This window comes from Ovis aries, chromosome 7, assembly GCF_016772045.2.
Source record: "Ovis aries strain OAR_USU_Benz2616 breed Rambouillet chromosome 7, ARS-UI_Ramb_v3.0, whole genome shotgun sequence".
In the NCBI taxonomy this organism is placed as follows: domain Eukaryota; kingdom Metazoa; phylum Chordata; class Mammalia; order Artiodactyla; family Bovidae; genus Ovis; species Ovis aries.
This window is the reverse complement of record NC_056060.1, coordinates 98,537,503-98,681,681: the sequence shown is the minus strand read 5'-3', so window position 1 is coordinate 98,681,681 and position 144,179 is coordinate 98,537,503. Positions and strand designations below refer to the sequence as shown.

The 144,179-nt window shown below is 44.2% G+C and overlaps 1 protein-coding gene and 1 long non-coding RNA gene across 5 annotated transcripts; one reads left to right on the top strand and one right to left on the bottom strand.

The window, feature by feature from the left end:
* Nucleotides 1-76,488: 76,488 nt before the first annotated feature.
* On the bottom strand, nucleotides 76,489-135,919 carry TTC8 (tetratricopeptide repeat domain 8). 4 transcript variants are annotated; one of them, XM_027972112.2, is made up of 15 exons: nucleotides 135,793-135,919; nucleotides 125,218-125,247; nucleotides 115,276-115,396; nucleotides 113,910-113,973; nucleotides 113,623-113,782; nucleotides 113,315-113,404; nucleotides 110,784-110,828; nucleotides 105,283-105,368; nucleotides 94,264-94,351; nucleotides 91,362-91,472; nucleotides 84,009-84,148; nucleotides 82,546-82,720; nucleotides 82,109-82,231; nucleotides 79,333-79,416; nucleotides 76,489-77,122 (listed from the first exon to the last, which is right to left on the bottom strand). In XM_027972112.2, the coding sequence occupies exons 1-15, from the start codon at nucleotides 135,892-135,894 to the stop codon at nucleotides 77,006-77,008; spliced, it is 1,536 nt and encodes a 511-aa protein (XP_027827913.2). In that variant the 5' UTR covers nucleotides 135,895-135,919; the 3' UTR covers nucleotides 76,489-77,005. The 4 variants fall into 4 exon arrangements, with proteins under 4 accessions (XP_027827913.2, XP_042108779.1, XP_027827909.2 ...); XM_042252845.1 differs by lacking the exon at nucleotides 79,333-79,416; XM_027972108.2 differs by lacking the exon at nucleotides 125,218-125,247.
* A 508-nt stretch (nucleotides 135,920-136,427) lies between these two features.
* Nucleotides 136,428-142,123, top strand: LOC132660090 (uncharacterized). The gene is made up of 2 exons (XR_009601314.1): nucleotides 136,428-136,645; nucleotides 141,202-142,123. It is a non-coding gene; the product is annotated as an uncharacterized LOC132660090 (long non-coding RNA).
* The last annotated feature ends 2,056 nt before the right edge of the window (nucleotides 142,124-144,179 follow it).

The window sequence follows — 144,179 nt, the reverse complement described above, 5'->3', positions numbered from 1 at the left end:
GCCTTGACGTACTCCTTTTCCTATTTGGAACCAGTCTGTTGTTCCATGACCGGTTCTAACTGTTGCTTCCTGACCTGCATATAGGTTTCTCCAGAGGCAGGTCAGGTGGTCTGGTATTCCCATCTCCTTCAGAATTTTCCACAGTTTATTGTGATCCACACAGTCAAAGGCTTTGGCATAGTCAATAATGCAGAAATAGATGTCTTTCTGGAACTTTCTTGCTTTTTCCATGATCCAGCGGATGTTGGCAATTTGATCTCTGGTTCCTCTGCCTTTTCTAAAACCAGCTTGAACATCTGGAAGTTCACGGTTCACATATTGCTGAAGTCTGGCTTGGAGAAGTTTGAGCATTACTTTACTAGTGTGTTAGATGAGTGTAATTGTGTGAGTTTGAGCACTCTTTGGCATTGCCTTTCTTTGGGATTGGAATGAAAACTGACCTTTTCCAGTCTGAGTTTTCCAGTTAAGGTACCTTAAATCAATTTGGAATGAGGAATCACTTGGAATTAATTAACTATGGTGATTTCCAATAAGGCATTTAATCCCTTTGTACTTAGGTTTCTTACTGGTACCGTGAAGTGGTTGGTCTGAGTGACCTCAAAGTATTTTCCAATGCTAACATTTCAAGAATTCTCTCCCCTACCCATACCTCTGCTAATGAAAATCTCATCACAAGTTATCCAAAACAGTGGAAGATCCAAGTGCTATTTCTAGCCTGAGCAAGCTGGTGGGTGGTAGGACTATTCACTGAGAGGGAACCTGGGAAGGAGCAGGTATGGTGGTGGACCCAATCGCTGAGATGGTTCATATGCATCTGTGCCCGTTGCCTAGCTCCCAGCCAGTTCAGGGCCCTTGAGGGGAGTGAGCATAACCTGCTTGTCTTTGAACAGCCACAGCGCCTAGCCCACAGCCACGTCAGCCCTTGCCAGCTGAACGGCCGCTCTTCAGCTGGGATATCAGTGGTGTCAGAGTGAGTAGGGAAGGTATGAGTGGAGACTTTGAGCTGGCTTTGTCCCCAAGGGGAAGGTGTTGACTCATGATACAAAAACCCAGGAAAAGCCGGGGTGGGTCTGGGGTTATACGGGACGGCTAGAGCCAGCAAGGCCAGGCTCCCGGGGGGCCCCCGCCGCCCTGCCCCGGTTCCCACTCCTCTCGGGCGTTAGCTTTGCTCACTGCCATCACTGTTTGTAGTTGCCCTAATACTTGACATGTTCACCAACCACCTGACTCAGGTACTTGTTCATTGCCTGCCTCCTTATCCCGCCCGGCAGTCATGGAAACATGGAAACAAAGAGAGGAATTGCATCTGTCTTGCTCATTGTACTTTCCTAGCATCCAAAATAGTGCCTCTCTCTGAATGGAGGACTTGGTGTTTAAAAAAAAAATTGTGAATGAGTAAATAAGTGAATGGCTCCTCCAGGCCATGGGCAAGGACTCCGTCTCAATTTGGCCACCTCTGAATCCAATCACTGCGTCCAGGGTACTATAATTGGCTCATCTTGAGCCATGCCCTGTGTCTGGCTGTTGAGAAGAGTAACAGGACCAGAACTGGGGCAGGAAGAGAGCTACAGGCAAAATGGAGAGCGTTGGCCACATTGAGATGTCACAGGGGTCTCTGACTCTGCTGGAGGTCAGGTGCTCTGTATCCAGTGCTCTCCTTGGAAACGTGTGGGCTTTGTCCCCTGCCACTCCCTGGCTTCTGAGTTACAGTGATTTGGTTGTAATTATAAGACATGGGGAGGGCATGGCAGCCCACTCCAGTGTCCTTGCCTGGAGAGTCCCCACAGGCAGAGGAGCCTGGCACGCTGCAGTCTACGGGGTCACAAAGAGTCGGACACGACTGAGTGACTGAGCTTATAAGACGCATGCTCTGAGTAATCTAGTTAAACCTCGAACACAGCGACAGCATTCTCCGAATTAACATTCAGATGCATAATCTGATAAATATGGGCCAACAGGACGCAACCTTTAAACTAGGTCTGTTCCCAAAATGTCTCGCTGGTTGCTGGTGGCTCTTGTGCGTGTCCGTGCTAGGTGAGCTAGAAAGCCATTAGCCATTGGAGCCTTGACCCCACAGATGGCATTTACACAGGGAAAAGCTGGCAGGACCTCACCCACCTCCTTCCCAGTCTTGCCTGCCTCTGGTATCCAGGAGTGAGTCCAATTTCCCTTAACCGTTTGGAAAAATGGCAAATTATAGGGAACAAATGTTCCTTCCAGCAGCAGGAGAGACACCTGCCTAATGAATCAGCAGTCACGCAGATGGTGAGATGGGGAAAGCAAGCTGGAGTCGGCTTGTCCCGACAAGCAGCCAGCGCCAGAGCCCCTTCTCCCCCTCTCTAATCCTGCTGGGCTGGACCACATGGCTCTCCGCACAAATGTAGGTCATCTAAAATGCTGTCAGCAAGCTGCTGTTTCTCATTGCCAACACACTGGAAAGCCTACAGTGACTGGGAGACATTATTTCCAAGCTGGTGCTTCTCATTTAAAACAGAGAATCCAGAATTTCTAAGCTGCATTTTATATTCAGTGCTGTGATTATCTTTCAATATTGCCCAAACACCACCCCCGTGCTCCAGTATGTACATGTGTGTGTTAGGGATGGGAATAACAGGAGAGAGAAAAGCAGGGGAAGAAAGGTCCTATTTTTTTTAATGTTTAAAGTTTTTTTGACGTGGCCTGTTTTTTAAAGTCTTTATTGAATTTGCTAGTGTTGCCCCTTGGTTTTCAGCCACAAGGTATGTGGGGTTCCAGCTCCCTGACTGGATACCAAAGCTTCTGAATCGGAAAGTGAAGTCTCATGCGCTGGACCACCAGGGAAATCTCTGCAAGGTCCTATTTTCAAAGACACTAATTATAATTTTGCAAAATTATTTGGAAGGTATTCATCCTTTAAAACATACTCAGTTGTAGGAAAATCAAAATGTCTTTATTTATGCCAAGATCTAGAGACACATTTGGCCCTTAATTTGGCTGAGAAAGAAAAATATCTGTTCTACTGATTGAATTTACCATTTTGCAAAAGTACCTCTGTATAATTCATGAAATTTAATCACGATCATGCTGGGATTTATTGCTTCTCATTAATGCTTCCTTTGAAGATGAGTAGAAAGACCTAGGGTTGAGAGGAAAGAAAAATTCTTTCCAAGTACTGTAAGACTTAATTTGGATTTTATTAAATCTCATTAGTTCACTAATACAAAATTTATGACACTTTGGACAGAGTCGGCTAGTATTTTTCCTTGGTTTAATCTATGAAAAAGTAATTTTTCTCTGCAGGTGAATGATATCAATAGATCCTATGGGGATATTCTATATTCTTGATAGAATATTCATTAGACACTTTCTTTTACATACAAGTACTATATGCTAATTTCAAGTTTTTTCATTAAAGAAGATGGATGGAGGCTACTACTTGGCAGTACTTTTCCACTTGGCTTCCTACTCCAATTGCTTGTTTATTTATACTCTATCCCCTTCCAAGAATTTGAACCAGCCCACAAAAAAGGATGGGGCTTCTCAGGTGGTTCAGTGATAAAGAATCCGCCTGCCAGTGCAAGAGACTCAGGAAATGCCGGTCCAATCCCTAGATTGGGAAGATACCCTAGAGTAGGAAATGGCAACCCATTCCAGTCATCTTGCCTGACAAGTCCCCTGGACAGAGCTGGACGTGACTGAGTGACTGAGCGCGCGTGCGCACGCACACACACACACACACACGCACACACACACACACACACACAATAAAGGATACATCTCTATACGCAAAATTAAATTTTTGTCTGATCACTACATCACACAAAAGTTTTAGGATAATCTTCGCTAAATTGAGGGGGAATCTGTCTCTTAAAATGAGCTGAATCTGAAATTCATTTTTAAAGGGTTCTGGGAAGCACTGCAAAAAGATCGTGTAGCAATTTTATTTTAAAACGCCAAATAAGAGTGCTTCAACAGGAATTTCCCCGGTGGTCCAGGGGCTAAGACTCTGCCTGCCAATGCAGGGGACACGGGTTCAATGCCTGGTCTGGGAACTAAGATCCCACATAGCACTGGGCAGCTAAGCCCATGCCCCACAACTACTGAGGCCACGTTCTGCAAACGAGGAGCCACTGCAATGAGCACCTGCAGGCCGCAACTAGGGAAAAGTCCGCACAGCGATGGAGACGCAGCGCAGCCATAAATGAATAAATAGTAACAACTCTTTTCTCAAAGAAGAGTGCTTCAATAAAGTACGTTTATTTCTAATTCACATAAGGAAAACTTCTAGCTGGGTCAGTCAGAGCCGACCTTCGTGAGCCCTGCTGCCCGGGTGACTTTCCAGGCAGCAGGGACCGGGCCGTCTTTCTGCTCCATCACCCGCAGGTTGTCCTTGGGGTGCTCCGTGGTCTAAGGCTGCGGTGAAGGAGCTGGTGAAGGACAGGGCAGTCCAGCGTGCCGCAGGACACAGGGCTGCAAAGAGTCGGACACGACTGAGCGACTGAGAAACAAACCATCTCAGGCGGATACTGGTGTGCCAGGAAAGCTGCTCAGTCAACAGACGACGAGAGGAAACGCGCAAGAAGCCCCCTGCAATGGGTCAGCACCTTTAAGCAGCCTTCCTACAATTGGCGCACGAAACTTAACCCTTACACCTCATTGGCCAAACTTAGTCACGTGGCCACACCTCTCCAATAGGGAACTTACGTTAATAAAAAGTAAGAGAACGGATATGGAGTTAACCAACCAGTCTCGGTCATGAGTAGCTAGACATCCTTCTAAGCAGCTTAAACTGAGGTATAATCAGAGGTGGAGAGCTAGAAAACGGGGAGCAAGAAAAGGAAAAGAATTGATGCAGTTACTGTAATTCCAAAGCAGCTTTAACACTGAGCTTCTTGATAGCCAGAAAAATAAGGAAAGAATTATTTTTACTAAAGAAGCAAATGTTATCAGTTGCTCAGTAGAGGCACAATACATCCCAGAATTGAATTCTATAATGTTTCTCTCACTGGCACCACATATAACCATAATAGCCACAGGTTCCGCATTTTTTAAAGTGTTCTCATTATTAACTATTCTATCGCACAGTTTTCCATGCAGATAATCACCCATGCAAGTCCAATCTCTGTTTTAGAAAACATGGTCACCATGGGTATCGGAAAGAGTGAAAGACATAACTGAATAGTCTTGCTAAGTTTTGCAGAGAACGTGAAAAGGGATTCTGTGGGAATCGGTACAAGGAATGAACCAGAAATACCAGAGCCGAGTCATTGCCGTCATGACCAAGTCCTAGAAGTCTGACGCAGCCTAGCTGACACACGTGTGAGACGGAGACGGGGACCAACAACAAGGGAAGGATTGTCACCGAGGCTGAGAGCGCCGTCACTGGCATCCTCTGCGCTTTCTTAGTTAAGACAGTTGGGAAGCCGAAGCTTCGTCCAGAGCCACGCTTTTTTTCAAATTTACTCTCTATTGAAGTAGAGTTGAGTTACAGTGTTGTATTAATTGTTGCTCTACATTAAAGTAACTCATTTCTACACACATACACACACGCACACACACACACATATACATCGTTTTTCACTTTCATTTCCACGGTGGTTTATCCCAGGATATTGAACATAGCGTTTCCTGTGCTATTATACGTAGGACCATGCTCTTTATCCACTTTAGGTGTACCAGTTTGCATCTACTAATCCCAAACTCTCAATAAAACCCTCTCCTACCTTCCTCCCCCTTCAGAGCCACACTTTGAGTGTGTCATGAGAAACCTCTATCTCAGGGATCTGAAATCCTCAAAATCCCTACAATTAGTTCATTCCCCCATGGGCAGATCCACATGGAAATCCAAAGACTGCTTGGAGAACAAGGCATTCGGGGACGTTAAGTGGAGACTAAATGCTTAATGGCATCAAGGCCACCCAGGACCACATAGAAACGACCATTTTCCCTAGAGATTGGCACTCATAGAAATATTTTGGCTGAAAGCCTTGTCCCCTAGACAGAGTCTAAATATGCACGATCAACATTTCTCGCTTTGCTCTTCTCTTTTAGGCCCCTGTGGCTGCTCAAACTCCCTTTCAGTCATTGCATTCTTTAATGAAGTTACTATCAGTTAATCAATATAGCTCATGTCTTTCTTAACTCAGAAGATTTTTGTCTTTTGGGGGCAACCTTTGACTTCTTTGCTGTTCATCAAATGTTTCTTTCCAAGATTAACTCTGAGAGGGCTATCCAGATTCCTGTAAGGCATTGAACTAACATCCCCAGTACAGGTCTTCAAATGACCTTCCACAAATGTCAAGAGCATAGCATAAAAGTTTAGTGGCACCATATATCAAGGGTGGTAAAGAATCCGCCTACCAATGCCGGAGACAAAAGAGATGCATGTTCGATTCCTGGGTCAGGAAGATCCCCTGAAGTAGGAAATGGTAACCTACTCCAGTATTCTTGCCTGGGAAATTCCATGGACAGAGGAACCTGGTGGGCTACAGTCCATGGGGTCACAAAGAGCCATACACAACTGAGCATGTATTGAGAGCTTATTATGTCAAACACTGACACAGGCAGTTTTCCTTGTAGTTTCTTTTTTCTGTGTGTGTGGCTTTCTATTTTTTACTAATTTTTATTGGAATATAGTCAATTTATAATGTTATGCTAGGTTTTGCTGTATAGCAAAGTGAATCAGTTATCAGTTCAGCTCAGTTCAGTCGCTCAGTTGTGTACGACTCTCTGCAACCCCACGGACCGCAGCACGCCAAGCCTTCCTGTCCATCACCAACTCCCAGAGTTCACCCAAACTCATATCCATTGAGTCGGTGATGCCATTCAACCATCTCATCCTCTGTTGTCCCCTTCTCCTCCTGCCCTCAATCTTTCCCAGCATCAGGGTCTTTTCCAATGATTCAGCTCTGCACATCATGTGGCCAAAGTATTAGAGTTTCAGCATCAGCATCAGTCCTTCCAATGAACACCCAGGACTGATCTCCTTTAGGATGGACTGGTTGGATCTCCTTGCAGTCCAAGGGATTCTCAAGAGTCTTCTCCAACACCACAGTTCAAAAGCATCAGTTCTTCAGCACTTAGCTTTCTTTATAGTCCAACTCTTACATCCATACATGACTACTGGAAAAACCATAGCCTTGACTAGATGAATCAGTTACACATATACATATGTCCACATTTTTTTAGATTCTGTTCCCATGTAGGTCATTACAGAGTATTACTTACAGTTTCTATTTAAATCTATGCAATAAATCTGGTGGAAAATATTATTATTCCATCTTACAATTAAGGAAACTGAAACTTCTGAAGTGAATTCATTTCCTAAAGCTATAATGACAAATTACCACAAACTAGGTGGCTTAAAGCAACAGAAATGTTATTTTCATGGTTCTGGAGAACAAAATTAAGGTGTTGGCTGGGCCTCGATCTCTCTACGTGTCCTAGGGAAGAGTATATCCTCCTTGTCTCTCCCAGCTTCCGGGGCGGCCATGTCCTTCCAACCTCTGCCTCCATCTGCATGCTGTCTTCTCCTCTGGGTCTTCTGTCTTCTGAGGAAACTTGTCATTGGCTTTAGAGTCCATTCAGGTCATCTGAGATGATCTCATCTCCTGATCCTTAACTTAATTACAGCTAAAAACTCAATTTCCAAATAACATCAGATTTTGGAGGTCAGGACCTGAATGCATCTTTTGAGGAGGTCACCATTCAACTCACTACAGAATTGTTCCATTTTGATCCAGAGTGCTTAAAGAATGGTTGGGAGCTAGACTGCATGTGGAGGGGGTTGTGAAGGGTAGCACCTACGTTTTAGAATATGAGGCTAGATCCTGTGAATCTTAACAATAGATCATACTCAGCCTTACACAAACCCAATTGCCCAGAGCCCCTGTCTCCAAACTTCAGTATTCTTCCACTGATAAGATATAAGAGAGGGTAATTAAAAAAGCATTTATTGTTTATCACAGTACTCTGGTACCCAGATAGACTCCTCACGGGCACTGCTTCCTCCTTGGAGAGACAGAGTAGGGACCAGTGTCGAGAATCCCATCACACAGTCTGAGCTAAAGAAAGGCATGTGGAAAGCAGCTCCTCAGTGGGACTGAGGCTAGAATTTAGCTCTGCTTCATTTGCTGCTGTCGTTCAGCCCCTGAGTCGTGTCCAACTCTTTGCAGTCCCATGGACTGCAGCTCACCATGCTTCCCTATCCTTCACTGTCTCCTGGAGTTTGCTCAGGTTCATGTCCATCGAGTCGGTGGTGCTGTCTAGCCATCTCATCTCATCTGCCTCATTAGCTCCTATTATTTTGATCTCTACACCACCAGTGATACTATCAGAGGCCATGTCACCGAGCTAGGGTCACTAACAGTGACCCTAACTAACAGTGTTGCCCCACAGATGTGGCAGTTTCTGCAGAGCATTAACTCCAGGTGTGCCTCCAAACATCACAACCACGTGCCAGGCTCTGTGCTGTGCCTTAGGGATGTAGGCACGATTCAGCTATACTTCCTGCTGCCAAGGTGCTAGAGGAGGACAAGCTGGTGATCAAATAACCCTGCACAGTAAGATGCAAACGCTGCACTAAGAGGCAGGAATGAGTCATTTCCAGCAGAAGCAGGGTTTTTTTTTTTTCACAGAGAGGTACTCTGTTCTTTACCCAAAATTATACACCAGTAGGCAACGCAGCTGGAATGGGAGCCCCAGCCTGTCTGACTGCAAAAACATTTCTCATACCCACTCCAGGAAGACATTTGTGCAAGGGCAAAATTAATGAGATAGAAGTATGCACCCCAGATGGTCTGAGCTGGTCCAAATTAGAGCTCGGACTGCCTTGAGGCGTGGCTGCAGCATTGGTCTGGGTCTCCTTCTCTGAAATATCACCTGTCTCAATTGGATGCAGAAGATGGAAGAAGAAATTGCGAAATATTCTAGTTTTCTTTTTCAGATGTCCTTGAGTGCTGGTTTGCTGTCTCCCAGATTGGGAGAAGCAGACAATCAGATGGTCATACTCTGTTTATTTTCCTTTAAAAAGTATTTTAATTAAATATTTCTCTAAAAAAAACTTAATCGTTTACCACTTAGTAATTTAAACTTCTCTAAATTAATTAATATAGTTAGTAAGATAAATTTTCATACTCTTTAGGATGAAGTTTAAGATTCCTCAAAAAGTTCTGTGGTATAGAACTACCATACCATTGGGCAACTCCATTTCTATGTGTTTTTCTAAGGAAAACAAAATCACTAATTTGGAAAGATAAAGGTGTACTTCTTTGTCCATTATGGCGTCATTCACGATAGCCAAGGTATGGAAGAAGCCTACGTGTCCACTGTTAGACGAACGGGTAAAGAGGATGTGAGTATATATACACCATGGTATCACTGATGCAATGGACATGAACTTGGGCAAACTTCGGGAGATGGGGAGGGTCAGGGAGGCCTGGCATGCTGCAGTCCATGGGGTTGCAGAGTTGGACGTGACTGGGCAACTGAACAACAATAATATATATAAATATATATATATAATATTCTATTATATGTGTATACAATAGAATATTAGTCATGCAACAAAATGAAATCTCACCTTTGTTGACAACATGGATGGATCTAAGGGTATTGCTAAGTGAAACAAGTCAGATGGAGGAAGAAATCATATCATTTCACGTATATGGATAAACTAAAAACCAATGAATAAATAAGCATAGTGAAACAGAATCAGAGAACAAACAAGTGGTTGCTAGAGGAGACGTGGGTATAGGGATGAGTGAAATAGATGAGGAGGATGAAGAGGTACAGACTTCCAGTTATAAAATAAATGAGTCACAGGAACGAAATGTACAGCGAGGGGAAAATAGTCAATAATGATGTCATATCTTTGTATGGAGACAGATGGTGGTGCTCATTGTGTAATGCCTAGAAATACTGAATCGCTATATTGTGCACCAAAAACTAACATAGCATTGTAGGTCAACTGTGCTTCAAAAACAAACAAACTCACAGTAAAAGTGATCAGATTTGTGGTTCCCAGAGGTGGGGAGTGGAAGGAGGGGGAATTGAATGAAGGTGGTCAAAATGCACAGGCTTCTTCCAGGTGTAAGAGAAATAAGTACTAAGCATATAATGTAAAACATGATCAATATAATTAACTCTGCTCTATTTTGTATATGAAAGTTCTTGAGAGTAAATCCTAAAAGTTCTCATCACAAAGAAAAGAATTTCTCTTCCTTTTATTTTATATCTGTATTATATGATGGTTGTTCATTAAACTTATTGTGGTAAACATTTCATGATATATGTAAGTCAAATCATTACGCTGTACACCTTAAACAGTTCTGTATGTCAATTATATCTCAATAAAACTGGAAGAACAAAATAGCAAAGTATACAAACACAGGCACAAATTAACACGTTACACTTTCTCTAACACTGAGTCTTCATGCTTAAACATTTTAAATCAAATTTAATTTAAATAAAATTGGATATTTTAAAATTAAAATCAACAAATAAGTTGATGTTCAAAAAAAAAAAAAAAACCTGAGCCCTATTCACTATCCCTTTTCAATGCTGTAAACCAGTAAGAATTCAAATTCTGTCAATTTCATCACAAGCTCAAAGCAGTAAAGCCTGTAGATGATACAACTTGGTATAATTATTATCTGAATGAAAGATTGCTTTGCAATATCCTAAATTCGTTTTAGGTCACTCAAATAATAGCTTCCAAGAGATAACAGAGTTAACACTATGACCTCCCATGAAGAAGCCGAGTGCCCTAAAGGAGCGTAGTGAATTTACAGCTTGCTGTGATCCAGAGATATGGGGCAGGGCAATTTTGTTTTAATAATGACTCTCTCGATGCTGATATTTTCTCTTGCTGCCAGTCTCATCCCAAGATCCCAAGAGGGTTGTGAAAAACTGCCCAGGAGCCTTCTCCCGGCTTTGGTTTCCAAAGCCCTGAGGCGCTAGCTTGGGGGTGGTTGAAGAGAACCGTCATGAACTGAATGTTTATGTTCTTCCTTCATGCACACTCCTGTAACACTGAGCTGTAACACTGATTTGTCTAAGAGCTATAACATGGTCCATTCGAGACCTGAGAACTATAACACAGTCTGTCTAAGACCTGAGAGCTGTGACATGCCAAGGGGGCTTTAATGTCCGTCCCTCCAAGTCTGTGTTGTGACGAGACAAAGGATCGAGGAGCACACACTCTCGAGGCACTCCCAAATTCATACGTATTGAAACTGTGTGCCCAGTGTGGTGGCAGGCAGAGGGAGGACCTTTGGGAGGTAAACAGGGTTAGATGAGGTCTCGAGGGTGGAGCCCTCATGGTGGGATTAGCGCCCTTATAAGAGTTGGGAGACAGCTTGCCTCCCCCCTCTGCTCTTTGGCCGACGCCGAGACAATGGAAGTCTGCGGTCTGCAACTCAGGAGAGGATCGTCACCAGGGCCCAACCATGATGGCACCTGACCTTGGACTTCCAGCCTCCAGACTATGAGAAATGAATTTATGCTGCTCGTAAGCCACCCAGTCTACGGTGTTTTTGTTGTAGCAGCTTGAGAGAATACAGACATGGACTCAGCCAATTTTTGGCAGAAAGAAGGTTTTCTCTGAAGACTCAGCAAGTGTTCATTAGACTGTGGTGGAGGGGCAACAGAAGTGGAGGGACAAGACCCCAGGGGCCAGTAGACTCCTCAACAGGGGCCGCTGCAGCCTGCTTCCTGCTGGAGCCAGAAGACCCCAGAGGGGAGATACCCCATTTGTTAGTCTAGACAGGCACCTGACTGTGCCCCCAGCGTAGTGGGAGGACCCCCAGACCCAAAACCCCTCTGTGGACACCAACAGGGGCACCTAGGTGACACCCTGCACAGATTGATCACTGTCGCTCCTCCCAATAAATCTGCATAGATTGCCTTTCCAACGAAGTGGGAGTTTCAGCTGAAGTATTGGCTGGTGCTAAATATGATTGTTTGCTTACTTGTTGTTTTTTTTTTTTTTTTTAATTTGGGGAGGGTTTGCTGAGCACACACAGCTGAATTCCCCAAAATTAAATATGCACATGATGTAACTATCCCATGCTACCCAGAAGGGGGCGGGAAAACACTCATATCTACAGCTGATGGTCTTAATGTAGGGGACAATTCAGCAAATCCTATACCAGCTTTAAAGCCTGCAGACTGTCAGACCTGGTACCTCCACTTCTACACCTTTACTTCTACACCTTTCTGTACTAGATACTAAATCAAAGAGTCAGGAACAAGAATGTTCCGAGGACCAGGGTTTGTAATGGAAAAATATAGTAGGAAGCTTCCACACTGATCACAGGATGGGATCAGTCTTAGGAAGGTGAAAACTCTCCTAACAGACCTAACTGAACTAACTGTCTTCCTCCATAAAACCCACTGATGGTCTAGTGGTTAAGAATCTGCCTCTCAATGCAGGGGACCCGGGTTGAGCCCCTGGCCCGGGAAGTTCCCACATGCAGAGAGCAGCTAAGCCCATGGGCCACAACTCCGGAGCTCCTCCTCCACACCTGGAGAAGCCAGTGCGGCGAATGGGCCGCAAGCCGCAACCAGAGAGGGGCCCCTGCTTTCGCAACTACAGAAAGCCTGAGCGTAGCAACAAAGCTCCAGTGCAGCCAGACATAAAATAAATAAATGATTAAAAATGTTTTGCATGATACTGGATACTTGGAGCTGGTGCACTGAGATGACCCAGAGGGATGGTACGGGGAGGGAGGAGGGAGGGGGGTTCAGGATGGGGAACACATGTATACCTGTGGTGGATTCATGTTGATGTATGGCAAAACCAATACAATATTGTAAAGTAATTAACCTCCAATTAAAATAAATAAATTTATATTTTTTTAAAAACCCCTGCTGTCTAAGGCTGTGGTCCCTCTGGAGGGCCAGTGGGTTCTGCAGATGAGTGCATTCAATCCCCACACCCACAGGTGAGGGAGCCTTTGGGATTGTCCAGAGAGGGTTATGGCAGTGATATTTGCTATTTTCATTTCAAAATTTACTTAAATATTATGCAAACTGATCCAATATGGGTGCAAAGGAAAAAGCTTCATTTCTATGAAAACTAGTTGAACAGAGCTTAACCCCATGGTGCCGTCCTAGGACAGCAGCCCTTCCCCCACTCCATGTCCTCTGCCTGCGTTTTGCCTGTAGAAAACCATTAGTCAAAGAATAAATTTAATCAGAGAAGTGAGACAATGAAAGAGCGGAGAAAAACAGTCAAACAAGATCAAATAATAATAGTTTAGTCATTAAATAAAGTCAAGAACATTTACTTCCTCCTCAAATAATATTCATCTCCTTTGAGCTGTTTTGTAGATACTGAAACCCCCAACAGGTGAAAGAAGTTAACTACAGGATGACCAGACTGTATATAAAGAAAGCTGAGCACCGAAGAATTGATGCTTTTGAACTGTGGTGTTGGAGAAGACTCTTGAGAGTCTCTTGGACTGCAAGGAGATCCAACCTGTCCATCCTAAAGGAGACCAGTCCTGGGTGTTCACTGGAAGGACTGATGCTGAAACTGAAATTCCAATACTTTGGCCACCTGATGCGAAACTGACTCATTTGAAAAGACTCTGATGCTGGGAAAGATTGAGGGCAGGAGGAGAAGGGGCTGACAGAGGATGAGATGGCTGGATGGCATCACCAACTCGATGGACATGGGTTTGAGTAAGCTCCGGGAGTTGGTGATGGACAGGAAGATGTTTTACCCCATGGGGTCGCAGAGTTGGACACTACTGAGCTGAACTGTACTGAGCTGACCAGACTGTAGCCATGCGTAGGCTGTGGTAATTAATTCCAAGAACTGGCCTCAAAGAAATGGGAACAAACTGACTCTGGAACTGAAGATTAGCTGTACTTAAATCAATCAAGATATGCTATCAGGCCACCACAAGACCAACTCCAAAATGACTGTCAGAGCTCGCAGTGCTGTTCAGCCCCCTCATCCCCCATACATCCCTGAAATCACCCTTTCAAAGCTCTTGGTCACTAATTGGCAGGGGGGAGTTGGCCTTTGGACCTGAGTTCACCCTCTCCCCTGGCCGGCAGCCTCCAGAATAAAGCATACTTTCCTTTTCACCAGCCTTGCCTCACAAGTGTTGGCTTTCAAGCAGTGAGCAGACAGACCTGAGTTTCAGTAACACGATCTTTAAAGCCTAGGAAACACTTCATAAATCATAGTTCCTAAACAATGGCTGTGGAATGAGATGTGGGTGAGAGCATTATACACAAGTGGGGAGAATTATGAGCATTTTGCCCCAGGATTGCTTGGCTGTGTCTTTTAAGTTCTCACCTCACTTTAAAGATGTAGAGACTAGAGATGTAGCTGACGCATTCTGGGTGTGATTCATGTTGAGCTAGCCAGCGCAGTCTCAAAGAAAAACCCCGGGCTCAATACGAAAGACTGGTGAATGAGCACACATCTTTGTTTTTGTCTGAACTAAAATGTGAAAAGTGTATATGCAACATTTTCTAGGATTCTACTATCTCACCAGCTTTCTCTATGAATTAAGCCACAGCTGAGCTCTTGGATGAGAGGGACACAGCCACACACTCACAGAATAACTATGCTTTTTGTGTGTGTGTAGGTCTCTAAGCTTTCAGAGAAGATTGAGCACCAAAGGATTGATGCTTTCAGACTGTGGTGCTGGAGAAGACTCCTTGGACCACAAGATTAAACCAGTTCATCCTAAAGGAAATCAACCCTGAATGTTCATTGGAAAGGACTGATGCTGAAGCTGAAATTCCAATACTTTGGCCACCTGATGAGAAGAGCTGACTCTTTTCCAGAACCTGATGCTTGGAAGGATTGAGGGCAGGAAGAGAAGGGGGCAACAGAGAATGAGATGGTTGGACGGTTGGACATGAGTTTAGCAAACTCCGGTTGATAGTGATGGACAGGGAAGCCTGGCGTGTTGCAGCCCATGGGGTCTCAAAGAGCTGGCACTTCTTAGTGACTGAACAACGACTAACTTTCAAAGACTCTTTCTTTGAAATACACGTGTAATTTAAATACGGGCGACTTGTCAGCTGATCACCTAGCCACAGCCTGATGGCTCCCTGGACACGGTGCTGCCCGGGGAGGCACAGACGGTTACTAACTGGGTGTGAAAATCCCCTCTCTCCACCCAGGAGTCAGGGATGCCAGCAGACCCAGGCCATGGCCAGGTGGTCAACCGATAAATCTCCCAGTTCCTATTCTTATTCTGGGATTTCAAAGAGAAAAAGAGTCTTTGAAGCCTAGAGGCCTTAGGGGAAGGGAGTGTGGTCATTCCTGCCTTCTTGACTGGAGCACGGGTCTCTCCCATGTGGGCAGATCATTTTCTTCCATCTTAAGACTTTGAAAAAGATGTGATGGAAATGAGAGGGAGGAAGGGGACAGGCTCCTCCTGCCCTTTTATCCGATGAGTCGACCTAGTGGTCATGGGGTGTCATACGTCCCAGCCAAATTGCTCTCACATTCGTGGGATTCATTCATTCACTTAGCAAACATTTATTGAGCATGTACTATAGGCCCGGCACCGGGGATAGAGTAATGAACGTATTTTGAGAAGTAGATGCCGAAACAGGATCAGCTGTGTAAGAAATTCACTAGAACACCCATCCTAATGAATCCTATCAGGGAGAATGGGAAGGGATCCAACAGGCGGGCTGGGAGAGCAGCCAGACCTCAATGCGGGTGACTCCAGGTGACGAACAAGAGGAAAATGTGAAGGTTGGTTTTATGTGTCAACTTTACTGGGCCAGATACTTGGTCGGACATTACTCTAGAAGTTTCTGTGAAGATTTTTCTTTTAGATAAATTAACATTTAAGTCACTAGACATTGACTAACGTAGAGTACCCTCTTTAATGTGGGTGGCTGCGTTCAATCAGTTGAAAGCCCTTAATAGAAACAGACTGACCTACACCAGGGAAGAGGGATCAGGCACAGCGGCTTACAACCGGACGTGTTGCTTCGTGTCACAGTCGCTCCCCGGGTGAACTCCCAGGACCAGAGTCTCCGTGTGTCTGTCAATCTCTCTGCTCTTCACAAAGCGTCTTTCCACACCACACAACAGCGTGTCCCTCCTCAGGAGTGGAGAATTGTCCCGTCGCAAAGATAGAAAGCACGGCGTGTGAACCAAACCTGTATCGACTGAGCTCTGGAAGGAGCTGAGTGAAAACTGAAAGTGAAGGTCACTCAGCTGTGTCCGACTCTTTGTGACCCCATGGACTACACAGTCCGTGGGATTCTCCAGGATAGAATACTGGAGCAGGTAGCCTTTCCCTCCTCCAGGGGATCTTCCCAACCCAGAGATCAAACCCAGGTCTCCTGCATTGCAGGCAGATTCTTCACCAGCTGAGACACCAGGGAAGGCCAACAACGTGAGTGGGTAGCCTATCCCTTCTCGAGTGGATCATCCTGACCTAGGAATAGAGCTGGAGTCTCCTGCATTGCAGGCAGATTTTTTACCAGCTGAGCTGTCAGGGAAGGAGATAAAGTCCTCCCTATCGAAGACCACAGTGGCTACATCCAGCGAACCCATCCTCCTCAAGACCCAGGCAGACTGCCTCAGGTCATTGGTTGCAATTGTATTGCCCACAAGTAACAGAAGACCCAACTCAAAATATTTGAAACAGAGGACACTCAATCCTGGCTGTCCATGCAGATCAACTGAAGACCTTTTAAAAAGACGTTTTGGTTGACATAAAAACAAGGTTGAGAACCAGCCACTAAAATAATAAAGGGATTGGTTAGTTCACATAATAAGATGTCTGGAGGGAAGACAATATGAGGAATGGTTTGTTTAGTGAATCAACAAGGCTCATCAAGAAACTGGACACAGGGGCTTCCCTGGTGGTCCAGTGGCTAAGACTCGATGCTCCCAATAGAGGGGCCTGGATCCGATCCCTGATCAGAGAACTAGATCCCACATACGGCAACTGAGAATTTGCATGCTGTAACTAAAGATCTTGTGTGCTGCGACAAAGATCAAAAAACCCAGGTGCTGGACTTGCTGGTGGTGCAGTGGATAAGAATCTACCTGCCAAGGCAGGAGACACAGGTTCGATCCCTGGTCTGGGAAGATCCCACAGGCCACGGAGCAGCTAAGCTGCTGTTTCACAGCTACTGAGCCCGTGTTCTAGAGCTCACAAGCCACAACTACAGAGCCTGCATGCCTTCAGCTACGGAAACCCAAGAACCTAGAGCCTGTGGCTTCAACAACGAGAGAGGCCACCACAATGAGAACCCCACGGACCACAACAAGAGAGTCGCCCTCCTCTCGCCGTAAGTAGAGAAAGCCTGTGCACAGCAGCAGAGACCTAGTGTCCCCCCAAAATAAAACATTGATTAACTAATTTTACAAAATGTCATTCCTGCAACCAAGACCCAGTGCAGGCAAATAAATAAATTAAAAAAAAAATTTTTTTTAAGGAGCTGGATACATTCTGTCTTTCTGTTCTGCTGAGGAGGGCAGCCTCAGCATAATGATTTTTATCTTCACCTTTGTCTCTTCTTGGCCACAGTGTCCGCAGCAGCTCCAAGCTGCTCCTCACACAACAACATCCACAGATGAGGGAGAAGGCCTCTTCTTCTTTCAGTATCAAGAGAAACCTTCTCATATTTTAGTGGCTGCAACTGAGTAGTGACATGCTTACTGGACATGGAACAACAGACTGGTTCCAAATAGGAAAAGGAGTACGTCAAGGCTGTATATTGTCACCTTGCTTATTTAACTTACATGCAGAGTACATCAGGAGAAACGCTGGACTGGAAGAAACACAAGCTGGAATCAAGATTGCCACGAGAAATATCAATAACCTCAGATATGCAGATGACACCACCCTTATGGCAGAAAGTGAAGAGGAACTAAAAAGCCTCTTGGTGAAAGTGAAAGAGGAGAGTGAAAAAGTTGACTTAAAGCTCAACATTCAGAAAACAAAGACCATGGCATCCAGTCCCATCACTTCATGGGAAATAGACAGGGAAACAGTGGAAACAGTGTCAGACTCTATTTTAGGGGGCTCCAAAATCACTGCAGATGGTGACTGCAACCATGAAATTAAAAGACGCTTACTCCTTGGAAGAAAAGTTATGACCAACCTAGATAGCATGTTCAAAAGTAGAGACCTTACTTTGCCGACTAAGGTCCATCTAGTCAAGGCTATGGTTTTTCCTGTGATCGTGTATGGATGTGAGGGTTGGACTGTGAAGAAAGCTGAGCCCTGAAGAATTGATGCTTTGAACTGTGGTGTTGGAGAAGACTCTTGAGGGTCCCTTGGACTGCAAGGAGATCCAACCAGTCCATTCTGAAGGAGATCAACCCTGGAATTTCTTTGGAAGGAATGATGCTAAAGCTGAAGCTCCAATACTTTGGCCACCTCATGCGAAGAGTTGACTCATTGGAAAAGATTCTGATGCTGGGAGGGATTGGGGGCAGGAGGAGAAGGGGACGACAGAGGATGAGATGGCTGGATGGCATCACGGACTCGATGGGCGTGAGTCTGAGTGAACTCCGGGAGATGGTGATGGACAGGGAGGCCTGGCGTGCTGTGATTCATGGGGTGGCAAAGAATCAGACACGACTGAGCGACTGAACTGAACTGAACTGAACTGAAGCTAAATACTGGTAGAGGGGATGGAATTATACGAGAGGCCTCATATAACGAAGGCCTACCCTCTGCCTGTACAGAGGGGCCTAAACCACAAAGGGGTGGGGGGAGAGGGCTGTGGCTCTTGAAGAGGCGTGTCACCATTTACTCACCATCTTCATGAGCTGCTTCTCTCGACTGTCTGTTCTTCTTAAAGCCTTCTAGACTCTGGGTAAAAGAGTAATTCTAGGCTCTGGGTTACATACAGACTGCAACACTCACAGAATTTTTATGGCATTGTGGAATTTAGAGGGGAAGTTCTCAATGCAAATTCTCAATGCTAATGAAATTTGGGTTTTCGCAAACTTCACATACTTCCAAAGCAACTGGAGAATCTTGCTAAAGCAGGAAGCTTTGAGGCGTTTCAGATTACCAAAATAATTCCTCTTGAGCAATAATACAGAACATGGGCTGTAAACAGTGGCCAAGCGTAAGCGCCAACCTCATTCTTGGACTCAAAGCTTTTCATGGGACTCAGGTGCCGTTGGTTTCTGGAAGCCTCTCCCGGCAATGTATTGTGGCCTTACTTCCTGGCACGTCATAGAGAAAGCCTTTTATCTATGAAACTGCTTTCATAAATATGACCCATCTCTGCAGAAGCAGGACACTTGGAAAGTAATTGATTTATATGTGTTCTTCAGAGATGTGATAAGGTTATTCAAGAAAATGAAAGGGAAGACAGAGTCCATACTTCTGAAAATGCTAGGTGTAGGCAAGTGCTAAACAAAATTGCATTAAAGCTCCCTTCATTTGCAGCGTCTTCCTTCATGGTGCCCCAGGGGGCAGATGAGAACTTCCACAGCAATTGCTCTTACTACCTTGATGGCCTAGCCTTGAAAAGAAAATAATTTTCTTCCAGGATAAAACACCATCTAATTTAGTAGAAACAATGATCAGTTTACCACTAGGGAAATATTTTTATTTCAGATGTCGGCCACCATATAATTTAGTTAAAACCCTTAGAGAAGTGTTCTAATGATATTAAGGCCGAGAAAAAAGTGATTAAAGGCTGGGGTGGTTAGATATTTAGCAACCAGTCAACTTGGATGCAGAATGACACCAAAGGAATAAATTACCAAATTCCATCTAGTGACTCAGAGCTGTTAAGGATAAGCATGACTCTGATAGAAAGAAGAACTAACACATAGTCTGTATCCAAAGGAAACTAAGTCACTGTATGGAAAGATATCTACACTCCCGTGTTCACTGCAGATTATTTACAATAGCCACAATATGGAAAAAACTTAAGTTCCCATCAATGGATAAAGAAAACGTCTCATATACATATATGAGTGTGTGTGTGCACGCATATATATATCTACAGTGAAACATTATTCAGCTATAAATAGAAACATTTTCAGCAACAGATGGACCTTGAGGGCATTAGGCTAAATAAAATGTCAGATAGAGAAAGACAAGGCTTCCCAGGTGGTGATAGTGGTAAAGAATCCGCCTGCCAACACAGGAGACGCAAGAGAATCAGATTCAATCCCTGGGTTGTAAAGATCCCCTGGAGAAGAAAATGGAAACCCACTCCAGTATTCTTGCCTGGGAAATTCCATGGGCAGAGGAGCCTGGTGAGCTATAGTCCAGGGGGTTGAAAGAGTTAGACACGACTCAGTTAAGCACATCGGTAGTGACGGTGCTGAGTCCTAACCGCTGGACCACCAGGGAATTCCCTAAAGAGCATTTTGAAGTCCAGTGGTGTGAAATCTCCTGACACATTTGGGGGTTGTAAGTGCTGTGGACTTACTAGAATGCGTGATGCTGAGGGCAGTGTGGGAGGAGATTAATTCATTTTACACTTAGGAGGCATGGTGCCTTCTACGGGGCACTAGCGGTCTACAGTCAAGAGGTACTGCCCTCGTGGACTCTGCATTTTTGTGCAGGAGAGAGCGGTAAGAAAAAAGAAGCAACGAATATGCATAATTTCAGGTGTGATGAAAAAAATCACAAAATCAAGGTAAAAAGAAAAGAGTGCCAACAGTGCTATTTCTGAAGCGAGGTCTGGGAAGGCCTTTCCGACACTGGGCCCATAGCCTGAAGGGGCTGAAGGAAGGAGCCATGTAGCTCTCCAGGCGAAGAGTACTCCAGGTCCAGGGAACAGGAGGTGCAAAAGCCCTGGGTGGGCTTGGAGCAGTGCAGAAGCCAGGCTGGCTGGTAGAAAGAGGGACAGAGAGAAGCAAGAGGGATGACATTCGGCAACAGCAAGGGGCAAGTCACAGACACTCTCCAGGACCAACCAAGGTGAGGAACGGGGATTTCTGCCTGCATGCCCGGGGGTGCAGGATCTAAGCAGGGGAGTGACAGGGGACAGGGCCCAGCGCAGCCTCTCCAAAACACGTGGGGGCAGGAAGACCTGTTGGTGCACAGATGGGAAAGTCAGCAGGGATATGGTCCTTAAAGCCCTTATCGAGACTCGCTCAGATTCGCATTCTAGAAAAATCTCTTTGGCGGCCGTGGACAATGACCCTGAAGTGGAGAGTGGGGTAGGGGGAGGCTGTTGGCAAGGAACCAGGTGAGTGGCCGTTGGAATATTTCCAAATCTTCCTGATGATCAAGGTCTAAGCATCTATACACTAGTTATTGTTTTCAGTCACTCTGTCGTGTCCGACTCTGCGACCCTGTGGCCAAAGGCCCCTCTGTCCTCCACCGCCTCCTGGAATTGCCTTATATTCTTGTGCATGGAGCTGGTGATGCTCTCTAACTACCTCATTCCCAGCTGCGCATTTTTCCTTTTGCCTTCAAGCTTTCCCAGCTTCAGAGCCCAGCAGAACGGGGACGGTTTGGCTGCTATTTTTGGTTTAGCTCGGTTTCCCAATTCCTAGTCACTACCGTGGGCCCAAGAGGAGCTGGTTTATGGGCACATAAATGAAACCCAGCTGTGAGCGAGGCACGCGGAAGAAGGGTATTATCCCAGCATCTCATCTGAATTTCATTCTAGCTTGTCCAAACAACCGGAGGGAAATGGAGAGATTAAATTCACTGGGAGCCAAGTGGAGCTTTCTTACTTTCAAAGTGATGTTGGAACTGATTGCCGAAAAAAATTACAGAGGCCTGGGGCAAACAGCCATTTTCAAATACCAGCATTTCAGAGAAGACCTCTTTTAGAGTTTAAGCTGGGGAATGTTACGTACCATTCAAAGGAATTGTAGCGCAAATTCTTTGTGCTTCTTTGGGGGGCTGATGGTGAGAAGCAGGCTTTAAACACTGAACAATATAAGCAGATCAGACTGTTGCTTGTCACATTCAGACGGTGTAGAAATAAGAAAGACATCCCCATTTGTCTGAAAAGCAGGGAGCAGCGGGGTGGTTATAAGAAAATGGCAGGGGGACTTTCTTAGCAGCCCAGTGGTTAGGAACCCACCTTGCAAGGTGTGGGTGGGGATTCGGTCCCTGGTGGGAAAGTAAGATCTAAGCAACTAAGCCTGCACGCTCTGGAGTCCATAAGCCACGGCTGCAGAGTCCACACCCTGCCACGGGACCTAATGCAGCCTAATTAATGAATTAATTAATTTTTGTATTGTAAGAAAACCACAGGGAATTTGGAGTTGGACCAATCCAGCTTCAAATCCTAGCTCTACCATTTATCAGCTGAATGATCTTTGGAAATTCATTAAATCTTTCTCAGCCTGGTGTCTTTCTGTAAAAGAGGGATAAAATGCTTCTCTTTCAGGGTTGCTGAAAATACTCAACTAAAAAGTGCCCATAAGCATTGGACACACAGTAGGTGCCCACTGGAAAGATATTTAAACAACATTTTACCATCTCGCATAAGGCTTTCATATGTGTAATTGTGTGCACTCAGTAACAACAAAACTTAACAGAACCATCAAGTAAAATGGTCATTTTGACGGTTCCTCCACCAGGTCTCCTACATGGGGCTCCAAGGACCCATCGTCACAGGACCCTCCATGTAAGACCTCACAACAGCCCGGGAGACATTCGCAGGAGTCCCCAGATCTCCAAAGGCCTTCAAAGGAAATAATGAGGTCCCAGGAGCTATCGTTGGATTTCAGAAAAAAGACCAACAAAGAGTTGGCCCTATAAAAGCCTGCACAGATGATCTGAAAGGTCAAGTGCTGTTGCTTTGTCTGGAATTAAGTCAGCCTTGGTATTAACTCATGCTGAACAGGACCTCAGATTCTTTGCCAGACACATTCGTGTCTTTGATGATTAAAAATAGGCAAAATGAATGGGAATTTGATGCATGACTCAGGGGACTCAAACTGGGCTCTGTAACAACCTAGAGGGGTGGGATGGAGTGGGAGGTGGGAGGGAGGTTCGAGAGGGAGGGGACACATGTGTCCCTGCGGCCAATTCTTGCTGATGTATGGCAGAAACCAACATGATATTATAAAGCAATTATCCTCCAATTAAAAATAAATAAATTTTTTAAAATAGGCAAAATGAATTATACATTTTTACTCAGCATGTCTTAGTATTTTAAGGTGCCATAACAAAATAACATAGACCGGGTGGTTTATAAGTAACAAATGGGTATGTCTCAAGTTCTGGAGGCTGGGACGTCCAAGATCATGGTGTGGGCAGATGTCTGTGTCTGGTGAGAGCCTGCTCCCTAGACAGCTATCTTTTTCCCTGTAATTTCACATGAACGGCCAAGCAATCTCCCTGGGGCTCTTCTGTGAGAGTGCTAATTCCATTCAGGAGGGCTCTGCCTTCATGACCTCGTCACCTTCCAAAAGCCCCAGCTTCTCAAACCCTTGCATCGTTGTTGTTCAGCTGCTAAGTCATGTCTGACTCTTTGCGACGCCAGCACAGACTGCAGACCCATGGACTGCAGCACGCCAGGCTTCCCTGTCCTTCACTGTCTCCCAGAGTTTGCTTAAACTCATGTCCATTGAGTCGCTGATGCCATCCAACCATCTCATCCTCTGTCATCCCCTTCTCCTCCTACCTTCAATCTTTCCCAGCATCAGGGTCTTTTCCAATGAATTGGTTCTTCGCATCAGGTGGTCAAAGTACTGGAGCTTCAGCTTCAGCATCAGTCCTTCCAATGAACACCCAGGACTGGTCTCCTTTAGGATGGACTGGTTGGATCTCCTTGCAGTCCAAGGGACTCTCAAGAGTCTTCTCCAACACCACAGTTCAAAAGCATCAATTCTTTGGCGCTCAGCTTTCTTCACAGTCCAACTCTCACATCCATACATGACCACTGGAAAAACCATAGCCTTGACTAGACGGACCTTTGTCAGCAAAGTAATGTCTCTGCTTTTTAATATGCTGTCTAGGTGGGTCATAACTGTTCTTCCAAAGAGCAAGCATCTTTGAATTTCATGGCTGCAGTCACCATCTGCAGTGATTTTGGAGCCCAAAACAATAAAGTCTGCCACTGTTTCCACTGTTTCCCCATCTATTTCCCATGAAGTGATGGGACCAGATACCATGATCTTAGTTTTCTGAATGCTGATCTTTAAGCCAACTTTTTCACTCTCCTCTTTCACCTTCATCAAGAGATTCTTTCGTTCCTCTTCACTGTCTCCCATAAGGGTGGTGTCATCTGCATATCTGAGGTAATTGATATTCTCCTGGCAATCTTGATTCCAGCTTGTGCTTCATCCAGCCCGGCATTTTGCATGATGTACTCTGCATATAAGTTAAATAAGCTGGGTGACAATATGCAGCCTTGACGTACTTCTTTCTCAATTTTGAATCATCACCTTAGGGGACAGGATTTCAGCATAAAAATCTGGGGGGATACAAACCTTCCGGCCGCAGCACAGGAGGCACTTTTTGTATTTACGACAGCCAGAGGTCAGCTGGGGCCTCGCTGCTCCTCTGAGATTCGGAGAAGCCTGGCTCAGGTCTCCCAAGACCATAGTGAGCGAAAGCCCAAAGCCTTCGCTGAGGTATCTGCAGACCTCGGGGGCTTTGGTTCCCATGGTGACCGCACCCTCTGTTTCCCACACGGCCTCGTAACTCCACTTTATTCTGAGGCTGTATTGCCATTTACATAGACACATACCCATGCTCACCCTGTCCACTCACACCATGTATAGTGTGAGCTTAGTTGACTCCACTAAGGTTTTGGGGTCACAGGGATGGGGGTCATGGGCAGCGATACCTCCTCCTACTGAGTTCACACTAAAGTCCCCATTCTTTCTTCATTCCTTTCTCATTTCTCACCTGGTCTAGGCCAAGCAGTCGGGCCACATCCTTTACAGCCAGGGCATTGTTTCTTTTTCCCCCAAATATAAGGGTGGATGACATGAGCCTTATGGTGGAAAGTGAAGAGGAACTCAAGAGCCTCATGATGAACGTGAAAGAGGAGAGTGGGAAAGTTGGCTTAAAGCTCAACATTCAAAAACCTAAGATCATGGCATCTGGTCCCATCACTTCATGGCAAAGAGATGGGGAAACAGTGAAAACAGTGGCAGACTTTATTTTGGGGGGCTCCAAAATCACTGCAGATGGTGACTGCAGCCATGAAATTAAAAGATGCTCGCTCTTTGGTAGAAAAGTTATGACCAACCTAGATAGTATATTCAAAAGCAGAGGCATTACATTGCCAACAAAGGTCTGTCTAGTCAAGGCTGTGGTTTTTCCAGTGGTCATGTATGGATGTGACATTTGGACTGTGAAGAAAGCTGAGCACTGAAGAATTGATGCTTTTCGAACTGTGGTGTTGGAGAATACTCTTGAGAGTCTCTTGGACTGCAAGGAGATCCAACTGGTCCATCCTAAAGGACATCAATATTCATTGGAAGGACTGATGCTGAAGCTGAAACTATAATACTTTGGCCACCTGATGTGAAGAGCTGACTCATTGGAAAAGACCCTGATGCTGGGGAAGATTGAAGGCGGGAGGAGAAGGGGCCAACAGAGGATGAGATGGCTGGAATGCATCACCGACTCAATGGACATGAGTTTGGGTGTACTCCGGGAGTTGGTGATGGACAGGGAGGCCTGGCGTGCTCCAGTCCATGCGATCGCAGAGAGTCAGACATGACTGAGCAACTGAACTGAGCTGAATATTTATAAAATAGATTACTAATGAGAACCTGCTTTATAGAGCAAGGAACTCTACTTAGAGCTCTGTGGTGACCTAAATGGAAGGAAATCCAAAACAGAGGGGGTCCATGTACACATATAGCTGATTCACTTCATCTGCAGAGCAGAAACCAAGACAGCATTGTGAAGTGAGAAAGCACGGGAAAGTGTGAGCTGCTCAGTCACGCCCAGCTCTTTGTGATCCCACGGACTGTAGCCCACCAGGCTCTTCTGTCCATGGGGATTCTCCAGTCAAGAATACTGGTGTGGGTTACTGTTTTCTTCTTCAGGGGATCTTGTCAAGCCAGGGATTGAACCTGGTCTCCTGCACTGCAGGCGGATTCTTTTGCATCTGAGCCACCAAAGAAGCCCTGCTGCTGCTGCTGCTGAGTCGCTTCAGTTGTGTCCGACTCTTTGACCCCATAGACGGCAGCCCACCAGGCTCCCCGACCCTGGGATTCTCTAGGAGTGGGTTGCCATTTCCTTCCCCAGTGCATGAAAGTGAAAGTGAAGTCGCTCAGTCATGTCCGATTCTTCGAGACCCCATGGACTGCAGCCCACCAGGCTCCTCCGTCCATGGGATTTTTCAGGCAAGAGTACTGGAGTGGGGTGCCATTGCCTTATACCCCAATTAAAAAAAAAAAGACAGAGAATGGAGTATTACTCAGCCATTAAAAAGAATACATTTGAATCAGTTCTAATAAGGTGGATGAAACTGGAGCCTATTATACAGAGTGAAGTAAGCCAGAAAGAAAAACACCAATACAGTATACCAACACATATATATGGAATTTAGAAAGATGGTAACAATAACCCTGTATGCGAGACAGCAAAAGAGACACAGACGTATAGAATAGTCTTTTGGACTCTGTGGGAGAGGGCGAGGGTGGGACGGTTTGGGGGAATGGCACTGAAACATGTATAATATCATAAAAGAAAAATTAAAAAATAAAACCAGCTTGAATATAAAAAAAAGAAAAAATATTTTTTTAAAAAAGAAGATATGGTACTTACATACAGTGGAATATTACTCAGCCATAAAAAGAATGAAATAATGCCATTTGCAGCAACATGGATGGACCCAGAACTGTCATACAGAGTGAAGCAAGTCAGACAGATATATGATATCCTTTATTTGTGGAATCTAAAACAATGCAACATTTACAAAATAGAAATAGACTTATAAACATAGAAAACAATCTTGTGATTACCAAAAGGGAACTGGGGGGAGGGATAAATTAGTTCAGGAGTAACAGATATGCTGTACTATATATAGAGTAGATAAAAGATTACCTCCTGTATAGCATAGGAACTATATTCCGTATCACGTGATAACCTATAATGGAAAAGAATACATTCATAAATAAACGTAAAACTGAATCACTTCACTATACACCTGAAACCAATACAGCATTGTAAATGAACTACATTTCAACTTTTAAGTAAAAAGAAAGAAAAGAAAAGGGGTCTTGGCTAACAAAAATGTAGGAACTGTTCATCTAGGGCAGTGGTTCTCAAAGTGTGGTCCCTAGACTAGGAGCAAGCCCGTCCCCCGGGAACTTGTCAGAAATGCAGTCTTGGCCCACCTGATACCCTTGGAAGCAGAAACTCTGGGGGCAGGATCCAGCACATTGCATTTCAGCAAGTCCTCCGGGTAATTCTGAGTGCGCTGCAGCTTGCGAAGCACCGATCTAGAGGAAGGACGTCGACTGTGACTAGGGCGGGATTCCACCCAACGTCCAGAGAGACAGGGCAGTGTTAGGAAAGGCATTAGCGGAAGGGGACGTGGTGGAGACGCGAGAGAACCGTGGGTAGTTTTTACCACGTGAAAAAGAAGATTCGGGAAGGTCAGTTCGCCAAAGTTTGTAAGCGAAGACAGAACATATAATTTTTGTGTGCGACCTCCAGACGTGAAACGTTAGCAATGAACTCCGTTTGTCCTTCCAGGGTGAGCGCAAAGGCTTGCAAGTGCTGCCAACACCGCCTCCTTGTTCAAATTAGGAATCCTGGGTTTCCAAGCCATGCTCCTGGACCTGCTCCTCTCAGTTCAATTTCTACAGCACAATTAGAAACGGGGAAGGAAAATGAAATGAAGACTCTCCTTTAACATGGATTTTGTGCCAAACATTAAAAATGGGGTTTGACGTTAATACAGGGCTTTGGAGTAAAGAGCCTATTAAATCGCGGTGAAATGGCAGTTGAACTAATGTAAGACACTGTTTCTGGGCAGCCTTTTTATTTCTGTCTGTATTTTTCTCAGAAAGTCACCGGGGAATCCGTTTTGTTCCCCACTTCACGTCTAAAGCCAGGCCTGTAGAACATACGCAGCGCCCTGCTGTCGCCATGGCAACCATTACCTTCTCCTAATTCCTTTTCTTTCCTAAAAATAAAGTGCCCTTTCTCAAAGTATCTATTTCCGACTTTTATTTAAATCTCACTTTCCGCAGAGGTTCTGTCTCCCTTTGACCTGCGTGTTATTTTGTTTTGCTCGAGAAGAGATGGTTATAAACACGCATTCTGGACATGACAGATCAGCCACCTCCAAGTATTATATTAGAAGACTAACGGGAGTTACAGACACTGGGGTGGGGCGGGGGGACCTGTAAAACACCCCCTGTGACTTCACGGAGGGGCGGGCATGGCTACCCGTGTGGCACAGATGGCACCCGGAGCGCTTCTCCAGCCCATCGCTACAGCTGCGGCTCCCAGAGAGCTGTGTCCACTGCATAAAGGAGCAGTCAGACAAAGGGATGGGCTGAGGACCCGAGGCCCGATCCCCTGAGGAGGGATGGAGCCTTGGACCTTCACTCCTTTGATCCGTAACCAGACAATTCTCCCTTGGTTCCTTGTCCCCCTTGCAGGCTCTCCTTTGCCTGCAGAGGGGGGTCTTGATGATTCACTTTTGAGGTGTTAGAAGAGCTGCAGGGGAAGGAAGTGTGAACGTCAGCCTCAGTTCTGCAGCCCTTGTACATCAAAGACCAGCCCTTGATCAAAACGCCCACCAAAACGGATCACTTGGGACTTCCGAACCAAAACGGAAACCCCTTATAGACTGTCCTTTCTGGGGCCATTTGCCATGCTGAGGTGCTACAGAGATGCCACAAAGCTTGGGTCTTTTCATGAGATAAGATGAAAAAGTCTGCCCAAGATGAAAAGGACAAATGGCTGTGATTCCTGCCTTCTACGAGGCCACACCCGAAGGAGACCACATTCATGCGTCCAGGCGAATGAGTAGAGGGTTTATAAAGTCCCAGCACCCCTGGCTCTTGGGAGGATGGGTGCTTGGGGGTTTTTCGCACATGCTGGTGAGCCATCCACGCTCAGCCCTCTCCCTCCCCACGGTGCCAGCCTGCTCCTTGACGCCAAGCCTCTCTATTAAGTCTGTGATGGTGAAAAAGGCGAATTTATCCCTGCCAGGCTAAGCGGCCAAGATAGAAATTGAAAATGTGACGCTGGCTCACGTCCACAATGAGACAGTTTGTGTTTGAGATCAGATGGGCCTAACGGGAGTCTTAAAGCATGCCCGTTACAGATAGTACAGGGCTAGGTGAAAGCCTTATTTTCTTTCTCTTCCTCTTGCCATTCAAGGGCTAGTCGTTTCCAATGTTCTGCCCTACTACAACGTTCACTTGGATGGTGGCCCTTGGGTACCGCTAATCTGGACCCTGAGCTCTGTGGTGGTTTCACTGAGGGACTGCCACCTCAGTAAACGTCACACCCAACAGTGGACCGTGTCTGGGGACCAGGCTGGATGCAATGGATCAGCCACTTGGGACTCGAAACAGGCGATCAAGGATTGGTCCTCTGGACTAGACTGCAGCCAAGGTGTCCGGGGCGGCATCTGGGGTCCTGACCAGATCTTCAGATGGACAAGTCACTCAGAACAGAGGGCACTGAACTGTGAGAGAGGCACTAGCCAGTCCTGGAGGATAAAGTCCCGGGCTGGGGTGGAGGATGGGGCCACCAGCACACACACAAGGAAGGAGCCTTGCTCTGACCACACCTCCTTGGGTCCCATAGCCTGACCCCCAAACGCTCACTCACACTCTTATCACCAGACCTCGGCTTTCACAACACTTTCAGTAAGGTCTCTTCACAGGCTTAATAATCTTCATGTTCATACTTGATTTTAAAAACACTTGTTGATCCAAAAGAATAGAGAGCAGGGACTCAGATATTTCTGCACCCATGTTCATAGCAACGCTACTCGAAATTGCCAACAGGTAAAGCTTTCCCTTTGACTGTGTGGATCACAATAAACTGTGGAAAATTCTGAAAGAGATGGGAATACCAGACCACCTGATCTGCCTCTTGAGAAACCTATATGCAGGTCAGGAAGCAACAGTTAGAACTGGACATGGAACAACAGACTGGTTCCAAATAGGAAAAGGAGTATGTCAAGGCTGTATATTGTCACCCTGCTTATTTAACTTACATGCAGAGTACATCATGAGAAACGCTGGGCTGGAAGAAGCACAAGCTGGAATCAAGATTTCCGGGAAAAATATCAGTAACCTCAGATATGCAGATGACATCACCCTTATGGCAGAAAGTGAAGAGGAACTAAAAGCCTCTTGATGAAAGTGAAAGAGGAGAGTGAAAAAGTTGGCTTAAAGCTCAACATTCAGAAAAGGAAGATCATGGCATCCGACCCCATCACTTCATGGGAAATAGATAGGGAAACAGTGGAAACAGTGTCAGACTTTATGTTTTGGAGCACCAAAATCACTGCAGATGGTGATTGCAGCCATGAAATTAAAAGACACTTACTCCTTGGAAGAAAAGTTATGACCAACCTAGATAGCATATTCAAAAGCAGAGATATTACTTTGCCAACAAAGGTCTGTCAGCATACTAAAAAGCAGAGATAAAATAAATAAATATATAAAAAGCAGAGACATTACTTTGTCAACAAAGGTCCGTCTAGTCAAGGATGTGGTTTTTCCAGTGGTCATGTATGGATGTGAGAGTTGGACTGTGAAGAAGGCTGAATGCCGAAGAATTGATGCTTTTGAATTGTGGTGTTGGAGAAGACTCTTGAGAGTCCCTTGGACTGCAAGGAGATCCAACCAGTCCATCCTAAAAGAGATCAGTCCTGGGTGTTCATTGGAAGGACTGATGCTGAGGCTGAAACTCCAATTCTTTGGCCACCTGATGCAAAGAGTTGACTCATTGGAAAAGACCCTGATGCTGGGAAGGACTGAGGGCAGGAGGAAAAGGGGATGAGAGAGGATGAGATGGCAGGATGGCATCACTGACTCGTTGGACATGAGTTTGGGTGAACTCTGGGAGTTGGTGATGGACAGGGAGGCCTGGCGTGCTGCGATTCATGGGGTCACAAAGAGTCGGACACAACTGAGCGACTGAACTGAACTGAACTGAACTGAAAGCAACCCAAGTGCTCACCAACAAACAGAAGAAGCAAAATATGATCCCTACATACGACAGAGCACCATTCAGCCTTAAAAGGGAAAGACATCCTGTCCCATGCTATGGCACGGATGAACCCTGAGAAAGGACACTGTGCTGAGTGAGAGAAGGCAGCAATGGAGACCCACACACTGTGACCCCACTTACAGGAAGTCCTAGAGGCGCCCAATCCAGAGACAGACAGTGCCGTGGGGCTTTCAGGGGATGCGGAGGAAGGGAACGGGGAGTTGCTGCTCAGTGGGCACAGAATTTCCATTTTTCAAGCTAAAAAGAATTTGGAGTTGGCTTGCACAGCAGTGTCAAGGTACCTAAGACTACTGAACCGGACACTCAGAAGTCATTAAGGGACTTTCCTGGCAGTCCAGTGGTTAAGACTCTGGCTTCCACTGCACGAGAGGGGGTTAAGTTTGGGGGCTACAAGTTCAATTCCTGGTCAAGAAAGTTCCACGTGCGGTGAGGTGTGGCCAAAAAATAAATATATAAAATAAAATATAAAACAGAGAATACGTAAGTGTTTTTTAAGAAATTATTGAGACGGTACATTCTATGCTTTGGGCCTGTGTGTCAGTCACTCAGTCGTGTCCAACTCTGCCACTCCGTGGACTGTAACCCGCCAGGCTCCTCTGTCCAGGAATTCACAGGCCGGAACACCGCAGTGCGTCACCATTCCCTTCTCCAGGGGATCTTCCCAACCCAGGATTGAACCCACGTCTCCTGCACTGCAGGCAGATGCTTTACCACCTGAGCCGCCTGTTGTTAGGCATGTTGTTCATACTTCATGACAATAAAAACAAATAAATAAACAAACAAAAGTGCCTGTTAATTCCGCCTTTTTCCCTCAGCTACTCCACTGGGATGAATTGCAGGTCTGGTCCTGATTCCGGCTCAACATAGACCCAGTGACCCTGGGAAGTTCAGAAACATTCTGAACCCAGCTTTCTTCGGTGCTACTTGGGGATAATAAGAGTGACCCTGTAGGATCACATGAGAAGAGTTCTGTGAATTAAAACATGAGTAACACCTAAAGGGGTACTGAGGGTTATAAAGCCATGATACCCCGCACACCACTTAGAGCAAGGATCAAACGTGGGAAAGGGATGGATGGATAAAGAGATGTGCCCTGAGACCTGCTGTGCTGCGGCGGAACAGTGACGTCAGTCAATCTGGCACTCAGACCCCACCTGGCTTGGGTGTCCTCTCAGCCCGCTGGCCCTCAGCGCTCTCAGCTCGCCCCTTCTCAGAAAAGGGGGAAGCTTCAGTCAGATCTTGGCTCACAGGCGTCCTGCAAGGGCATCTGCGGTTTTATATGGAGCACGGAGGAGGCAGAACGCGAACGTTGCTCTGTCGTGTCTGACTCTTTGTGACCCCATAGACCGGAGCCCGCCGGGCTCCTCTGTCCTTGACATTCTTGGCAAGAATACTGGAGCGGGTTGCCATTTCCCTTCTCCAAGGGATCTTCCCGACCCAGGGCTTGAAGCCGGGTCTCCTGCACTGCAGGCAGATTTCTTACCGTCTGAGCCAGCAGGGAAGGCCCGCTCACAGAGCACGTAAATGGTGGGAGTTTAGGCATCGACGGTCCAGCGCATGCAAGACGCGCTGGAGCCGGGGGTGACGGGAGGGTGCGGCTTCTGAGCAATCTCGGAAGCACAGCACGCAGGTAGCGGGCCCAGCAGCAGGTCTGCCGACGGGGACGCCGGCGAGGAGAGGCAGAGTCGTCACCCTCAAGCCGTGCGCCGTTCTCGGGATAAGCAGCATGGCTGGACGTGGACTCTGGCTCTGCCGCCTGGCAGCTGTGCGCTCTTCTGATTATCGTTTAACCTCCCTGTGCTTCGGCTTCCTCAACTTAAAAACCAGGACGGTGCTAAGAGCACCCACCTCACACGTTTGTTGTAAGGGTTAAATGAGTCTTTGTTCACAGAGTGCGTAGTTGGTGCTTGGCGCAAAGAAAGGGCTCTATAAATATTTGCCAAATAAAGCCTAGAAAAATGGGCAACCTCCAGACCTACCCGCTGGCTTCTCCATTTGCTCCCCCCCCCCCCCCTTCCTGTCTCCCTGAGTCCCTGTGTAGAAAACGTTCTCTCCACCCCTGCCCTGACCACAAACAGATAAATCTTTCAGACCGGGTCCCTGGCTGCTAATAAAGCAGGCTTTCAGAGCTCATTTTCTAGTTAGTTGCCTAATTTAGAGACCTTGTCAATTTGCATTACATAGAAATAATGCAATAGGACTTCAAAGCTCGTTGGAACCATGCCCTGCAGCCCAGAGCTGTGAATCTTCCGAAGTAGGCTGGAACAATCATGAATTATTTGAGAGCCTGAAACTTCTTTGCTGATTCTCTTATGATCACTGGGCTAGGATGCTTTGGGGGATGGGGGGATAACTGTATAGAGATACATGCAAAAGTGTACTGTTTTCTCCCTATAGATGGAAGTTGTGTGAAATTAAAAGTTTCCGTCATAATGATTTGAGTTAGCCTATTGCCATTGCTGCTCTTGGTCATTTTTTTTTTCTCCTTCTTCTTTTCTTATTTTTTTAATCTAATAAGCCTGTGTTTGAGTTTTAGATGAAATACGCAGAATGCACAAACACAACGTGCACCCCAAATTTAAAACATAAAGATTAGAAGCCCCGTCGTGACCCTGCTGGTCACTACCCCCACCTTACCTCCAGGGGCACAGAAGAGCTTGGGCTGTTTTGATAATCTGCATGACTGGAATCCTACTGAATGTATGGTCCTGTGTCTTTTGCCCTCGACACCGGGTTTGCGAGATTCGGCCGCCTGATTGCTGTAGGCAGTTTGGTTTGCCGTTCTCACTGCTGTGTAGTGTCCCACAGCATGGTTATGCCACACTTTATCCATGCATCCTGCTGCATGGACATTTGCAGTTTCCAGCTTGGGGCCCTTCGAACAGGACTGCTAGGAACTTTCTGGCACACGTCTTTTGGTGAGTGTGTTTAGTCGCTCCTGTTATGTATGGCTGTTTAAATCTCCTTTTTTTTTTTTTTTAAACAAGCCTCCTGCCCCTTGTTACAATGAGGCAGGGTAACCCAGAGTGGGAGGCGGGTGGGGAGGAGAAGGAAAGGGCATCCCCACTGCCTGACTTCTAGCCCCCATCTATCTCCTTCCCCAACCACCTCCCTTCTCTGCGTCTCTTGTACCTGGGGCTCTCTCCTACCCGAGCCAGGGGTGCCTCCCTGAGTTTCCCTGGGGCTCCAGGTCCTGGGCTGAGGTGCTGCACATCCTCTCCCACTCACCTGCAGGTCAGAGGTCCTGGGACCTCAGCGGAGCCCTCTGGAGGCAGCTGCCCAGCCCGATGGGCGCTCTGGCCCGGCCCCGTCTTCATGATTCCCCTGCTCAGCTGGACTTCCTCCTGTCTCCTGGGCTTTTGTCTCCCCCCACAAACTTGTCTTAACCGCTTTTCGTAGATATGAGTGTGGGGCTTGAGGGCAGGATGTCTAGATTTGAACTTTGGTTCAGGGTTCTAGGTGTGTGGCCCATAACACACGCTGAGCTCAGGGATTCCCCCGGTGGTCTGGGGGTTAAGGCTTTGCCTCCCAAAGCAGGGGGCGTGGGTTTGATGCCTGGTCAGGGAGCTGAGATTCCACAGGCCTCGTGACCAAACCCCAAAACATAAAACAGAAGCAATCGTGTAACAAATTCAATGACTTAAAAAACGGTCCACATTAAAAAAAAAAATTCTTAGAAACATATACTGAGCTCATAATATGACTGTTGAGTTAACTAATATAATACATTTATTATCTTGGTAGTCACTATTAAATATGCTGTATATTATGCATGCTGCTTTTTGCCTTCTAAGAGAAATTGTTTGGTTCTAATTCTTCAAAGTCAGCCAGGTCTTATCATAAAAATTACTTTGAGAACGCTATTGAGAAGTAATCACAATCAGTCTGATTCTTTTGCCCTTTTTTGAATACAGTGTAAAGACAAAAGGGTTGGGAAATAGTCATGATATACTATTCAATTTGTTTAAAGAGGCAGGATAATAATTTACATATACATACCTGTAGTTTTCATTTTAGAAAAATCAAAGAAATATATAGAGAAAGAAACTACAAAGAAAAATATCAAAAGATAGCAATATTTCCCTCTGGATGGTGGTACTGTGGGTGATTTTTGTGGTATCCTTTTTATTTTTCTATAGCCCCTGATATGTATAGATGCACGTATGCATATAAACACTTATATTTTTATACACACAGGAAACACCACCCTCATGGCAGAAAGCAAAGAAGAACTAAAGAGCCTCTTGATGACAGTGAAAGAGAAAGAGTGAAAAAGTTGGCTTTAAGCTCAACATTCAGAAAACGAAGATTATGGCATCCAGTCCCATCACTTCATGGCAAATAGATGGGGAAACAATGGAAACAGTGGCAGACTTTGTTTTTCTGGGCTCCAAAATCACTGCAGATGGTGACTGCAGCCATGAAATTCAAAGATGCTTGCTCCTTGGAAAAAAAGTTATGACCACCCTAGACAGCATATTAAAAAGCAGAGAAATTACTTTGCCATCAAAGGTCCGTCTAGTCAAGGCTATGATTTTTCCAGAAGTCATGTATGGATGTGAAAGTTGGACTAAACAGAAAGCCGAGCACCAAAGAATTGATGCTTTTGAACTGTGGTGTTGGAGAAGACTCTTGAGAGCCCCTTGGACTGCAAGGAGATCCAACCAGTCCATCCTAAAGGAGATCAGTCCTGGGTGTTCCTTGGAAGGGCTGATGATGAGGCTGAAACTCCAATACATTGGTCACCTGATGTGAAGAGATGACTCATTGTAAGAGACTCTGATGCTGGGAAAGGTTGAAGGCAGGAGGAGAAGGGGATGACAGAGGATGAGATGGTTGGATGGCATCACCGACTCAATGGACATGAGTTTGAGTAAACTCCAGGAGTTGGTGATGGACAAAGAGGCCTGGAGTGCTGCAGTCCATGGGGTTGCAAAGAGTTGGACACAGCTGAGTGACTGAAGTGAACTGAACTGATAACGCAATCATAATCAAAATTTTAAAATAAGCCTAGTTTGATTAATGGAAAGGAAATGAAATCAATGGACTAGTCATCTGAGGGTGGAGTCAGGAAATGTTTTAGAATTAGCCTCCTGGGTTTCGCTTCCTTTTTCAGTGTAAAACCAACTTGGGTTGCTGCCATGCCACGGGGACCAGGAGGAATGGGTTTGGGGCCAAGGTGACCCACAGGAGCGCCTCTAACCACCTGTACCATTCGAACAGTAAATACATGAGTGCAGCAAGCCCAACCTACAAAGGGCAAGGTGACCAGGGACACAGACCCTTCGGGATGCAAATCTGAGTCAAACCACTAGACAAGCCATCAGAGCAGCTGGGGTGCTGGCGGAGGGCGAGAGGAAGCTGGGATGGATGGCAGAGAGATGACAAATGGCAGTCGTGGTTCTAAGACCAGATGCAAGAGCAGGGGCCCTGGCCTGCCTTCCTCACCTCCCTCTCTAAGCTTCTGTCTGGAAAGAGGCCCCTGAGCTGCGAAGGCACGAAGCATGGACCCCACTGCATGCGTAGTCGCTGTGATGTATCACCTGTTTGCTTTCCGCACGGGTTTATAGTCCAGCTGCTCCCCGCGCTATGGTGACTACCGCCAGCTGTCCGCCCTTGCAGGCAAAGAAGTGGAAGCTCCAGATCTGTGGTTTAGAAACATTTCTCTGACAGCTGTTAAAGCGAATAACCTAGATCGGTACACACCCACATGGAGAACTATCCAAAACAGATCTTGAGTGTAAAAAGCAAGATATAGAAAAATATATCTCGAACGCAACCATCTGTGTAAACTTGGAACACGTACCGAACAGAGCCACACATGGCTGTGGATACCCGTGTGTACAGCAAGAGACGTAAACGTTCACCTGCGTAAGTATTTTGGATGTCATGTTTTTTTGCTGCATAACAAATAACCCCAGTATCTTAGTGGGTTACAATAACGGGTGTTTACTGTCACTCACATTGCACGAGGGCTGCAGGCTGGCCAGGCTCTGTTGGCCTGTGATGGGTTGTGTCCCACCTCCAAGAAAAACACAAGATGAGGCGGCAACAAATTATTATGGAAAAAATAATACAGTCTACCATATACACCAAACTTACTAGGGTGACTGCCTCTGGACAAGCAGAAAAGAAGGCTGCAAACAGGAGTTCGTGAATAAAGGGAGTGTTATCTAGAGAAGACTCGATGCACATATGACAGTTCTGGATGACGGAAATAGAGATTATTGTTGACTTATCCTTGGGAATTCACTTTCTCTTTCTGCAGAAATAGTAGACTGATAAGTGAAAGTGTTAGTCGCTGGGTGGTGTCTGACTCTTTGCGACTCCACAGACTATAGCCCTCCAGGCCCCTCTGGCCATGGCATTCTCCAGGCAAGAACACTGGAGTGGGTCAGTTCAGTTCAGTCGCTCAGTCGTGTTCGACTCTTTGCAACCCCATGAATCGCAGCACGCCAGGCCTCCCTATCCATCATCAACTCCTTGAGTTCACTCAGATTCACGTCCATCGAGTGCTTGATGCCATCCAGCCATCTCATCCTCGGTCGTCCCCTTCTCCTCCTGCCCCCAATCCCTCCCAGCATCAGAGTCTTTTCCAATGAGTCAACTCTTTGCATGAGGTGGCCAAAGTCCTGGAGCTTCAGCTTTAGTATCATTCCTTCCAAAGAAATCCCAGGGCTGATCTCCTTTAGAATGGACTGGTTGGATCTCCTTGCAGTCCAAGGGACTCTCAAGAGTCTTCTCCAGCACCACAGTTCAAAAGCATCAATTCTTCGGCACTCAGCCTTCTTCACAGTCCAACTCTCACATCCATACATGACCACAGGAAAAACCATAGCCTTGACGAGACGGACCTTAGTCAGCAAAGTAATGTCTCTGCTTTTGAATATACTATCTAGGTTGGTCATAACTTTTCTTCCAAGGAGTAAGCGTCTTTTAATTTCATGGTTGCAATCACCATCTGCAGTGATTTTGGAGCCCCAAAAAATAAAGCCTGACACTGTTTCCACTGTTTCCCCATCTATTTCCCATGAAGTGATGGGACCAGATACCATGATCTTAGTTTTCTGGATGTTGAGCTTTAAGCCAACTTTTTCACTCTCCTCTTTCACTCTCATCAAGAGGCTTTTTAGCTCCTCTTCACTTTCTGCCATAAGGGTGATGTCATCTGCATATCTGAGGTTATTGATATTTCTCCTGGCAATCTTGATTCCAGCTTGTGCTTCTTCCAGCCCAGCGTTTCCCATGATGTACTCTGCATGTAAGTTAAATAAGCAGGGTGACAATATACAGCCTTGACGTACTCCTTTTCCTATTTGGAACCAGTCTGTTGTTCCATGACCAGTTCTAACTGTTGCTTCGTGACCTGCATACAGATTTCTCATGAGGCAGGTTAAGTGGTCTGGTATTCCCATCTCTTTCAGAATTTTCCACAGTTTATTGTGATCCACACAGTCAAAGGCTTTGGCATAGTCAATAAAGCAGAAATAGATGTTTTTCTGGAACTCTCTTGCTTTTCCATGATCCAGCGGATGTTGGCAATTTGATCTCTGGTTCCTCTGCCTTTTCTAAATCCAGCTTGAACATCAGGGAGTTCATGGTTCACGTATTGCTGAAGCCTGGCTTGGAGAATTTTGAACATTCCTTTACTAGCATGTGAGATGAGTGCAATTGTGTGGTAGTTCGAGCATTCTTTTGCATTGCCTTTCTTTGGGATTGGAATGAAAACTGACCTTTTTCAGGGTAGCCATTCTAAAGGCAGAGTTGGGAGGGAGTGGTTAGGAGGCAGAATTCCAGGTAACATGATAAAGATGTGACCCGTGACTAAGAATAGAAATGATATCATGGAGTTACTTCAAAGCTAGAGTTCATGAGAACTGATGATCAATTACATGTGAAGGGTGAGCGAGAGATGAGTCAAGAATCCTCCAGAGAGGAATCCACAGTGATGTCAGGGCTCCTGGCTCAGGAGTCTGTGTGAAGGAGTAACCATCCTCCAACCCAAGAAACAGAGATGAATCAGGTCATGTTGTGGATGGGCCGGGAGGAGGTGATGCTTATCATTTCAAGGCATGGCTGACAATCCTGAACCATTAATATTTTACTTTTGTTCATTTGTTTACTTATTTGTTCCTGTTCTTCTTTCTCATTGCTGGTTAGCTAGCCAGGAGTACACACGTTTAATTTTAGCCACTTTTTGTAACGTGGCCCCTCCCTTGAGGCTGTGAGATCTACAGAGATGAGGCCAGTGAAACAGTGTAGGATGGGAACTGAATTGATCTGAAGAGGAAAGCGACCGCAGTGACAGTTCAGTGACTGGCCGGCACGCACAGTCTGCAGACCAGACTTCTTAACTTCACTGAGGACACTCAGGTACCACCTTTAATTGCATGTCTGCATTTATTTAATATGAACCTGAAGCTTCTTACAGAGAGAGGCTTCCATGAGTGCCTGCTAGATAACAAAACAAGTCATAATGTAGCATCTTGGTCCTTGTGAACTTCTTTTGATTCGGGGTTCGTATTTGAGACCACTGTTAATTTCTCTCCATCTTTTTATCTCACCTTCAGCCATCCTGGAGGGAGTCCCTTTGCCCTTACTCGTAAAGATTTCCTTTGGAAAGTTTAAACAAACCAATCAATAGTTAATCTGCAGATTGCTAAAAAAAAAAAAAAATCTCTCCAACCTTTTCACATGATGAAATAACAAACAAAAGAAAAACAGACAGCTGCAGCTGGCTTTGTATATGGAAATAAATCCTGACCAACAAAAGGGCTACTTTTTCTGCTTAAAAGCCAGCCTGGCATTGCACCTCCCCATGTCTTAGCTCCTCCTCACTCAACTGGCCTGAGGGAGAGACTAGCAGCTGAGAGCGAATTCCCTCCCCTCCCTTCTGAGTCCATGTCCTTCCACAGCCCCTCTCCACTGTCACCTACTCTTGAGCTCACGTTTCCAGCAATAAAGTGCTGCAATCTTACACCACTTAAGAATGGTACTGGAAGAAGCAGCGGTCCTAAGCTTGCCTGGAGCTCACTTGCCGCTTCCATCCCAACAGTACAGAGAACAAAAGAGAAGAAATGCTGGGCTTGGAACCCAGGTTCTCTGTTCCATTTTGTGGTTTTGAGCAAATCACATAACCTTTCAGAGGCTTGACTATGTCATCTATAAAACAGGGAGAGTGACAACCAAAATCCAGACTTTCTGTGAGAATCAAATGAAGTCAAGTCTTGTGAAAATGCTCATTTTAGAGCAGAGCTTCCTGGAGAAGGGAAAGGCTACCCACTCCCATATTCTGGCCGAGAGAATTCCATGGACTGTCTGGTGTCATGGGGTCTCAAAGGGTCAGACATGACTGAGCGACTTTCACTTTCTCAGACAAGGATGCCTGTACACAGACATAGCGCTTCCCAGGCAGCGCTAGGGGTAAAGAACCCGCCTGCCAGTGCAGGAGGCCTAAGAGACGCGAGTTCTGTCCCTGGTCAGGAAGACCCCCTGGAGGAGGGCATGGCAACCCACTCCAATATTCTTGCCTGGAGAATCCCACGGACAGAGGAGCCTGGCGGACTACAGTCCATAGCATCACACAGAGTCGGACACGACTGAAATGACTTAGCATGCACACACACATCTATGGGAATGGAAAACAGATTCTGATTCTGTAGTTCAGGGGTGGAGCCTGAGATTCTGAATTTCCCACAAGCTCCCTGGTCACGCCAAAGCTGCTGGTCCGTAGACGGCAACTTGAGTCACAGGCTATTTGCTGTGCTGCCCGTTATGATAGCCACTGGCCATGTGTGGCCATTTTGACTTAACTTTGAATTAATTTCAAATCCAGTTAATTGCAGTAGCAATATTTCAAGGGGTCAGTAGCCACCTGTGGCTGATGGCGCCCATATTGAACAGCACAGAGGACATGTCCATCACTGCCGGGTGATGGTACCCGGGTGAGCAAAATGACCAAATTCTTGCTCTCGTGGAACTTACCATCTAGTGATTATTTGAGAAAATGTAAGAGATCTTTATCAGATGGACTTAGACGTGGTTGCTGCTGCTGCTGCTACTAAGTCGCTTCAGTTGTGTCCGACTCTGTGCGACCCCATAGACGGCAGCCCCCAGGCTCCCCGGTCCCTGGGATTCTCCAGGCATGGCTGCTGTCCCATAAATAGGCAATCTGTTCTATGGCGGCATCAGAGGAGCCAAGCACTTCATTCTGTCTTCCCAAAGCACAACTACTCAGATAACTATAAGTGAAGAATTAATCTGAAGATTTTACTGAAGGTTTCTTAAAGGATGTTACATAGCAAAGAGCACTTTTAATATTAATTTTCTTTTTCACTTTTCAATTATACAAGTTATAAATGGCAAATAGGATTTTATCTGCCTCCCACCCCTGACACCGCCCAAATATCCCATATACTTCTTAAGTCTTTCTCTTCCTGGCCACCCACTACAGAGACCTTCCCCAATGTCTCTGCCTTTTTTTTTTTTCATGCAGAGAAACTGATCTCTGCCCATCTTCTCAAGGTGTGTGTCCCCATACCACTTCTCTGGATCTCACCACGGCTTTAATTAGAGTTGAGAGTTGAAGTCCTCTTGCCCTCCCGTCGTCTACCGTGGAACACTGACGGTGTGCTGAGGTCACAGTGACTCACAGGAGCCAATACCACCATCTTTTCTCGACTTTGCACTCAGTGACCTTACACTGGAAAGCTCGCAGCTGGCCACAGTGGACTATCGACACCACAGCAGTTGGCACCCTGCCCCCAGAGAGCCAGTTGTTAAACATTTCCTGGCTCATGGCTGGGTGTGGAGATTATGGGGAGATCGTCTGGTTCCCAATATAATTTACGACTCATTTGGAAGAGTCTTATTTTGAAGCCCCAGATGCATCTTTCTCTATGTTGCCTACTGTGGAATCGGGCCTGGGAAGCTCGCCCCACTTCTCTGAGGGAGACCCTACCCTACAACGCATACGAGAGGCAGCCAAAGACAACTCGGCTCAGATGACACCTAGCGGCTCAAAGACACCACTTCCTGGTTTAAGACAGAGAGATCCCAGTCTGGACAGACACCAGGGAGACAGTGAGACGTGACCCAACACCCCCACGCACCCCACCCCTACAGATAGGTGGTACCAGACGCTCACCTGCCTGCAAGTGTTCTTTGCGTTTGGTGAATTAAATTCAAGCCAGTTGAATTCATTTCTTCTCTGGATCTTAAACTGAAAACCAAAAATGTGCAGAGGTGAGAAAGGAAAACTGGGCTTCCTTTTTGGGTCTTACAGCTGTCCTCGGTGGGTCATAACCATCACAGAACACGCTGGAAGTGGGGAACACCAAGAACTAAGCGACAAGCACCTCTGCTCAGAACTGGGGGTGGGGTGGGGAATTGAGTGCGATGTGAAAGTCGTCTGGGGGCCTCAACAGAAGCCCCGGGTGTCGCAGCCCCCAGCCAGCTTTGCTTCAGCTGTATTTTCTTTCTTTTAGAGAAAGTACATCAGGGACTGAGGTTACCGGCTCCGCAGGATTGCAGGGGAAACGCCTTGTAACAGACTGCCGCCTCTGCTCCTGTTGTTCTACGCTTCGCTGTTTCCTCTGAAGGCTGACCTTGACATTCAGGGCAGCCTCCTTTGCTTTGGCTTGAAGTCCTGGATGCAGAGATGGAGAGTAGGGAAACGCCCACTGTGATTCATCCTACAGTTTCAGCAGCCCCAGGCTCACCCACTCACACCAGAGCTGGATGTGAGCTCTTCCCTAACCCTCTGCACCCCGGGGCTTCAGTGAAGGGACTACAAGGCTGGAGGCAGCTCCCGAGGACTGGGGGCTACCCCTGGCTGAGATGTTAGGAGACAAGGGAAATAAGTGCCTCTGAAAAGCCCGTGTACCGCAGCGAAGAGAAGCCCCAGCTCACCGCAGCTAGAGAAAGCCCGTGCACAGGATCGGAAACCCAGCACAGCCAAAAGTAAATAAGCAAATCAAAAGGGTACAAGAGAATAAAAAAAATAAGGAGCCCCTCTGAAAAGGGTACGACCCATGGATGACCCTTCCCAGGCCCCTTGGCCCTCGAATCATTCTCCTGCTCCTTTATTCTGTTTGGATCAATTATGGGCTCTTTCTCTCATGATTACAGCCTAGAAGGGCCAATTTTTCAATGAGTCGGCACCTGAATGGAGGCTGCACTTTTTCACAGTGCAGTTTGGTTTCTAATAGCCTAATTAACTAAGACAGCCAACTCAGGTGAATCAGCGTGCTTGTAAGGAGGCATTAGTGCTACAGAGGGGAAAATGTCTTTATAAGGTGGTCCACTTAAAGTTGATCCGGACATAGCATGTCAACTAGGAACTCCGTCTCTGTCTCCATTTTCCTATCACGGAAGAGAAATATTAGTACTTTCCACAGAGAACTAAGATAAGGATTAAGTTAGATCACATATGCAAAGCAGAGAACGGTGTCTGGCACATAGGAGATGATCAGAATACGCTAATTATTGGAGCTGTGGTTGCGCGTGTCTAATATTCTATTTGACCAAAGGGGTATTGTGTCAGCAGCAACCCGAGGACTGGCTGCTAAAGGGTCACTGAGATGATTCCATGTGGACAGAAACAGCATCACTGGCAACAGTCAGTTAATAGCTGTCTCAGGCAGCTCAGGCAGCTGTGATAAAACTACCATGGACTGGGTGGCTTAAATAGCATACATTTATTTCTCACAATTCCAGAGTCTGGGACGTCCAAGATCAAGATGCAGACTCAGTGTCTGATGCAATCCCTTCCTGGTTTGCAGACTGCTGCCATTTTTGCTGTGTCCTCATATGGTTGAGGACGTATTAAAAGGCAGAGACATCACTTTGCCAGCAAAGGTCCATATAGTCAAAGCTGTGGCTTTTCCAGTAGTCATGTGCAGATGTGAGAGTTGAACCATAAAGAAGGCTGAACACCAAAGAACTGATGCTTTTGAACTGTGGTGTTGTAGAAGACTCTTGAGAGTCCCTTGGACTGCAAGGAGATTCAACCAGTCCAACCTAAAGGAAATTAACACTGAATATTCATTGGAAGGATTTAAGCTGAAGCTGAAGCTCTGATATTTTGGCCACCTGATGTGAAGAACTGACTCGTTAGAAAAGACCCTGATGCTGGGAAAGATTGAGGGCAAAAGAAGAAGGGGATGACAGAGGACGAGATTGTTTGATGGCATCACTGACTCAATGGAAATGAGTCTGAGCAATCTCTGGGAGACAGTGAAGGACAGCAAAGCCTGGAGTGCTGCAGTTCACGGGGTCGCAGAGAGTTGGACACGGCTTAGCAACTGAACATCAACAACACATGGCTGAGACAGAGAGATTCTCTCTCTGGCATCTCCTTTATAAGGGCACGAATCCCACTTATGAGGGCTCAGTCCTCATGATCTAATCACTTCCCAAAAGTCCCACCTCCAAATACCATCTCGCTGGGGCCTAGGGCTTCAACATATGAATTGGGTGGGCACGTGGGAGGCAGATATCCAGTCCGTCCAGAGCAAAGGCAGAGCTCAAAGTCACCTTACATGGAGGTCTTCCCTAACCACTGCTGAAATATCACACACACATGCACGCTCACACACACACACACACACACACACACACACACATCATTGTCTTCCCTATTCTGATATGACATTCATAGCCCCTGATAACATTATAAAATCATTATCTGAGATCTGCCTTTATTGTCAACCTCCAACCTGACTATGAGCTCAACAAAAGCCAACATCCGGTCTGTCTTGTGGCTGCTTTCTCTCTAGCGCCTAGAATGGGGCCGGCGATGTCAGGCCTCAGTAAACATTTGCTGCCCAAAGGAGTGAGCGAGTGAATGGGCATTGTGTTCTGTGCAGTGGGCCAGTCCTTAGGCAAACATGAGTAGTGAGCTTCAGAAGCAAAGAGTACCGGGACTTCCCTAGTGGTTCAGTGGTTAAGACTGCCCTTCCACTGGAGGGGGTGCGAGTTCGATCCCTTGCTGGGAACTAACATCCCACATGCCCTGCTGCTCAACCAGGAAATAAATCACGGACTACTTCAATATAAAGAGAGATTATATTTAATTTTTAAAAACCCAGAATACTAAAGGAGTGCTGCTGCTGCCGCTGCTGCTGCTGCTGCTAAGTCGCTTCAGCCGTGTCCGACTCTCTGCGACCCCATCGTATGGGAACGGGGTCATATGTGGCAGTAAGTTCAGGGCAACAAACATGGCTACCTCCAGAATAAAGAGGCAGAGTGTGGTGTGGGTGGGAGCTTGCTGCTGTGACAGCCACAGCGTGTGTGGAGGATGGAACCGATGACCGGCAGTGTTGGGTGGTGACCCGGCGCCAGCTTCAGCGGACGGTGGCGGTGGCACCTTGCTAGGGCAGGGCTCCCGCAGCTGATGCCGTCCCCTGCAGCGCCGCATCGTGGTGGAACCGGGAGCGCCTGACGCCGATGGCGGCGGCAGCCTGAGCGCCAGGCACAGCCATGCACGGCGGCCCTTGAGCTTTCAAGGGTGCCAGACCCTTTAGCAGCAGAGCCAATAGGAAGGCCACAGGAGGACCAGCCTCAGAACCCCCAGGGCAGGTACTGCGAAGCAGAGCCCCAGAGAAGACCCCATCGGCTGAAAGACGATATTTAGCAGCACTCGGAAACACTCCAGAAGACCCAGGAGGGTACTTTAGAGCGAGTGAAAGACCCATAACTATGGAAGGAGCAGGAGCCAGAGGGACACTGCTTTTGTAATAGAGCCCTGGTACAGAGGAGAGAACCTGGATTAAACATTGTGCTTGGATTGAACATCATCTGTGGTCAACGCAGAGAGCAAACGTATGGACATCAAGAGGGAAACGGCGGGGGTGGGATGAATTGGGAGACTGGGGTTGGCATATATGGACTACGATGTATAAAGCAGGGAACTAACGAGGGCCTACTGTATCGCTCACAGAACCCTGCTCAGTGCTCTGACCTAAAGCCGACGGAAATCCAAAAAAGATGCGTGCGTGTTGCCGATGCACTCTGCTGGACAGCAGAGACCAGCACAATACGGTAAAGCAACAGTACTCCAATAAAAATTAATTTAAAGCAAAAACACTTCATCTGTGGTCCTTAACCACCTTCGTAAGCTCTCCTCAGCAAAAGCAGAAAAATTCCTTTCGTTTCCCCTGACTGGCAAGAAGGACTCACCAAGGTGAGGAGGAGAGAGGGAGGTAGCTGCCATTACTTTGGTGGCCCTGCTGGTGGCTACCCAGCAGAAACGCCAGGAACACGGGCACCCCTTCGGGGGCAGCAGCAGATTTCTGCATTTTTTGGACTCAAGAGAGCATCATGCCTACTGCTTTCTGCTCCCCCAGCCCTCCCAAACATCTTGTGACCTAATTCCTCTGTAAAATTTCTCTCCATCTAAAGACCTAGAGGGGTTTTCTGCCTTCTGACTGATAGCCCTGACTGGTAAAAATAAGTATCATCTGTTTCAGGAGGGGAGGACGCATGTGCACTGTGGATGACTCAGGTCGATGTATGGCAAAAACCATCACTATATTGCAAAGTAATTAGCTTCCAATTAAAGTTAACCAATTCTTTAAAAATAAATAAACTACATAGTGTTAAGAAATATGTATCATCCATTTCTTCAATGGTTTTTGGTTTTTGAAATCTTTTAATTATCTTGTTTAAATCCTATTGCAATTCAATAAGGTTGACAAGGCAGGGATCATTGTGACAATCTTACAAACAAGAAAAATCCGAAATAAACAATGTAACCTCACACCTAACACAACTAGGGAAAGAAGAAAAGGCAGAGGCAGAAGTTGGTAGGAGGAAAGAAATCACAAAGATCAGAGCAGAAATAAATGGAATAGAGTCTGAAGAAGCAATAGAAAAATCAATGCAACTAAAAGCTGGTTCTTTGAAAAGATAAACAAAATTGATAGCCCTTTAGCCAGACTCATCAAGAAAGAAAGGGAGAGGGCTTAAATCAATAAAATTAGAAATGAAAAAGGAGAAGTTACAACTGACACCACAGAAATACAAAGGATCATAAAAGACTGCTACACGCAGCTCTATGCCAATAAAACAGACAACCTGGAAGAAACGGACAAATTCTTAGAAAGGTACGTTCTCCCAGCTCTGAACCAGGAAGAGACAGAAAATATGAACAGACCCATCACAAGCCCTAAACTGGAAACTGTGGTTTAAAAACTCCCAGCAAACAAATGTCCAGCTCAGTCGGCTTCTGAGGTGAATTCTACCAAACATTTGGAGACGCGCCAACACCTACCCTTCTGAAACTGTTGCCAAGGGGATGTTCTTTATTCGGGGAGGCAATGAGAGTTTTTGAGGCCCAGGACCCGAACGCAGAACAGTAAGGAAGACTGCAGCAGCAGTTTAGAATGCGATCGGCTGCTACCGCGTCATCTACGACAAGCGAAACAGCCACTACGCAGACGCCACTGGGTCATCTTTTTCAAGAGGGTAGACAGAACTGAAGCCAGCAAGGAAGCAGAACCTGCGTCATCCGCGCAGGCGTGAGTGACACCGCACGCACCACCCGTCCCCATCGCGGACCACCCTTCAGCTCCGCCGTCTCCCACCCGCCCCCTCCTCCAGCCAGGCCCTCTTCCCGCCTGTTCACTCGGCGCCAGCCCCCGCGTGCCAGCTGCGGTACTGCGCTACTGGCCTTTTCAAGGTTCTGTACTGTAAGATTAAAAATGGTTATTTTTGAGCTTGTTTTTTTTTTTTAATGTAAAACAACACAAAAGTATGTTAAACTTTTTAAAAGGTGGAAAGTATTATTAACCCATTACAGTCCAGTACTCTATAGCCGATTGTGGTCAGGACCTAGGCTGAATTGTTGGATTGAACAAAATTGGACTGACAAATGAGCTCAGGACGGAACTCATTTCTACGTAGGGGACTTGTGTTTACAACTGCTCTTTTGTAAAGTCATTATCTGCTAATTCTATCACCTTTGTCAAAATATCTGGGCCTGTTCCACTTGGTTGGTTTTTCTCCTGGGTGCGGCTCACCTTTTCCTCATTGTGAATGTGTTGACTAATTTTTCTTTTTTCAGGCTTTGAACTTTTTATTTTGTATTAGGATATAGCTGATTAGCGATATTGAGATAGTTTCAGATGAACAGCGAAGGGACTCAGCCATACATATACATGTACCCACTTTCCTCCAAACCCCCCTCCCATCCGGGCTGGCACCTAACATGGGTGGAGCTCCGCGCGCTGTGCAGCAGGTGCTTGTCGGTTTCCGTTTTGAACACAGCAGAGTGTGCATGACCTTCCCAGACTCCCTGACGGTCCCTCCGGTCGGCAACCTTCAGTTCATTCTCTTAAGTCTGTGAATCTCTTTCTGTTTTGTAAGTAAGTTCATTTGTATCGTTTCTTTTTTAGATTCCGCATATAAGGGATGACCTATGATATCAGTGACTAATTTTTAATTGGATGCTGAACTTTGTGCATGTTACATCGTTGTGTCTAGATTTTGCTGTTTTCCAAAAAATGGTGAAGTTTGTGTATTTTAGGACTCACGAACATGCTCTCAGAACAGAACTCACTCATATGTAGGAGACTTATTATACAAGAATACCATTTCTGCCAAGCATTTCAAAACGTCCCCATCAGTCACCAGGAACTCAATGTAGAAACACTCCCATGGCATTACACACGCTTGGGGCTCTGAGGGTGAAAAGGAGACAGCTCACACTGGGACAGAATATAATACCATCAAGCAGTGTGCCACTATACGTGTAAGTGAGAGGTATTAAGAGCTTTATTTTACATGCTTACGCAGCATCCTACTGGAGTATTTTACAGCCCAAATGTCTTTACAAGCTTCTAGTTGCCAAATAACCTGACTTCTGCTTAACAGCAATATTATTTTGATAGCTCTGCTCTCCAAGAGTGTGTGAGCAAATTGGATTTTGATAAATCAGCCATCATCCCCCCCATTGACTTAAATCATAACTTACAGAGGTTTGTTTTTAATTCCTGATTCATTTGCAACCCTAACACTTCACTGAACATGTCCCTGCTTCCTCTACCCTGCCTGCATCAGTCAGAGTTCTCAGTTGAGAAAAACAGAAGGCATTCTATCAGTTTACACAGAAAAAGGAAGGCATGAAAGGATATGAGGTCACTTACAGAAATTCCTGGAGGGCCAGAGTCAGACTGAAAGTTTATGAACATGTGAGTCACACTGCCGGGCAGCTCTGGAAAAGATGGTCAGGGGATACAGATCCGCGGTCCTCTGCTGAGCCCAGGTTCTGGGTGCCAGCCCTCTCCCTCTGGTGGTTTTGGTTTTGGTTTTTTATTGTATTTTATGGCCATACCCTATAGCATGCAGGATCTTAGTTCCTGACCAGGGATCAAGCCCCTGCAGTGAAAGCATCTAGTCTTAACCATTGGACCACCAGGGACATCCGTCTCCCTCTGCTTTAATTAAGTGGACACCTCGCCCCCCCTGTTCTCCGAAAACTGGGTTCTGGAAAGCAACTGATTACTCAGTTGCTTTCTTCCGATTTCAAGTGTTATGTGGGTGAATGATTGTAGAAGTCAGGACCCCAGGCTGTACCCTAGCTTCGAGGGAGGCTGAGAAAGACAGGCTGGCTTCTATGTAAATTGGTGGGGAGAGATTTATATCATGGGATAGTCCTCCCACAATGTGGATGGTCAAGTGTGTGCATGTGTGTGTGTGTGTGTGTGTATACTATATGTGTGTTATTAGCTCAGTCATGTCCAACTCTTTGTGACCCCATGGACTGTAGCCCACCAGGCTCCTCTGTCCATGGGATTCTCCAGGCAAGAATACTGGAGTGGGTTGGCATGCTCTCCTCCAGGGGATCTTCCTGACCAGGGATAGAACCCCGGTCTCCTGCACTGCAGGCGGGTTCTTTACCATCTGAGCCGCCAGGAAAGCCTGTGGATGGTCATAAACCCTGATAATTGGCTTTACACACCTTCTTTACACAATCCCTCTGTAAGTGTAAACAAAAGCCTTCAAAGTAGACTTAATTAGAAACTTCACAAGCACCCACCATTTCATGAAAACAAAAATGTGTTTGGTACTGTGTGGAAGTTTATTTGTGTGGAAAGTCCATTTCATACACAGAATTTACCTCGGAAGGCGCTAGTAGCCTGCAAGCGTGCTCGGTCGCTCAGTCGTGTCTGGCTCTTCGCGACCCCATGGACTGCAGCCCACCAGGCTCCTGTGTCCATGGGATTATCCCAGCAAGAATACTGGAGTGGGGTGCCATTTACTCCTCCAAGGTATCTTCCCGACCCCAGGATCAAGCTCCCATCTCCTGGGGCTCCTGCACTGGCAGGTTGAGTCTTTACCCTTGAGCCACCTGGGAAGCCCAAAGGAGCTAATTACTTAGCTGAAAAAATAGCCAATTGGATGATATTAAGGATGGTAAGTCACAGTAGAGTAGGCCTTTGACAGTCAGAAAGACAGTATCTGCAGATCTTTGACCTTCCCAAATTTGGAAATATGGATAATGTGTTCACTGAGAACCACAGGGTTCCTGGGCAGATCCTCATTGACTTTTCATCTATATTTTTCCTTAATCTGCTGCCGTTTTCAACAAAGAAACCAGGTTTATTTCATTTTCTAAGAATACAGGAAACAATGACTGAAGAGCCACAAGGGAAGCTGAGATGACAGTGCCCGGTGACAAGCTCCGCCTCCGCAGTGCCACAATCTCCGCCTCCACAGTGTCACAAGCCCCGCCTCCACAGTGCCACAAGCTCCGCCTCCGCAGTGTCACAAGCCCCGCCTCCGCAGTGTCACAGTCACTGAGGAGCAAGTCACAGTGCTTAAAGACTCAGTGGGGACTGCCCTGGTGGTCCAGTGGTTAAGCATCTGCCTTGCGGTGCAGGGGAAGTGGGTTCCACCCCTGGTGGCGGAACGAAGATCCCACCCGCCACAGAACAGCCAAGTCCACATTCTGCAGCCAGCAGAGGCCCCACACCACAACTAAAGAATCTGTGTCACAACGAAAGCTCCCGCGACACAGCAAAGAGCCAGTGCAGCCAAACAATAAATAAGAAAACATTAAAAAAAAAAAAAAAAAAAAGTAGTGACAGAAAGCCAGGGAAGTTTCAATGTGGGAAGCAAAAAACCTAAACTCCTTTCCTTAGCTTAGGATCCGGGGGTCTCCCCTTCATCCACTGCCGTCCCGCCCCTCCAGGCGTCTCTCCGCTCCGCTAACGCGCTGCCTTTCCCTGCCTCGGGGCCTTGGCACTCGCTGCTCCCTCTGCCCGCAGTGACCTTCTCCCCTGACCTTTGTGTGGCTAGTTCCTGCTCCCATTCAGATCTCAGATCACACGGCACTTCCTCCAAGAGAGCCTGCTCTGCACCGGGGTGAAGGGCCGCCCTCTCCCTCTGCTCTGTTTCTTTGAGAGTGCTCACTGTTATTGGCAGTTACTCAGGTATTTGTTTCCAGTTAACTGTTAGTCTTCTGCCTCTGAAACACCAGCAGGAATCTTGTCTAACCAGCTCCCGGGAGGCCGGGTGGTGCACATTCGGTGCTTAATAGTTATGGACAGAATGAGTGAGTTCAATCTTAAAGGTCAGTAAACGTTTGCAAAGAAGGAAGCCAGGGACAGGTATTCTATTCTGAGAGCATAGAAGGGTGAACGTAGCGAGCACTGAGGAATAAAACAGCTTGACACTCTGCGCGAGAGGCCGAACGCAGGCAGGCAGAGGGCAAGGGGGTCCGCGGGCCTTGCGGAGGAGCGGGAGCTGAGTGCCGCGGGGAGCGAGGCGCGATCGCTGGGTTCTGGCTCAAGGAGAAGGCGGCCTACTGAACCGGGACTAACCCGTGGAGATCAGGACACTAGAAGCAGAGGGGGCTTGCCCTCAGACTGGAGACCTCGCCCTAGATGTGTTAGAAGCGCCTTCACAAAGCTGCGCACTGTACGGGTTTGAGAAACACTATGTGAGAGGCATTGGAGCAGGAGGAGCTGGAGTCAAGGAGCCGAATTAGGAGCTGAACAAATCCCAGACACTGTATCCTAGGCTCTAAACCAAGACAGTGCCATTCGCGAGGAGAAATGAGGAGCCAAGAGGTTTTGTTTACCATGTTAATCTTTTTTTTTAACTGGAGCATTATAGTTGCCTTAGAATGTTTTGTTAGTTTCTGCTGGGCCTGTGTGTGTGTGTGTGTGTGTGTGTGTGTGTTCAGTGGCGCCAGTCATGGAACCCTATGGACGGCAGCCCGCCAGCCTCCTCTTTCTGTAAAATTCTCCAGGCAAGAATACTGGAGTGGGTTGCCATGCCCTCCTCCAGGGGCTCTTCCCCAACTCAGGGACTGAACTGGTGTCTCCTGCTTTGCAGACAGATCCTTTACCGCTGAGCCCCTGGGGAGGCCCAGTTCCTGCTATACACCGAAGCACATCAGCAATATGTATACACGTATCCCCTCCCTCTTGGACCTCCCTCCCACCCACCCCTCTAGAACACCGAGCTGAGCACTACTCTTTCCCAGCACCAGGAAAAGACCCTGATGCTGGGAAAGACTGAGGGCAAGAGGAGAAGGGGGTGACAAAGGATGAGGTGGTTGGATGGCATTACCGACTCAGTGGACATGAGTTTGAGCAGACGCCAGGAGACAGGCCCCTGTGGGCTTTCTATTTTACACATGGGAGTGTGTGTATGTCCATCCTAATCTCTTAATTCATCCCACCCCTGCTTCCCTCTCAATCTTGGGTCCACACGTCCATTCTTTATGTCTGTATCTCCATTCCTGCCCTGCAAATATATTCATCCATACCTTTTTCCTAGATTCCACATATATACACTAATACATTCCAAGAGACATCTTAAAACCTAGACGGCATATTAAGAATCAAAGGCATCACTCTGCCAGCAAAGGTCTGTATAGTCGAAGCTGTGGCTCTTCCAGTAGTCATGTCCAGATGTGAGAGTTGGGCCATAAAGAAGGCTGAGCACTGAAGAGTTGATGCTTTTAAACTGCAGTGCCGAGAAGACTCTTGAGAGCACCTTGAACAGCAAGGAGATCAAACCAGTCAATCCTAAAGGAAATCAGTCCTAAATATTCATTGGAAAGACTGATGCCGAAGCTGAAACTCCAATACTTTGGCCACCTGATGTGAAGAGCCAACTCATTGGAAAAGACACTGATGCTGGGAAAGATTGAAGGCGGGAGGAGAAGGGGTCGACAGAGGATGAGATGGTTGGATGGCATCACCAACTCAATGGACATGAGTTTGAGCAAGCTCCTGGAGTCCGTGAGGGACAGGCAGGCCTGGCGTGCTGCAGTCCATGGGGTCACAAAGACTCGGACATGACTGAGCAACTCAACAACAACAACAAAGGATTTGGTGACAGATTGGCAGTTGAAATTTTTTTTAAATGGTTGGATTCCAGTGAGACCCTTCTTCCAGACTGCAGACTGCTGACTTCTGGTTGCAACATTCCATGGCAGAGCAGGGGCTGGAGAGCTCTCTGCGGCCTCTTTTACAGAACTAATCTGATCCATGAAGACTCCATTCTCATGAATGAATTATCCCCCCAAACCCCATCTCCAAACACCATCACACTGGGGTTAGAGTTCAGCGTATGAATCTGGGGAGGACACAAACTTCCTGTCCATTGCACTGGCCTTCACCCTCCCTTTTCCTGCCAGTCTCCCACCTGCCCTTGGAGCCTGGTTCTCCAGCCTTCTCTCCCTTTCTGTGACCTCACCTCCTTCTGATACATTCACTGTCCACTCAAGTTAACTTGTGTTATTTCAATTATATTCCCTGGAGAATCCCATGGACAGAGGAGCCTGGTGGGCCACAGTCCACAGGATCACAAGGAGTTGGACATGACTTGGCGACCAAACCGTCATTTCAATTACACGCAGCCAGGAACGCTGACTGTTCCAGCACCTAATAAACAGATTCACAAAATAAGACAAAAAACAAACAAAACAAAACCCAGGATATTTGACTGTTACCTGAAGAGCTCGAAGCAGTGGCAGTAAGCAGGTAAGCTTTCTTCCATGGATATGTGGTTTGCAGCTAGACTTTAGAAGGCTCCTGAGCAGGAATTCCGGTATTCAGAAAGAATGTTAACAGAAAGCAGCCCCTGAAATGGTGGTCAGATGCCAGCCCATCCTGCTCCGATACTGCCTATATTCCTGTAGGTTAAACCAGAGCAATAATATCCAAGTACTAACAGTTGTGGGCAACGGATACTGATAGGTGCACAGGAAATAGCTGAGATGTAATTCAAAGGTCATAAGTGGGACTTCCGTGGTGGGCCAGTGGTTAAGAATCTGCCTGCCAACACAGGAGACGCATTCAATCCAGGGTCTGGCAAGATCCCACATGCGGGGCAACTGAGCCTGTCCATCGTAACTACCAAGCCCGGGTTCAAGAGCACATGCTCTGCAGTGAGAGACGCCACCGGAGCAAGGAGCCTGCAGCCTGCAGCTAGAGGGCAACCCCGCCGGCTGTGACTAGAGAAAACCCGCGCAAGCAGCAAAGACCCAGGGCAGCCAAAAATAATAAATAGAATAAATTTTTAAAAAGTCACAGAGGGCCCCCAGAGATAAAAAGTTGGGCTGCTATATAGCTGTTAGAAGACATGAATTGCTACAGAACACAGAAATTGAATTCCTTTTTCTTTTTTTTAAAAAAGGGCAGGTTGGGGGTACTTAATTGGTAAATATTGTTTCAGGATTTAAAAAACTTTAGATTATGTGAATCAAGGTGTGAGGCCATTTGCCACATCAAGTTACCAGACGTCGTCTTTCACAACGACTCGTGTTACCGGGAGGGGCAGTGGCCCAAATGCTGGCTGGCACCATCCCTGAAAGGGGTTCTGCTTGTCAGGAAGAAGAGCTCCTGGAAAACCAATCACATGTTATACGTAAAACATGGGTTTGACAGCTGCCTCAAGCAGTGGAGGAAAAGGAGAAATTTAGTGAACATGACAAAAAAGCAGGTGAAGGTGGAGGTGGAAGGCGTCAGACCCCATTTCTGACCATTTCTTGTGACTTGCTGGTCCAGCTCACACCTTGGGTCTTGTAATGGTTTTCTAACAACTCCTTGTTTGCAGTCTTATCCTCTATGGTCTCTTCTATTTAAGAGAGATTCTTTTTAAACCCAAGTCAGGTCATTTGTTGTGGTTTTTTTTTCACTTGGTTTTGGCTGTGTTGGGATCTGCACGGCTGCACGAGGGCGTTCTCTAGGTGCGGCGAGCAGGGGGTAGTCTCTACTCCGAGCCTGGGCTCTAGGCTACGCAGGCTCAGCAGCTCTGGTGTACACACTTAGTCACCCCGAGGCATGCGGGATCCTCCTGGACCAGGGGTAAAACTGGTGTCCTCTGCGTTGACAGGCAGATTCTTTCCCACTGGACCACCAGGAAAGTCCACATTTATTTATTATTGTCTGTCTCCCCTTCTTGAACACAATAAGCCCCACACTCACAAGTATTTTGCATATTTTTTCTGTGATTATATCCTCATAGCCTAGAACAGTATTCAGTGTAGCATAGTGGATGCTCAGTAAGGTGGCTCAGTGGTAGAGAATCCGCCTGCCAATGCAGGAGACGAGGGTTCCACCCCTGGGTCAGGAAGATCCCCTGGAGGAGGGCATGGCAACCCACTCCAGTATTCTTGCCTGGAGAATCCCATGGACAGAGGAGCCTGGAGGGCTGCAGTCCATGGGGTTGCAAAGAGTCAGACATGAATTGAGCAGGAGAGGTGCTCAATAAATGAATAAATGTCTCAAGGGAGAAATACAGCTGGGCAGAAAATAGAGGAAGTCTTCCTGAGTTTCTAAAACTCCAAGCCTTTGGTAATAGAAAGAGTAGGGTGTAGACAAAACATTTGGAAATTACTTGAAAGGGAGAAGGAGATCTCCCGCCCACGTACTAGAAAAATATTTGAGGGGCCTGGAAGAGTGATGAGAGCAAAGAGTCCAGCGAGCTCCGGAAAGTGAAGTCTGTGTCTTGCCTTTTACGGGCCCCTGAGCGGGATGCCTGGGTGCTGTATCCGTGCAGAAAGGACCACAAACGGCCTCTCAGAGAGTCAGCCACTCGAGAGTCAGCAGAGCAGCAGAGAGAGGTAGGACAGAAAGGAACCCGGTCTCAGTGACCACCTGCATGCCCAGATGTCCCCTCCCCACGCCTGACAACAGGGAACCAAGCCCCCCACCCCTAACCTCCATACAACTCTAAGAAAGTGAAGTGGTCCCAGAAGACATTAAGTTTTCCCACCACCCCATGGGATAAAGGATAATCATAGCTAAGTTGAGTTATGTCGAAATAAAACTGTATTTCTACATGCCAAAGCTCCAGACTGCCTCATTTTACTTCACGTCAAAGCAAGCACTAATATTTTAAGGCATGGAGTGAATTTTAAAGACATTGGGATCATGTGACAGGCAGAGACCAACTCTGTCCCCAGGAGTCTGGGGCAGGCCCTCCACGTCGTCCTCTGCTGACCTCGTGTGCACTTCTGTAGGGAAATCAGCAACGCATCAGGAGCTGCATGCAGCTGAGGAATTGCCATGGCAACCAGAGGCCCATCACCTGAGCTCTATTCCAAGCTGCTTTCTCAGGAGGGAGCTGCAGACAACCTCAGAAAATGCACGTTGGAACGCTCATATTCTCTCTCTCTCTCTTTCCCCGCCTCCTCCTTTCTCATGCTTTGATTCTGGAGTTCTAAAAGGCCCATTCCTTCTCCTCCTAAACTATTCTGAGTGCCTTTTACTTCTCTCTGATGCCATCTGATTCATGAGTGCTTGTGAGCTGAGGGGTTGGGATAGAATTAGCACACAGCAGTTCCCTTGGGGGTGACCCCCCATGTCGCACGTTGGCAAGGCTGGCAGAATGACGGGGTGTCTCTGAAGAGGGCACCCTGGGGCAAGCACATCTCACTTTGTTGAAGGGGATCCATGACCCTGTCACTTGACTGTCTGGAGGGGACCGTAACCAAGAGAGAGACGTTGTCATGTCAGGCAGCTTTCTGGACTTGGAGTTCTATTAATGAATAAATGATGAGTTGCTGGCCAGATCTTGGTGGCTTCCTTTCTCTCTGATCTATCATTTAGCGTAGAAGACAGTAAACACGAAAGCGTGTGGAATATGGTTCAGGTCATGGGTTCTTCGGTTGCTATGGTGACAACTCAGCTGTGAGTCAATGTCCCTTCTAAAAACAATCCTACCGCTTCGTAAGTCTAAACATCAGCTACAGAGCATGTCTAAAATGTTTATTCCTAGGACCGTTTATTCCCCAGCATCTGATTCAGGAAAGATGGATATAGGGCCCAGGAATTTGTGTTTTTAAAAAGCACCCTCTCCCCAAACGGACTTTTTTTCCCTATAGTCTTTGCAGCACACTGAGAGGCATGGTACTTCCAAAGCTGCCCTGTGAGGTGGGCTAGCCTCCGTCAGCACACGTGGCATGCCAGTGAGTGCCAGGTGACCTGAGGGCAGAAAAGGGTGCCTGCAGTAGCCATTGTTGCTAGTCACTAACTCGTGTCCGACTCTCTGTGACCTCGTGGATGCAGGCTCCTCTGTCCATGGGATTCTCCAGGCAAGAATCCTTGAATGGGTTGCCATTTCCTTCTCCAGGGGATTTTCCTGACCCAGGGATAGAACTCACATCTCCTGCTTGGCAGGCAGATTCTTTACCCTGAGCCACCAGGGAAACCCGTGGCTGCAGTAGGGTCTGCTATTTAAGGATGTGCCCTTGGGTTAGTTACAGAACCTCAGTTTCCTCATGCATATTTTCTTTATGCAGGGATGGTTAGAATACTTATGAACAAATAGCTAATATGAAACCACTAACCCCTGAATATCAAACATATGCACAAGCAGGCAAAAAAAAGTTAATTCTAGTCTGGTTCATATGAAAATAGACATTATTTTTTCAGAAATCTTGCAATAATGATTTTTGGGCAAAGACATGCATTCTCATTTGAAAGTTCAATCTCCTAACTTGATGTTAAGATTGCATAAGAAATGGGTTTTTATATCTCCAAGTCTCCAGGGCAGCTGTAATAAGAAGTAATATAGATTTTATGAAAACTTTTGCTACTTTGCCTTACGGGGATATGCCTATACATTTTTCTGTGGAAGATGTAAAATCTTTACATGTATGGTTATATTGGGCTACAGAGAAATGGATGGAATTGAATTAATTGTTGGAACGGAACTAAATCTGTGGCTAATTATCCCCTGAAAAAGAATAACCTTATGGGTCAGTTATAATTTATAGATAAAGTGAAGGATTTCAAACAGCAAAAAAAAAGAATCTTGGAATTTTAATGGAACTGATGAACCTATTTGCGGGGCAGGAATAGAGACACAGGTGTAGGGAACAGACATGTGGGAAGGGCAGGGCGGAATGAGCTGAGCACTGACATACATGCATTTCCATGTGAAGAATTAATAGCCAATGTGGAGCTGTATATCAGAGAAGGCAATGGCACCCCACTGCAGTGTTCTTGCCTGGAGAACCCCAGGGACGGGGAGCCTGCTGGGCTGCCGTCTATGGGGTCACACAGAGTCGGACACGACTGAAGTGGCTTAGCAGCAGCAGCAGCAGCAGTTGTATATAGCGCAGGAAGCTCAGCTTGGGGCGCCGTGATGACACAGAGGGATGGGACAGGGCTGGGAAGAAGGCTCGAGAGTGAGGGGATATATCTATACTTATGGCCGATGCATGCTGTTGTACAGCAGAAAGCAAGCCAACATTGTAAAGCAATTATCATCCAAAAAAATTAATTTTAAAAAGTCATGAAATTTTCGGTTGAAATGATCTAAGAGAGTCTCTGTTCCTGTTATTTACATCCACAAATGTTCAGAACTGCCCACATTAAATTTACTAGGGCTTTATTATGCCAATTATAATGAAACAGGTTCACTAGGGTTCAATTATCTTTGTCATTCAGGTTTTATTTGTTTGTCATTTCTAAAAGGTATTTGGACTTGACTTTTATTTTTCAAACTCCATTTTGGTTTTTTTCCTTTTGTTTTGCCTTAGAGAATGAAGTCAAATGAAGAAAGTTGTTTGAAATAATAGAAAAACAAGCTTATAATAATATATATATATATATATATATATATTTTAGGGATAAGAAGGCTTCCCTGGTGGCTCAGATGGTAAAGAATCTGCCTACAGTGTGGGAGACCTGGGCTTGATCCCTGGGTCTGGAAGATGCCCTGGAAGGGAGCGGCTGCCCACTCCAGTGTTCCTGCCTGGAGAATCTCATGGACAGAGGAGCCTGGTGGGCTCAGTCCATGGGGTTGCAAAGAGTTGGACATGATTGAGCGACTGGGCTTACAAAGCTGTCTTGTCCATGTCGAGGTGCTACAATAACATACCATACACTGAGTGACGTAAAGAGCAGACATTTATTTCCCATAGTGCTTGAGGTTCAAAAGACCTTCCTTCTGATGGGTTAAGTGGTGTCCTCCAAATATTTACGTCCATCCAGAACCTCAGAAATTTGAAAATAGGGTCTTTACAGGTGCAATAAGTTAAGATGAGGCCATACTGTATCAGAGTAGGCCTTAAATCCAATAACAGGTGTCCTTGTAACAGGAGAGGGCACATATAGACACCCAGGGAAGGAGGCTATGTGATGATGAGGCAGAGACTAGGATGATGTGGGCACAAGCCGAGGAATGCCAAGGGCAGCTAACAGCCCAGGAAGAGGCCGTCAGAGAGAGCATGGCCCTGCTGAGAACTTGGCTTTGGACTTCTCACTTCCAGCACTGTGGGATTCCCCAGATAAAATCACATTAAGGTGAGACAATATTGCATCTTGTACATGATACCATCGGCATCAAAATCTTAGATCACTGTGAAAGGAGAAGAAAGAGGAGGAAAGAGGTCAAGCCCACACTGGCTCAGCAGACAAGCACTGAGCTAGATACATGGGATGTAGACAGACATAATCTTACTGAAGACCCAGATCTAAACCCCGTGAGACAGGGGGTTTAGATACTATGGGGGTTACCAGATACGATGCTGTCAAGAATCTGACAAATAATAAACACATGGAAAGATGCTCTCCATCACTCACTATGAGAGAAATGCAAATCAAAACCACAATGAGGTATCATCTCACCCCGGTCAGAATGGCCCTCACCAAAAAGTCTACAAACAGTAAATGCTGGAGAGGGTGTGCAGAACAGGGAACCCTCTTACCCCGTTGGTGGAATGCAAACTGGTGCAGCCGCTGTGGACAGCAGTGTGGAGATTCCTTAAAAATCTGGGAACAGAACTGCCATACAACCCAACAATCCCACTGCTGGGCATAGAAAAGGGAAGTCGCTCAGTCACATCCGACTCTTTGCGACACCATGGGCTGTAGCCTACCGGGCTCCTCCGTCCATGAGATTCTCCAGGCAAGAATACAGAGTGGGTTGCCATTTCCTCCTCTAGGGGATCTTCCCAACCCAGGGATCGAACCCCAGTCTCCCACATTGCAGGCAGATGCTTTACCATCTAAGCCTCCGGGGAAGCCCCCTGCTGGGCATACACCCTCCCCCCGCGCCAAGGAAACCAGAATTGAAAGAGACACGTGTACCTCAGTGTTCACTGCAGCACAGTTTACAATAGCTAGGACATGGAAGCAACCTAGATGTCCATCAGCAGATGAATGGATAAGGAAATTATGGTACATATACACAGGGAATATTATTCAGCTATAAAAAGGAGCACATTTGAGTCAGTTCTAATGAGGTGGGTGAACCTGGAGCCTATTATACAGAGAGAAGTAAGTCAGAAAGAGAAAGACAAATATTGTATATGTATACATATACATATATATATATATATGGGATTTAGAAAGATGGTACCAACGATCCTATATGCAGGGCTGCAAAGGAGACGCAGATGTGAAGAACAGACTTTCGGACTGAGTGGGAGAAGGCGAGGGTGCAATGATTTGAGAGACCAGCATTGAAACATGTATATTACCGTATGTAGAGCAGATGAGCAGCGCGAGTTTGGTGCGTGAAGCAGGGCACCCAAAGCCCATGCTCTGGGACAGCCCAGAGGGATGGTGTGGGGAGGGGCAGGAGGGGGGTCACGGTGCAGGAGACACAGGGATACCTGTGGCCGATTCATGTTGGTGGATGGCCAAAACCATCACAATATTGTAAAAAGTCCACAATATTGTAAATATCCTCCAATTAAAATAATTTTGTAAAAATATGACAAATTTAATAGATAAAAAAGGCAGTGTGAACAGAGATACATTGAATAATAAAGTAAGATAAATGTTTAATATAAAAAATGATTTGTATATTAGAGAAAAAGTCTGATTATCTCCTATCTAGAGAATAGATATTTTTCTGTTCATGGAACACATACCAACTGTAAGGTAAGTCTCCCTGAAAATTTATATGCCACAAATCACAAGAACTGTGAACAAAGAAACTGGTCATCATCACATAGGTATATCTGGGCAAGCATTAACAATGATAGTAACAAATGACTCTTTTGAGAGACAGAGAAAGAGACAGAGATACAAAGTGAGATTCAAATTTGGGGGGTGGGTTCCAAAAAGTTCATTCAGGTTTTCTTATTACAGCTTCGGAAAATCCCCAGTGACCTTTTTGGCCAACCTAATACTCGTAATATGTTGCCATGTAAGATAAAAGGATTTTGAATTATGCAGGGAAAGGGTGGAAATATTAAATTTAAAACAGACTTAAATTGAGTAAGTCTCAATACTAAGAATAACTACTAAAGACACAGAAAGAGATTATGAGGCTTCCAGACCAGTAGAGAGAAGCTAAAGGGAATATTCTCTGACTCTCTTCAAGGGCAACCCTAACTCTTCTCTGCCTTTTCAGTTCACATCACCGTTTGAGAGAGCCAGACAGTGAATTTGCTACTCCTGGTCACCCCCCCCCCCAGCTGAAGCAGGGGGTGGGGGGTGGGGGCAAGGTCATGCTGTTTTAATAGTGTCTTTGGATACAGAGCAGACACGCCTCTTTCATGTGGCTGACTGATGCCACTAATGAGAGGTCCCATGACCTCAAAGATTATCTCTGTATTAAAAGCAAATAGAAAATTCTGATTTCCCAAATGGCACCTACAGCATAACTCTCAGGATGAGATTAACTTGCAATAAAAAAAAAAAAGAATATGATGTCCTCCACTATATACACCCACCCCCCCCACACACACACACACACACACGCACAAAGAATCCACCCCACAGCACCCCAAAGGTATAATCTTTATGGCATCATGTGGGCAGAAATGGGTGTGTGAGCGAAGCCAGCACAGAGAGTGTCTCCAAACACTTACTCACCCTCCCACTGCCTTCCAAAAACACTGTGCTGCGTTTACAGCTTTGAAACTGTAATTAACACTTTTACTCAGGGGAGAGTAGGTCCTGAGCATTTTAACAGGACGTGCTAGAAACAGATTCCAACCCCAGTGAGCCGTGCCTTACCCGAAGGATAGACCAAGTGCAGCCGCCACGTCCTGTTCCCCTGGGATTCTGGAGACCAGCGTGGTGTGGGCTGGTCCTTTGACTCCTTCTGTCCCTGTTGTCATATCCCTTCGTCAGATTTGAAAATTAGACCCCACAGAGGATAGCCCTAAGCAATACCGTGGTGAAACCCCAGAAGTCTATGTAAATGCCTAGATTCTAATGCCTCCTGGCTTTCTGCTCTAACTTCACCAGCTACTTTCACGGCTTTGGGATTTGGAAGAGAAGTTTCCCGCTGAGTTGGCTGTGCTTAGTTATCCAGGCTTGTACCGCTCACTGAATGGGAGACGAGTTGCTGGGGCAACGAGGAGCAAGCAGATGGAGAAGATGCTGGACTGGTGTCCCCAAGAACCATCTGGCCCAGGTTGGGAGGCTAGCTTCTGTTCTAGACCAAAGAAGGTGCGAGGTGAGGAGGTAACTACAAAGGACGATAAGCTATCGTAAATCCTTCCTGGTTCTGGCTGGACTCCAGAGGGGATGTGTTAGCTTCTTCTTTCTTGCAGCTCTTCACAGCCATTCAAACACCCTGGTCAGGATTTTCTTGTGAGCTAAACAAAGGTATTTTAGCTTAACTCTCACGCATGGGAGGCAGCGTTCCCAGAACTGGGCCATTACTTGTACCTTAAGCTATAGGCAACATCCTTTTAGTGATGAACTTGCAGAAAAGCAACAGAACACAAAGGTTAAAGTAAAAGAAACATCCGATACAGAGTCAGGCTTGCTCTTCACCAAACAGCTGCTTTCAGCCTGTGAGCTGAGGGATGCCACGGAGTTCTTCTGGGCCCCAGATAGCTCATGGAAGTCTGCCATGATGCCTGAAATCCCATGGGAAACCACAGTATTTTCCTTAGGAGGAGAAAACACATAAAAGTGTTCACATTAGACGGAAACTTCAGCTCAGTTCAGTTCAGTCGCTCAGTCGTGTCCAACTCTGCACCCCACGGACTACAGCATGCTAGGCCTCCCTATCCATCACCAACTCCTGGAGCTTACTCAAACTCATGTCCATTGCATCAGTGATGCCATCCAACCATCTCATCCTCTGTCATCCCCTTCTCCTCCTGCCTTCAATCTATCCCAGCATCAGGGTCTTTTCTAATGAGTCAGTTCTTTGCATCAAGTGGCCAAAGTATTGGAGTTTCAGCTTTAGCATCAGTCCTTCCAAGGAACACCCAGGACTGATCTCCTTTAGGATGGACTGGTTGGATCTCCTTGCAGTCCAAGGGACTCTCAAGAGTCTTCTCCAACACCTCAGTTCAAAAGCATTAATTCCTCGGCGCTCATCTTTCTTTATAGTCCAACTCTCACATCCAAACACGACTACTGGGAAAACCATAGCCTTGACTAGACGGACCTTTGTTGGCAAGATAGAACTGGGCAGATTTGGGTGAAGGGACATAAAGGTCCAGAACAGGAGATGCAGCTGAGCAGGACAGGACAGAATCCTGAGCCCTGAGAACGGGAAGCAGGCTGGGCGAGCCAGAGGGAGAGGTGGGGAGGGCAAGGCGTTAAACAAGGCAGACTTCAGTCGCGTGGTTCTTCTACACAAAACTAGAGATGAAGGATAGAGTAACAACGGCCACTGCTGGGGAGAATGCGGGCCAAATTACAGACCTTCGCCCTGAACAGCTGCTTTATGTGAAGAAGTGAGGAATGTATTATTTTTATCTTAAAACAAATACGGATTTGCTTTAGGGTTAATGGCAAAATCCAGGTGACTTTTTTTTTAATTGAAATATGGTTGATTTACAATGTCTCAGGTGTACAGCAAAGTGATTCAGTTATTTACGTATATACTTAAGTGTGGATGTATAGATATAAGCTAGGCTGTGCTGTACTTAGTCAGTCAGTCGTGTCCGACTCTGTGCCACCCCATGGACTGTAGCCCGCCAGGCTCCTCTGTCCATGGGGATTCTCCAGGCAAGAACACTGGAGTGGCTGGCCACGCCCTCCTCCAGGGGATCTTCCCGACCCAGGGACCGAACCTAGGTGTCCCGCATTGCAGGCAGATTCTTTACCGTCTGAGCCACCTATAAATATACATTTTTTCAACTCCTTTTACATTATAGGTCATGACAAGATATTGAATATGCAGGAGGTCCCTGTTTATTTTTTCAAGACTTTACTTTTTAAAGCAAGTTTATGTTTGCAGCAAACTTGAGAGAAAGGCAGCACAGACACCTCGCTTGTTCCTCCCGAACCCCCCCACTGCCCCCTCGCTCCCAGCATCCCGTGCCCTGCATGCACCACCCCTCTTGCTCTCAGCACCCTTCCCCTTTATATGCAGTGCAACAATCCAAACTGTAACCCGCAGCTGGACAGAGCTGAGGATGTGACGCTTGCTGATGGTAGGTTGGGGAATGTCTTCCAACAGACACCCTTCAAACTCTGGGCCCCACCCCTGAAAAATGGTTCTCAGGGCACAGATGTGATCATTTGCAGTATATGATTCGTGCTGAGCCATGTTCCCTGGAACCGCCTTCTGAATTCCACAGACAGTCTCCCTGCTGGCCTCTCAGCCTGTTTGTCTCTTTTGTGTGTAGCAGTGTATATCCGTTAATCCCAAACTCCTAGCTTATCCCTTCCCCTCCACTTTCCCTTCGGTAGCTGCGTTCATTTCCTGCCTCTGTGAGTCCCGTTCTGTCTTGCAAAGAAGGCCATCTGCATCTCCTTTTTAGAGCCCACATATGAGCAGTGTCAGACGGTGTTCGTCTGATTTGCTTCACTTAGTATGATCATCTCTGCGTCCACTATCTCAAAGGGAGACTCCAGTTGCTAATGTCCTGCTTGCGATGGACCTCCTGGGTGGTGACCTGGACTTGGATTTTCTCAGCCCGGTCACCTCCTCTCCTCCTCCTGCTGAGAGTCGCCGTGACATCTGGAAAGGCTGCTTGCCAGTGGGCTTCATGGATAGGGAACCGAGAAGCCTTGTGTTGGGATAGCAGGATCGGAACACAGCTCAGTGCTAGCAACACAGGTGCCCTCCAGTCTAAGCTCTTCAGATATTTTTTTCTGATTGAAGCCTTAGCAGGGATTCTAAAACCACAGGAAGCCCACTGTAAGCTTGCACAGGTCTGAATGCGGGGCTAGGAACACAACCCGCCTCTCTCAGAGCCGTTTGGAATCTTCTGCTGCCTCTCTCGGAAGTGGTGGACGTCGTCCATGCTTACTCAGTGTGACGTATCTAAAGCCGTGCTCAGAACTGTCTGAGCTGTTTCTAAACACAGCTCTTCTTTGCCTGAAAAGTTTAACGCATGCAATTTTGTCTTTCAGTTCCTCTCTCTGCTATTCAAAGGCTGCGTGGTTGGGAAAGTGGAAATATATGGTGTAGAAGGGATTTGAAGACCTGTTGTTAAGTCCCTTAATGTGTCTCTTGGCAGCTGTGCGACTGTAGATGGATCAGTTTCTCTCTCGGAATTTTGTTTTTCTCATTTAGAGGATGGAGATACGAACTGCTGGGTCACTAGCCGCATAGGGTTGCTGAAAGGATCAGACAAGATCATGACCCATAGAACCTGTGGGAACATCAGGACCCATTTTGATAGGCGATACCTCATTGTTTGTGGCCCATGTGTTTCCGTCCCATCTCATTTCTCAAACTCGTCGAGAGCTACCGCTTCATCTTCTACTTTTGCTAGCTTGCCTATTATTAACTGGTTGAAGGAAGATAGCATGTCCAGACGCTGTGATTCCCAGCTATGCTTTTTACTATCTAGTAACCTTGGACAATGATGTAACCTTTCTGAGGCTGTGACCAGGAAAATGGAAATCATAATTGTGTAGAGTTGCAAAGATTACAAGCAGCAGGCACTTAACATATACTAACAGCAGTAATATGATCACTTATTATTTGGATTTCCTTTCTCTCCACCTCTGTTCACAGGCATTTCATGAGGGTCTCAAAAGATGGCCTGAATCCTTCAATTTAAAGCCCTCCCTCAAGGGATCTGGGACACCTCCCACTGGCACTGTATTCAAGCTGTATTTACAGGTAGGCTCTTCCGTAGATACGGGGCTACCATTCAAGTTGTATTAACAGGGAGGCTCTTCCGTAGATACGGGGCTACTATTCAAGTTGTATTAACAGGTAGGCTCTTCCACAGATACAGGGCTACTCAGGTGATCTGTTTCATCTTGAGGCTTCCCCAGGGACTCAGTGGTAAAGAACCTGCCTGCAATGCAAGAGATACGTGGGTTCAATCCCTGGGTTGAAAAGGGCCCCTGGAGGAGGGCATGGCACCCACTCCAGTATTCTGGCCTGGAGCATCCCATGGACAGAGCAGCCTGGCGGGCTACAGTCCACGGGGTCGCAAGAGTCGGACATGACTGGGCAAGTAACACACACATTTCTTCTTGAGGCCTCTTCCATAGTTTGCAGCTTTTGAGGAATTTAGTGGTGAAAATACTCTTAGAAAACATGTAGCGAGGTGGTTCTCAAAATGTAGGGGACATCAGAGTCCCCGCAGCCTCGCCACAGACACTAGTTGAAACAAAGATTGTAGTGGAGAAAATTGTACTCAGTATTAATATTTTTCTTTCCTCCAAATTCCTATTTCATGAAGTACAAAAATGTCACTTAACTCATAGACCCACTTTGGTGACAGAAATCTTGTCAAGAAAACTATTTGTTGAAATGTGTAATTAATGAAGCACCATCTGTGATAGGCAGTGTTCTTTGCACGCGCTGTGACTAGGCCATCTTTTCTGCTCTGGGGCACAGATGGGAAAGAGGAACGGATGAAACCAAGCAGAAGTGTGGTGTGAACTGTCTGATCGGCTGCACATGTGGGGCAGCTGAGAAAGTTGTATCTATTACCTAGTGTAAATATATTCATTTTCACACTCTTCCTGGAAAACTTGATTAAAAACCTATGTCCAAAATAAATAGATAAAATCTACATCTGACTCGATGTTCTCCACCTGATCCTAAACATTGTCCCCAGATCAATCCCTACAAAATACCTGCTTACTTTGCAGCCTTCAGGTGAAACTTAAACTCCTTAACTTGTGATTCAAAGCCTTCTACATGCTGGTCCTTCCTGAGCCTGAAACTCAGCTCTCACGACCAGGATGCTACTGCCCAGCTCCCATCCAGCCAAGTTCACATTCTCATGGCCCCCAAGGCCCTGCCTGGGATGTCTTGTCGCAGCCTCTCTCTCCTCTCTGACCGCTAAAAGCCTACTGACCCTTCTTGCAGGGATTTATCCATTTGCTCTCAGTTCTTGTCTAGGATTGACATATATACTCCACCATGTGCAAATTGAGATCAAATCAGTCAAAATTTAGGGGACATCAGAATCCCCAAAGCTTCCTGGTGGCTCAGATGGTAAAGCGTCTGCCTGCAATGTGGGACACCCAGGTTCAATCCCAGGGTTGGGAAGATCCTTTGGAGAAGGAAATGGCAACCCACTCCAGTACTCTTGCTTGGAAAATTCCATGGACAGAGGAGCCTGGTGAGCTACAGTCCATGGGTTACAAAGAGTCAGACAAGCCTGGGCAACTTCACAAGCCACAAGAATCCCCAAGGAGATGCAACCAGTCCGTCCTGAAGGAAATCAACCCAGAATATCCATTGGAAGAACTGTTGCGGAAGTATCAGTTCTTTGGCTGCCTGATGTGAAGAGCTGACTCATTGGAAAAGACCCTGATGCTGGGAAAGATTGAAGGCAAAAGGAGATGAGGGTGGCAGAGGATGAGATGGTTAGCATCACCGACTCAATGGACATGAATTTGAGTAAACTCCGGGAGATACTGAAGGACTGGGAAGCCTGGCATGCTGCAGTCCATGGGGTCTCAGAGATTCGGACGTGACTTAAGTGACTGAACAATCACAGCAACCATGTGTAAAATAGAAAGCTGGGGGGAGCTGCTGTGTAGCACAGGAGCTCAGCTAGTCGCTCTGTGATGACTTAGGTGGGAGGGGTGGGGGCGGTGAGGTGGGAGGGAGATGCAGGAGGGAGGGGATATATGTATCCATGCAGCTGATTCATGTTGCAGAGCAGAAATGGACACGAAATTGTAGAGCAATTATATTCCAATAAAAAATAAATAAATGTAAAAGAAAAAAAAAAACTCTGGATTTGCTAATGAGAGTCATTAGTGACCTCAGCGAGAGTGGCTTAGTAGGGGTAGGAGTTGAAGCCAGACTGAAGAGGGTCAGGAAACACAGGGATGATGAGGAAGTGGGCAACAAGCATCATCTGCCCTTTGAAGACGTTCTGACAGAGGGAGGAAGGTAGTGCTGTAAAGGGGCGGGCTTAAAGGCACTGGTTTTTCTTTTTTTAAACAGGGAATGAGAGAAACATTTCAGTAGAAAGAAAATGCTGGCACCCAGCATTTGAAACTTGAGTTTCAAACACTGGAAGAGGGTCTATCTTCTCCAAGGAAACCAGAATTGAAAGAGACACATGTACCCCAATGTTCATCGCAGCACTGTTTACAATAGCCAGGACATGGAAGCAACTTAGATGTCCATCAGCAGATGAATGGATAAGAAAGCTGTGGTACATATACACAATGGAGTATTACTCAGCCATTAAAAAGAATACATTTGAATCAGTTCTAATGAGATGGATGAAACTGGAGCCGATTATACAGAGTGAAGTAAGCCAGAAAGAAAAACACCAATACAGTATACTAACACATATATATGGAATTTAGAAAGATGGTAATGACGACCCTGTATGCGAGACAGCAAAAGAGATGCAGATGTATAGAGTGGACTTTTGGACTCTGAGGGAGAGGGAGAGGGTGGGATGATTTGGGAGAATGGCATTGAAACATGTATACTATCATGTAAGAAACGAATCGCCAGTCTATGTTTGATACAGGATACAGGATGCTTGGGGCTGGTGCACGGGGATGATCCAGAGAGATGATATGGGGTGGGAGGTGGGAGGGGGGTTCAGGATTGGGAACTCATGTACACCCGTGGCGGATTCATGTTGATGTATGGCAAAACCAATACAGTATTGTAAAGTAAAATAAAGTAAAAATAAATATTAAACAAAAAAAAACAGGAAAGATCGTTCTTCCCGACGTCTAAGCGTGCCTTTCTCTTCACTGAGATAGCGCGGTTGCTTTCTGCAAGAGCTCCTGTCATCTGTGCCGTGTTCTCTGCTGAGTCACCTCAGTTGTGTCCAGCTGTTTGTGACCCTGTGGACTGCAGCCCACCAGGCTCCTCTGTCCACGGGATTCTCCAGGCCAGAATCCTGGGGTGGGTTCCCATGCCTCCTCCAGGGGAGCTTTCTGACCCAGGAATCAAACCCGAGTCCCTTCTGTCTGCTGCCTTGGCAGGCAGGTTCTTTGTCACTAGTGCTATTTACATTATACCAATCAATTCCTCCTTCTCAATTATCCTTCTTATCAGTCAGGATTCAGGTAAGGGAAAGGATCATGTTATAAGAAATACAGTCCTTTATTCACATTTTATCACATTATAAGAAATATAGTCCACACTGTAAGAAATAAGACTCCAGCTGAGTCACCAGGGAAGCCCAAGAATACTGGAGTGGGTAGCCTATCCCTTTTCAGTGATCTTCCCTACCCAGGAATCAAACCAAGGTCTCCTGCATTGCAGGCAGATTCTTTATCAATTGAGTTCTTAACGATTATAATTTCATCTTTAATCGTTATTCTTTAATCTCAAGAGTTGGCCTTTAATATCAAGGAAGCAAAATGGCAGCATCTCTCAAAAATGTTAAATGTTTAGTCAGCCGAAAATAGGACTAATCCCATCAACATGGAAGGATGTAAAACTGCAGTTATTTTCAAACTGATAAAATTTCCCCCGATAGCTGAGCCTAGGGAACCATTCTGGAACTCTGGAACATCTCCATGGACCATTTCAATCCACCTGTTTCCTAGAATTTGAAACTATCCAGGAGTGGCATTTCCCCTAATATCCTCATTCATTTTTTCCCAAGGTTGAGTCCTCTTGCATCAGTTCTAAAATCTTTGCTGTTTTTCTGAATGCTTAAAATCAATCCCAGTTGAAAACTCTTAATAGAAATCCCTCATTTTAATAAATAGTTGGTGGTACATTAAAAGTAATGAGCTATCTTTATTAATTTTCCTATTTCTAGGCCATAAATTATATCCCGATGGGCGCTCTGATCCTGGCGAACACCAGTTAGAAACGTAACAGAGCTGCAGGGCCACAGGGACTGGTTCAGACGGGACCCACTGAGAAGGGAGGACTTGTAACCTTCAGCCATCATGCAGGCAGTCTTCTTGCCATATCTCATTTTCATCAGCTGGAAGCTCAATAGTGTTAATTTTGGCTGAACAATTTATACATGGATTGGACACATTTTTCATCATGGTAGAGGACAGTTGTTAACCTTCCTTATATAGCAGTGTTGGCATGGAAGCCAGAAGTTATGCAGCCCAGAGGTAATTTTGTTACAAAGATGTATGTAACCCCTGGTGCAGTGTTATGTCATCATTCTGCCCTTAGCCATCCTGAGTCATTCTTTGCACTGGTGTTCACATTGAATTAACATAAATTCAAGACAAAAAAATCTCTCTGTATCACTTCAGGAATACTGACGCGTTCATTTTTTGCTGTGTTACTTTGTTGTTCAGTCACCCAGTCGTGTCTCTTTGTGACCCCATGGACTGCAGCACGCCAGGCCTCCCAGTCCCTCACCACCTCCCAAAGTTTGCCCAAGTTCATGTCCATTGCGTCAATGATGCCATCCAGCCACCTCATCCTCTGATGCTTTCTTCTTCTGCCCTCAGTTTTTCCCAGCATCAGGGACTTTTCCAATGAGTCAGCTGTTCCCATCCAAAAACTAAAATACTGGAGTTCAGCTTCAGCGTGAGTCCTTCCACTGAGTATTCAGGGTTGATCTCCCTTAAGACTGACTGGCTTGATCTCCTTGCTGTCCAAGGGACTCTCAGGAGTCTTCTCCGGCACCACAATTCAAAGGCATCAATTCTTTGGTGCTCTGCCTTCTTTACAGTCCAGCTCTCACAAATGTATGTGACCACCGGGAAGACCATGCCTTGACTATACAGACTTTCGTCACCAAGTAATGTCTCTGCTTTTCAACACACTGTCTAGGCTTGTCATAGCTTTCCTGCCAAGAAGCAATTGTCTTCGATTTCAGGGCTGCAGTCAGCATATGCAGCGATTTTGGAGCCGGAGAAGAGGGAACCTGTCACTACTTTCACATTTCCCCCCTGTTTGCCATGCAGTAATGGTGCCGGATGCCATGATCTTAGGTTTTTAATACTTAGTTTTAAGCTGGCTCTTTCACTCTCCTCCTTCACGCTCATCAAGAGACTCTTTAGTTCCTCTTCACTTTCTGCCATTAGAGTGGTATCCTCTGCATATCTGAGGCTGTCCATGTTTCTCCCAGCTGTCGATTCCAGCTTGTAACTCATCCAGCCCTGCATTTCTCATGACGTGTTCAGTGTATAGGTTAAACAAATGGGCTGACAGCAGACGGCCCTGTCGTACTCCTTTCTCGATCTTGAACCGATCAGTTGTTCTATACAGGGTTCTAACTGTTGCTTCTTGGCCTGCATACAGGTTTCTCAAGAGACATGTAGATGGTCTGGTATTCCCACCTCTTTAACGGCTTTCCACAGTTTATTATGATCCACACACTCAAAGGCTTTGACATAGTCAATGAAACAGAAGTAGATGTTTTTCTGGAATTCCCTAGCTTTCTCTGTGATCCAGTGAATGCTGGCAATTCAATCTCTGGTTCCTCTTTTCTAACTCCAGCTTGGACATCTGGAAGTTCTCAGTTCACGTAATGCTAAAGTCTAGCATGCAAGATTTTAAGCGTGACCTTACTAGCACGGGAGATGAGTGCAATTGTCCGGCAGTTAGCACATTCTTTAGTACTACTGTTCTTGGGACCTGGGATGAGGACGGACCTTTTGCAGCCCTGAGGCCACTCCTAGGTCTTCCGAATTTGCTCACATGTTGAATGCAACGCCTTGACGGCATCATCCTTTAGGATTTTGAATAGTTCTCCTGGAATTCCACCGCATCCACTCACTTGAACAGCAGTGCTTCCTAGGATCCACTAGACTTTGCTCTCCAGAATGTCTGGCTCTGGGTGGCTGACCGCACCCTCACAGTCATCAGCTCATCTGGACGTTTTCATACAGTTCTTCCGTGTATTCTCTCCATCTCTTCTTGATCTCTTCAGTGTCTACTAGGTCTCTACATTTTATGTCCTTTATTGTGCCCATCTTTGGGCAAAATGTCACCTTGGTATCTCCAATTTTCCTGAAAACATCTCTAGGCTTTCCCCTCTGATGTCTTCTTCTAGTTTTACACGCTGGTCATTGAAGAAGACCTTCTTGTAGCTCCCTGCTGTCCTTTGGAAATCTGCATTTAGTTGGATGTATCTTTCCCTTTCTCCCTTGCTTTTTTTGGGTTCTCTTCTTTCCTTAGCTGTTGGTAAGGCCTCCTCAGATAACCACATCATCTTCCTGCTTTTCTTTTTTCTCTGGGATGGTTTGCCACCTCCTGTACAATGTCACAGACCCCCCTCCATAGATCTTCAGGCACACTGTTTACAAGCTCTAATTCCTTGAGTTTATTCATTACCTTCACTGCATATTCATAGACTTAAGTCATACCTGGCTGGCCTGGTGGTTTTCCCCCTGTTTCTTTAGTTTAAGCCTGAATTTTGCTATGAGAGGCTGATGATCTGAGCCAGTCGGTTCCAGATCTTGTTTTTTGCTGACTGTAAACAGCTTCTCCATCTTTGGCGACAAAGAATGTAATCAAATTGATTTCGGTATTGGCCATTTGGTGATGTCAGTGTGTGAAGTCTTATGTTGTTAAAAAAGGTCATTTTCTATGACTAATGCATATTCTCTTGGAAGATTCAGTCAGCCTTTGCTCCACTTCATTTTATTCTCCAAGGCCAAACTTGCTTGTTACTCCAGGTATCTCTTGACTTCCTACTTTTGCATTCCAGTCCCCAGTGATGAATAGAACATCTATTTTTGGTGTTAGTTCCAGGAGGTCTTTTAGGTTTTCACAGAACTGATCAACTCCAGTTCTTTGGGTGGTAGGGACATAGACTTGGGTTGCTGTGATGCTGAATGACTTGCCTTGGAAATGAACCAGGATCATCCTGTCATCTTTAAGGTTGCACCCAACTACTGCATTTTGAACTCTTCTGCTGATTATGACGGCTACTCCATTTCCTCTACGGGATTCTTGCCCCAAGTAGTAGGTATAATGGTCATCTGAATTAAACTTGCCCGTTCCCGTCCATGTTAGTTCACGCTTCCTAAGATGGCAATGTTTATTCTCACCATCTCCTGCTTGATAACGTCCAATTTTCCTTGATTCATGGACCTAACATTCCAGGTTCCTATGCAATACTGTTCATCACAGTGGTTAATATCCCCTTATTATTCAATTTTACTAATGCATATAACATTCATTTTAAATGATAGCTTTATTTAGAGAAGAGACACTAAGAGATTTGATACAGTAGTTAAAAAACACATACTCAGAGGCCACATGCAAGTCTGTGGTCTGCCTTATACCCATTTCTTTGCAAATAATGTGCACCTGGCTCCTGGGTATGTTATTAACCACTAGAGTAAATGTGCATTTGAATCCCAGTTCTGCCACTTACTGAGCTTGATAACTTGGGCAAGCTATTTGATTGCTCTGCGCTTCATATTTCTCACAAGAAAAATGGGAATAACAGCATTTCACAGGACTGCAATGGGGATGAAATGTCACTCTTTACCCAGAGCTTGAGCAGTGCTTGGTACACACAACATCCTCAGTAAATGCTAGCCACTGTTACTAGTTCTTATTTTAAATTAACTAAGAAAACAATTCACAATATAAAATTTGAACCTAAATACTGAATACAGTGCCAAGAAATTTGACAGTGCTTGAGGAATTTCTTGCAAGCCCAACAAGCGGTAGCTGCCGGGAGACAGCACAGGAGATCCCACCCATGACAAAGTCATGCAAAGGAGACCTGACAAGCAAGGCTTCAGGACTCAAGGGACTCCCTGGGCCGATCCCACCCATGACAAGGTCATGTGGAAGAGACCTGACGAGCAAGGAGGATCAGGACTCAAGGGACCCCATGGACCTGCTCGAACATCTACCTCAAAACTAGAATCTGTCTACTGTTTACTATATTATGCCTTTCACCAACTCCTCTGACACCAACGGGGGGGCTATCCCTGACCACCTTTCTCTGAAGAAAATCAGCTTAGAGCTCTAGTTAATAAATCTCCTGGGCATAATAGGAGTGTTTCGATTCAAACCCCTGATGGCTCTCTAACTTGCCTAACAGGTTTATCTGGACTTTTACAACTACGCTTGTGATTGTTTATAGCCTCCCAACTGCAAGAGGCACAGGAAGCTTAAATAAAGCCTTTTGAGGAGTTAAAATTATTAGAATGATACTGGTGAAGGGTCTCATTGTTGAGCCAATGTTTGCTGCCAAGTTTTCATATTGTGTGCATTAATTAAGTGTTGATATATAGAAATATAAGTAGTGGCCTTGATATTAACAACACTAAACCTTGAGTTAATAAATTCTTTCCCTGTTATAGCTCACTGCACCTTTGCCCTATAGGAATGCAACTTTTATCTAGTGCTTTTGGAAAATGGCGCCTGACTTTGGAAAAAACACTTTTAGAGAAAATTAGCTTTCTGGTTAACTAACCTTTATCAGAAGAAAGAGTCATAAAATATTAGCAGGCCTCCTGGCCAGAAGATGATGTAAATCACCTAAGACCTGTGTGTACAGATAGGCATGCAGAAAGCAAGCCTGGTCTCGATAAGGGTCAGGGCTGCTGACCCTGCATGACTCTGCATCTTCCATTATTCTCTATGTACAACTTAAGGTATAAAAGCTCCTTTTGAAAATAAAGCTGTGGACCTTGCTCACCGAAGTTGGGTCTCCCCGCGTCATTCTTTCTTTCGTTCTCTCTCTTTCCTTTACAGGCTGACTCCCTGAAGCGCAGGGGCCCTCTGAGTCCACTTCTCTGCCTGGGCTTCTAAGACTCACTTGAGAGGGTGCCCAAGGCGGGACACCTTCTGCGATTTGAGAGGGCGCCTGTGGCCTAAGTGAACAGTGCAAGCCCCATGCTGGGGCGTTATTGGCTTTCTGCATAAACACAGGAATATCAGCCTCTTTCTCTCCTCTGTTTTCTTAACTGCAGGATTCTTTCCTTGCCTCTTTCTCTCTCTCTCTCTCTAGTCGCCAACGCCGTCACGCTTTGGATATCTCTGGATCCAACCGGGGCTGGACCCCAGCAGGTGGCCTCTCATGGAGAACCAGGGGAGGTTCCAGCCTGAAGGGCCGGGTCAGCTGTGACGCAGGGCCTGGCCTCCTCCCCACGGCAAGATTTATCGACACGTTCTCTGAAGTTACTTCCAGCCTCTAACAATCTTATTCTCTGCATTCACACCTTTTGTGTTCCATCAGCTAAGCAGTACAATTTATATCAATGGAACAGAAACAAATACCCGTGAAACAGTTTTCACAAAGTTAAAACAATGAGAAGTACCATGGACAGATCCCAAAGCCCAAAGCAGGACCATAAGTGGCCCTGCCCCTTGAACGCACTTCCCTGTGAGAAGCCGTCAATGAGCGGTCCAGGAAACACTGGAGAGCGAGACTTCCACTCATGGTACTGGATCCCCCCTAACCTTCTCGGGGCTGACCATGCGGGACTTGTGGCTTATGACTCCACTCCTAATCCTGATATTCTTAGACTGACAACATGATATCCCATAAATAGCTTCTTAGGAAAAAGCAAAATTGACAGTACATCATTTAAAATAAAATTAGGATAATGACTTCATTTCTAAGACTTCATTTCTGGACTTCTGGAAAACTTGTTTCATCTGAGATGACTGAAACAAAAACTCATGAAAAGCAACAGAAGGATGGTGTTTTATACACATTTATTTAAAGCATAATATATAAGAAAATGTAGAATGTCTCATAAAGCATTTCATAAAAAATAGTTTGAAATACAACCTTTAATTTCTAAAGTCTGTACCAAGGGTAAGTATATAAGTTTCAGCCATAAAAGTGCAACTTTAAAGGCAGATTTCACACCTCTTAAACTACATGCTAGCTAATGGCCAACTAAAGGACATTAACAATGTGTATTTTTAAGAATTTGAAGAAATTCATGAAAATGTTTTGTAAACATTGTAAACAAACATCTACCATATACGGGAGAGTTCATGATCTGCTTACAAACGATTAAACCTTATCTTTTATGATATTATCTTATAAAGTTATTATTATACAGTTTTAAACATTCTGGTTTAAAATCCCGCTACACGTCACCTTCACTAATATCAAGCACAGGTTTGTATTACAAATATATATACAATACTACTTTTTCCCTAAATACATATATATATATATATGAATATATTTAACTGAGGAAAAATCAGAGCATAGCAAATTGCTGCTTTAACTGCTTAATTAAGTGTTGAGTGTCCACATGATCTGGAAATGCTGCTTCAGACTTCTTAGCAGCAGCATAACTCCTCTGTAGATCTCCAATCTGTAAGGAATAGCAGACCAGAATAAGACCACAGAATGAGAGCCAGAAAAAATAAGAAATGAATTTAAAAAAAAAACATAGTATCTGCAAAACATAAAAACCCAAGGCAAACTTCTTGACTATGTTACTTCAATATAAAAATTTTTTCACCTAGATTACAATTCAGTCTTGAAAAAGCATGAGCAAAATAACCAACCATGTAAATAATTCCTGTTCCATTACAGTTGTCTAGCTATGAACTCATAAACCTGTTTTCTTTTCCTGTCACTGATAGTCTCATAAAAATAAATTGACGTCTGCATGCTAAAACAGCCAACTCAGTTCAGTCTGTAATTTACCACAGACAATGATACGTTTTGGTTAGGGTAGTATCTCTTAAGACAGGGAACTTAAGTAAAAACTATTGTATTTAAGATATAACATGCTCTGGGAGCTTTTAAAAGGTTGCTAACAGTAATGTTGGGAAGATATCCAGTTTTTAAAATTCATTAAGGGTATCTTTGATTTTCAATAAACTTTTTGTTACAATCCAGTCCCAAAGGAAAACACATATAGTATCTGAATCCATCTGAATGCACCCTGATTCATGTATACACTTCCAACAGGAGAGAGCTTTGCAGTGTGTGCACACACACACACAAATACAGACCATTTCACTTCTGGTAGTGCTTCTGTAACACACATACGAACTGAAAACTTTTCTTTTTTAAATCATAGCATTTCTTTTTAACATAGTATTTTCTCTTATGGAAGTGTAGCCTCTTGCTAACAGAAATATTCCATTTGCAATAAATATCATTAAAATTTAATAACACTCCTGAAAGAAAGTAATCAAGGCTTCTTTGTGGTTTAACTAACTGGCAGCAAGTGCATGCGTGCTTAGTTGCTCAGTTGTGTCTGAGTCTTTGCGACCCCATGGACTGTAACCCGCCAGGCTCCTCTGTCCGTGGAATTTTCCAGGCAAGAATACTGGAGTGGGTAGCCATTTCCCCCTCCAGGGGATCTTCCCGACCCCAGGATGGAACCAGGGTCTCCTACGCTACAGGCAGATTCTTTCCCGTCTGAGCCATCAGGGACGCCCAGTGGCAGCACAGCGCACTGGGAAACACGTGGGCGCTGGGCATGAATTCTGAACCTGCCACTGCCGTGGCGCTCCAGAGAAGTCTGCTAAGTTCCAAAGCCTTGACTGCTGTTAGAATGCAAGCTGCATGAGGCAGAAGTTTCTGCCTGATTTATTCACTACTAACATCTTCTGTGCCTACAGCAGCGCCTGGTACGTAGCAGCTGTTTATGCAAGTTCAACAAGTGGAACATCAGTTGTATGAAAAAATGCACAGGGAAGGTAAGGGTTACCCACATTGCAGGGTTGTTGAGAGAATTAGAGGTGTGGAGAGTACCCAGAAGAGTGACTAGCACTTAACAAGTGCTCAAAAATGACAATTTATAAAAAAAAAAAACAGCATATTTTATTTTCAAAACACAAGAGAATGAATGAGCTCACATTCATGTTATGAAAAATGATTTTTATAACTTTCTGGGTCTATAAAGAAATAGTCTTTACATCAGCAAATATTTTTAGCCATTTCCTTATCCTCAAAACTCATCTTCCATGTTAAAGGAAGTCTTGCAAGTAAAAGTTATTAGATGACTTTTCCTTCTTCCTTCTTATTGTAAAAGGACACACAATTTCTTTTAGCTCTTAGATGTTAATTGACTTATAACACAGTATCAACAGTTGCTTCTTTCCTATATTGTTCATTGCTGAAACAGCTTTCACTAACATCCCTAATTTTATAGCATCATGCTAGACTTGGTGACTATATGATCTATAAATGATATATAGGATTTCCCTATAAAAAAAACACTAATTACTAAATCCTCCCCAAACCAGAAGTTAATGAGCAGTTTTTCAATGATTAAATGTCATCTTTTAAAACATAAAATAATTCTTCTGCAATCCATAATGGCATTAAGCTCAGCTAATATTCAGTGATAAATATACTTAAAGTATATTAAACATTCCCTTAAAATGAAGACATATGTGTAAATAATCAAGTGTTTAAAAAACCATTTCTCTCATAAAGTTATGGTTAGAATGTCCTCATTTATCTGTACAATTTTTAAAACCAAGGAAGAAAACACACACACACACACACACACAAGAAGAAAACAAATAGGTCAGATGATAAATTGATAAAGAAAGAGAATACCTTATCAGAAATTGTTGCAAAATTAAAATGTGGCTCGTACATATGGGGTGCTAAAGATGATGCAGTTTGTAACAGTGCTTTTGCCTGTTTAGAAAAGATAAAGAGAAGAGAGAGACCAAAGGCATGTGAGCGTATATTAGCACTATACCGGTGATACTTTTTTTTTTGGTAGAAGAATACTTTACCCAGGAAAGGACTTTAAAAAACATGATTCTGTAATAAACATGGATGAATTTCTATGAAATACAATTTACAGATATAAAATTAACTACTTATATCTTGTCAAAATTATATTTAAAATAAAATGCTTCAAAATATGGAGAAAAGAACAGAATTGAAAAGTTATGTGAGAACCACTGTTCTTATAGTTTATATTTCAGTATGATGTACAACTCAAACTATAGTCCTCTCAATGCTAAAAAAAAAAAGTCTTATCAATCTAGTTTTTGTCGCTGTTGATTGATTTAGTGGGCTTCCAACTACCTTCTCTAAGGCAACAACCAAAGCCATCAAAAACCACAGCAAATTCAGATCACCACGTTCTGTGCTGGACAACAACGAGCAAGCACTTATTATACTGCTGACCTGAAAATGACAACTGAAGGCAACCAAAAATGACAAGCTTTTCGCTCACTAAAGCACTCGAAAGACAAAACTCACATCATGTTTTGTTGCCTGCAGGCTCAAAGGATCACTCGCTGCAGAGGCCACGGAGTGACATGAGTAGCCTGTACACTCACTGTTAAGACCTCAAACTCAGCACTCCTAAGCGGCCGAAACAGCCTTTCAACGTGGAGCTCAGCTTCGCCGTATGAACCCGAGGACAAATTCTTAAACCCTTTTTTTAAAGGAAAATAACAGCTTATATGAGATGGTAGGTATTAATTTTGCGATTTGCTAGTTTTTTAATTGAAGCATGTGTGTGTGTGCTCAGTCGTGTCCGACTCTTTGCGACCCCACAGACCACAGCCCGCCAGGCTCCTCTGTCCATGGGATTTTCCAGGCAAGAATACTGGAGTCGATTGCCATGTCCTTCTCCAGGGGAACTGAAGTATAATTTTTAATAATAGTGAGACCTTTCACCGAAACATTTCAAATCAACTGCATACTATAGAAACAACAATAAGTAGGAGGGAAAGAAAATCACCAACATGGAAACAGAGAAAATCATAAAAAGCGCCTGCTTCAAATGGATACAAAGTTCCACGACAGAACAAGTTCCCACTTCAGAGCAGTTAGCTTTTGTTTACAAAATACGCAGCCACTTTACTCGCTTTGGGAAAATGTTGTGAGGCAAAGGCAGCATCCACTGAGGTCTCTTTGCTTGTCTTCTCAGGTTTAGCAACACGCTTCGGAGGCCAGGCTGGAGGTTACCGTCCTGGCGTGCTGCGCACAGGGTCTGTGACCTTGGTTAGTTATTTACCCTCCTCCTCTGTTTCATCATCTCTAATACAGGGAATGGAACAGCTATTTATCTTGTCATTAATATGGTATGAGTGTATTTAGCTTTTAAACTTCCCATTAGGTAAATGATAACAACAAATAGAATGTATTAAGCATCTATCATGTGACTTTACTATTCCAAGCACTTTACTTGCACAAGCGGCTCACCTTCACAAGAACCCCTCCAGGTCAGCTGCTGTGATGACGATTTTATCATCCGCCCATTCTACCCACACTAAGCACCTCCCCAGTGTTGGGCAATGGTTCTGATGTTGAAAATGCAGCAGTTAGAAGACAGAGAAGGCCCCTGCTTTCACACAGCTAGCATTCTACATTCTACACACACAGACTGCAAAGGTCTGATAAAACGCCAAGGACTGGGAAGGAGAAAACACCAGGAGACGATAGTGAGGGCTCCTTTAGATTCATGGTCTAGTGGGTCTTTCTGAAGAGGTGGTAATTAAGCGAAGACCCAAACGATAAAAAGAAAAGGGTCCCTGTCGGATCTGAAAGAAGTCTAGTCCAAAGGCCGCTCAGCAGGAACGGGCCCACCCAGCGGCCAGCAGCTCACGCGTCTGACGGCCCGGGAGAAGGATTGGTGGCAAAGCATGGTCTGAGGGGCCCCGGAGGCCAGACAGTGTGAGGCCCCAGAGGCTGAGGTTTGAAGTTCAAACTGTTCACCTATCCCGAGCTGCAGGGAGGAGCCTTTGGAGGATGCTAAGCAAAACAGTGAAATAATAAGCAAAATAATCTTGTTTTAAAAACATACCCTAAGGCTGTCCTGAGGAAAATACATTACAGGGTGCACTTCCTTGCTGACGGAGTGGAAACAAAGACCACACCTGGGAGACTCTCGTGCTCATCCAGGCGGGAGACGACAGCGGCCTGGAGGAGGGGGCGGGGGGCCGAGAGTGGAGGATGTGTGCGTGGCATGGACGGGGTTCACTGGAGGCAGGGGGTGGCGGGAAAGGGGCAGCTGGAAAAGAGAAGTTTCTAGGGGGGTGGGAGGGGGTTCTAGGATGTGTAGGGGGTGGTCCTAGGATGCGGGCCTGAGCAGCAGGGTGGTGGCTGGGGGGCTGTGAACGGTGGAACGGTTCACGACCACAGGACAGACTGGGGAGGTGCAATTTTGCCCTAATAAACTCGAGTGTTCTATTTTAGACACTGAAAGGTTAAGTGACTTGTCCAAGGTCACACTGCCAATACTGGGACTCAAACCCCGGGCAGTCAGACCCCAGAGCTCATTTTGAAACTGTCATGTGTGAAAATGGCTGCACGTGGCTGCTGCTCTGGGAAGCAAGCAGGCTGTCCGCGGCCCGCGGGGCTGGCTGACCTGCTCCACGTGGCCCCTCCGCATCTCCAGCACGGCCAGGTTGTTGTAGGCCTCTGCGTGGTGGTTGTTGCTCACCAGAGCCAGGCGGAAGCACTGGTGGGCCAGGTTTGTGTCCCCTATTCCCTGTAAGAGAAGAGCACAAACTTGCACACACAAATCTGGCCACTTCCTCCCGCCTCTCTGACCTCCTCACCCCATACACATCTCTCCTGCCACTGCAGAGAAAACAACACGTCCCGACACAGGAGTCGGCTGTGACTTGTACGTAAGGGGATTAACCTGAGGATGTAAAACGAGTTTGGATGACTCCCAGCAATCTCTATAAATTGGTACAAGGACTGTAACCAAACCTGGATTTCCAGTACGTGAAAATTTCTTCAAGACTAACATGTGCCTACCTTTTCTAGAACAGAAACTCTACCAGGGAAACAACATACCACAGCGACGTGTCCCAAGTTGTACCAGACGTCAGCTACCTCTTCTTCATTTTCAGCCAGAGAAAGGGCACGTTCAAATGAGGTCAGAGTCATGTCGTACTGCTGGGCGAAGAAGCAACATAGCCCCAGGTTGTTGAAAAGCTGGCAGTTGTAAACACCCATCTGGAGGAGTCGCCTTTTTGAAAAGAACACACACTCTGGTGTCAGATCAACTTTACAGATATTGACATATTTTTTACAAAGTTAGAAGTGAATTCATTTTATATGTTTTTAATACCCTCCAAAGAACAGAAAGTATTATAGTAAATGAAAAAGAGTTTAAAGCGAATTCAAAAGCATGCCTTTTGTAATGGTTCCAGTCATGAGAAATGTATCCAGAGGCAAAGTCAGAAATAACTTATCTAACTTTTTTTTCCCCCCAAAAGCTTTGCTAGAGTATCAAAATAATAAATAAATAGTCACATAAAGTAAAACCCCTACACACTTTGGCCTCATGCAACTTTGGGGCTCGGAAGGGAAACTTCTGAGTCCTTCTAACCGAGTTTTGTTTAGCCTCCCGAGGTTTCAGCTGAGTTGGATTCTGGTTGTGCTGTGTGGTTCAGCTACATCCAGTGACCACCAGTGAGCTTCTACTCAGGGAGACGAGACTGTCGGGGGATCCCGATGTTCCCCATTTAGCTTTCACGCTGCAGCTCAACAACCCTATTTTGCCTCTATTCATCATTAATCCCGAAGGATGAGAGTTCAGACAAGCATATGAAAATCACCCCAGCTGCCCTGAGGACCCGCTCCAGGGGTAGGGGAGTAGAGACAGCTGTGTGAGCGCAGGCTGGCACTCACATTATTACCTTTGTGCTCCAACATGTACTTAGAAAGAACTCTTATCAGCTGCCAGTTATCTCCCTGTTTATTACCCAAGGGCTAAAGAGGAAATCATAATTAAAAAATTAATCTCAGGAACCATCTATAGGATAACATAAGTATGTGCTCAAAGAACCAGTGAAAATCACTTATTTAGATTTTGCAGACATATTTGTGGGATTCTGTTTTAAGGTCCTCCTCACAACTTTAGAGCCTGGGGTCCACTGCTCTTTACAAACGACATTCTCATTTTACCTTTAAGGTTTTGACACTATGTACAGTGGTATTAATGGAGGCCATGACGTGGAAGCTTCTAGTAACTGCTGTTATTGGTTGATGACAAAATGGCCGATTCACACACACCGACATGGTGTTAAAAGTAGGCATTTATCCAGGTGTGTTTCGGCAAGATGCTAACTACTTCTGCATTTCCAAATTATTTAGAAATAGCTTCAATAGTCATAAAACATCCGGGTGCTTGAATTTTTGGTCTCATATAGACATGGCCCACACATTGTTTCCCTGCATCTTCGTTCCGTCCTTGTCACTTTTTGCATCACTCTTTCACAGGAAAGCAGTTTCACAAATTGAACGTAGTGTACCTGTAGAACCGGAGAGCCACTTCCGGCTGATCAGAGTAGAAGTGGTTGCTTCCGATGCACGCAATGGCTTCCACATGAGTATTGTCTTGTTTCAAGACCTCTTTGTAGTATTCAGTGGCTGATGAAATATTGTTCATCTCCTAGTCTCCATCAAGAGGGAAGAGCAATACTGTATTAATACTCAACAAGAAATTGTTACTATGATGACTGGTTTACATTATTTTATTCAGTTCAGTATTTTTTCCAATTCAGTATTTATTAAGAGCCCACCACAGCCAGACTCTGTTCTAGGCCCTGGGGACACAATGTGAACAAAAAGATAAAATTACAGGCACCACCCCACCCCACCCCTCCATCTGTAGTTTCACATTCATGAGTTTGGTGAGCCACAGATCAAAACTATTTAGAAAAAAAATTCCAGAAAGTTCCAAAAAGCAAAACTTGAATTTGATGCACTGGAAATTCTTTATATACTATTTATTGTGCATCTCCAGCTATTTACACAGCACTTGTATTGCATTCGGCATCACGCGCTATCTAGAGGTGATCTAAAGCATACGCATCGGGACTTCCCGGGGGTCCAGGGGCTACGGGTCCTCCTTGCAATGCAGGGAGTGCAGGTTCAGTTCCCGGTTGGGGAACTAAGACCCCACAGGCTGCGGAGCAACAACGCCCACGTGCTGCAACGAGAGAGCCCACGCACCACAATGAAAGGTCCCACGTGAAGGAACTAACCCAACACAGACAGATAAAAATGTTTAAATAAGTGAAGTATACAGGTAGATGTGGGCAGGTTGTATGAAAATACTCTGCCACCTTATATACGGGACTGGAGCGCCACGGGATCACCAGGGAAGTCCCAGCAATGTGTTCTTTCAGTCTAAGAAATCATTACTCATCCAGCTCTATTTTGAAGTTATTAAACAATCCAATAATCCAGTTGGTTTAATAGACAGTCTTTATCACATAAATTTTCATATATATGAATACACATAGATTCTATTTCTGTGCTTTCTTTAATCTATTCCAGCATTAGAACTATTTATAGTAGCTCAAGAATAAATTTTATGAATGTAGATTTAAAATAGTATCTTCAAACATACAAATATCACTTCAACTATCATTTAAGTGATTATTACAGTAGTTATTAGTGGTTATTTTTTGAACTAATCCATTGAATATCATCAGAGTTAAAGTAAGAATTAAAGATTTTAAAATTTAAAAAATAAAAAACTAAAAAAAATAAAATAAAATAAAATAAAGATCTAGAAAGTGAGAAAAAAAAAAAAAGAGAAAAAAAAAAGAACTGACTCATTTGAAAAGACCCTGATGCTGGGAAAGATTGAAGGTGGGAGGAGAAGGGGACAACAGAGGATGAGATGGTTGGATGGCATCACCGACGCGATGGACATGAGTTTGAGTAAACTCTGGGAGTTGGTGATGGACAGGGAGGCCTGGCATGCTGCAGTCCATGGGGTCGCAAAGAGTCGGACATGACTGAGCAACTGAACTGAACAGAATATCAACACTGGGTTTTATTTAAAACAAAACTGTAAATAACTTAGGGAAGTGAATTTTGCTATGATTCTCAAATTCTGTTATATATCAGAATCACCTTGTGAGCTTGCTCAGCAGACAAAAGCCTGTATCCCACTTTCCAGGACATGTGAGTCAGGAGGAGGAAGATGGACCTCACTCTCAAACACTCCCAAAGTCATTTCTACACAAAGTAAAGTTCAAGGACCATGAGAACAACATTTCCTAGGGTAGTTATTCAGTTTCAAACACCTTTTAACATTTGCAGCGTGCTGTGCTTAGCCACTCAGTCGCGTCCAACTCTTTGCAACTCCTTGTACTGTAACCCGCCAGGCTCCTCTGTCTATTGAATTCTCCAGGCAATAATACTGGAGTGGGTTGCCATGCCCTCCTCCAGGGGATCTTCCCAACCCAGGGATCAAACCCAGGTCTCCCGCAATGCAGGCGGATTCTTTACCATCTGAGCCACCAGGGAAGCAATACAGGCCTTTATTTGAACCTTTTACCGCAGAATAGTTCAAATAAAAGCCTGCCTTTCAAATCAATAAACAAAAGGCCCCAAGAAAAAGTAAAACCACAACCAAATAAATTTAGCAAGGATAACATTATTTAAAACAAGATTCTGTACAGAACAAGCAATAAATAACAGGCAGCAAAACATGTTCATTTAAAAGAAACAAGATCAAAATGAAAGTGATTTAAAAAAAAGAACATAAAGGAAAAGAATCCCTCCAGAGAAAAGTATGATATTCATATGAAAATCCCTAAAGGCAGATGCTGTGTAAGCTCCAAGGCTGAGAACCAAACTTTACTAATTAACCCTCAATCCACTGTCACATAAAGAGAAAAGGAACACAGTGGAAATCTTCGTAAGGCAAACTTTGCCGTAAGTGAAATTAACCATGTAAATTCAAGGGGAAATGCTGCATCCGGCTGTTCCAAGTCTGTGCTCAGCCCTCGGACACCCGATTTGTACACGACGTCGTCCTCAAAACTAGGATTCTCTCTTTTCACTTCTTTCTTCCTTTGAGTAAAAATTCAGATTCTACTTTTTCTCACAAAGCCTTCGCCTGTCACCCTTACAAAAGAATGTGCTTCTCCAAGTCCTGGCCAGACCCAGAGCAGGGGAAGGAAGAAGGTAGCTGATTAAGGAATCCACTCCAGACCCGCTCCCTGTCCCAGCCATAGCAACGATCACTGTAATGGGAGCGTGGAAGGAATCCTTCCCACCAGTTCCTCATAACAGCAGCTCCTACCTGAGAAGGGCAAAAGGAAAAAAAGGCACGAACAATTCCAACCACATCAAGACAGTCACCACTACGAATTTCACAGCTTTCAAAATGGATTCTATTTTATTTCCTTCCTAAGCTTCTTGGTCAAAATTTTGTTCATGTTCAATTTAAGGTCATACAACTAAAGACAGAGAGATACTGATACCGCTTTTTTCACTTCAGTTCAGTTCAGTCGCTCAGTCGTGTCCGACTCTGCGACCCCATAAATTGCAGCACGCCAGGCCTCCCTGTCCATCACCAACTCCCAGAGTTCACTCAAACTCACGTCCATCGAGTCAGTAATGCCATCCAGCCATCTCATCCTCTATCGTCGTCCCCTTCTCCTCCTGCCCCCAATCCCTCCCAGCATCAGAGTCTTTTCCAATGAGTCAACTCTTCACATGAGGTGGCCAATGTACTGGAGTTTCAGCTTTAGCATCATTCCTTCCAAACAACACCCAGGACTGATCTCCTTCAGAATGGACTGGTTGGATCTCCTTGCAGTCCAACGGACTCTCAAGAGTTTTCTCCAACACCGCAGTTCAAAAGCATCAATTCTTTGGTGCTCAGGCTTCTTCACAGTCCAACTCTCACATCCATACATGACCACAGGAAAAACCATAGCCTTGACTAGACGGACCTTTGTTGGCAAAGTAATGTCTCTGCTTTTGAATATACTATCTAGGTTGGTCATAACTTTTCTTCCAAGGAGTAAGCGTCTTTTAATTTCATGGCTGCAGTCACCATCTGCAGTGATTTTGGAGCCAAAAAAATAAAGTCTGACACTGTTTCCATTGTTTCCCCATCTATTTCCCATGAAGTGATGGGACCAGATACCATGATCTTCGTTTTCTGAATGTTGAGTTTTAGGCCAATTGTTTCACTCTCCTCTTTCACTTTCATCAAGAGGCTTTTTAGTTCCTCTTCACTTTCTGCCATAAGGGTGGTGTCATCTGCATATCTGAGGTGATTGATATTTCTCCCGGCAATCTTGATTCCAGCTTGTACTTCACCCAGCCCAGCGTTTCTCATGATGTACTCTGCATAGAAGTTAAATAAGCAGGGTGACAATATACAGCCTTGATGTACTCCTTTTCCTATTTGGAACCAGCCTGTTGTTCCATGTCCACTTCTAACTGTTGCTTCCTAACTTGCATACAGGTTTCTCAAGAGGCAGGTCAGGTGGTCTGGTATTCCCATCTCTCTCAGAATTTTCCACAGTTTCTTGTGATCCACACAGTCAAAGGCTCTGATAGTCAATAAAGCAGAAATAGATGTTTTTCTGGAACTCTCTTGCTTTTTCCATGATCCAGTGGATGTTGGCAATTTGATCTCTGGTTCCTCTGCCTTTTCTAAAACCAGCTTGAACATCTGGAAGTTCACGGTTCATGTATTGCTGAAGCCTGGCTTGGAGAATTTTGAGCATTACTTTACCAGCATGTGAGATGAGTACAATTGTGCGGTAGTTTGAGCATTCTTTGGCATTGCCTTTCTTTGGGATTGGAATGAAAACTGACCTTTTCCAGTCCTGTGGCCACTGCTGAGTTTTCCAAATTTGCTGGCATATTGAGTGCAGCACTTTCACAGCATCACCTTTCAGGATTTGAAATAGCTCAAATGGAATTCCATCACCTCCACTAGCTTTGTTCGTAGTGATGCTTTCTAAGGCCCACTTGACTTCACATTCCAGGATGTCTGGCTCTAGATGAGTGATCATAGCATCGTGATTATCTGGGTCATGAAGATCTTTTCTGTACAGTTCTTCTGTGTATTCTTGCCACCTCTTCTTAATATCTTCTGTTTCTGTTAGGTCCATACCATTTCTGTCCTTTATCGAGCCCATCTTTGCATGAAATGTTCCCTTGGTATCTCTCATTTTCTTGAAGAGATCTCTAGTCTTTCCCATTCTGTTGTTTTCCTCTATTTCTTTGCACTGATTGCTGAGGAAGGCTTTCTTATCTCTTCTTGCTATTCTTTGGAACTCTGCATTGCTTTTTTAGACAATGGTCAAAGATTTATATTTATATGCTTATCAAAATTACATTCACAAGGTAAAGCTATTTCTGAACAATTTAAGGGTTGTTGTTTTCATATTACAAGTAATACATGTTGATTACAGAAAATCTGGAAAATAAAAACCATTCACATACTGCTACCTAGGTATGGCAACTATTAATACTTTCCATTCTTTTTTCTAACAAAATAATTTTAAAAGATCATACCCAGCATTTCAAGGAATTTAAAAGAGAACAAAGATGCTTCTGTTCAATACTGTATTGGAAGTCCTAAACAGTAAGGTTTTTTTTAAGTAAAATAATTGAAATTAAGAGATAAAACTGTCTACATTCACAGATGATGATAGTTTTACTTAGAAAATCCAAGAGAATCTATGATGTTATTAAAAAGACTATTTAGCCAAGTTTTAGTATCAAATCAACATAAAGTAATACATTCCAACTCACCAGAAATGACCATAGGAAACACAAAAGAAAAAGAAAGCAGTTCATTCAGAATTTTACCTACAAATACATCTGTGCAGAAAAGAGCTAACATAGTCAGCCTGGGACTGCTACTCTTAGAAAGGCCTGTGAAAGGCTCGCCCTTGGTGAGTAACTTAGAACTTGGCTTGTGTGTGTGCGTGCGGGAGTGCTAAGTCGCTTCAATCGTGTCTGACTTTTTGCAACCCTAGACTACAGCCCAACAGGCTCCAGTCCATGGGATCTTCCAGGCAAGAATGCTAGACTGGGTCGTCATGCCCTCCTCCACGGGATCTTCCCAACCCAGGGACTGAACCTGCGTCTCTTACATCCCCTGCATTGGCACACAGATTCTTTACCATTGGCGCCACCTGGGAAGCCCAGCTAGTGCCCTACACTTATATGAAACTTTCCCCAAGTGACAGCGTGGCTCCCTACACCTGGACCGCACAAAGCGCAGCGCATGTGCTGTGCGAACACCTGCTTCACTCCTCGGGGCCTGGGGTCCTGGTACGTGATAGGCAGGCGGTGCCTCCCTCTATGGCTGGCCCCCAGCAACAGATTGTTGTTGTTGTTCAGTGGCTAAGCTGTGTCCGACTCTCTGAGACCCCAGGAACTGCAGCACACCAGGCTCCCCTGTTCTTCACTATCTCCCAGAGTTTGCTCAAACTCATGTCCGTTGAGGTGGTGATGCCATCCTACCTTCTCATCCTCTGTCGTCCCCTTCTCCTCCTGCCCTCAATCTTTCCCAGCATCAGGGTCTTTTGCAATGAGTCGGGTCTTCGCATCAGGTGTAGCTTCAGTATCAGCCCTTCCAGTGAATATTCAGGACTGATTTCCTTTAGGATGGACTGGTTTGACCTCCTTGCGGTCCAAGGGACTCTCAAGTCTCCTGCAGCACCGCACTTTGAAAGCATCAGTTCCTCAGTGCTCAGCCTTCTTTTGTGATGGATACCAGGTCTCTGATGAGCTCCCCTGGCAGACAGTGCTTCACACATGTGGCCACACCTTGCAGAAGAATCAGATGTGTCCTCTGTGACTCCACCAGGCGTCTGGGTGGGTGGCAGGGGAACTCTGGAAAGCCTGTGTCTGGTTTCCTCTGAACTTTGCCCCACATGCCTCTTCCCTTTACTGATTTTGCTACAAAAAATTGTGGCTATGAGTACAACTGTGTGCCGAGTCCTGAGACCTAAATCACTGAACCTCACAGTGGTTTTGGGGACTCTCAACAAAACATTCATGAAGATAATTACAAGATATTCATTGAAAGACAACAACAACAACAAAAAGACCTAAGTAAATGGAGAGTTATATCATGATCCCCCGTGGGAAGAAAGGCAGACCCTCCACCCTCATCATTCTTACATTCAATGCAGTTCCAAAGCACATGCCGACAGGGTTTTTTAATATGGAAGCGCAAAGGGCCAAGAACAACCAACTGTGAAGAACAGGTGGTAGAATTTTCCCAACCTGACATCAAGAATTATTATGGAGCTATCTTAATTAGGCCGCAGGGAGAACAACTCAATGGGGCTTTTGATGAAATTTGACAAAAATGGCTCTAAAATTTATTAGAATAAGCAAAAGTCCAAAATAGCCAAAACATTCCTAATGAAGATGAACAAAGCGCCCTCCCAAAGAGTAAGCATAATAAAGCTACATAATATTGGTTTAAGGATAGACAAGCAGACCAACAGAACAGAATGGAAAAGCCAAAACATATCTACCATATACACAGAAAAAAACCTGCTGCTTGACATGACAGACCTGAGAGAAGGGCCAGTTACCGTGCTGGGACAGCCAACCATGCTGAGGGAAGAACTGATTCAAAGTCCTATCTCGAACCATTCGCTATAGCCTTCTGGGTGTTTGAAATACTTCATCATAAAAACTGAAGTTTGTTTAATGTATACACTAAAATCTCTTCCTCTGTTGGTAAATCACTGGCCAACAATCTTAATTTTACAAACTGTTACATTTTATAAGACCCCAAGGGACTATGTATGAACTTACTTAAGTAGCATATAACCTCAATCTTATATCAACTTTTTGAAAGATAGGAACCTTACCTCATAGATCCTGGCAATTCCACAAAGTAGGGTTACCTCTCCTGGAAACTTGTCTAAGCCTTGTTTGAAAAGATTTAAAGCAGTCACGGGTTGATCCAATGAGATGTAAACCTAAAACCAGGATACACTTCAACAAAAGTACTGCTTCTTAAAATAACAGTATTCATTATGACAAATTTAAAATTATTGCTTAGTAACAAATTATCTTCTAGATATTACAGTAAACATTTTTCAGAAATGTGTAGGATTAATTTCCAATAATGATGCTATAGCTTTATCTCCTCATGCTGTATGTGACACATTTATTCATTTATTCCTTCAGCAAACACTTATTGTGGGCTTACTACTGTCACAGACTAGAGAGTAACTAGAAAAGGATGCTGACATACGCCAAAAACTATCACATGCTGTGAAACAATTATCCTCCAATTAAAATAAATTGATTTTTTTAAAAAGAGAGGATCAAGGGAAAATCTTTTTTTAGGATGGAACAGATATAAGTGTGTCTATAGGCGGGCACGAAGGACCAACTGTGAGGGTGCTTTTGAAGACGCTGGAGAAAGAGGGCATGCCCCGTGGGAAAGTCTGAGAAGGAGCTGCTGGGGAAGCCTCTGGAGGGTGGGTGGGGAGAAGGACCCTGAGAAGTAGAAGGGAACACGTGTGTAGGGTAGAGGGTCGGGCAGTTGAGAGGGTTAGCACTCGACACTCCCATTTAACAGCTTCCACCACTTAACTAGCAATGAGAACATCCAGGGTGGATGAACCGTAACCTATTAGGGACTTCTAAAAGGGGAACTGCAGTTCTATGTATAGAAACAAAAGATTAAGACATTTTTTTTCCTTCATGATCTTGGATCCTCCGTTTCTTTCTAAACATTTAGACTGTGCTTCGAAGAAGCCCAAATGGAGACACACAAAACTGCCTGCAGTGTTTACTGATAAACAATGAGACTAGAGGAAAGGGTATGGATGAAAACTTTTCAATTTTTACCTTACATGCTTCTGAACTGCTTTTTAAAATATAATAATATAATTCCATATGTGAAGTAATATAAAATATTTAATAATTCTTAACAAGCTTAAATTATAAGAGATAATGTGGTTCCTAAAATCTGCTTGGTCTCTACTTAGCAATAATTCCTTCACATATCAAAAAAAAAAACAAGTAAACTGTAACCCTATATAGTCACATAGGCAACAACAGAGTTAAGCAAATCAATTTATGAAAAAATAATCAAACCATGTATTTAACAATAGTTAAAATAAAAAGTACATTTTTAACCACATGGCAAGTAATTATCAATTAAGAAGATAATAGTCAAATACTGTAACCTGAGTTATAATTTTAAGCTGTCAGAAAACTTACTGTGATGTTTAGAAACCTTTTTAGAATTTAACATATAATGTATAAAGACACTCAGATATTAGAGTTTCAAACATTTTTTTAAAACTACTGTAAACATACTAAGTTAGCACAGTAAGTTTATATGGCAGAACTTCCATTTGATTCTGTTAGTATGCTAACATTAATACCGTATTTAGAAAGTAGCAGCACTTCCTTTGGAGAAGGCAATGGCACCCCACTCCAGCGCTCTTGCCTGGAAAATCCCATGGACCGAGGAGACTGGTGGGCTGCGGTCCATGGGGCCGCTAGGGGTCAGACACAACTGAGCGACTTTTTTACTTTCCACTTTCATGCATTGGAGAAGGAAATGGCAACCCACTCCAGTGTTCTTCCCTGGAGAACCCAGTGGACGGCGGAGCCTGGCGGGCTGCCGTCTACGGGCCTGCACAGAGTCGGACGCGACTGAAGCGACTCAGCAGGAGCAGCAGCAGGCGCACTTCCTTTTCTGTCTTATCTTTTCAGCCTCCTTTACGACACTTTTTAAATTTAAGAAATTCTTAAAGATATATTAATACAAGATGATATCCTAACTACCACTTCATCAAATGCTTCTTTTAAAGTAGCCTTGGTGAGGGTAAAGAAGTCACTAATGTAACACTGGAAATTCCAGGTGGCCCTTCACTCTGTCGTGGCTGTGGGTGGCACTCAGGCGGCTCTAGAATCAGAAAGTCCTGGGCTGAACTGTTGCCGTTCAGTCTCTGTCGTGTCTGACTCTCTGTGACTCCGTGGACTGTAGCCCGTCAGGCTCCCCCGTCCATGGGATTTTCCTGGCAAGAATACTGGAGTGGGTTGCCATTTCCTTCTCCAGGGGATCTTCCCGACTCAGGGACTGAACCCCCATCTCCTGAGTCTCTGGCGATGACAGGCGGACTCTTCACTGCTGAGCCACCAGGGAAGCCCCCAGGTCTGGATGCTGGCCCTTAACAGGCAAGTGAGGCTGAGAATCTGCTCTTACCCTCTTACGTCCCCTTTTCCTCAACAGCACAAAGGAAATGTTAAAATCCGCTTTGCGGTGTTGCTAAGAAAGTTTAATTAAATTACATGTGGAAAAGACTTGATAAAATGCCTTACACTGAGTAGGTGCTCAATAAAGGGGAAATACTGTTTTTGTTACAATGGCAGAGCCCAAAAGTGAAGGACCTACATAAAAACAATCCTGTTCTCTACAGTCTGCTGACACGAGAAACAAATGTGTTGTAGAAAAACACCTCTCTGGGGCTTGTGACCCCTGGGGACAGTAAGCCCGTAGCATGTTCTTCCGATCTAAGGCAATATTTCAAAGAGGCTGTCTTACTTTCCCTGGCAACCGATTTTTCCTGAGATGGTTATCCTCCGAATGGTCTCACCTTTTCCCTTACCATTAAAAAAAAAAATTAAGTCTGAACATATTAACTTGCCAACTGTTCTTAAAGAAACTGGCAACTCTCCCCATGCACTGGTTGGAATTTAAACATTTATCCAGAGAAGACAAATTCCACTCAATCTAAGAATACTTACTTTTGCCAAGTAGAGAAATGTATCTACCATTTCCTGCTGCTTCAGGGCTGATTTAAACTGTTTCTCTGCTTCCCGATACAATCCTAACCTAAGAACAACCATTTTAAAAATTAGACATTCAATTTAAAACAAATACAACCAGCATTCATTCATACCCTGAGGATATGAATTAGAGACAAATTACATCTGTTAAGAGTAAGCATGTACCAAGAAGGCGATGTTATATGCACACATGCATATTTATAAAGGTTAGGAAAAAGATGCCGGCATTCCCATATTCACTGTCTAAACACTTAAATGGGGTGTAGATTCTGTCTGAAGCCTAATCACAGCAGGATGTCAGTGAGTCACCAACCAAATTGCTTGTGTCAGCTGACATGTCACATGACCTCAAGAAATGCTCAGAGCCTCCATTTTATTGGAAGAACTGAAGATGACATTTCTTTGAAAAACATCGTCTACTTAGAGATAAAAGCCTGTTTTTTAAAACTGAGGTACTGGGTTGGCCAAAAGGTTCATTCGGTTTTTTTTTCCATTAAGATGGCTCTAGTAGTGCTTAATGGTCTTTAACTTCATTCAAAACAATTTTGTTAGGTTGTATTGTGACAGCTGTCATATCAGTGTGCATTTTTAAAAAAACATCAAAACTGGTGAATTTTTGTGTAGTCATTTTAACACTGAAGAAAGAAGGGAAAAAAGCAACATTTTCAGAATACTATGCTTTATTATCTCAAGAAAGATTTAAAAATGCAACTGAAATGCGAAAAAAAAAAAAAAGCAGCGTATGGAGAAGGTACTGCGACTGATCAAATGAGTCAAAAGTGGTTTGTGAAGTTACGTGCTGGAGATTTCTCACTGGACCGTGCTCCACGGGCACATAGACCTGTTGAAGTTGACAGCAATCAAACTGAGACATCCATTGAGAACAATCTATGTTATACCATGCAGGAGATAGCCGACATGCTCAAAATATCTAAACCAAGTGCTGATAATCATTTATACCAGTGTGGTATGCTAACCATTTCGATGTTTGGGTTCCACATAAGTTGAGCAGAAAAAAATGTTCTTGACTGTATTTCTGATGCGTTTCTCTACTTACACAGAAGGGAAATGCTCCATTTTTAAAACAAACTGTGGCAGGTGATGAAAAGCGGATACTGTACAATTGTGTGGAATGACAGAGACTGTGGGGCAAGTGAAATGTACCACCACCAACCACACCAAAGGCCGGTCTTCATCCACAGAAGCTGATGTTGTGGGTATGCTGGGATATGCTGGGATTGGAAAGGAGTCCTCTATTACAAGCTGTTTCTGGAAAACCTAATGATTAATTCCAACAAGTACTGCTCCCAATTAGACCAACTAAAGGCAGCACTCGACAAAAAGCGTCCGGAACTGGTCAACAGAAAACGCAGTCTTCCATCAGGATCGTGCAAGACCACGTTTGATGACCAGGCAAAAATTGTTACAGCGTGGCTGAGTACTTCCGATTTCTCTGCCATATTCATCAGACATTCCACCTTCAGATTCTCATTTATTTTGGTCTTTACAAAATTCTCTTAATGGAAAAAAATTTCAGTCCCCTGGGAGACTGTAACAGACATCTGAAATAGTTCTTTGCTCAAAAAAATAAAAAGTTTTGGGAAGATGGAATTATGCCTGAAAACTGGCAGAAGGTAGTGGAACAGAAATGGTGAATAAAGTTCTTGGTGAAAATTAAAAATGTCTTTTATTTTTAATTTAAAAAACAGAAGGAACTTTTTGGCCAACTCAATATAATTGCCATACAACATTATATCAACTTCAGGCATGTAACATAATAATCTGATATTTGTATATATTGCCAGATGATCACCACAGTAAGTCTAATTAACATCCATCCATCACCATCCATCACCAAAGATACAGAATTTTTTTCTTGTGATAAGAACCTTTAAGTCTTACATTGTTAGAAAATTTCGCACACACAAAACGGCATTACTAACCATGGCTGCCATGCTCTAGGTGGCATCCCCACAGCTTATTTATTTTCTAACTGACATCTGAACCTTTTGACTCCCTCTCCCAATCGGCCCACCTCTAGTCTCAACCTCAGGCAACTACCAATCTGTTCTCTTTATCTATGAACTTTGTTAACTTTTTTTTTAGATTCCTCATATAAGGGAGATCACAGGATATTTGTCTTTCTTTATGAGACTTAGTTTACTTAGCATAATGCCCTCCAAGCCCATCCATGCCATCTCGAACAGCGAGATTTCACGGGCATTAGACTGTCTCCATATGTTGGCTATTAATGCTGCAGTGAACATGGTGATGAGGATATCTTTTATTCAAGTCAGTGTTTTCATTTATTCAGACAGATATCCAGAACAAGGATTGCTGAAGCACATGGTACAGCAATTTTTAATTAACTTAAAACTAATTTTAAAATTTAATTAATTTAAAATTTTAATTTAAAGCACATTTTTAATGTTTTCAGGAACCTTCACACTGTTTTCCCTGTGGCTACACTAATTTACATTTTCATCAACAGTTCATGAGGGTTCTCTTTCCCTCACATCCTACCAACACTTGTGATTTCTAATCTTCTCAATAACAGTCATTCTAACAGACGTAAGATGATAATCTCACTGTAGTTTTGACTTGCGTTTCCCTGAGGATTAGTGATGTTGAGCACCTTTTCATGTTGGGCCTCTGTATGTCTTTTTTAGAAAAAAGTCTTTTCAGAGCCTCTGCTCATTTTGTTTTATTTTCTATTAAGTTTCATGAGTTCTTCATATATGTTTCAATCAAAGCTTGTCCGACTCTTTGCAACCCCATGAATTGCAGCACACCAGGCCTCCCTGTCCATCACCAACTCCTAGAGTTTACCCAAACTCATGTCCATCGAGTCACTGATGCCATCCAGCCATTTCATGCTCTGTCGTCCCCTTCTCCTCCTGCCCCCAATCCCTCCCAGCATCAAGGTCTTCTCCAGTGAGTCAGCTCTTCCCATGAAGTAGCCAAAGTACTGGAGTTTCAGCTTTAGCATCATTCCTTCCAAAGAACACCCAGGACTGATCTCCTTTAGAATGGACTGGTTGGATCTCGTCGCAGTCCAAGGGACTCTCAGGAGTCTTCTCCAACACCACAGTTCAAAAGCATCAATTCTTCGGCGCTCAGCTTTCTTCACAGTCCAACTCTCACATCCATACGTGACTACAGGAAAAACCATAGCCTTGACTAGACGGACCTTTGTTGACAAAGTAATGTCTCTGCATTTTAATACACTGTTTAGGTCTGTCATAACTTTCCTTCCAAGGAGTGAGCGTCTTTTAATTTCATGGCTGCAGTCACCATCTGCAGTGATTCTGGAGCCCAAGAAAATAAAGTCTGACACTGCTTCCACTGTTTCCCCATCCATTTCCCATGAAGTGATTGGACCAGTTGCCATGATCTTCGTTTTCTGAATGTTGAGCTTTTAACCTACCTCTTGAGAAATCTGTATGCAGGTCAGGAAGCAACAGTTAGAAGTGGACATGGAACAACAGACTGGTTCCAAATAGGAAAAGGAGTACCTCAAGGCTGTATATTGTCACCCTGCTTATTTAACTTCTATGCAGAGTACACCATGAGAAACGCTGGACTGGAAGAAACACAAGCTGGAATCAAGATTGCCGGGAGAAATATCAATAACCTCAGATATGAAGATGACACCACCCTTATGGCAGAAAGTGAAGAGGAGCTAAAAAGCCTCTTGATGAAAGTGAAAGAGGAGAGCAAAAAAGTTGGCTTAAAATGCAACATTCAGAAAACGAAGATCATGGCATCTGGTCCCATCACTTCATGGGAAATAGATGGGGAAACAGTAGAAACAGTGTCAGGCTTTATTTTTGGGGGCTCCAAAATCACTGCAGATGGTGACTGCAGCCATGAAATTAAAAGACGCTTACTCCTTGGAAGAAAAGTTATGACCAACCTAGATAGCATATTCAAAAGCAGAGACATTACTTTGCCGACTAAGGTCTGTCTAGTCAAGGCTATGGTTTTTCCTGTAGTCATGTATGGATGTGAGAGTTGGACTGTGAAGAAGGCTGAGTGCTGAAGAATTGATGCTTTTGAACTGTGGTGTTGGAGAAGACTCTCGAGAGTCCCTTGGACTGCAAGGAGATCCAACCAGTCCATTCTGAAGGAGATCAACCCTGGGATTTCTTTGCAAGGAATGATGCTAAAGCTGAAGCTCCAGGACTTTGGCCACCTCATGCGAAGAGTTGACTCATTGGAAAAGACTGATGCTGGGAGGGATTAGGGGCAGGAGGAGAAGGGGATGACCAAGGATGAGATGGCTGGATGGCATCACGGACTCGATGGACCTGAGTCTGAGTGAACTCTGGGAGTTGGTGATGGACAGGGAGGCCTGGTGTGCTGTGATTCATGCGGTCACAAAGAGTCAGACACGACTGAGTGACTGAACTGAACTGAAGTTTTACTTTCATCAAGAGGCTTTTTAATTCTTCACTTTCTCCCATAAGGGTGGTGTCATCTGCATATCTGAGGTTATTGATATTCCTCCCGGCAATCTTGATTCCAGCTTGTGCTTCTTCCAGCCCAGCGTTTCTCATGATGTACTCTGCATATAAGTTAAATAAGCAAGGTGACAATATACAGCCTTGACGTATTCCTTTTCCTATTTGGAACCAGTCTGTTGTTCCATGTCCACTTCTAACTGTTGCTTCCTGACCTGCATACAGGTTTCTCAAGAGGCAGGTCAAGTGGTCTGGTAATCCCATCTCCTTCAGAATTTTCCACAGTTTATTGTGATCTACACAGTCAAAGGCTTTGGCATAGTCAATAAAGCAGATATTTTTCTGGATTTCTCTTGATTTTTCTATGATCCAGTGGATGCTGGCAATTTGATCTCTCGTTCCTCTGCCTTTTCTAGAACCAGCTTGAACATCTGGAAGTTCACGGTTCACGTATTGCTGAAGCCTGGCTTGGAGAATTTTGAGCATTACTTTACTAGTGTGTGAGATGAGTGCCACTGTGCGGTAGTTTGAGCATTCTTTGGCATTGCCTTTCTTTGGGACTGGAATGAAAACTGACCTTTTCCAGTCCTGTGGCCACTGCTGAGTTTTCCAAATTTGCTGGCATATTGAGTGCAGCACTTTCACAGCATCATCTTCCAGGATTGGAAATAACTCAACTGGAATTTCATCACCTCCAGTAGCTTTGTTTGTAGTGATATTTTGGTCCCTATAGCTCTGTAATTTGGTTTGAAATCAGGGAATGTAATGCCTCTAGCTTGTTTTTCTTTCTCAGGATTGTTTTGGCTCTGTGGGGTCTGCTGTGGTTCCACACAAGGTTTAGAACTGCTTGCTCTACTTCTGTGAAAAATGCCACTGTAATTTGATAGTGATCACACTGAATCTGTAGATGCTTCAGGCACCAGGGGCATTTTTATAATAATTCTTCTTCTAATCCAAGAATGTGAAACATCTTCCAATTTACTTGTGTCTTCGTCAGTTTCTTTCATTAGTATCTTACAGTTTTTGGTGTACAGGTATTTTCATCTCTTTGGTTAAATTTATTCCTAGTTTTTTTTTTTTTGATGGAATTGTAAATGGGCCTGTTTTCTTAACTTCTTCGTTATTAACGTAAGTGAAAGCAAAGTCGCTCAGTCGTGTCCGACTCTTTGTGACCCGTGGACTGTAGCCCACCAAGCTCCTCCATCCACGGGATTCTCCAGGCAAGAATACTGGAGTGGGTTGCCATTTCCTTCTCCAGGGGATCTTCTCAACCCAGGGATTGAACCCAGGTCTCACATTGCAGGCAGACGCTTTAACCTGTGCACCATCAGGGAAGCCGTTAAATACAAGAATACAGTCTCTCAGAAAACCTCCTATAGGGACACAGAACTTCAGATCCAAGTACTAACATCAAAGATTTCAAGGGAGGAAAGGAAGCCAGGTTCAAAGTGGGAGGAGGCGGGAGAGGGGGGCGAAAGGGGTGGCCTTAAAGATGTCTCTTGCCACCTACAGATACCCAGGCATTATGAGACTTTTCCCTGGGCCTCCAGAGAAGGGAGGACTGGAACTCGGCCCTACCAGAAATCAGACCAGACCAGAACGAGAATTCGAGTTCTCTGCCAAGAGGAGGTGATCAGTCTCCAATCCTCAGCTCAGGCTAAGGATCCGCCCTTAGACCAGATTCCTGCATCCAGGACCGGGGGACTAGAAAAATGGGGAATAGGAAGGGTTAAGGAGAGAGGTCAATGAAGTCTCTTGTTCCTTACCGGTCGGGGCACCCTGGCCAGTTGTCCGCGTCAGGAGGAGACCAGGGACAAAAGGGTCCCAGCTGTGGCTGCTGGGTCTGGTCCATTGGCAGGCAAGCTGGCCCCTGAGTACCCCGAGTGGTCAGGATGTCAGCCTCAGTGAAGAAGAGTCCCCGCCAGAGTCGCCATTTGTTGCAGGAAGGCGGACCCCTTCCAGGGCCCGAAACTGGCCTCTTGTCTAACACTCAGAAATGAATTGTCCGAGGAGACACATGTGCCGACATAGCAAGAGATTTTATTGGGAAAGGGCACCCGGGTGGAGAGCAGCAGGGTAAGGAAACCCAGGAGAACTGCTCTAGTTATTAATGTATAGAAAGCAACAGATTTTGTATCCTGCAAGTTTACTGAATTCACTTACTATTTCCAACAGTTTTTTGGTGGAGTCTTCAGGATATTCTATCTATAGCATCACATCCACTATAAACAGAAACAGTTTTACTTCTTTTCTGATGTGGATGCCTTTTATTTCTTCTTCTTGCCTAACTCCTCTGGCTAGGACTTCCAATAGTATGCTGAGTAAAAACGGAGCCAGTGGGCATCCTTATCTTAGCCTTCATCTTACAGAGCAAAAGCTTTCAACACCAGTGCGTGTGACTTCAGCAGCAGGCTTGTCATTCATGGCCTTTACTGTGTGGAGGTACATTCCTTCTACACCCACTTTGTTAGGAGTTTTTATCATAAATGGATGCTGGACTTTGTCAAATGCTCTCTCTGCATCTATTGAGATAATCAGATGATTTTTATACTTCACTTTGTTACTGTGATATATTATGCTGATTTGCATATACTGAACCATCCTTACATTCCTGGAATAAATCCCACTTACTCATAGTCATGATCCTTCTCATGTTCCTATTTCATTTATTTCTATTCTGATCTTTGTTATTTCCTTCCTTCCACTAACTTTGAGCTTTATCTGTTCTTCTTTTTCTAGTTACTTGAGGTGTGAAGTTAGGCTGCTTATTTGAGAATTTTCTTGTTTCTTGAACAGGCATTTCTTGCTCAGAACTTCTCTCTTAGGATGAGCTTTTGCTGCACTCCGTAAGTTCTGATGTGTTGTAATTCCAGTTTTCACTTGTTTCAAGTTACCTGTTTTGACTCTGCATAAGCCCATTTTTAAACTCTAAACAATTTTAAGGTAAACAGTTAACTACCACTTGAGTGATATAGCTATACCATTTTATTATTCCACAACATTTTCTTTCCCCATTTTTGTATCTGATACTGATTGTCCTCGTCTATGAATCTGAGATTTGTTCCTTGCTTAAATACAACTGTCCTGATGTCAACACCCACTTCTGCCCAGGGAACATTTTATTAACCATGAAATCAACTGCTAAAGCACACTTCAGCCTGTCCTTAATAGATCTGTGGGGCTTTCTCATAACTACTCATCCCAGACATGTGAGAGCTACTTAGGCACTTTATCATAGCGCTTTTATTTATGAAATAAAGACAAAACAGTATACAATATAGTCCATTATGTTATCTTCATTTAAAGACTTGAAAGAATAGCTGTGTCCTTTTTTCCTAACATAAACCTCAAGCACTGGTATAACTATACCCAAAGAGATGCTGGACAATGTGGGACAAAGAAGTTAAAGTGACCCCACAATCTGGCCTAAAGTTAGCAGATGTGTGATGTGGTAGAAGCCCCTACTGCTTCAAAAGCCCTGCACCTTTGACAAGGAATGTTCATAAAGTGTTATCAGAGAACACTGAAGTTCTGAAAGAACAGCATATTTATACAGAGTTTCAACTGAACATTTAAGTCTGAAACACATGGCTGAAGTTGAATCACTGAATTCCATGAACACCTATTTAGTTTGTATATTTTTAACTAATAAAGTTGTCTCTTGCAAAAAATAATTTTATAGGGATTACAATAAAGAGATACATACAAAAAAAATATGAAAACAGAACTAGATTTTAGAAAAAACAATGAAGAATAAAGAAATTAAAAAACCAACTAGCAATCAGAGCTACTGAAGTACCTGGAAACCAAAGAAAGGAAAGAAGGATGAGTCATATGTGTTTTATTACTATACCCTTAAGAGACCATTTCCTCTGATCCTATCAAAGAGGAATTCACCACATGGGTTCTTGTGCAAAGGAAATGGAATGGCGCCATGTATAAAGAACGCCTAGGAATAATGAAAACGTCAGGCAAGTTCATAAACATAGGACAATATCAAAGAGTCAGAGTCCAGAGATAATCTCCACCAAATGCCAGGGTTTTTCCTCCAATTTAATTCAATAAACATCGTCAAGGACCAACTGCACGCGCATTTAATGATGTTAAGGAGTTGCAAATATGAAGATAACAACCGTGTACTGAAGGCACCAATTAAGATGGAAACAAAACATGTTTTAAAAGAGATCTAATTGTATTACGGCCAATGAGGGAAAAAAAGCACTGTGAGAGCGCAAACAAGGAACAAACTAAGTCCCCGCGGCAAGGAGAGAACGGGCAGGATTTCCACAGTGAGGTGGGGTGGGGTGGGGTGGGGTGAAGGGACATCTCTGACGGACGCAAACTATGGGCACAAGCACACAAGAAGGAAAGCCCCCAGCATTTAGGGGAATGCGGAGTCGTCACGTTTAACCAAAAAGCAAAACACGAGACAGAATGGGAGAAGTGAGAAACGTGGGCAAAGCTATAGACTTGGACAGGCTCGCGGATGCCCCAGGTGAAACACAGATTTCATTTTGGAGGCAATGGAGATGAGCCGCAGAATGTCTGCAGCAGTCACTCTGACAGCAGTACTAGGGAGGACTGATCGGACAAGGAAACGGGGGCAGAAAACCTAGGTAAGAAACTAACATAGCGAGTCAAACAAATGACAGGCAAAGCCAGGAGCGGGGCACTGGAGCGGGGCACTGGAGCGGGGCACTGGAGCGGGGCACTGGAGCGGGCGTGGCTAGTAAGGGGGCAGCTGCGAAAGCCACTGCGCGGGAAGAGCCAGGAGCGCTCAGCCGTCAGGAAAGAGCCAGGAGCACTCAGCCGTCAGGAGCGGAGAGAGCGACGGCGCCCCGGGCGCTCCCGCCGGCACCTTCCCTGGCTGTCGCCGAGAGGAAGGGGCTCTTCCTCTGGGCTCGCCCTGCGCCCCGCACCTGCTTCTATCAGAACGGGAACCACATTTGCAAATGATTCCTGTTCTCTCTTCCGTTCAGCTGTAAACCGTTTGAAGGAGCTTCTCATTAAACATGGTACCGTGAGCGAATGAACAAACGAATGAAGGCTCCATACATAAAGAGGAGAAGCAATCAAGGAAACAGAGGAGAATGATACTTAACATAACAAAATACATTCATTTAAATACCATCTTACGTGAAGGAAAGAAGGAATCAAGTTATGCTTTTCTTTCATTATTACAGATTTCTGAGAGTTTTGCTTAGAACCTCAAGATTCCAAGCTTGTCTTCAGAAATTATATTCATAAGAGCTTAATGTTATAATGATCCAGAACTACCTTTTAGCAGAAAATACTTCCTCAATCTAACAGTAGGAAAAAATACTTCAGAGTTCTATGTGAAATATCTAAGTGGGAAATAGTCTTAATTTCAACAGCAGAAAAATAAGCATCCTTTTAATTCTATTAATATTTCCTTTTCCTCAGTGTTCAGTAACTAAAGTTAGTAACGACTGAATGATGTTCACGGTCACCGGTCTACCTTGTTTCTGAATAATAAAATACATTTATCTTCATAAAATATAACTATTCATTTGTTTCTATTTTTCAAATGCTCCAAGTGCATTTCAGTGTTAAGCAATCATTTCAGATCCTGCTTACCAGCTGTTGTGTAATGTACATAATACTGATTATAACTTTTTTGATCTCTCACCTGGCTTAAAAATGTGGTTAAAGGTTAAGTGAACTGGTGTAAGAATGTCAGATCCTAGGGAAACACTATGAGATTGTGCAGACGGTAAAGGAACTGGCATCAGAAAGCTGAGCTCCAAGTCTAGTTCTGCCGCTCACAGGCTACATGGAGTTGGGAAGGTCACTCTATCCTTCTGAGGCTCACGTTTTCTCATCTGCACAAAAGGCTACTAATAGCAACTACCTCCAAAATGCCGTAAGACTTAACTGAGATAAGGTGATGTATGGACCAGTTCTCTCTTCACTGTAAAGCACTTTACAGATGTGAGGCCGAAGAAGAAATAAAGATGTGAGTTAAGAGGAGCAGAGAACCAGGTCGATCCTAATCCCAGGTCTGTTACTAACTGGTTCCTGATACAAATCAGTTTCTCTGGCCTCGGCTTCTTCATCTGAAAAGGGTGTGATGGTCTCAAAGCTTCCCCTTCCCAGATCTAAAATTTCACTATTCTAACGGTGTCTTAGTGCCTTCACATATGTGTGTAGCCAGTCACTCAGTCGTGTCCAACTCTCTGTGGCCCCATGGACTGTAGCCCTCCAGGCTTCTCAGTCTATGGAATTTTCCAGGCAAGAATACTGGAATGAGTTGCCATTTCCTACTCCAGGGGATCTTCCCAACCCAGGGATCGAACACGAGTCTCTGGAGTCTCCTGCACTGGCAGGTAGATTCTTTACCACTCACGGGAAGCCATCACGTGACTGCTAAGCAAATGCTCTCTCAAGTAAGCCAGCAACACCTTGCTCACTTCTTCATGAGGAAAAGTTACTGGATTTGAGGCCCTAAAGTATGTTGCCGTTTCTCAGCCTTTGAAAAGAATCTGAATTTTACCTGTAGTAACATTTTCCAATCTGCACTTTCCACCACCAGTCCTTGTACTGAGAATGTTCCGTGGAAAGGGCAGCCAAATCCAAAGCCTTTGAAAAACAATTCATTTTCAATTAGGATTTTCTCTTCTGACAATAAGCAGAAACAATAAATAATGAAATAAACCGTATAATTAGCATCAATCAAAACATGCATTAGAAATCAGACAGAAACTCGAGTTGCTCATGTCTCCAGATGGCCCCACCAATTTTCCCTAAATAATCAGTTCCAGACCAGAGGGCTGACAGCAGATGAGAAGGAAACACTGATCAAAGGGAAGCAGATGTACAGTCTATCTGAATACAGCTTTAATATACAAAGTACAAAACTGGTATTAAAAAATTGTGAGTTTTTACCCCACCAAAATGCTTCCAAACTTAGTGGCAGTCAAGCCTTTACTGTGTGAGGTAGGCCCAAGTGCAGGCCCCACTTTAAAGACAGAGGTCGAGAAACAGGGAAAGATCAAGTATGGAGATAGAAAAAGGTTTAAAAACAGGGTCATGAAGAAGAGCTGGATTGGTGACTACCATCTTTCAACAACCATTGTCCCATTATTCTGACATCACCTTACGTTCCAGGAATCCTAAAGGTCAGGCTTTGCCTGCGATGGACTGAGAAAGAGCTAACTGCTTCCGTATTTTACGTGTACTTACCCCTTTCTCTCTAACGTCTGCTAGTTTGTCCCTTCTAGTGATTATTCAAGATCAGACAAAAATACCTAATTAAGAATTAGGATTCTATACCCAAAAAGCAGAAACCATTTGTACAGAGAGGAAGCAAATCAATCTTTAAACAAATGTATAGTTCACAGGAATCTGAAGCTCATGTAAAGATTTGGTTATTAGTTTTAAAAGAATTCTGATTTTTTATAATAATTTTTTAAAATTATTAGTTTTAAAATAATTCTGATTTTTTACTATCCTTTCTATTAAGATTGAAAACCTTTTATTCTTTAGTCAGTGTTAACATCATCACAATATCCAATAGCTCAGTTACAGTAACTTATATTTTCAGTTCTATAATCTCAGAAGGGAAATCAAAGTCCCTCAGTCATATCCGACTCTTTGTGACCCCATGGACTGTATCCCGCCAGGCTCCTCTGTCCATGGAATTCTCCAGGCCAGAATACTGGAGTGTAGCTGTTCCCTTCTCCAGGGGGGTCTTCCCAACCCAGGAATCGAACCCAGGTTTCCCGCACTGCAGGCAGATTCTTTACCATCTGAGCCATCAGGGATGCCCATAATCTCAGAATGTATCCCATATTATTGTTCTTCATATTAACTCTTATCTGAAATGAACGCCAAAAGAGTTCCTTGAAGCTCCTGCTGCAAAATTAATAACTTTCCTTGTGTTCCCCATCTTCCCTCACTCCAGGGGAGACTTCTAAATATGCAAACTATTTATAAAGGAATGGTGTCACATGCTGAGGTTCTAATGGACTTGAAAAATCAACATTTCTACTTGAAAGCTATGGAAATTAAAAAGAATCCAGAGATAAAAGTGGAAGTGAAAAATGAGGGGAAAAAAGGCATCATTTCAATTATCATTATCTCTAGAAATACCAGAAAACCATATTTCAATCAGCTCAGTTCAGGAGTACATTGTAAATATCTGAATCATATTCCTTTTAACTTAATCTTTTAGACCTGTTAAAGCAAACAGATCAGATTCACTTTCAGACTTAATATAACATTCTATTTTTCATAAAAATATGTCATTCTGAATTTTTTTATATATTCTAATTTTCCAAGATTAGATTTAGTGCTGACTACAGGCTGTTGATTTTGCTTTCAGATATGGTTCCCATATAGGACTCACATGCCCACATATTTGTCTAAGCCAATCAAGGAAATTAATATGAATTACAGATATAGAATAAAAATGGCAAAAATTACATGTTAATGATCGCTCTTCATTTGATGACTGAGGCTACACTAGACAAAACCACCATTATGATTTCAAATGGACCCTGCATCCCCTGAGAACAGGTGCCGACTTCTTACGCATCTTTGCTGTTCTTGAAGGGTGCCATGCTGTTGAGACCTTCAAGAATTAATTTCATTCTTTACTTCTGATTTATGCTGAAAATAGCTTAGGAATCAAACAAAACTGTCATCGTAATAAGATGCACAATTAAAAGCTATTAACATTTTTAAATTTTAAAGAGGTGACAGAAGAGCTGTATTTCCTTAAAGTCTTTGCTAGCTTTTTAAAATAAATGACTAGATACTTATATTTTAGGATCTTTGAATAAACTAATCAATCTAATATCTAGCTTTTAATAAAGACCTACAAGGTTATAAATAAGTTTATAAAAGTCCCTATGAACAGGGAGCCTGGCAGATCCAGACAGCAAAACACTTGTGAATACGTCCAACTCAGTGTCCCAGAGACTCTGCTAAGTAACAGTTGGAAACAGTGCCCCCAACGACCAAAGTTTAAACAGTCTTTCATTCACTACTGTGAGAGCTGTGACAACATCAGCATGATGAAATTAAACAGCTTATGGAAATAAAGATCCCAGAATCACCAATCCACACACCACTTCAGTTCTGTCAATATTGCCAACATTGCCCCAAAAAGGGAGAGAAAGGGAGAGACTTATTAAGAACCCAAAAGCAGAAATATATTTTTCCATAAAACAAATTGTTTTTTTCAATGTAGCTCCTTTTCTCACTATTATGTAAATGCCAAGATGTAGAGCCTCTTCAAGATGAAGCTATTAATAAGGATATCATCATCATGACCCATAACCAGCGTATGATCTATCAGTTTTCTGAACCCATCGCCTACAACTTCCCCCCTCTCACACTCCACTCCAGCCACACTGGCCTCCTCAACGTTCCTTAAATGATCCAAGAATGCTGATACCCAGGGCCTCTGCAGCCAGTCTTTCTGACTTAACGTGCTCTTCTTCCACCGAACCATCTAGTTTGTCTTCCTTCCTTCAGGCCTCTGTTTAAATGTCTTTTCGAAGTGAACTTTATCAACCGCCTTCTAAGTGAAAGTGAAGTCGCTCAGCTGTGTCCGACTCTGTGACCCCATGGACTGTAGCGCAGCAGGCTCCTCCATCCATGGGATTTTCCAGGCAATAATACTGGAGTGGGTTGCCATTTCCTTCTCCAGGAGGGTCTTCCCAACCCAGGGATCGAACCTGGGTCTCCCACATTACAGGCAGATGCTTTACCCTCTGAGCCACCAGGGAAGCAGCCGCCTTCTACCTCATCTAAAATAATATCATCCTCCATGTCATTATCTATTCCCTTCCCTGTTTTCCCTGCCTTATTTTTATACTATTTATCCCACGACATTTTATATATTTTTTAGATTTGCTAACTGTCTCCATTCCTTGCCCAACCAGAACGTAATTTCCGAAAGAGCAGAGAGTTTGCTTCACCCTGTAGTCTCAGGGCCTGGAACAGTGCCTGGCACACCGTGGTAGCTCAGAATGTGTAGGAAGAAAGAATAAACATCTCTGCAATCAATCAATCAATCTTCAACAAGTCAAGAAATCTGTGATGTAGTAATTACAAACATTTACTCATTTATAAAAGGGGATGGTATTTGAATGTTTCTTTTTAATGACAATATATGTGATTTCACATATCACCTTATAATGCTCTAACCAGCTTTATATTAAGTGAAAATGACATGTACTGTACTTAATTTTATTGACAGCAACGTGAAGGCAATGGCAACCCACTCCAGTACTCTTGCCTGGCAAATCCCATGGACAGAGGAGCCTGGTAGGCTGCTGTCCATGGGGTCGCTAGGAATCAGATACGACTAAGCGACTTCACTTTCACTTTTCACTCTCATGCATTGGAGAAGGAAATGGCAACCCACTCCAGCGCTCTTTCCTGGAGAATCGCAGGGACAGGGGAGCCTGGTGGGCTGTCTATGGGGTCGCACAGAGTCGGACATGACTGAAGCGACTTAGCAGCAGCAGCAGCAGCCTGGTTTCTCAGTCATTCCAGCCTTAGTTTCTCTTTTCTCTGTGCGACCACATCCACCATCACTTCCTTACAGATAACCACCATACTCAGTATATCTGGCCCGGGCTCTGCATTTTAGGGGAACAGCTTCTGATACATGCAGTGGCATCTCCACTTGGATCAGCTTTCACAGTTTCAAACTGAAAACGCCTTCCAGTGGGTTATGCAGCTTCTTTACAGTCTAACCTCCTTCCCTAACAATCCTTCCAGTGGGTTATTCGGCTTCTTTACAGTCTAACCTCCTTCCCTAACAATCCCATGTCTGTTAGTAAGACAGTCGCTCTTACAGCACCTTCAGGAGGCAGGTCTGACCTGGCTCTCTCCTTTGTCTGCCACACCAAATCCAGTATCACATTTTGTCACTTCTTTCTGACAATGCCTCAAAATGCTCCCACTGTTTAGGATATGGCTTATTTATTTCTCATTCCATATCCTCTTCATGTTTTTACCCTTCTTTTACATTTTCTCCCTCCCTTTCCAAAAAAAATCTTACTGGATTTTTACTAATATCATCCCCTGGTTTTTCCCCTTGATATCTCGTAATAATATCACAACCTGGCAGTTACCTTTCTAACTGTTTCATTGTGTCAATTTTATTTCCTCAGCTAGATTACATGGCTTACAGAGGCAGAAAAAAAATGTATTTTTATACGGCATAATGGTTGACACATAGAAAACACAACTGAGAAAAATGCTTTTGTCTCCCTGCATACTTAATACATCGGTATAAAGCTTTTCCTGTGAATAAAAGAATGACAGAAAATACTATCATCAGACACTGTAGAGTTAACTACATTTGATCTGACAAAATCTGTGAAGTTACTACTCGCTTGCATATTAGCATGTAAAAATTACCACAAATGGAGAAGTCATATGCACGTAACCTTAAAATTCTCTGTTAAAAGGCTACCAAGATGATTGATTATTGATTACTGTTGAATTTGGGTGATGATTGATGCAGGTTCATTATACTCTCATTATACATTCTATCTGCACATTTGAAATTTTCTATCACAAAATGTTGAAGGGGAGAGATGGGAACTTTACCAAAAAAAAAAACCAGAAATACTGCATTAATAAGCAGATTCTTTACCACTATGCCACCAGGGAAGTCCAATACAGGTGTCAGTAAACTTATAATCACTATACAAACCAAAGAAGAAAATGGATCCACCATGCTATTAGCATAAAAAACAAACTTTAACGAAAACATATTATACAGCGTTCTCAATTACCTATACCTTGCCCTTTAATGGAGATCGATTACTCCATGGATCAGGCACAAGTCTTACTACTTCTATAGTTATACAAACTTTCCTACTGAAACAAACAGTGGATTTGAAAGTATGAGTAATTCTCCAATGTTTAATAATTCCAGCTGTTTATAAGGTAATAAACAGGACATTTCCAAATCGAAATCCCCCAAATCAGAAAAATTACATTAAAAAATAGAGCAAATTCAAAACTTACAGTCTTAACATCATTTTCATGATGAAAGATATACTCAAACAGAGCCTGTGAAGCAAAAATACAAACAATACATTACATTTTATTTTAACGAAGGTGCTCTATTGTTACAGCAAAACCCAAAGGCTATTTTGACAGCAGCTGGATTGAACCGAAATAACGAAGTCCTCTAAAGTGCCTGGAATTTATGAGTAAAGGGTATATCCATACATTTGTTACAATCACTCATTTTAAAACAAGGCTACTTATAACTGATGCCTGTTTTTAAAAATATGAACTGCAAAGTTCAAGAATATGAACTGGAAAGCTCAATGGTTTTTTTTTTTCATACTACACATGCTATTTTATCAGAAAGAAACAAATGAAAAGACCAACCTTAGGACTGCCATAAAATTGCGTGTATTATACAGTGATTATGATATTAATAATGACACCTCAGACATGGGAAAATCTGGAAGCTCTTTCTGAAACAAAGTAGAGTTTGACTGCAAGGTAAGATGTTTTTCCTAATATGCAGATGTCTATGTGCAGCAAGGCTGAGAACCATTATTCTAATACTGCCCCCAACTCATCTGGATAAATAAGCATCTACCGGACTGCCTCTTGGTGGTACTACATTTATCCATAAACACCATTATTTTACACATGCAAAGTGTACACTTCTACCCCCAGAAGATATCAAGGTTATTAACAGAGATCACTTGGAAGCAACCAAAAAAAGAATAAATCAATCAAGATAAAGCCCTCTTCTAAAAAATCCATTCCTAATTCTCCATTTGTTCAGTTATTTTTTTAAAAAGTTGTGAGTACAGCTCATGTCCTGAGAAGTTAAGTCAAGGCAAGTTGGAGACCAAAGACAGAGAAACTTGGCATTATCTCCGCAGCACATTAAATAAGTGCAAAATCTAGTTCAGTTTGAAAAACATAAACCAGGTCTGTCCTGGAAGCATCCTGATTTAATTGAGGGAAATGCCTCCACTGATTACAATCCCTCGTTAGAGAACAGCATGGTATCAAGTAGCCAATGAGCCACCTCTGATAAATGGCCTGAAAGGATAAGCAATCAGACATTCCTCATAAAGGTAAAAGAAACAAGCAAAACTTTATGACTCTGCTAAATCAAGCTGACTAGGCCACTATCAAATAAGGAACGAAGGAAAACGTCATCGGCATTGTCACCGTCTGATTTCCTGTTTACCAGCTAGCATTCCTTTTTCTGACTTAAGTTTCAAGTCTGTATGACTAGAGTTCTTTTTCACCTTCCCTAGAATGTTTGTGTGTGAAAGTCGCTCAGTCGTGTCCAACTCTTTGCGACCCAATGGACTATTCAGTCTATGGAATTCTCCAGGGCAGAACACTGGAGTGGGTAGCCTTTCCTAGGGGATCTTCCCAACCCAGGGATTGAACCCAGGTCTCCCGCTTTGCAGGCGGATTCTTTACCAGCTGAGCCACAAGGAAAGTCCCTAGAATGTTTAACATTTAGTAAATGTTAAACACCAGTAGAACTGATAATAGGAATGAGCTCAGCACTCATGCATGGAATTCATGGAATTACAGCTAAAAACCTGAGCTAGGCTTATATCAGTTTCTGGAAGCTAACTGCTCCTGGCTCTGAATTATTCTATGCTCACCTTCAAATTCTTTTCTACTGGAAAGGTCAAGAATATCCTTCTTTCTTTTCCTCCCCCTCCCTCTTCTCTCTCTCTTTCTATCACTCTTTCTCTTTAATTTAGAAAAGAATTTAGTAGTTAGTTGGCTTGCCATTGTCTGGCTTAAGTAATCTTTATTGAGATGCTGGATTAATTACTAATTAGAAAGAGAACATTTTTCTATCTTCTTTTTGACAGTTCTAAAATCCTATGAGGATAGAAAAATATTTTTCTGAGAGTAGTCCAAGCTAAAAAAGAAAAATACACACATACAGATGACACCCTAAACGTCATTACCCAAAGATGGTGCTGTGTATCTGCTTCCTTTGTTATGAGTTGCTATTCTTTATTAAGAGAAAAGGAACTTCCTATTATGACAGCATATATGCTTTATTTCTGACTGACTTTCCTTAATACTAAAAGAAAGTTTAGATATTAGAGTAATTAAACATTTCCATTTCAATCAAGTCAGAGTCTTTTTTTCTTCACAAATTTTTATCCATTTCCTGCAATGCTATTATGATAAGTGCCTCATAGCTCAGTTGGTAAAGAATCCACCTGCAATGCAGGAGACCCTGGTTCGATTCCTGGGCCAGGAAGATCCGCTGGAGAAGGGATAGGCTATACCCATTCCAGTATTCTTGGGGTGTCCTTGTGGCTCAACTGATAAAGAATCCGCCTGCAATGCAGGAGACCTGGGTTCAATCTCTGGGTTAGGAAGATCCCTTGGAGAAGGGAAAGGTTACCCACTCCAGTATTCTGGCCTGGAAAATTACGGACTGTATAGTCCATGGGGTTGCCAAGAGTCAGACACGACTGAGCGAAGTGACTTTCACTTTCACTTTGAACATCACTTCATAACATAAAATAACTTTAAGTACATACCTTTGCCAATTTAGGTTTCTGGGCATATTTTGCTAAATTCAGTCTAGATAAATTTATAAAAGGTCCATCAGGACTTGTGAGCATGGAGGCCTGTGGGGAGAAGCGACAGAACAAGAAATACTGAAACTTTCTCCTGAAACAAGAATTTAATTTAACGTGCATGAGATCATAAAGCCCACACAGGCGAAAAAGAATCACCTTCAAAAATCCTCCATATAATTCCCTACTATAGAAAGAGTGGGAAATGATAGAACATTACATAAATTACTTTGGTCATCCAAGGCTACGGTGCAGCTGCCAGAACTTACCGTTCCCAGCCTGACAAATCTCCCGGACGAGCTGGAGATGGGGCGGGCGGTGTAGGCGGTCCTCGGCGTTCTGATGGCCTGCTCCATAGTGCCTGGCCTTCCGCTTTGCGTGCTGGGCCTCAGGAAACCTGTAATGGGTCTTCCAGCTTGAGTGACCGGCCTGCGAAGATTGTAAACCGTTAGTGTCCGACGAAGATCAAGAAAGGAAGGCTCTCATAACAGTCTGGTCGGTATTTAGCAGCGGTGGTGGAAGGGGTGGGGAATGAAACAGGAGTATACTAACATACCTGACAGCGGGGCTGGGCCCTCCTGTCTGACTAGTCCCAGGGAGTTTCAGAGATGTTCCAGGGCCTAGGAGATCAGATGGCAAGTTCAATTCATATATTATTTATTAATCTGTAAAAACTGTCCGCTAACGCAATTTTCACAAGTGCGCTGGCCTGATGGAAAAGACCTTAATAACAAGGACTGAACCTAGTAAAATGTGTTTGATTAATATTTATTGAGTACCTAAGTTACTTTTGTTATCACATTTAATCTTCACACTAATTCTGTACAGTAGATAGTACTAACCCATTTAGCAAAGGCTTAGAGACTTAGGTAAACAGGTCAACCTGTTAGCAGAGCCAGCATTCACATTCAAGACAAGACAGGCTCCAAAGCTCTGACGCATCAAAATGAGAGTTCTATACTCCCAGGTGGTGCTCGTAGTAAAGATCCCGCCTGCCAAAGAAGGTAAGCCATAACAGACCCAGCTTCGATCCCTGGGTTGGGAAGATCCCCCGGAGAAGGAAATAGCAACCTACTCCAATATTCTTGCCTGGAGAAGACCATGGACAGAGAAGCCTAGTGGGCTGAAGTCCCCAGGGCCGCGTGGAGCCGGACACGACTGAAGTGACTCAGCAGCAGCATACTCATAGTTTATTTTTCATACAAACTTCTTCTCCCAGGAAAAGATCATTTACCCCCAATATCTAGAATTTAGATATTTTAACTCCAAAAGACCAAATGATAGGGAAAAGAGACACTTTAAAACAGCTATTACCTTCCAAACATGTATAAATGACTGACCACTGTCACAACTAAGAAGTTACCAGCAAGACCACCATATGTCATGGTGATCACCCAATGCCATTCACAGCAGCACACCTGCAGGCTTGGACTAGGCCACTGTGGCAGTCGTGATGGGCGTCCTCTGCCGAGCCACTCACTCACTCCACCACCTCACATCATGCATCACAGCAAAGCATCTTCAGCTACTACAGTGATGCTTTCAAATGGTCAACTTTTAGAAGTCCTCTTAGAACACTTCTGTTGTTCGGATGCTTTCCTGTGTTTACAGACTCTTGGATACACAATCTCTCGTTATATTAGATCAGACTGAATGCATTTTTATAAAACATGTTTAAGATGTATAATTTCTATTGAAAAACAGTTAAACATCAACCTCATACTCTGAGATAATATAACTGAATTGTGCTTTTGTACCATTTAGGCAGAACAGAGGCCACTTACTTGAGGGAGTATTTTTTCATACATACGCGTTTCATGTATAAAATGTCCTATTTCTATTACCCCCAAAAAAAGTGTATAGAGAGCATTTTCCGCCTCCTAATGGCATTTCATTTACTTGGCTGGAAAATCAACACTTACGGGGAACCTGAGCGATCGCATTCTCATCCAGCGTCATTTCCGCGATTCCTTCCTGATCAACGTCAATTTCATCCACGTGCACCATTTCGGTCAGTGCTCGCGCCTTCAAAATCCAGGCTGCCTAATAAGCGCGGATAAGACAAAGCAGATCAACTCGCGCTGGAAGGAGTGCAAAGCCTGAAAAGCTAACCATCCTTTATCATTATCTAATTTTTATCAAGCATATTTACCACACAGTGCATAGTACTGATTTAAAGGGCTATGTCTAGAAACTAATACAAGAAGACAGGGTCATTATTAACCAAGAAACAACCTATATGTATCAACCACCTAGGACACAACAGTGTGGCGACTGCCTAGCGCTCTTCTAACACGCCTTTTTATAAGTGAAAGAAGAGCTTTATAGAAAGTTTTACTAGAATAGTACCTTGAGAACAAATGAATAAAGCTACAACCACAGTGTTCTGTCTTCCTCCTCCAGAGCCAGGTCCTTCACGAAAACTTTCCTGATGGTTGAACTCTAAACCTACTCCCCTCTTACCTTTCTCATAAAGCAGTCTCTTTATACTTTTATTATTATGTATGCACCATATTTGACAAACACTGTAATTCCCTGGGCATCTGTTTGCCCTCCCTTCCCCCAGAACACAAGCGTTTTTACCTTGTTCACTTTGAATTTTCTGTAACACCTATGGTTTTTGTACACAATAGCTGTTTCAAAACTGTTGACTTGAACTAAGATCAATTTTTGCCACTTTTTAGTAACTAATCAACACAATCTCAGTTGCTTTGTGATCTAGTCAGTAGAAACCCTGCTAGAGAGTGGAAGAAAAAGAAAATGGAAAAGATAATTAAGGAGTCTAGAAAATATCTTACCAGCTTTGCTTTACCTTGAGAAATTAGATGTAAAGCTGTGCACACTGAATACCTTATTAAACATTTAAAACGGCTTGAACAGAAAAGTTTATCTTTCTGCCTCAATAGAAAAGTGAAAGTTGCTCAGTCGTGTCCGACTCTTTGGTACCCCCATGGACTGTAGCCCACCAGGCTCCTCTGTCCATGGGATTCTCCAGGCAAGAATACTTGAGTGGGTTGCCATGCCCTCTTCCAGGGGATCTTCCTGACCCAGGGATCGAACCCAGGTCTCCTGCATTGCGAGCAGATTCTTTACCGTCTGAGCCACCAGGATAAGCCCAAACGTTTGTTAAACATTTAAAACTGCTTCAACAGAAAAGTTTGCCTTTCTGCCCCAATAGAAGCAGAGAGCAGTAAAGCTTGGTGCCTGTGGAGAGAAGGGCACCCTTGAAGCAGCAGTACAGGACCGACTCTCAAGTGGAGAGGAAAAATTTTTTAAAGAAAAAATAAGTAAATAAAGTGGAGAGAAGGTAGCAGCAAGGAGAGAAGGTAGCAACAAGGAGAGAAGTGAGTCCTCATCGCCCCAGGAACCGGCTGTGAAGCATGCTGTAGACGGACAAAGGGACAGAGAGAGGCACAGACGGAGGCAATAAGACGTCCAAGGGCTTATCAGGGTCTCGAGGTGAGCTCAGTCACCAGCCTGTACTGGTGGAGGACCTCATCACATAGCACTGCGATATAGGTTCTGAGAAGGAATCACGAGCACATTAAAGCATGGATCCTAACTTCCTTGAATGTATCACCTACCGGATTAAACGACAGGGCCAAGGAGCGTGTGACGCGTGATGAATGTGCAACATGGAGACAGTTTCACAAGAATTAGAAAGCAGAGCTCCTCTTGTGGGCTGGAGTAACTAGAATGTCTTTTTTTTTTTTTAAAGAATAAAAGAAAGTCCTCAGGCTTTCCTTTTAATGGAAACAAAGAAGGCTGATTTCACAACATATTTAGGCTCCTCGAGGGAAATTACATTTGACTAGATTGTGGGATGTGGGGCTTGTACTTCTCTGGCTGAGGTTTACTGGATTCTTATCAGATAACTTAAAATATTTCAAATGTTATGTGTAAATTCAGCACAACTGAATGGGCAGAACATGGGTCCAAAGAACTGATTTGTTTGTTAGAAAAAGTCAGTTTCAGTTGGAGCTGCATCTAACTGTGAGAGCCACCAAAGGGTAGAAACCTGAGATCTTCACTCACAAAAAAGATGAGGAAAAATTGCCAGATCTATACAGCTGTCTGCAGGGGTCACAGAAGTTGTCAATGGCTTGGACTTAGAGTTTAACTTTGAGGATGAAAGTAAGTAATCCTGATTTATCTTTAAGTCCTCACAGTTTATGCTGTCCTGCAAGTATCAAAAGGCTTTTTTTCCTCTTTTTTTTTTAATTTTTATTTTTACTTTACTTTACAATACTGTATTGGTTTTGCCATACATTGACATGAATCCACCATGGGTGTACATGCGTTCCCAAACATGAACCCCCCTCCCACCTCCCTCCCGTAACATCTCTCTGGGTCATCCCCATGCACCAGCCCCAAGCATGCTGTATCCTGCATCGGACATAGACTGGCGATTCGTTTCTTACATGATAGTATACATGTTTCAATGCCATTCTCCCAAATCATCCCACCCTCTCCCTCTCCCTCAGAGTCCAAAAGTCCGCTCTACTCATCTGTGTCTCTTTTGCTGTCTCGCATACAAGGTCATCATTGCCATCTTTCTAAATTCCATATATATGTGTTAGCATACTGTATTGGTGTTCTTCTTTCTGGCTTACTTCACTCTGTATAATAGGCTCCAGTTTCATCCATCTCATTAGAACGGATTCAAATGTATTCTTTTTAATGGCTGAGTAATACTCCATTGTGTATATGTACCACAGCTTTCTTATCCATTCATCTGCTGATGGACATCTAGGTTGTTTCCATGTCCTGGCTATTATAAACAGTGCTGCAATGAACATTGGGGTACACATGTCTCTTTCAATTCTGGTTTCCTCAGTGTGTATGCCCAGCAGTGGGATTGCTGGGTCATAACGTAGTTCTATTTGCAATTTTTTAAGGAATCTCCACACTGTTCTCCATAGTGGCTGTACTAGTTTGCATTCCCACCAACAGTGTAAGAGGGTTCCTTTTCTCCACACCCTCTCCAGCATTTATTGCTTGCAGACTTTTGGATTGCAGCCATTCTGACTGGTGTGAAGTGGTACCTCATTGTGGTCTTGATTTGCATTTCTCTAATAATGAGTGATGTTGAGCATCTTTGAAGGCTTTTTTTCAAAAGGATATTCTTTGCTCCGCACCCTCTGGTGGATGGGAAGGACTGTGGCACTTTTTGTTCACATAGGAAAGCAAGACACGTGCCTCACTGGTTCCTTCTCACATTCCCAGGGGGCATACACTGCACCCCAGGTCCTGAGAACAGAGCTGGGTAAGCCACAGCCCAAGTTCTAGCTTCTAAGAATTTCAGTGTTACAGTTCAGTTCAGGTCAGTCACTCAGTCATGTCCGACTCTTTGCGACCCCATGAATCACAGCATGCCAGGCCTCCCTGTCCATCACCAGCTCCCAGAGTATACCCAAACTCATGTCCAGCGAGTCGATGATGCCATCCAGCCATCTCACCCTCTGTCGTCCCCTTCTCCTCCTGCCCTCAATCCCTCCCAGCATCAAGGTCTTTTCCAATGAGTCAACTCTTCACATGAGGTGGCCAAAGTATTGGAGTTTCAGCTTCATCATCAGTCCTTCCAATGAACACCCAGGGTTGATCTCCTTGCTCTCAAGAGTCTTCTCCAACACCACAGTTCAAAAGCATCAATTCTTCTGTGCTCAGCTTTTTTTATAGTAAAACTCTCACATCCATACATGACCACTGGAAAAACCATAGCCTTGACTAGACAGACCTTTGTTGGCAAAGTAATATGCTATCTTGTTATAGCTGCAAAGTAATATGCTGCTTTTTAATATGCTATCTAGGTTGTGCCGGGAGCCAGCATGAGGAATCCCACCCGTGACAAGGTCATGTGGCAGAGATCTGATGGGCAAGGTCGAGTCAGATCTCAGGTTTTCCCCCTGGTATTTCCTGAGCATGTACCCCCAAAAATAAGAATATGCCTGCCTTATTGTATTGTACTTTTCCACTCTCCTGACACATTCTGGAAAAAGTCATCTCAAGGCTTTGGTCTTCCGCATTTGAAAGGGTGTTTCAATCTGAAAACCCCTCTGATGGCTTTTTAGCCTGCCTGCAGGACTCCTACAGCTGCGCGTGTGATTGTTGAGGCCTCCCAACAACGGGAGGCACAGGAAGCTTAAAACATCCTAGGAATGTAGGGGCTTCCAAGGAGTCAAAATCATTAGAATAGGACTGATTAAAGGTTTCATTTGTTGAGCCAATACTTGCTGCCAAATTTTCATATCTTTTATTTGTAGAGATAGTTGGTATATAGAAAAACAGGTAGTAGACCTGGTATTAGCAACATTAGATCTTTGAGTTAATTACTTTCTTTGTTATAACCCACTGCACCTTTGTTCTACAGGAATGTAACTTTATTCAGTACTTTGAGGGTGATGCAGAGTAAAGGAAAAACTCTTCTAGGGAAAAGGAGTTTTCTGGTTGATAGACAATTATCCAGGAAGAGAGCCATAAAAATGTTAACAGGCCTCTTGGCCAGAAGATAATGTAAACCACCTGAGACCTTTTGTATACGGGAGGTTATGCATAAAGCAAGCCTCGTCTCAGTGAGGGTCAGGACTGCTGCCCCTACATATCTCTGCATATTCCATTATTTCTTTATGTACAACTTGGGGTATATACGCTGATTTTGAAAAATAGTTTTTGGAGTCTTGCTCCGATGCTGGGTTTCCCCACGTCGTTCCTTTCTCCCTTTTTCTGCCGAATTCCCATCTGGGCGCGGAGGCTCGCCATGTCTGCTTACTTGTCCCGGCTTCTAAGATCCATAAGAGAGCGAGCCCAAGGCGGGGCACTCTCCGATATTCAAATGGGCGCCGGCGGCCTAACGTAGATGGTGCAGGTTCCTTGTCTGGAACGTCATTGGCTTTCCACGTAAACCACGTTATTCAGCCTCTTTTCTCCACTTAATTTTCCTACTACACTATTTCTTCCTAATCGAATCTTATATCTCTAAATACATAAGTTTTCCCCGCCTATCCGTCTCCCCTTTGAATCACCCTGGATCCACCGGGGCTGGACCCCGGCAAGGTTGGTCATAACTTTTCTTCCAAGGAGTAAGCATCTTTTAATTTCATGGCTGCAGTCACCATCTGCAGTGACTCTGGAGCCCAAAACAATAAAGTCTGACACTATTTCCACTGTTTCCCCATCTATTTGCCATGAAGTGATGGGACCAGATGCCATGATCTTCGTTTTCTGAATGTTGAGCTTTAAGCCAACATTTTCACTCTCCTCTTTCACTTTCATCAAGAGGCTTTTTAGTTCCTCTTCACTTTCTTCCATAAGGGTGGTGTCATCTGCATATCTGAGGATATTGATATTAGTGTTACAGAGAGGGTGTAAAAACAAAAATCTGGAACATAGCAGAGAAAGGCATCCAAATGCCTTGCCAGTTCAGTTCAGTGACGTCGGACTCTTTGCGACCCCATGAATCGCTCCACCAGGCTTCCCTGTCCATCACCAACTCCCAGAGTTCATTCAAACTCATGTCCATTGAGTCAGTGATGCCATCCAACCATCTCATCCTCTGTTGTCACCCTCTCCTCCTGCCTTCAGTCTTTCCCAGCATCAGGGTCTTTTCCAATGAGTTCATTCTTCACATCAGGTAGCCAAAATATTGGAGCTTCAGCTTCAACATCAGTCCTTCCAATGAACACCCAGGCTTGATTTCCTTTAGGATGGACTGGTTAGATCTACTTGCAGTCCAAGGGATTCGCAAGAGTCTTCTCCAATACCACAGTTCAAAAGCATCAATTCTTTTGACGCTCAGCTTTCTTTATATATAGTCCAACTCTCACATCCATACATGACTACTGGAAAAACCACAGCATTGACTAGACGGGCCTTTGCTAGCAAAGTAACATCTCTGCTTTTTAACATGCTGTCTAGGTTGGTCATAACTTCTATTCCAAGGAGCAAGCATCTTTTAATGTCATGGCTACAGTCACCATCTGCAGTGATTTTGGAGCCCCCAAAACGAAGTCTGCCACTGTTTCCACTGTTTCCCCATCTATTTGCCATGAAGTGATGGGACCGGATGCCTTGGGGTGGAGGGAAAGGTGAAGAGTTCAGCACCCAGGCGAAGATAGGAGAGCGAGTGCCAGGTGATATGAGGAGGAGGAGGAAGCCCCACTTTGGAGCTAATCTGGAGAAACTAAAGGGCGGGGCTCGGCTGAGGAGAAGCTGCTTGGGAATAAACTGGAGGGAGGGAAGGGAAAGGGAAGTCACTCAGTCGTGTCTGACTCTTCGCAACCCCATGGACTGCAGCCTACCAGGCTCCTATGTCCATGGGATTTTCCAGGAAAGAGTGCTGGAGTGGGGTGCCATCACCTTCTCTGGAGGGAGAGTCAGGGGCAAATGCGGGACCCTGTCTGCCGGGGAGAGGGGTGTGGACTTCCCCCCTGAGGAGGAGGAGCTAGTCAAGTTTCAGGAGAACAGGGAGTCCCCTACGTACGAACGAGTTTAGTCCCAAGAGCACAGAGGTCCAGTTTGTTCCTACGTCCAACAAAGTCAGCCCAGGTACCCAGCTAACATAACCGGCTATAGAATACTGTGCTGTTATATAGCTTTATGATGCTTTTCACACAAATAACACGTAAAAAAACAAACACAAAAACACAAAACAGCTTTAATCTTACAGTACAGGACCTTGGAAAGGACGGTAGTACAGCAGCTGGCACTCAGCAGCCGGCATCGAGTAAACAGGCAAGCGGGGTTACCGCCGGCGGAGAGAGACGAGGTGGGAGAGGGCGGAGCTGAAGGCCCGTCAGGGCGGAAGACGCGGCAGAGCAGCCTCACTCACGCTGGCGTCACTCACGCTGACGTCACTCACGCTCACGCAGCGTCACTCACACTGACGCGACCGAACACATGAGTCCGATGGCGTGTCTGCAGGTTCACAACCCAAAGGCTCGTGTGTAGGGGACTTACATGATTTGGAACCCTAGTTAAAGTAACTTTCTAAAAGTCAAGCTTTTATTAGTATAGTTATCATTTAGCCAGCTGGATATAAATTATCAATGCACATATTTTGTAAAACCATTTTCATACCCATCCTGTCAGCTCAGAGTCCAATCCATCAGGCTTCTTGACTTCCATCCTCCTACTAAACTCTCAAATACTAAGGAAGGGCAGCTTTTTTTATATCAGGATAGGAAAGTAAATCCACTATTCCCTCCCTCACCAAATGAATATATGCTTCAGAAGCCAAAAAGGAAGATTTATTTTTTAAAATTCCATAAGAATTCATTTTTTCAAAAAAGTAAATAGATTTATATTTGTTTCAATTTCTAAAATCTCACTCAAGTAGAAATAATCATGTGAATTCTTGATATTTAAATATCTGCAATAAAATCCTACACAATTATTTAATTTTAAATTTTATCAGTATTTGAGAATATAATAGTCCTAACTTTATTTCTATCCTGACAAAAATGCCCTTGAAAAAAATATATATCACTGCTTGATTAAACATCAGATTGTATTCAAGGAACTGCTCTGGGCAACAGGAACAATTCTTGGAATTTTAATGAAAGCATCTTATTTTGGAGGAAAGCCTCGTTACAACCCTAAATTCCTCTGCCTGTTTAAATTTTTAAGTTCAAAACTAATTAGTGAAATAAAATGCATAACAAAGCAAATTGGTAATCCTACACTGCCACTAGAATCTAAATAAAATTGCAAATTGTTTGTATCAAATACACTTGTTAATAAATGACAGGGTCGTGTGGTTTATGCAAAGAATTTTGAATACTGATGATAAATTGGAAGTACTGTGAAATTGATAAAATAATAGATGCTTAGGAGTTTTTTCATAGAAAAACAGAGATTCTCCTTGATAAATGAGTAATTATCATCAATTATTTCCTTTTTTATCTGTGAAACATAATCCCAACTCATTCACCTACTGAGTTAGTCTATAGGACATTACTCTAGAGGCAAATATCTGCCTGCTAACATTAGGAAAATATTGACTTACTTGTACTACCTTCTGGGAGGTTAACCCAATTTTAGTGATAAAAATAGACAAACGGAAAGGGTAAAACTCTACTGACTGAGTAAAACATGTTTAAATTGCTCTGTTCCTCTTCATACAGAACGCAAAGCCATGTGAGGCCTAAGGCTGGTGACAAACAATTCTCCCAAGTTATTCTTAGAAAAAGGGGGCTTCGTTCCCTGGTAGCTCAGATGGTAAAGCGTCTGCCTGCAATGCGGGAGACCCGGGTTCGATTCCTGGGTCGCGAAGATCCCCTGAAGAAGGAAATGGTAATCCACTCTAGCACTCTTGCCTGGAAAATCCCATGGATGGAGGAGCCTGATAGGCTACAGTCCATAGGGTCGCAAAGAGTCGGACACGACTGAGCAACTTCACTTTCACTTTCAGTTCTTAGAATAAAGCCACCAAAAGAATGGTCTGTCTAACCTCACTTAGACATCATGAGAATCAGTAACAATTGACACTCTGCCTACTCCATGAGAATGAAAATTCAGGCACAAAATGTTGAGTTGTTATTGTAAAGCCTCATTTACTTTGAAGTGGTTAATACCTGAGAGAGTGCAAGGGCGCAAAGTCTGAATAGTGAGCTCAAAAGAATCCAGTCAGCCCTGCTCCCTTCTGATTCTTTTAGATCACGGTCCAATTAAGTCAACAGGAACAGGACAGGACATACCAAATGCAGGTCCTTCACGAAGTCCTTGTGCTGGCTTTGAAACTTTCAAATTCCATGTAAAGTTTTAAAACCAGACCAACAATGCAAATGGTTGATGTTTTAATTTAATCTTAATCAAAATCTTGCAAAATTACTGAAAACAAAAGGCACGTTACTTACTCTGCTTATCACACTTTAGGTCCTTCTTATGACTTGTACATATAGTATGCAAAAAAAATAGTTTTGCACATCTATCAATACAGAAACTATAATGAATATTCTAATGACAAATTTCGTCCTTTTAAAAAAGAGAGTACTACATTTTAACCTATTTACCATCTTTGATACCACACAGGCCTCCTTCAGAGTATTTTGTATACCACTTTCTTCTATAAAGGTCTGATGACTACACATTTGAACCCCATGAGATTCAAACTGTTTATTTACCTAAAAGACAAGAGTTTTCTCTGGCTTGGCAGGGCAAACACCTGGAAATATTTAAGTTCTCTGATTTACAGCTCTCTCATCCCCTCTCCTTAATTCCCACTTACTAGAAACCCTTAGGCTAAAAACTTCACTGGCCAGGAGCGCCCCTCCCCCCCCCCCCCCCCCCCCCCCCCCCCCCCCAGACTTCCTCTTCCTTGGTTCCCTCCCGACCCACCCACCATCTCACCCAGTCGGCAGCTCTTTCTGGCTGCCTCTCCCCTTCTAACAAAGCTGATTCGGGAGATGTGGCTGTCTGGCCAAGTCTTCCTTTCCTCCTCAGGGTGGCAGGCACCTCTCTCTAAAGACAAGATCTTTCCAAGCAGAGTCAGCCTCCTCCTTCCTCAGGACCGACAATCCCATCCATCACAGTCTTTCCGCAGGCTCCTGGCTCTTCGGATGTTCTGACTCCCTTTCTAAGCCCCTGGCTCCCCTTGCCCCCTCTTTTGTATCTCATCCTCTGGGTCAGTATTGGTTATTTCTATTTAAGCTCCAAGTCTTCACGAGTAGAGTGCCCTAGTTTTACACCTATAGACACAAAAGTATTGGAAATATAATAGTTTATATTTATGCACAAAGGTACAGAATGCCTGGCAGATTTAGCTATTTATAACAGCACAGTAGATAGGCAGCAAACTTACTAATCTATAGCAGCTACTAAGTAATAGTAATTAAACTATTCTCTAAAGATTGCAGCTAGACCTTTACCTGAGACATTGGCAATGCAGGATCTGGTTCCTGGAAAGCATTAAGAAGGTAGTAAACATCTTTAGGATAATACAGTTTCTAAAATAAAAAGTCTTAATGATTAACCGAGTATTTGTAGGTAGACTAAAAATCATTCAATAAAAACCCAAACATTAACTCTAATCCTTCCCCAAAAGTGCACTCAAGACTTCTGTATGACTAATATCCAGGGAAGAGTGCTAAATTTTCTATTATCAGAAAATTCTAATTACTCTAACCTCACTTAGAGCACAGAAAAGAAATCTATGTATTTATGAAATTGCAGCATCTCAGGAATTAAAAATAATTTTGCAACTATACCAAGGAAATTTTTTTTTATATTCAAAAATAAGTTGGTGGTGGTTAAAACATTCAGACTTTAATCACTTGGGGAGGAGGAAAATCCACATACTATAAACCCTTCTGCTCTGCATAAACATAATGGGATTAGTGGCTGAAGATAAAAAATTAATTCTGACTGTAATGTCCTCTGAGAAATGTTTGTAAATAGACTATGTACTATATATCGGTGCTAGGTGCTGATAAACTCGGGTTTTTTCCTATCCCAAATTAAATGGAAGTCCACTGGTTTAAAAAAAAACAAACAGATTCATAACAAATTTATTTATAAAAGATCTACACTCACATGTTTATAGTCAGCAACCTCTGAGCACTCAATCTGCAGCATGTTTTACTAGGAAAGTTACTAAGAAACAGAAAAAGGGAAGAAAGGGGAAAAAAAAGATCCTTGCTTTCTACAGTTCTAAAATCCAACAAGAATACCCTAAAATATTTAAGAATATGTGTGGAAGCAATATGTAAACCATCTGGTCACCGGGCAAGGATAAGCAATTTCTTTAGCATGACACGCCACAGCAGCATGAGAGGAAAACGCTAGGCTAGGCCAGAAAGGGAGAGTCCAGCGAGGCCCTGGTGGTTCAGATGCTAAAGAATCTCCCTGCGACGCAGGAGACCTGGGTTCGATCCTCGGGTCAGGAAGATCTTCTGAAGAAGGAAATGACAACCCACTCCAGTATTCTTGCCTGGAGAATTCCATGGACAGAGGAGCCTGGTGGGCTACAGCCCGTGGGGTCGCAGAGTCCGGCACGACTGAGCAACTAACACTGGCAAGTAGCTGAACCAAACACAGAACGGCAACTTATAAGACACAGCAACTGCAGTTTTTCAGCGCCAGAGCCTTTCACACTGTTTCATACTCCAACACCTGATGCGAAGAACTGACTCACTGGAACAGACCCTGATGCTGGGGAAGACTGAAGCCAGGAGGAGAAGGGGTCGACAGAGGAGATGGTTGGATGACATCACCGACTCGATGGACGTGAGTTTGAGCAGACACCGGGAAACAGTGAAGGACAGGGAAGCCTGGCGTGGTCGCAAAGAGTCAGACACGACTGAGCAACTCGACTGAATGCCAGTGTGCATAAGAAAGAGCTGGAAAAAGAACAGATCTCCGAGATCTCACAGTCCATATTTAGAGAAAGATACCAATACAGGCAGTGAGATGACAAAAGAAATAACCCCTCTGTTCTTCCTTTTATTTATTGGTGTACATGTCTAAATGACCCATTATCTCATTTGAGTCCCACAACAACCATCCCAGGGAGGCGGGTAAGTGTTATTATCCATTTTACAGATAAGGAAACAAATTCAGAGATGTCATGTAATTTGCTCAAGGTCTCACAAAGAAGCCAGAGCTCATTCTTGCCAGTCCACCTTGGAGATAAAAAAATGAGCTGGATATAACAAGGCAGGATTGAAAGATAAAGTGAAGGAGAGGTACAAGATAAGTTCCGTATAGAAAGGGGTAAAAATGTTCACTAGAGGTGATTGCAGACAACGTCTGACAAGGAAAAGAAAAGTTAGAGGAAAAAGGGCCACAGAGAGGAAATAGATGCGGGATGCCTGCTATCCCGTCAAGGGCACGAAGATTCCTCCAGCGGCCCAAACTGGCACCAGCAGCCCAGCCTGTGCCCTCTGCTCACTGATGAAGGCCTCCACGGTCTCTATGTCTCTGGGGATCACAAGGACGATTTCCTATGCGAGTGAAGGACACTGGGGAAAATGACGCGAAAGGAGAAGAAAATCAGAGGCTGGAAAGGCGCAGAGCTGGTCCAGGAGATGTGGCTGAAGATGGAGACGAGGCTGAACCACAAGGGAGGCAGAGAAAACATTAATTCCACCACATTCCCCTGGCTTCCCTGGACAGGCACTGAAAACTTTCTATGGGGGAAGGCACATAATTAAATAGATTACAGTACAATGTGGTAAATGCTATACTCAAGCCTGAACCAATTATCGATGCCTTAGGGGGATGAGAGAAAAGCACAACGAGAGAGACAAGGAGATCAGAGGAGAGAGAGATGATTCTGGAAGTTTGCTGATCGCCAATATTCTATGAACTATATTCATTATTTTATCACCATTTCACTGAACACTTTCCGCATAGATGTTTTCCAGATTACCAACAATCCTTTAAGAAAAATACAAATGACAGAATCCTGCCTGCAAATATCTCCAGCTGCTGCTGCTGCTGCTAAGTCGCTTCAGTCATGTCTGATTCTGTGCGACCCCATAGACGGCAGCCCACCAGGCTCCTCCATCCCTAGGATTCTCCAGGCAAGAAACTGGAGTGGGTTGCCATTTCCTTCTCCAATGCATGCATGCATGCTAAGTCGCTTCAGCTGCATCCGACTCTGTGTGACCCCATGGACAGCAGCCCACCAGGCTCCTCTGTCCATAGAAGTCTCTAGGCAAGAATACTGGAGTGGGTTGCCATCTCCTTCTCCCTATCTCTAGCTATATAGACAAAAAGAGCTCACTTACACATGTTGATGAACTTAGCCCATACAACCGTCCTTTGAGACAGGCATATTTACATAGCCATTTGATGGATGAGGAAACTCAGAGATCAAAGTGTACAGGGAATATTTGAGCCTAGACACTCTCAGTCAAGAGCATGCACTTAGCTTTGTATTGAGATCTTAGCAAGGCTGGAAGGCAGACTGCTGTAGGGTGTGGAAGACCAAGGCTGGTCTGCAGACCCATCAGGAATGGCAGGACAACACAGGGAAAGAGTCAGGATATTTTAATCTAGAGATAGGGCAAAACTCTTTTTAAATCACTGAGACCTTGACCTTTGGGTCTCTGTCAATTATAGTTTTATGATTTAAATTAACCCACGCACATGAGGAACCACAAGTTAGGTTCACTTGGTCTAGCGGATTATTCCCAGGGGCGTCAGCACAGATGAGCAGAAAGCAGCAGCGTCAGCATCAGAAGACCTGGGCTTGACCCCCAGGGGGCCACTCAGCTGCAGGACCTTGAACAAGTCAGGTTTCCATGACCCCGTCCCCCTCTCAACTCAAGAGCCCTAGTGCCTACTTTACAGGAGAGCTTTAAAAATAAAACCCGGCACCTTAAAGACCATTTCATAGTTTTCAGAGTTCTTTTACATATACTGTCTTAGTTTATGAGGTATAAGGTGGTAGCACTTTCAACAAGTATCAACCACACAGAATTTCCTTATAAAAACACGTATCTAATGAGCAGGAATGCACCCAGCTCTCTATTACTTCCTTCTTCAGAACTCAGAACTGACTCCCAATTTATGGCGCATCAAATCAAAACTTCCCTTTGAATCTCCTTCGAAGTGAGTGAGTAAAGAGAATAGAGGGCCACTGCCTAGAACCAGCACAAACTGATGAGCATAAACCTCAGTTCACAGCAGCAGGCTTCCTTCCTCCTGAGGGAACAGCTTTCCCTAGGTTGTTGCTATTACTTTAGGGAATTAAAATCTCCAGCTAGTTCTGAATGTGACTTCCTAATTGCCATCAATACTTACTCTGGCTCAAGAGTCTAACCAGCTCTGCTCATAAACCACGGGGTCATCATTCAGAATTTAGCAATAACAGGAAGGGAAAGAATGTGAGAGAGAAATGAACGGATTTCAGAAGGTTTACCGAGATTTAGTGACCAGGGAGCCAAGTGGGAATGTAATCTGTAAAATTCGGCAAAGTGAACTGCTCTGCAGTGTCTCGAATCAGAAGCCTGTCTGGCTGTAAGGCTCCATGGCCCCAGTGAGGAAGTAAATTAGGTAAACCACACAGAAAGATGTTTATTTGCAGCACCAGATCCTTGTCTCGAACAACTACTAACATACACCTCACTGGGGACCCCTGCTTCCCTACCGTTCACCTAAGCCAGCGGCTTTCGGCCTTTTCTCCACACTCAGACCATTTACAGTCGCAACTCTCCACTGCAACATCTCTCGTTATAAGCAGAGACTGGTGGTGGGGAAGGGAAATGTGAACTACCCCCATTCTGATACACAGCTCACCCTCCCACTCCCAGAGCCACTGATTCTAGTACTTTACAAATTTATTGGAAATCTACCCCATTAAGAAAAAGTATATTATCTTTAAAAACCACACACTACCTGAAAACCCTGTATGTTTCATGAACTGGTGAATTATACTGGAGCTAAAATCGGGGCTGCTTTTTTTCAAAGCCGTGAATCTGACATATGGAACAACACAAAGAACAGTAATCAGATTAAGCAACTAATCGGGATGACCGACATGAGCTGTGAATGCAAGCACTCCCTCTAGGTCGTATTGCTGCACAGAAGGCCATTTTGCATTTCTCTTTTTTATATCTTACAACTTTTAACCACTTTCCCAGTTACGATTTAGGAAAAACTCTGAAAAGAGACAACACTTCTCTATGAAGTAATTGTTCTTACTGTGTTTTGTCAAATGGGAAAACTCTGATGAATTCATCGGGTGTCCTTTACTCTTAACTGGTCAGTACCTTAGTCCTTTATGCTTACGGACCCTATCCTCAGTCCCTTACCACTCTGCATCTGGAAAAGCAGTTCAGAATCCATCTTTTTCAGGAGCCCTTCCGCACTGCCAAACATCACGTTATCATCTTCAACCTACCCGTCAGCCCTTCTGTACCCCAATACAAACGTTTTACTCTAAGGAAACAAGCTAGTCCATAGCCAACCAGGACACATGGAAGAGAAAGGAAATGAAAGTATTTCTCCTGAGTGCTGAATGGATTCATTTTTTGCTCTTGCTTTTTTTTTTTTCCCCTCCCAGAACAAAAATAGCTTTTGTTTTTTATGTTAATTTTCACTTTTTAGCTTTGCTTATTTTTCTCCCAGATGAGGAAAACCTCTCTAAACTCTCCAGCCAACCTGACTACTCTGACATTGGCAAGAATCAAACTAAAATTCACACATCCTAGTAGACAGTATGTGTGCGTGCTCAGCCGCTCAGTCGTGTCCAACTTGTTGCGACCCCGTGAACTGTAGCCCACCAGGCTCCTCTGTCCATGGGATTTCCCAGGCAGGAATACTGGAGTGGGTTGCCATTTCCTCCTCCAGGGGATCTTCCTGAACCAGGGATCGAACCCAGGTCCCCTGTATTGGCAGGTGGAATCTTTACCACTGAGTACTTGGAAAGCCCTAATAAAAAGTACAAAGTACTCATTGTTTTTGATATGACACCAACACGTTATCTCTTAAAAAGGAAAACTAAGTGTAGCAGTAGTCTGAGAGGTGGGCTTCATTTCCCGAGGTTAACAATGTATCACGACTGAAATGTTATCTTCATGAAGCTCCCTGGACCAGCTTATAAAAAGATTAACAAAGAGCAATTCAGTTTAGAGAGGTTTTCCTCATCTGGGAGAAAAATAAGCAAGGCTAAAAAGTGAAAATTAACATAAAAAACAAAAGCTGTTTTTGTTCTGGGAGGGGGAAAAAAAAAGCAAGAGCAAAAATGAATCCATTCAGCACTCAGGAGAAATACTTTCATTTCCTTTCTTTTCCATGTGTCCAGGCACTCAGAGTCACTCGTTTGTACTGAAATCAGCTGGGTGGCATAGAAACAGTACTTCAAGGAGCTGCAGGGGAAAAACAGTCTAAAATACAGACGCCTCAAAAAACAACCAAACAAAGCCCATGAGGCTAAAGAGACATGCGAAGATAAACCAGCTAACTGCGGGCTGAGGACCATCTGCTTCTGCTCTGATCACGTATTTCTGTTAGCTCTTCATTGACTGCCAGTCTCTGAACTTCCTCCAGAGGAACAACAACTGGTGAGAAATACCAGTGATGATAATTACGACCAGAAATACTCTCCTGGAAGGATCCAGGAAGAAACTGCTCAACCGGTTTTTTTTTTAAAAAATTCATCCTTGAAACAAGAAATGAAGTAAGAATGCCCCATAATGCAATCACACTTATTTGAAAAGGTGAATCCACTTAAAGAAACTACGGTGGGGCTACCCTGGTGGTCTGGTGGCTAAGGCTCCAAGCTCCCAATGTAGGGGGCCTGGGTTCGATCCCTGGTCGGGAAACTAGATCCCATGTGCCGCAACTGAGACTCGGTGCAGCCAAATAATTAAAGAAGTAAAAATAAGTATTAAGGAAAAAAAATAAAAAGAACCTATGGTGCTGAGAATTAAGATAGGGGCAGGGAGCGGCAGAGGCTATCAGGCAACTAGGGTGATCTTGGTAAACAGAGCGGAAGCTGGCACACATAAATAACACCCTCCCAATGCACCTGTGAATGTGACTGCTGCACTCATTCAGCAAATATTAATAAGTAATGAGGGCACCCGTGTGCCAGATGCCTTGCCATCCCACACAGACCTGCCATCCTGGACTCACATGCTAAGAGGAAAAAAGAATTTGGGGGCTTTTAATCATAGGAAAACCTCCTTAAGCTTCCTAAAGCTCTTCATTAATTCCATCAGCACTCGAACATAAATATTGAAATTCTTTTTAATTAAGAAAAAAAAGCACGACTTCTTTAAGCGTTGGGGAAAATCATACTGGAAAATGTTTCCAAAACAAAGTAACATTTGGATACAAGACGCACAAATCGGTGCTAAGGAAAGCGCACAGAGAGAGCACAGCACTGAAAGGCCAGCTCAAGGATAACCAGCAGCAGTGAGCCGTGCCAGCTCTACAGAGGCCCAAGCCTGGCATCCGAGGGCCAGGTTGGTCAGGTAACATCATCTTCAAACTTCTGTTCCCGGCAAAGAGCTGCTCACCATTCTGACAACATAAATAAAGAAATAAACCACCTCGGCATAACAAAAGGATTCGAGAGGAAAAGCATGTCCTCAATCTCTTCTAAATCTGGTACTGATTCTCCCAGGCCACCTCCAACACTCATAGCAGCTGAACATATCAACCCCTGCTCATAACAAAAAACCAGGAGCAAAGAATCACATTTTTAAAAACATTTCTAGGATATTAAAATTATGTATCACCAAGCTTTCTCGGTGGCTCAGATGGTAAACAATCTGCCAGCAATGGCAGGAGACCTGGGTTTGACCCCTGGGTCGGGAAGATCCCCTGAAGGAGGGTATGGCAACCTACACCGGTATTCTTGCCTGGGAAATTCCATGGGCAGAGGAGACTGGTGGGCTACAGTCCATGGGTCCCAAAGAGTCAGACACAACTGAGCAACTAACACTTCCACTTACATCACATTTTGAAGCATTATCTCAAATCTACAACAAACAGGACAGTGGCAAGAAGCAACAAGAAGTAACAAGATCTTCTGCCTTAATGATGTAAACCACGTCAGACGGTTAACCGGCGACACCAGTGGTATTTCCCAGTATGAGGTTGTGTCTGCTGTTCTTCGTCGCCATTATCAAAATTAGAACCACTAAACATTCCTGGTAACGAGTCTTAATTTTCCAAGAGGGCCAGCAAAGCCTAAAGGGACCCACATAAGAGACCAAGTGAAGAGATTCCAGTTATTACTGGTTTAGCTCTCAATTCAGGAGATTTTAAATGAAGTTCTTAACTTCTTCATCCTGTTCTCCCTAGGTACGAGGAAAGGAGTCACGGTCTCCTCTACAGCTGGGTCTTCACCAATAACAACGCCAAGATTTTGCCTATGCATTCCCAAAGTGACAACACTTCCCCGGGAAAAATCTGTACCTCTCCCCCAAACAAGAAACCAGGCGACAAATAAGTTTTAGAATGATGCCTTAATCAAAATTAGGCAGGTTACCTTCCTTCCGGACTTCTCAGAGCCTTTAACCCAAGTACACAGGTATGTCGAGTTCCTTACTGTTTAGCCGAAATCTTGAAAAAGGAACAGCAGATGAGAAAATGTACTAGGAAAAGTCTGGAGACATAGATTTTTGAAAAATGAGGCTCCATAAGTGCCAAAGAAGCTGCATCATATAGACAAAGGGAACAGGCTTACCGCCTCTGTAACCTCAGACAATTGTTTCACCTTGTGCTTCAGTGGGCTCAACCGGCAAAATGGTGCAAATAGCACCAACTTCCTAAACTAGCTGAGGATTAAATGAGATAACAGAAAACCCTCCGAATCAAGCCTGACAGAGGCTCAATGGATACTCAATGAATGTTAGCGATTTGTTACCTACTTTGCAAGGCTATTCTCAGCAAAGAAATACACATAATTTATAGAATTTATCCCTGACAAGTAGTAAGCACTCTATAAAAGGTCACTCAACACTAAAGACCTAAGCACAGTGCCCAGCACAAACGAAGCCTGAATTGCAATACTGAATGTCACTGTGACTATGCCATTAAGACGACAGACACAGAAAGCAAACTATGGTTACCAAAGGGGAAAGTGGGCTGGGAGTTGTTAGGATTTAGGCAGTAACATATACCCACTGCTATATATGAATAACCAACAAAGACCTTCTATATAGCACAGGAAACTATATTCAATATCATAACAACTTATATAATAGGAAAGAAGCTGAAATATATATATGAATATATATATATGAATCACTTCACTCTAACACCTGAAAACTAACACAAAAATGGTTTTTATAAAGATTACAATGTCTTAACTATTAATAGAAAACACTGCTGCTTTGCCTATAACACATTTCCCAATGTGACATCTCTCTAGGGTGATCTGACCCTCACCCACAGCCACAAAAGGAATCAGTGGTCAATCAAGTTTCATAACTATTGTATTCATCAAAATCAGGCAAAGTTAAGTTCCTTTTTGCAGAAATTCTCAGAGCCTTTAGTATGAATCTCTAAGTAGGGAATATATGTTTCCCAAATGCATTTAATGAGGAAATTTTCTTCCTCCAGGGACTGTTGTTCTGCAGAATGGAAACTACTCTGACTCAACGGAAAAACAATGTCTGGTACATCACTGGTGTGTAACAAACTCTGGTTGTACAAACTGTAAAGGGGTCCAGATTTTGTCATGGTTCTCAAACAAACCTGAGGGTGGAATCTTTTTTTTTTTTAGCAGTATTTCTGGGACGACTGTGCTAAGAAACACACTCGGAAAAATGCTTGCCTATGGAAATAAGAGTCTTATTAACCAATAGGAACTAACCCAAACAGAACCTAGTTTAGCATCCCCACTAAGGAAGATTGTTCTAAGGGAGATGTGCTGTCTATCTGAAGGCCAAACTATTCTCCCTGACAGGCTCTCCACTATCCACTTGCTAGGAGCTAAGGCAGAGCGGAGCAACAATTGTCACACCTCCGTGAATGTAACTCTTATCAATTTTCCCTTTTTCTCTAACATCCCCAAGCCAACACCACTAGAGGAAAAGCTGGGGAACTCGAGCTCCATACGTACATTTTGCATTTACTCGAGGCACTTTTCTCCTTTTTTGGCCTCCTCCAGAACTACCTGACTACCGCAGCAGTGCCCCTCTCACAAGCGGCATATAACCGTTTTCACTCACTTATTTAACACTGTACTTTATTTAAGAGTAAACTACAATCAATGCCGTCATTTCCTTCTTTTAGGGGGATTATTTTTCTCACCCCACCCTCCTAATAATAAATGTATCTTTTCCCTTCCTAGGTTCTCATTCCCCTAACTTGAATTGTTTGCCTCAAGCTGCACTCAAGGCCCAGAATCCAAAGCTCCCCAATTTTGGACAACCATCTTAACAGGAACTGGAAGGATTATACGTTTGATCCAAAAGAAAACAAGGCAGCTATTTCATGGGGGGGGTGGGGGGGGCGGGGAGTTACAGATTTTTAAGTTTATACATAACTGTTTTGGAAATTAAGAGGTAACAGGCAGCGAGCTTAAAAGCCCACCTCTACGCAAGAATATACGCATCACCGACTCGATGGACCTGAGTGTGAGTAAACTCCGGGAGTTGGTGATGGACAAGGGAGGCCTGACGTGCTGCAGTCCATGGGGTCGCAAAGAGTCAGACACGACTGAGCGACTGGACTGAACTGATACTCAAGAATGCAGGACCTAACAGAGTTCATCATCTTTTCAGCGACATCTGAGGGCGGTCTCCTAGCTGCTGTCTTTCAGCATCTTTCAGCAGCTGAAGTTAGCGGAGGGCGCGGTCGCCGCAGTCAGGACCCAGAGGCCGCGGTCCCGGAGGATCTGGGCTCCACGCGTCCGTGCTGACCACAGGGTCACCCTCGCCCTGCGTCCTCCTCCCTGCTGCCCCCTCCCGGTGGGGTCCCGGGGAGCCCCCGGAGCCCTCTTGCCAAGACCCGCAGTCCCGGCGGGGTCCGGCCGGTACCTGGTCACAAGGGGACTTCTCCAGCATCTGCGTGCACAGATCGGCGCAGAGCTGGAACCTCCTGCGCCTGAAGTAGCTCCAGGCCAGGAGCAGCGGCTCCATGTCCAAGCCCGGCGCGCCCGCGGGCGGGGGCGCGGGGCCGGGGCCGGGGCCGGGGGCCAGGGCGGGTGCGGGGCGCGGGCCCGGCGGGCGGGGGGTGCTGGGGGCCGGTGGGGGACGGGCCAGCGAGCGCAGTGCTCGGGCTGGCGGGAGGCGCTGGGGGCGCCGGGACCGGGGCGGCCGTGAGGGGCGCGGGTGGGCTCGGGCCTGCCGGGGCGGGCGGGGGCCGCGGGCGGCGGCGTCCGGTCCCGCCCAGCAACGCTCGGCGGCGGGGGCTTGGCCCGAGAGGCGCCCGCCTCGCGCCCAAGGAACTGGGACAGGGAAACGCGCCGCGGGCGGAGCTCGGCTCTGGGGCTCGCCAAGCCTTGGCTCCAGAAACTGTGCACCTTTGAAAAGGCGACCTACTTCGTTAGTTTCGAGGCCGGTACCGCACCCAAGCGGACAGGCACTGACTGAGACACCTCTACTGGGGTCCTCCGCCCGCCCCGAGGACCCCCGGTTGCCTAGCAACCGAACTCGCGTCCTCCGCCAGTGCCAGAAAAGTCCCGGGAGCTGCTCTTCCAGCAGTAGCCACTGCTCTTCCAATTCAGACATTCTTATACCCCTGTCACTTACCCCTCCGACTTCAGAAACACAGGGGACACCTTTCTTCAGCAGCATCCTGCCCACCAGAACGCCAAGCCCTAAATCCGCAAACACTCCAGTCTGTTTCTCTTAAGTCCTTCTCGCCGAGTCTTGGTGTCCCAATGAAAAGGTACATTGAGAACTGCTTATTCTCAAATGTATTCTCAGTATATTCTCAAATTCTTCATTTTACAGATGAAAAACTGGAATAGGCTCAGAGAAATTATTAATGTGCTGTTACATGGAGTTAAGGAGCTGGATTGTTATCTGGATCATTACAAACTGCTAACACCATTTGTTAATTTGAAGATGCCTTGGGGTTCTGGATTTATAAATCAGATATTTTTACTAAACAAAATAATGTCAGCAAAAAATAAATTTTTTAAGGAGCTTTTAGAAACGCCATCTCCAAGCACTTGTTTGTCAAATGTTCACTTGTGCACAGTGATTTCTTTATACAGTTCTAACTTCCCTCTGGAGATTTACACAGATGACAAATATTTTTAATGATTAGGAAAAGAGACATGAGACCAAGCTAAATCCAGGTTAGCTTCATTATGTAGGGCCAGGGGATCTTTTTTCCTTGCCTTCTTCCTACCACAGTGGGCGAGGCAGGAGAAGAAATAGTAACTCAATATTGAAGAACTTTCTGATCAGGTCTAAATCTCCTTTAGAGATCAAAAGCAAACTGACAACAGCTCTTAGCAAAGATAAATGATAATTTTCTCAAGTCACGAGGGTACCACAATGACATTATGTTGAATCCAGATATATATACCTTTCATATATATCAAAATGACACCTTTCTAAACTCAGAAATGGGTTGTGAGTAGTTTTTTCTCCTTTACTAAGCAGTCTTTCTTGAATTTCTGTATCTTAGAGGCAATTAATTATCAGAACTGTGATTATTCCAGTTATGTTTATTGCAATTACTCCATTTTTGTTTCCCTGGAAGTGCTTCTAGAAATGTAACCTGTTCCAAAGCAGCAGCCCATTGCTTCTAGGGTTCAGGTTTTTAGGGCTGTGCATGCTGGAATTGGCAGTTGGACTCAATATTTCATGGGGCACTTTTTTTTTTTTCTGGTGCAATGTAAGTGGTTTCTATATAACTGATTCCCAACCCCTGTTTCATATTAGACAGATTTTCTAAACACTCAGTTCAGTTCAGTCACTCAGTCGTGTCTGATTCTTTGCCACCCCATGGACTGCTGTGCACCAGGCCTCCCTGTCCATCACCAACTCCTGGAGTTTACTCAAACTCATGTCCATTGAGTCGGTGATGCCATCCAACCATCTCATCCTCTCTCGTCTCCTTCTCCTCCCACCTTCAATTTTTCCTTAGGATACATTCAGATTCATGGAAAAGTTACAAAGATAATACAGAGAGTTCCTGTATCCTCTTCACTCAGGTTTCCCTGCTGTTAAGGACATTACTATGGCTCATATGGGAACTTCCCTGGCAGTCCAGTGGCTAAGATTCCGTACTACTAATACAGGGCACCCTGGTTCAATAGCTGGTGAGGAAACTAGATCCCTTGGACTGCAAGATCAAACCAGTCAATCCTCAAAGAAATCAATCCTGAATACTCATTGGAGGGACTTATACTGAAGCTGAAACTCCAATACTTTGGCCACCTGATGCAAAGAACTGACTCATTGGAAAAGACCCTGTTGCTGGGGAAGATTGAAGGCAGGAGAAGGGGACGACAGAGGGTGAAATGATTGGATAGCATCACAGACTCAATGGACATGAGTTTGAGCAATCTCCAGGAGTTGGTGATGGACAGGGAAGTCTGGTGTGCTGCAGTCCATGGTGTCACAAAGCGTCGGTCACAGCTGAGCGACTAAACTGAACCGATGGCTCATATGACACAAAGAAGGAACCTACATTTTTCTAATACAACTTTAATATATGTATAATTCCAATATTGTTAGATAAATTATTCTTAAGATCTCAAACTTTTCCAGATAATTTTATAGACACATCACATGTCTTCTTAACTCAATCCTCTTAATAACTTATTTACTCACCAAGCATTTATTGAGTGCCCACCTGTACCAGACACTTTCTAAACTATGAGGATGTAGCAAAGACTCTCCTCTCTCATGGAAGGGAGAGAAAGTTATAGCTCTCGGTAAACTTGGATAGAGGAGCCTGGAGGTCTACCCACCATAAGGTGACAAGGTTCGACATGACTAAGCAACCAAACCACCACCACAAACTGGCAATATAAGGATTTTCCCTTAGCATGTTGTGAAAGTGAAGTGTTAGTTGCTCAGTCGTGGCCGACTCTTTGGAGTCCCATAGACTATAGCTTGCCAGGCTCCTCTGTCCATGGTCTTGTCCGGGCAAGAATACTGGAATGAGTTGGTGTTCCCTTTTCCAGGGGATCTTCCCAACTCAGAGATTCCAGGTCTCCTGCATTGCAGGCAGATTCTTTACCATCTGAGCCACCAAGAAGTCCCCTTGGCTTGTTAGAGTATCCTATCTTAAACCACACTCCACAGTACACCCTTAGACACATCTCCGTTAGAATATGGGACAAGACAGGCTAGCACCACTATTATTTAAGATTGTGCAGAAAATTATAGTCAATGCCATGAACATCATAATACATTTGGTTATTGGAAGGGCAGAGCCAAAGTTATTATTTGCCAAATGCAGAAAACTGTCTTTCTAGAAAATTTTGTTATGCAGGAAAGCTCTTGGTGTTTTTTTTTTTTTAATGTGTATTTTGTATTCCATAGTTTACTAGACACTGATTCAGTGATTTTTGAATGCTACCTTAATTGTATTGCAAATTATAGCATAGAATGAATGCTGTTTCTGGATTGTCTATTCAAGGTTAGTGATATGAAGGTCAATATTTAAGAAAGTATATCACAGCTTTAATTACTATAGCTCTCTTTATAAATCTTCACATTTTCTCAAGTGTTCAAGCCTATGTAAGCCTTTATTCACAGAAAAGCTATTTTATGCCATAAAGTTAGTCACAATCAAATATTACTGGCATTTCAAATACTTGAACAATAATTTTTCCTAAATTGATGGGATGTATTCTCTTCACACTCTGTTACTACCATTATAATGTCCAAGTTGAAAAACGCTGTAAAACTAGTGACTTCCCTGAAAATAATAAAATGCCTCTCGATTTCTGTACATGAGCTACCTTACATTGACCTCAAATAACTGACCATCAGCCAAGACCCATTTTCTTCTCTCTCGTGACTCTCCAATGAAGTCGTCACCTGGTATTTTGGCCAAAGACTCAGAAATGTGAAAATACAATGGTTCAACGTTCCCTTTTATTCTAAATTTGCTTGTTTCAGTCTGAATTTCACAGGCAATTAAACATCCCTGAAGGAGAGCCTCTAGGTGTTCTTAGGAAGGTTTATCGAGTCTCTGACTCATATCACACAGGACAGCCTAAACAGTTTTAAACTAAGCCCATAAAGAGAGGCTGATTGCATTCAATTGCTTTTTCCATCAAGCTTCTTGTACTCTGAAAATCAGATTCTGAAGTCTGAAAACAAATTAATTTCAACAATTGAAGTAAGCTTAGAACTCTGTTGGTATAAATTCTATTTATGTGACAACCACTTCTGGCTCCATCTCATCCTCATTCCAATGAACATGATCTGAAAGAGTGCCTTATTTCTACTCATTGGGAAGGGGTCATGAGGATCCTTCTAAAATTATTTTTAAAAAGAAAAATAAACCTAGTCTCCTTTTTTAGCTAAAATAATGGCATTTTGATCAAACCAAAATCTACCTATCATATGGCATTTGTATACAAGGAATCCTGGTATAAAAAGTTTAGATGCAAACTGAAAGCAGTGGTTTTCAAAGTGCAATCTGCTCTATATTCTTACCTCCCTGCTTGCTACTTTGGTCCACCACAAGGACACTTACGCACACTCAAGGCAGAAGGGCAGTGAGTAAGGCAATATCTTCGATTTGGCTAGAGTACTGCTCTTTAAAAAAAAAAAAAAAGTTCTGAAAGGCTCTAACGCTACCATCCAAACTCTCTACCAAGATCTGAAGGTCCTGCAGGTCCTAGCTCCCGCCTGCTTCTCTGGCCATATCTCAGCCCCTCTGACTTGCTTACTTGGTTCACGGGCCTCCTTGCTGGTGCTTGTCTGGGCTTAGGGTAGTGTTTGCTGACAGCCACACTCTGCCTCGAGGTAGCCACCTACATCACTCTGTCCATTCATAGAATTCCCCACTGATATATCACTTTATTAAAGAGGTCCTCCCTGGAAACCATTCCCATCTCATTTTCCTGCCACTTTTTCCTTTGCAGCGTCTGTAACCACCTGACATATTTTACATGTATGCATGCATATATTTACCTCTCTCTACCCTTACCCACTCTTCCCCAGAAAGCAAGCACCAAAAGTAGAAAGCTGACTGCATCCTCAGTGCCTAGAATAGTGTTTGGACATAATACGGGCTCAAAAAAAAAAATTCTGAATAAATAGCTTTCCTTCCAATAATGTTATACTGAGTAATGCAAGTTCTGGTTTACTATTTAAGTTTTAAGATCTAACTATTAATTAGCATCTTGATAAATGTTAAGACTTGGTAGTATAGATTATTTAACTGAACATAATACCTTATCATCAAACCAAACATAAAACAGTCATCTCAAGAATTCCTGCACCTTTATTCCAATCTCTTCACAGTGCCTGGCCTTGGCCCTGTTAGAGTCAGTAACAGAGCGCTGCCCTACGGCATCCTTCCCAGATGGAATTCGGAGAGAAAGGCAATGAAAGGGAATCCAGAGCAGTCGTGTGCCCGGCACACCTACTCTCATTCCCAGCTGACCGCCCATCCCTGAATGCCTGCTGGAACCGGAGAAGGTTGAACAGTGAGAGCTAACTTTTCCCTGCACGGTGGAACATATTTTTGTCTTCTCGTGAAAGTCCCATATTTATACTTCCTGGCGTTCCCCTTTTCCCTCCCTCATATTCTGAAAAATTTTCCACTTTACTCTGGACGTTCCAAAGTTTTAAGCATTTATAGAGTTTTGAATTCCCTTACATAATTCCTTTTCCTGAGGATACTGTGGCAGACTGTATTACTGTCCCGGTTATCCATTTATCCCCTCCTCTACAGGAAGGTTAAACCTCTACCCACCACTGCCACGTGACTGCCCTGGCCCCGTTGACATTGGAGTTGGCCACATGACTTGCTGTGGTCAATGGATTATGAGCAGAAAAAAAACACAGAATCTTCTAGAGCCTTTATGGTTGTCTCTTGCTTTTTCTCCTCTGCTTCTTCAGCCTGAGTTTTAGGATGAAAAGACGGATTGAGCCAAGCGCAGCCAAGCCACAGCTCTGCACAACTGCCAACGTGCAACGTGAACCAGAAGGAAAGGCGATTGCTGAAAGTTACTGAGACGTTTGGGTCATTTGTTACAGCAGCAAAGCTGACAAACACTAATACCTTCATCATCATTTCTTTGTCTCCCATAATTAGATTTTGGACATCTACTTATACTAATTAGCAAGATGTCGCTAACTCCCACATGAATGACACTACTAAATGGTACTGAAAGTCATATAAAAAAGAAACATAAATAAATACCCTGGTCCTAGATTGAAAGATCAGATACTGATGTTTCAGTTCTCTTCAAATTACCCTGTAAATTGTGTTTTTTTAATAACTAGAATAGTTGAATCTGACAATCATCAGGAAGAGTATCTTCCCACCCCTAAAAGTGAGAAAGAATAATTATAAGGGGGGATTTGCCTTACAAGACATCAGAAACCTACAGTAAACCTACAGCAAGGAGGTATCTGAACAGGTTCACAGAGAGATCAATGGGATAGAATAGAGAAGCCAGACATGGTTACAGATAAGTGACAGCTTAACATATGACCAACATGGTATTTCAAAACAGTAAGGAAAAGATAGCCTTTCCGGCAGATTGTGTAGGGGATAGTTAGCTTTCCGTTTGGGGAAAAAAATGAGTCAACTCACCAGTGTACAAAAATAAAGATCTCTCGGTTAAAACAAACTCCAAAAGTAAAAGAAAAAAAGTTAGGAGGACTTTTTTTTTAATCTTGGGTAGAAGGAATCTTTACCAAACACACCCCAAAACCCAGAAGTTGCCATTGAAAAGATAGGCTTATTTGACTATAAAACCCCTTTTAAACTCCTATAAAACAAAAGAAACTAAGAATAACATTTTCTTTAAAAAACTGTAGGAGAGAAAGTATAAACATGCTTGGAGTCAAAACACCTCCTATTAATCAGAGAAATAAAAATGAAAAGCAGCACTTATTTTTCACTCAGTAGATTAGGAAAAGTTAGAAAGATTAAAAAAAATTGTGTTGGTTAGAATACAAAGAAACCCTTTCATGCCCTATAGGCTTATTGGGGATTCTGACAATTTCTTTAGAAAATAATCTAAAGATGGAAATACAGAAAACCTTTGATCTCACTCTTACTTATTTGGTATTTTTTTTTAATCTCACTTTTAGAAACTTAGCTTTCAAGGAGAAAAAGAGCACACCCTTAATGTATCTTCAATTTTTATAGTGGAACTCAATGTACTACTTTTACAATATAAATTTAAAAATTAAGTATCACCCTTCCAGTCTCCACCCCATGTGCACCTCTATTCTTTTTAATAGCCTTACTCGTTCCAGGAATGTCCTCCTCCTCCTTTACGAGTTATCTACCTACCAAAATTTAGGCCCAGCTTAAACTGTTTCTACTCACTAAATTTTAACATTCCTTTAGAGGATACTTGTGGTCCTACCTTACACAACATTTTTTATATCCCAAATTTAACCCTGGGCTTCCCAGATGGCTCTGTGATGAAGAATCCGCCTGCAATGCACGAGACACGGGCTTGATCCCTGGGTCCGGAAGATCCCCGGGAGAAGGGCATGGCAGTCTTCTTGCCTGGAGAATCCCATGGGCAGAGCAGCTTGGCGGGCTTCAGTCCATGGGGTGAAAAAATAGACACGACTGAGCAACTGAACCACAGCTTCAACACTGCTGCACACCCTGGGCTCGAGTCTGGGCCCATTTCTTTAGGCTGCTGCGGGTGCGTGGCGTTCTTTACAGCTGAGCCGCCTGGGGAAGCCCCGCTTTTAGGCTAATGCTCTGAGTAACTGTTAAACTTGTTCAAGTTGTAACTTGAAATTTCTTCACAGCCTTGTAGCAGGGAGCTCAGCCGCGTGCTCTGTGATGACCTAGAGGTGTAGGGTGGGACGGAGGCCCGGGGAGGTGCGGGTATCTATACGTTCACCGCGGATTCCTGGTGATGTATGGCAGAAACCAACACAGCACGGTAAAGCGGTCATCCTCCAAGTAGAAAAAACAACATAAAGTTCCCTCTTCACAGACCTGCTCAGGAAAGAAAGGGGAAAAACAAAAAAGGACTCACTGAATGATGAATTCAATGAGCCTGTTTACCCTGTCAGCGTCTAAAACTCCTGTGACTCTACAGCTTCCGCTGTGTGAACCCTGTCGAAATATTTGTCAACAGAAACGATCAGATATTCTTAATGGTTACTTTTCATAGCCAAATTTTTATTTACAGTCCTGCATGTTGCCTGATTTTTAAAAATGAATACCAAAGGATAAAAAAACCAAACTCTCAGCAACAAAAATTAATTTGCAGGAATGAATGTCTTTTAAGATGTGC

Excerpts from the sequence above, each read along its gene's own strand:
- TTC8 (XM_027972112.2), bottom strand. The coding sequence starts at position 135,894 with ATGGAGCCGCTGCTCCTGGCCTGGAGCTACTTCAGGCGCAGGAGGTTC. Across the intron at positions 113,405-113,622 it reads GATTTGTCAGGCTGGGAACG|GCCTCCATGCTCACAAGTCC; the intron begins GTAAGTTCTGGC and ends TTCTCCCCACAG. Across the intron at positions 82,721-84,008 it reads GTGGCTCTCCGGTTCTACAG|GCGACTCCTCCAGATGGGTG; the intron begins GTACACTACGTT and ends CTTTTCAAAAAG.